Here is a 109,809-nt window from a genome sequence, read left to right as displayed (position 1 = left end):
CAAGCGAGGGATGGGCAGAGAGAGAGGATCTGAAGCAGGCTCTGAGCTGACAGCAGAGAGCCTGATGCGGGGTTTAACTCAAGAATCTTGAGATCATGACCTGCGCTGAAGTCGGATGCTTAACCGACTGAGCCACCCAGGTACCCCTAATACTCTCATTTTATTTTATTTTATTTTGAGAGAGAGGGCACAAGTGAGTGAGGGCAGAGAGAGAGAATCCCACAAGGGGCAGAGAAAAGGAGAGAGAAAAGAGGGCTTGTGCTCATCTGCCGTGGGGCTCAAGCTTACCTGATGTGGTGCTCGAACTCATGAACCATGAGATCATGACCTGAGCTGAAGTCTGATGCCCAACCATCTGAACCACCCAGGTGCCCCTAATACTCATTTTAATTTGAACACCTTTTTGAAGGCTCTGTCTCCAGGGTACCTGGGTGACTCAGTCAATTGAATTTCTGATTTTGGCTCAGGTCATGATCTCACCGTTTGTGAGTTTGAGCCCCACGACTGGCTCTGTGCTGACAGCTCAGAGCCTGAAGTGTGCTTCGGATTCTGTGTCTCTCTCTCTCTCTCTACCCCTTCCATGCTCATGCTCTCTGTCTCTCTCTCTCAAAGATAAATAAGCATTAAAAAAAAAATAAAGTCCTTATCTCCAAATACAGTCACATTACAAGGCACTGGGGGTAATCCCTAACAACTGGATTAAGTACTAAACAGGTCTAGGACAAAACTAAGATGTCTGCTCAAGGGAGAGTTGAGTGTTCAGGGTTAGTGTTGAGATTAAGAGAGCTTTTGGTTTGTATATCACTGAGAGGATACTCTTCAAACCCTGGACAGGAGTAATTGATCAGCCTTCTTTTATAACCAACCAGAATATCTTGTATCAATGTATAGCTGAGTAGTTGCTTAAACTAAATTAATATTCTTAGGATGGAGACACTTGTGGGCTTGTTTTCCACAATTTTATGCTATTTCCCCACAAAAGGGCCAGTGAAGATGTAAGCCAATACCAGAGTGGGGGGAGGGGGGGATGGAGGCCAGGATGGCTAGTCTTATGGGACATGCCTGAGATGGGACCCAAAGTTCATACTATTCCCAGTAGACATGAATCTTCCAGAGGTTCTGGCATGAACCTCTGTGGTGTATGAGGCCAAGCCTCCTGCACACCTACTCTGGTTCCCCGCCGCGGGGTGTAGTGCCTGGCATACGCTGGCCAGGATGTGTAGCCAGTCTCAGATCCTTATGCTTCTTGGTCATTGCCCTCAGTGATGTGAGTCAATTCATCTTGGGTAGCTCTTGAGAATTATTCTTAGAACTGTGCCCATGAATTCAATTTTACTCCATGATAATCTGGGGATATTAATTGGATCTTTGTGGTATAATGATTGACAGACCAACTCACTCCTTACATGAAATGTGTTGGCTATGTTGTGTTTTGCCTGGTGTGATGGTTAATATTATGTGTCAGGCTTCAGGTCCAAGAATTATGACCTGAGTTGTAGGCAAAAGATGAGTCTGGAGATAAGTCAGGGGTTGAGAAGACAGGAATATGTCCTGAAGAAGCACGGGAGGGGGAAGTTTCAAAACTTGGGCCACACACAAGCAAGATAGGATTGAGCTCAATTTTATTGGCGTAAGGAATGTGGGAGGGGGTGGGGCAGCTGTTAAGGTGCGCAGAGCATGTCAGGGTTAACAAAAGAGAGCAACATAGTACATTCAAAGCTCAGCTCGCTGTGTGCGTGACTCGGGCACATCACTATCTTCATGAAAAGAGGCATAATAAGCCACTGCACAGAGATGTGTAAATTAAGAGGTGATGTAGAGCCTTTGACCTAGTACCTAGCACACGATGAGGGTCTGCTCGCTAAGGTTGGTTCCCTTCTCCCTTTATGGATAGGATCAACCCACTACATACATGCCTTGTTCAATAAAAACACTTTCATTCTGAAACAAGTTCCTCTTCTCCTTTTCCAGTAGTCAATGTGTTCTTTGAGCATGCAACCTAATTATAATTAGCCTGAAGATATGGGGATGAGGGGAAGCTCACTTCAAAACCTTTGTTAATGATGCTACATCTCTACCATCACTTTCTGTTTTAGCCTGGATCACTGATTTCATTTTAGCAATTTAAGTACTACCTTTGGTCCTATTAGCAATCCCAGCTATGCGAAGGGAAAGGTTGTACAGCAATTCTCACTTAGTTTCCTGCCTGGGTAGGATTTGCAATATGAGGGGTATAGAGTAAAAGAGGAAAAAAAAAAAAAAAAAAAAAGAATGTGGCTCAGGTCATTCCATGAACAGCCAGGGTTTGTATCCAAGCACGTGGAAATAACGCCTTATATAAAGATATCTGGCAGAGTGACTATTTGCCAATCCACTACTCATTTTCCCTTTCGTTCTCGAATTTCACATTTTTCAGACTGGAAATGCGCACAGCTAAATGACTACATTTCCCAGCCTCCTCAGTAGCTAAGTGTAGCCTTGCACCTAAATTGAGTGGAATTTGTTGGGTGAGTCTACCACAAGGATCCTTAAAAGGGAGAGAGTGGGGGCCCAGCCTTTTGTCCTTCCCTCTTCATGGGAAGGAGGTGAGATGGTTGGTGCTGCAGAGGCTGTTATGGATCATGAAGCGACTCTGAGGACAGAAGAGCTTGGGTCCTTGATAATTTCATGGCACTGTCATCCCAACCCTCGTTTACCCACCCCGGATCGCTTTTACATGAGGGAATGAATATGCTTTCCTGTGCTTGAGACACTCAGTCACTAGAATATGAATGCAATTAATAACTGGCTCAAAATGATGTTATCTCAACCCATATTTTGTCTCCTCCAGCCAATATGTCAGTCTAAACCGTCGTAGGTCTTAGGATGGCTGTGAAGTAGCCTTGGGAAGTTTATTCAAGGGAAATGCACAATTATGATGCCTATGTGGCAGATGACATCCTGAGCTGGCTGGAGGAATTGGGGACAGAATCCAGTCAATTGTAATCTAACTCCTTGGGCCAATACTGAATGAATACTTCATGTAGTGGCCGACTAAAAAAGAAAAAAAGAGGCCTGTTTATTGGGTGTGGCAGTCAAAGAAGGTAAAAGACTTCTCTTAACCTCCAGTATCCCCCAAATCCTGGGTGTCGATGTAGATACTCTCACAGTCCGAGTTGTTTTCTGGAAGGATGGAGCTGTTACAGATATGATGTTAGAGATGCTTCTATGGGACTGTTATTGTCACTACCTTACCCTCCAATTGTTGCTTGTTCAAAAGGGCATTTCCCCCAGGTGGTCAATGTAACAGAGAGAAAGCTCACAAGCAGGGGAGGGGTGGGGAGAAAGGGAATCCCAAGCAGGCTCCACACGGTCAGCAAAGAGTCAGCAAAGAGTCCCCCATGGGGTTCGATCCTACAAACCCAGGAGATCATGACCTGAGCCGAAATCTAGAGTCAGATGCTTAACCGTCTGAGCCACCCAGGTGCCCCGCAAGCAATACTGTTCTAACTAGCTTGCCCCTCGTGGTAACGATGTCAGACTACCTGACTGAAAAACTGCTTTCAATGTGTCTCACTTCAACTAAAATGCTTCTTGCTTTCCTCTACCCAACCATATGTTTGGATTTTAAGGACATGCACAACTTGCCCCCAACCTGATTTTCCTCCTTTACCGGGTCGTATACTCTTGGTTTCCTGTCAGCATGCCCCAGGCCTCTTGCTGGGAAGTCAGCTCAGTGGTTCTTGTTTACTATTCCCCAACCCAAATGCTAGTCATCCTTGTGGAGGGGTGGGGGTAGGGGTGGAAGAGAGTAGCTGAAAATCTATGCAGCACCTACTCTATGGTTCCTTTTATATTATTCTATTCAATAAGGACCCAACATAGATCAATAATAGTGTAAAGCTTTCCTAACTTCTATACAGGGAGGATTCACACAATTCAGGATTGTTTTTTTAATTGTTGAGAAAGCATTAGTACAGCTCATTACACTGTAAGAAACAGCACGAAAGAATCCTTCCTCTTGTACTTTTTAAAATACTCTCCGGAGCAGTTGGTTCGTGGAAGTCATCCCCAACACACACACTCAGGACCTGACTGCTAAGGCTTAGTAATCAAGAAAGTATGGACTTTCGGTTCTAATCCGCTATTTTACTTATTAACTGTGTGATCAGGGCAACCTGCTAAAATTTAGTGAGCTCATTACTGTCGCCTGGGGTCAACGATACCTACCCGGGAGTGAAATAAAGATCAATGTATATAAACCCTGCTGCGTAGTCCCTGGCACCTCGTGTTTAGTAACACTATTATCAGACGGCCCTGGGCTTGGCTCCGGCCCGAAGGTCAAGTTCATTAGAAAAGCAAGGTCACTCCTGGCAGTGGTTAGAGGAGCATTGTTGCTACACCTTACCAGCGCCCAGGACCCTCCTCACTGAGGGATCCTGGCCCGCTAGGGCGCGCCAAGCCAGCTCAGGGAAACCGCAGCTTTCGCTCCGAGAAGGTCGCCGGACCGCAGGCCGACCCCGGCGTGCCGGCAGCAGCTAAGAGGCGGGGAAGCACCGGCCCCACCAGCCAAGGCCCTCCCAGCGGACCTCCGAGGGGCGGGGCTTCAGGTCGTACCATCTTACACCGTGAAGGGGGGGGAAGCATGGCCTTTCTTTTGGCCACACGCACAGAAGCGGGCAGGGGGGCGCTGCGGCTCTTCTGACTCCCTGAATAAGGTCCCTCATGTGCCTCTTTCTCGGGTCACTTGGGCCCCCAAAGGGGGCGGGCTGGCGCAGGGAGCGGAGACAGCGCGCTGCGCGTCCCCCCCCCACGGTGTGGGAGCGGCGGGCGCAGGGGGCGGAGCCCGTGGAGGACGGCGGTGTCCTTGCGGCGCCGCCGGGGACGCGGGTCAGTGTACGCCGGTGGGTCGGCGCGGTGACTCGAATTCAGGAAAGCGACTAGCGGCATCGCTCACTATGTTGTCCCGGGCAGCGCTCAGGTGAGGCGCCCGAGCGGCGCGTAGCAGCGGGGACGGGTCACGGCCCCGAGGGCGAGGGGTGCGGGCGGCCTCCTCCAGCGGCCCCGCTCCCTCCGTACCCGCGCTGGCGCGGCGGCTCCCGGGTACCTACGGGGACGCGGCGTGGCGGGGACGCCGCGGGCGTCCCTGCCGGAGGGCAGGTGGCCTCTGAGCACATCCGGGTGCTGCCGCGGCGCCGTTTAATGCTTCAGAGAATGTGGAGGGCGAGCGAGCAAGCGATAGAAAGGCCCAGATGCGCCGGGACGTCCATAGCCCTGTCTGCGTAGACGCGTGAGCGAATCGGTGTGTGTGTCTGCTCTCTTTCCAGCTCGAGCAGGACGCTGGTGCCGGCGCTGGGGGCTCTGGGTTCCAGGCAGAAGCACAGCCTCCCCGACTTGCCGTACGATTATGGCGCCCTGGAGCCTCACATCAACGCCCAGATCATGCAGCTGCACCACAGCAAGCACCACGCGACCTACGTGAACAACCTGAACGTCCTCGAGGAGCGGTATCGAGAGGCGCTGGAGAAGGGTAGGTGCCAGGCCGCCCGCCGGTGAGAAACCGCGCGGGGAGACGTGACGGCGACGCGGTGCCCCTCGGTTCCGTGGGGCCGCTCCACGCGCTCTTGAACTCAACCAGGGGTCAGACTTCACAAGGAAGGTGCCCATTTTGTGGGAAACTGAAACAGGCTTGTGGTTATTTACTAATACTTTAGACTTCAGCGTAACACTATCATACGGACGTCACACTTTAGTTTTTAAAGAGCTCAGTCGACAAAACCAGTCGAGTGTGGACTTTCTGGGTCTGGGGATGTGTTTTAATGTCTCTGTACAAAATAGTATTGCACTTTTCAGTCTATCGATCAGTGGCTTGCAGGAGGAAAATAATTGTACGTATTGCTTAATACGCTACACAGTTCAAAAGGTATTTTTTTTCTTAAGCATATTTTTGATGACGTTCAGCCCTCTGAAATTTGTTGGGTAAATTTCAGACGGTGGCAGCTTGTTGAATGGGGGCATCTAGCGGGAAAGTGTAGTATTTCAGCCCGGTTGTGGATGAAGTAATTGGCTAAACAGAAACAAGAGGAAATTGCCACATTCTGGAAGATTTGTGACAGGAACCTGGAGCATGGGGAAAACGTTTGGTACTTGTTCGGGAAAAGGTTCGGGGTTTTAGAAAATAACAAATTCGGGAAAGATGTGGTAATGATGACAAGGTGGGGAATATCCCGATTGTGAAATTGTTTCCTGCGTGACAACATCTGACAACTTGAACCTTTCTTTTCAATATTTTAAAAACAACTTGAATTTCAATCCTTTCCTTGCGCAATCACATCTTTACTTGTGTAACAGAAGCTACTGAAAAAAAAAAGCTTTACATTATGTGGTGCTATGTTGCCTATAAGTTACTAAGTACCTGCAGAGCTTTTTCTTTCATTTATTTAAAAAAAATATTTTAAAGACTATTGAAGGGTTAAATTTTGATGTTTGAAAATTTGGGGCAGTAATGTAAGTGAAATAACATCATCGATCTCATTATAAGGAAGTAAATAAATACTTTTCAAACAGAAGTATTTAACTTTTATTGTATTTTACAGGAAAAAAATGGAAACCAAAGAAATTGTTGAACTTAAGAAAAGTATTCTTAAAAGCAGATACTAAAGCCTCCCAAATTTCTGTTATCATCATTATTATTTTTTAATGCAAGCTCTATGCCCAATGTGGGGCTCAAACTCACAACCCTGAGATCAAGAGTCGCATATTCTACCGACTAAGCCAGCCAGGTGCTCCCCAAATTTCTATTAAAACTTAAAAATGACTAAACTTTAAGAGATTGCAATTATTAAGTTAGTTTTTAATAAGCATGTTTCTTTCCCATTAGAAAAATTTAGTTACTGTTGATTTATTAGAAAACAATATAGGGGCTCCTGGGTGGCTCAGTCGGTTGAGCATCTGACTCTTGATTTGGCTTGAGTCATGATCCCAGGGTTGTGGAGTCAAGCCCTGTGTCGGGCTCCAGACTGAGCATGGAGCCTACTTGGGATTCTCTCTCCCTCTGACCCTCTCCCCCTGAGCCTCTCCCCCATTTGGGCTCTTTTCTCTAAAACTAAAACTATACGCGCGTGCGCGCGCGCGCACACACACACACACACACACGTGTTTATATATGTATATATGCATATATATGTGTATATGTTTGCGTGTATATAAATATATATAAAACGTGTGTGTGCGCATGTATATATGTGTGTATACACACGTGTATGTATATGTATATAGAAATATATAAACATACAAACATTTATATTTAGGATGACTTTCCTAGAATAATTACTAAGACACTGATCTGTAAGAAAATTATTTTGCAAACATAACAACAACAACAACAACAACAATGAGAAGTTGGCATCTTAAAACAGCTCTCCAAGATTATCTGTGTATTCTGGTATCACTCGGCCCTCTCCTCCTTTCTGAGATGTGCCCAAAGAGCAGATTAGAGAACCTTTTCTATCATGTAAACTCCCTACACACAGAGTCCTCAGTGGTTCTGTGTATCTTCCACTTTGCCTCTTAATGTCTGGTGAATAATAAGCACTCAGGACTTATTTCTTTTTTTTTTTAATTTTTTTTTTTTTTTTAACATTTATTTATTTTTGAGACAGAGACAGAGCATGAACAGGGGAGGGTCAGAGAGAGGGAGACACAGAATCTGAAACAGGCTCCAGGCTCTGAGCTGTCAGCACAGGGAAGTGCTGGGAAGGGAATTCCCATTTTTCCTAATAGTTAATCTTAGTTTCTTGAAGGCCTGGAAAAGAATATTTTATTTTGCCTACTTGTTCAGCAAGGTAGAAAAAGTCTTCAAATGTGACTTTTTTTTTAAAGTGCAGATAGCAGAGAATTTTTCTTCCATAAAAGCTACATTTAATATATTCAATTATCTAATCAATCAACAAACGTTCATCAAGTGCCTGGTATGTAGGAGGCAATCTAGCAGCCCCTGGGATACAGCAGTGCAAAGAATTCCTTGTTGTTATTGGAGCTTTCATTCTGGTGGGGAGACAGATGAATGAGTAAATAAATATGTAGTATGCCAGGGGTCTTAAGTCCTCTCGAGCAAAACAGGTTGGGGAAGTGGTGGGGAAGTGCCCATTTTCTCGTGGTTTGAGAAGGCTTCCCTGATGAGGGTGACGTTTCAGCGGAGGCCTGAAGGAGAGATGTGGGAACAAACCACGAGGCTATCTTCAGGAAGGGTGTTCCGGGACGGGCAGCCGCCATCAGTAGAAGCCGTAAGCTGGGCGCATGCCGAGCCCCTGTTGTACGTGCAGGGAGACCAGTGTGGCCAGAGCTGGGCCAGCGAGGAGACACAGAGGATCAGGTGATTTGCCCCTCTGAAGCCAGTTGTAGGGACTTGGGGTTCATCGAGTGAGAGGAACAGCCTTTGGAGGGGTCTGGCTCAAGGCTGCTGCACTCACTTTGGGGTGTAGAGGAGCCCTCCGGCCACTATTGGGAACAGAGAGTTGGGGGGGCACATGTGGAAGCCGGAGACCAGGGCGGGGTGGTGGCTCAGATGCAGGCAGGTGATGCTGCTGGTCTGTACCACAGGTTAGCAAGAGGGGGTCAGATTCTGGATCTTTTTTTTTTTTTTTTTAATTTTTTTTTTTTTTAATGTTTATTTATTTCTGAGGCAGAGAGAGACAGAGCATGAGTGGGGGAGGGTCAGAGAGAGAGGGAGACACAGAATCAGAAGCAGGCTCCAGGCTCTGAGCTGGGAGCACAGAGCCCGACGCGGGGCTCGAACTCACGGACCGTGAGATCATGACCTCAGCCGAAGTCGGACGCTCAACCAACTGAGCCACCCAGGGGCCCCATGGATCTTTTTTAAAGGGAGAGCTGGCCTTGCCAGTGAGTATGTTGGTGGGCTATATGTGAGGAAAGGAGTAAGGAGTAAGAAAAGGCAAGTTATCAGAAATGCCCTGTGAAAAATAGCTGGCACTTGCTGTGATGAGGAAGGCCATTGGAGAGTAACTTTGGGATTAAAATTCTCGAGTTCAGTTTTGAATATGCTGAATTTTTTGTTAATGTAACATTGAACTATTTTCCAATGAATAGTTGTCTATCTAGAAAATGAGAGCTGAAAATGTACCATTTAAAAAAAAAAGTCTATTTACTTGTTTATTTTAAGTAATCTCTACCTCCAATGAGGGGCTCAAACTCACAACCCTGAGACCCAAGAGTTACATGCTCTACCGACTGAGCCAGCCAGGCGCCCCTGAAAATTTACTATTTAGTCTGTGAAAGCACACATTTCAACCTTCCACTATTTTCTATTGTTCTCTTTGTTATTGCTGAAATGTTTTTTTTATAATTTTTTTTTTTTCATTTCAGAGAAAGTGAGTGGGGGAGTGGCAGAGAGAGAGAGAGACTTAAGGATCTTAAGCAGGCGCCACACTGAGCGTCGGACACGGGGCTCGATCCTATGACCCTGGGATCATGCCCTGAGCTAAAATCAAGAGTCAGATGCTCAACTGACTGAGCCATCCAGGCGCCTCTGAAATCTTTTCTATCCAAGAAAACTTTCACTTCTTTGAAGCTCAGGAAAGAATTTTCTACTAGCTTTGCCCCTGATGCCGGACCTCTCATTAGTTGTTCATGTTACTAATTGAAATTGAAAATCCACTGGAACAAATAATTTTTAAGTAAATCTTTTTTTTTTTTTTTTTTTTGTAGAATCTTGAAATTGTGGGATTTTAGGACTTATAGGGATGTTACAGATAAGCAAGTACAATTACCTGATGTTTTACAAAGAGAGCAAATGGTGCATAGAACGTTTGAAAAGAAAGAATTTTAAAGAATATGTTTGCATCTTTACATTTCAGGTGACGTTACAACTCAGGTAGCTCTTCAGCCTGGGCTGAAGTTCAATGGTGGAGGCCATATCAATCATTCCATCTTCTGGACGAACCTGAGCCCTAAGGGTGGTGGAGAGCCCAAAGGTTGGTAGATATTGGTGCAGTCTTAGCTACATTTGTGCATGATAGGAATGGCTGTTGCTTTTCTTATGTTAATTCTCTCTGAGGTGTCACAGTGGCATATTTTTCCTAGCAAGGAGTACAACAAAGGTGTGACTTTCAAAGGGACATATGTAGGAACGGAGAATATATTCAGGGAGTTATTGTGTCTTCAGATTTTATACACACACACACACACACACACACACAGTGTCAGATATGATGTCAACTTTTGTCAAAATGTACTGTATTTTACATTAGAACAAGACCAGGAAACAGTTTTTAGAAGAAGTGAGTGCCCTGGGTGGGGTAAGACACTTGATCATTCTGTACTTCCTTCATCTGTAAGGTACAGGGATAATAATAGATCCGTTTTGACAATTAAATAAGTTACCAGATATAAAATGCTTCGAATAGTGCTTTTTGCTATTATTTTACTACTCTCCCCAGCTGATAAAGAGTCAGTTGTCCCAGGAAATTGGGTTTTCCAGGACACGTGCAGGTAGCGAGGGGAGTACAGAGCCAATGGCCTTGCTCACTCTGGCTGGTTTACGTGACTTACCATGTCCTGCGTGGAGGCCCAGACGACTTTAATTAGCCTCCTCACCCCAGGGAAGATGCGGGGCATAAGTAGAGCTCTCCTTGTCCCTGGGGCTTCTGGTGCACACCTTAAGTTTCTGTGGCTTTGTTCATTTTTAATTGGTGTATGGTAAGCATCTCATGTACTTGTGATAAGCAGTCTCATTTGGAAGTAAAGGTGAATGGGGAAGTCAGCATGGGAAGCTGGACATTCTTTTTTTTTTTTTTTTTTTTTTTTTCTGAGTTAGGTGTGGAGACGGTGATGTAATACTGTTGACGTTTGGTGAGTTAGCAGAATGTCAGATATGCCCATATTCAGCCAGTGGTACTTTGCGACTTTGGGTTGTCTGTACCACTTTATTCTGTCATTTGTGCTTATAATAGATAATTACTTTTATTTTTGAATTTTCGGTTTTTTTAAGTAGGCTCCAATTGCAGGGCTTGAACTCACGATCCTAAGATCAAGACCTGGGCTGAGATCAAGAGTCAGACACTTAAATGACTGAGCCACCCGGGCACGACGATAATTACTTTTAACTCAGTGGGATAAGAGAAGTGATATTTTTAGCCTACTTGATTTAGTTGATGTGCTCCATCTAGAATTATATTCTACATTGCCAGAGAATAAAAGGGCTGTAGCTCTTATAGTGTACCCTCAGTTCGGTGATAAAAGACAAAATTACTCTTCTTAAAATTATATAATTGTGATAAGAAAGATCTCAGCTGCCGTGGGGAAGAACCAAATAACAGCCATAAAATTTTACTATTCCCAAATCGAGACAGAGTAGGTAGGGTAGAAATCAAAGTAAAAGTTTTCTGTAAAAGGTGGGGGGGAAGCTAATGAAAAAATTACTCCTTTTCTGATGGAAATAGCACAGCGAAGGAAGAACTTGCTCTAACTTGGTTCAGTAATAAACATGTGAATTAAAATCATGAGATCTTGTGATGCCAGTGTGAGGGCAGGAGAAACAGTGCTAACTAGGCTCACTGGGTTATGTTACGTCTTCCCTATGAGGTCGTCCAGTTTCTGGTGCCATATGACAAGAATATTTTAATATATGGAATAGAATTCTTGATTGTAATTGTTGCAGTCTGTTCATTTGTGGGTATTTTTGGATTTGTTTTTTAAATAGGGGAATTGCTGGAAGCCATCAAACGTGATTTTGGTTCCTTCGACAAGTTTAAAGAGAAGTTGACCACTGTATCTGTTGGCGTCCAAGGCTCAGGTTGGGGTTGGCTTGGTTTCAATAAGGAACAGGGACGCTTGCAGATTGCTGCTTGTTTTAACCAGGATCCCCTGGAAGGAACAACAGGTTAGCTTTGAAAATTATTTCACATTCATTAGTGGGAAATGGTTCACTGTAAAGCATTTACCTTGAAATAAGGAACACGAGCAGTGGTTAAACCTATCGTGAGCATGTACTAAATCTTAACAGATGATACCCAGAGCCTCGTGTAAGCAGAAATGCTCTAAAAGTCCTTGATGTTTTGTAACATTAGCACATGTAATTTTACAGATACATTAACAAAAAATGTTTTTTTTATCAAAACATTTTTTTAATGTTTGTTTATTTTTGAAGGAGAGAGAGACAGAGTGTGAGTGGTGGGGGTGGGCAGGGAGAGAGGGAGACACAGAATCCGAAGCAGGCTCCAGGCTCCGAGCTGTCAGCACAGAGCCCGATGTGGGGCTGGAACCCACAGACCATGAGATCATGACCTGAGCTGAAGTCGGACGTTCAACTGACTGAGCCACCCAGACCCCAGGTGCCCCTAACAAAAAATGTTTTAAACATAAACTCTGCTTCATTGGACAGAATTCATGTCAGCTTACATAATTGCATGCACTGAAGTTGGATAAACACCACAAAAGAGGAAAAGACCTATAAGCTGAGTCCAACTTCAGCCCTGGGACGCAGCCCGTCTGCTGAGCACCTGTGGTCAAACTGGGACTAGAGCTCAGGTTTCCAGACTTCTGCCTTTTGGGGGATTTGGTCCAGGAAAATATTTGGCTTAGAGGCTCCAGGCTGGCTTCACCAATTCCTTTTTCATGTTCAGCCAGATTGAATTAGAATGTCTTTAGGAGATAGTCCTGAGACATTGATCTTCAGATGTAATGCACCTACAGTGATGTCTTTTTTGTTTTTTAATTTATTTTTTAATGTTTATTTATTTTTGAGAGAGGGAGACACAGAATACGAAGCAGGCTCCAGGCTCTGAGCTGTTAGCACAGAGCCCGATGCAAGGCTTGAACCCACAAACCGTGAGATCATGACCTGAGCTGAAGTCAGACGTTTAACTCACTGAGCCACCCAGGCACCCCAAGACCTACAGTGACATCTTAACGGCAATCAGCAGTAGTTCTCAGCCACGTTTTCTTTTCTTTACTTTTTTTTTTAAAGATACTTAACTTATTTAGGTTTATTTATTTTGTGAGAGAGAGAGAGAGAGAGAGGGAGGGGCGGAGAGAGAGGGAGGATCCCAAGCAGGCTCCAAGCCTAGCACAGAGCCCGACGCGGGGCTGCATCTCACGACCACGAGATCATGACCTGGGCTAAAACCAAGAGTCTTGACGCTTAACCAGCCAAAGCACCCAGGCGCCTCTCAGCCACATTTTCTGCCTCTACACACGTCTGCAGACTTGCTTACATGACTCACTTTCCTGGGTATATTCAGATTTAGCCAAAATCTGAACGGCTCTTTTGGGAAAGAGATGCCACAGAATTTGTAAAACCAACAGAAGATTTGTGAGCACTGACTAGAGAGTCGGGTATATCTTTGAAGGCACCTGGCCGAAAGGCTAATTTCTAGGTAAATCCTGGCTACACCTGCTTCCCTTCCACTTGAAGAAAGCCCATTGGAATGAAAATAAGTGGAAGTCATGGCAATTTATGTAGGGGAGAAATCATTTATAAACTTTGTTACCTTAATTACTCATAATGAATGATGAATGACATACCTCACCACTGATCAAGACCTACTGGTTGATCATTGTTTTCCTAGAGGAGGCTGTCATTCAGTTGGAGAGTTTCTGAAAATGAATGTTGCATAAATATAATTCTTTGCATGTACTATTTCATTTCTAAGAATTGTGTCTTTTTCTTTAGTCCTATTCAGTTTTCCTTGTTAACTGTTATTTCTCTAAATGTCTCATAAATGCTTTGTATTCTCTAAGACTGACATTATTAGCCTTGGGAGCAGAGCAGTTTTCCTAAAACTCCCCTGACTGCTTGGGACCTTCGGAAGGTGCTCAGCCACCCCATAAACATGGCATCCTTACCAATACCCCCAAGAATTGCCTCATGGATAGATTTGTTGGTATTTTAAGCATTGCTGTTAAAATACTGTACTTAATTTTCCCAAGTCTTTAAAAAATTTTTTGCTATTTATCACGTTTTCTTCCAAAGAGTAAAGTTTAAGGGCGCCTGGGTGGCTCAGTCGATTAAGCATCCGACTTCAGCTCAGGTCATGATCTCACAGTTTGTGAGTTCAAGACCTGCGTGGGGCTCACTGCTGTCAGTACGGAGTCCACTTCGGATCCCCTGTCTCCCTTTCTCTCTGCCCTTCCCCCTACCTCTCTCTCAAAAATAAATAAACATTAAAAAAAATTTTTTTGAAGAGTAAAGTTTCAAATTTTTTATAGGGTATTTATTCTTAGGCAAATTTTCTCTTTGTAAAAGAAGCTGAAAAATGGATGGGAATTTTGCAAAGGGTAATTTGGGTAATTTGGTGTGCATAGGATAATTGAGAAGAGACAATAATATTTCAGATTGAAATTCACAGTTTTTGCTTTTTTTCCCCCTCTTCTTTCCAATAGGTCTTATTCCACTGCTGGGGATTGATGTGTGGGAGCATGCTTATTACCTTCAGTATAAAAATGTCAGACCGGATTACCTAAAAGCTATTTGGAATGTAATCAACTGGGAGAATGTAACTGAGAGATACATGGCTTGCAAAAAGTAAAACATCATTACACTGAACAGAACAAGCTTTTTACGACTATTTTCATAGCAGTGCAGAGTACCGTAGTATACCAGTAATCTGCTCTATAGTAGCATTTCTTAATGTAGGTTCTTCAAGTATTTGATAAACATGATTTAATGCTGTGAACTTCCTGTTTTCAAATTTTATTATTGGGCAACGGAAAACAGTAAGTGCTTTGTATGATTTAGTCTTGATTGAACATTTTCTTCAAGAGCTGAAATAGCTAGGAGGTTATAATTGTCGTCATAAAGCCATCAAAAATATCTCAGCCCTGTCCTCTTAGGGCCGCTGGAGAAGCCTTTTGACCCTATTGCAGTTGTAGAAAACCTGGTCCTTTGCCCCAGTTGTTTATAGAAGATTAAATTTATTTCCCAAGGGAAACGTTCCTCGTTTCTGTTGAAAACTGCTCTTTTTGTAAGTAATCTTCTGTCTACTAGTACTTCTGGTAGATATCACCCATTGGCCTTTAATTATTTTTGGTCACGTGTTACACAGGGTTAACACCATGTTGTCTTTTAAAAAATATAACTTGATTGCTAATTGAGAATTGCTTTATTATGACAAGGAAATAGTCGTGCATTTGAATTTTTCTGTTGGGAGAAATAGGAGGACTTGTGTGTGAAATTTTGTCATCAGACAGAAATATGTGTTGTGTACATGCTCAAAATGGGCAGATTTGGGCCTTGTTGATAAAATGAATGTTGGGAATGGGGCCACAGATCATTCTGGCGGGGCACTTGCCCCCGCCTTCCAGTCCTGTTCAGGAGCATCGCTTGGGGTGGGGGGAACCAGCCTGAATCAGGTGCTGCCTGCCCACAGAGGCAAAGGAGTTGGTTTCTGGATGTGGTCAGCAGCGTGTCCCCATCCAGGAACATTTTTTTTCGAAGACTTGTTTTTGAGTTACTCTATCATTTTTATCTTTTCTTTTAAAAAATGTACAGTCACTATAGACACTTTATATTGTTTAGTCCTTTCAGTAAAGGCAAACGATACCCATACTCCAGTGACCCAACATGTCAAATTATGTTCCTGGTTAGCTTTTGCAGATGGGACTGTTTAAATGCAGCAGGGATCCTTTCTGTAATTTGGCTTAACATTGTCATGCATTCCATGTTTCATTATTTTCTTTATTTTTACTGGCTGTATAATTTATCAATTGGACACTTCCTAATTTATTTTACATTTCTGATACTGAATAGTTCATTGGTTTCTAATTGTTATTCAAATAATGTTGTGGTGAACAACCCACATAGGTTTTGCCTTCTATTGGAATATTTTTTCTATATAGGTTTTTTCTTAAACCTATTCAGTAACAGAATGTTTTCCTAAGTTAGTGTATTATTTTTTCCCCCAAAATTTATTCTTTTTTTTTTTTTGGCTTGCTAAAATGGAGTAACTTAGCAGTTTCAATATTGAAGACTGAAGTAAAAAAAATTTTTAATTTAAGGCGCTTTTGTTTTAGAATTCAAGTAGAAAGTACTTAGGCTTTCTGAATTGTCAGCAGTGTTGATGAGACCAGTGGTAGCTCTTTGTGTGCCTGTGGATTGAAAACACTTTGGAGACAAAGATTGCCATGCTTTCTCCCACAATAAAGTCACTTTTGTGGAGCACAGATGGGAGTCATGTGATTACTGCTTACATATATACATATATACACATGCATGCCTATATAGATATATACACACATATATATGCATACACGTATATATAAACAAGGCAGTGACTCTGTTTAAATGATCCATGTAGAAAAGTAGAACTTTTTGAAAGATGGGCTTTTGAATATAAGTAGTCTGCCAGATCATGGTTTGTATTGAACTAACAAAGATACGCAGAGACTCCTGATTCATACAGTGCCTTTTGACTTTTACTAAGCTTTAGCATTTCAAAAAAATTCAATGTTGAAATTTCTATGGGGCTCTATTTTTGCCTCGATTTTACGTTGAGGGAGTGAGCGAAAGCACACTGTTCTTCTCTAAGGTTTTGGTTTCTCCTCCCCATCAGATTTTAAGAGACTAAGGTAAATTACAGATAAAGATTTTAATCATCCGGTGGAAAATGAGACTTTAAGATTTTGTTCAGCCTGGTTTTTCATTGTGGAAATAAATAAAAAAGGTAAAAGCGGCTGCTTCTGAAATAAACCCAAGTGTTGTTCATCCAAGAGGGATTTTTGTGGCCGAATCAGCAGTGCCTGCTCTAGTTTTAAATGTGCTTCCAACGCCATAGTGTGATTCGTACTGAAGGAAAACAGGACACAAGGCAAATACTGCCTGAGGTAGAATCTACTGCTTGAACCATTGTGTAATAATTAAACTTTGATGTTGAGAAATCACAGTTTTACTGCACACCTCAAATTCATGATCTTAAAATGAGATTTGAGTTTCCGGTGAATACCTTTAAAAAAAGTACCACCGGAACCATAAAATTAAGATTGATTGGTGTTGTGAGTCCTTCTAGAACTAAGTCTAAATACAAATTCTATTTCCTGTTTTGATTTCAGGGGAGCTACTGTTTGGGAAAGCTATTAGGTAAATGTTTTATAAATTACTGTTTCTCATTTTCAGTCATACCTAATGATTTTGGCAAGCTAATGTCCTGTTTTCTTAGGTACGCATCAAACCTGGCACACATCAGAAATCCTATAAAGTCCTGGATAGTTTTCATTTAATTAATCAATAGAGAAACACTTATTTTCCTATTGTAAGTGTGAAGCTTTTTGATTGTTAATAAAAGAATCTACAACCATCAAAAAGAGGTCTGCATTATGCATGTGTGTTAAAACATTAGTAATCCTGTAATGCTTTGTCATTTTTACTGCTTTTCTGTGGGAAAGGGATAGTAAATGTTAGGTAGCATTTTAAGCATTCTTAAAACCCAGAAGGCATATGAACTCTCTCCAGTCATATCTGTAGTAACATGTGATAATAGCATAGTGTTTTTGTTTCATTCATTTTTTATTTTAGAGCATGAGTCAGGACAGGGGCAGAGTGGGGGGGGGGGGAGAGAATCTTTTTTTTTTTTTTTTTTAATTTTTTAAGGTTTATTTATTTTAGAGACAGAGTTCTAGTGGGGGAGGGGCAGAGAGAGAGGGAGACACAGAATCTGAAGCAGGCTCCAGGCTCTGAGCTGTCCGCACAGAGCCTGATGCGGGGCTCAAACTCATGAACCATGAGATTATGACCTGAGCAGAAGTCAGAGCAGCTTAACCAACCGAGGCACCCAGGTGCCCCGGAGAGAGTATCTTAAGCAGACTCCTTGCTCAGTGTGGAGCCCAACACGGGGCTTGATCCCATGACCCTGGTGTCACAACCTGAGCCCAAATCAAGAGTCAGATGCTCAACCAACTGAGCCACCCAGGCACCCCAACAGCATAATATTTTCTATAAATTGTAAAGTCGCAACATCTTTGAACACTAACCAGATGTAGAATATTGCCCTAACTACATACAGCACATCTTGTGATAATTGGCTGTTTACTTCTTTTTTTTCCATAAAATTCTGGGCTGGTGATATTTTATCCACTCTCGTATTGGGTATGAGCTTACCTCATGAATCTTTCCCTGGACTGTTTGAAGGATAATCTTGGAAAGGGAAGTGAGGTGCACCTATGTTGGGTGAAGTCTCTGCTCTTCTGTGTGTGCTTGAGAACAGGTGCAGTTCTCAAGATTCTTCTGGAACATATTAAAAAGACTAAGACCTCAGACTGGAAAGGAAAGGATGTGCGGTTCTGAGTCCCACTGTCGCTCTCAGTGCTCATCTTGACATAGCGGTAATTCTAGCTTTGTCTCGGCCCCCGCTAAAGCACAAGCTCCAGGAAGGCCAGGGACAGAAGATTCTTGTTCGTGTCTTTGCGACTGAGCACACAATTCTAGGCCCATTTTCAAATATTTTTATTAAGTGGTGTGGAGGGGAGGGTAGGTGGTGGGCATTGAGGAGGGCACCTGTTGGGATGAGCACTGGGTGTTGTATAGAAACCAATTTATATATATATATATATATATATATATAAATAATAAAAAATAAAGATCTTGGTGGAAAAAAAACCCAAATAGTGTGATTTAATACAGGCCTCGTAAATACATGTATTTGCAAGGTTCAGGTCACCTCAGCAAGTTCACCTATCAAAACCCAGAAGGACGTTTGAAGGCAGAGCTGCTGTGACCGCGAAGGCCTTATGCTTGCTCGTCTCCCTGTCGCCTTCGCCCGCGGCCCTGGGAGAACAATGAGTCGGGTCCCGGCAGGCCCGGGTCCCGGTCCTGGTGCTTTGACTCAGGTCAGCTGTGTGATACTGGTCAGCCTGCCTGCTTTGGGTCCTGTCCCTCTGATGTGGAACGATGGGTTTGGAGAGAGCATCTTAGGTGCCAACTCTAGCATTTGAGGGATTTATCTGTGTACTGACCAAACTTACGGTGGATGAATGAGTACTGAGGATACGAAATGGTCATGTCATTTGCAAAGGGCATCCATTTGGCTTATGTCCCTTGAACAAGGGTTCTCGGACAATAGCCTTGCTGGTGTTGTTCATTGTGGCTCCATCTTTCACCGGGGCTCAGGAAGGATGCTGGGAGGAAAAAAAACCAGCGAGTCTTTTAGCCTCTGGTCCCCACTAACATTTTTAAGTGGTATCAAAAGGAGTGGTTCACTTGGCTAAGCTGTCTCCTGAGTGCCAACTCGTATGAAGTGCACCTCAACTAAATTTGGCCTTTATTCCTTTTATCTCCCCTGGCCAGGAACAATGTGATTCATCTATCATTGATTAGGAATATGTTATTTTGCTTTTATTTATCTGAGAGAGAGACAGAGGGAGAGAGAGAATCCCAAGCAGGCTCCACACTGTCAGCACAGAGCCTGATGCAGCGCTCGAACCCACGAAGCCATGAGATCGTGCCCTGAGCCGAAACCAAGAGTCAGGTGCTTAACCTGTGCCACCCAAGCACCCCTGTTACTTCTTTATTGCCTTATTAGGAGATATTATCCTATATGCCATTGACTTGTGAAATTCTTAGTGAACCCATGTTAAATTCTGGCAAAGATTAAAAAAAAAAAAAAAAAAAAAAAAGGAGAGATCTTGGGGCTCGAACTCATGAACCATGAGCTGATGACCTGAGCCGAAATCAAAAGTTGGACACCTAAATGACTAAGCCACCCAGGCGCCCTTCTTGAGGTTTTGGTTTTAGCAATTCTGACAGATGTGAGGTGATACTGTGGTTTTGATTTGCATTTCCTTGATGGTGAGTGATGTTGAGCATCTTTTCATGTGTCTGTTGGCCATCTGTATGTCTCCTTTGGGGAAATGTCTGTTCATGTCTTCTGCCCATTTTTTAATTGGACTGTTAGCTTTTTGGGTATTGAATTGTATAAGTTCTTTATATATTTTGGATACTAACCTTTTATTGGATATGCCATTTGCAAATAATCTTCTCTCGGTAGGTTGTCTTGTAGTTTTGTTGATTATTTACTTTGCTGTGCAGAAGTTTTTATTTTGATGAAGTCCCAATAGTTTATTTTTACTTTTGTTTCCCTTGCCTCAGGAGACATATTTATAAAGAGGTTGCTATGGCTGATGTCAGAGAAATTACTGCCTGATGTCTCTTGTAAGATTTTTATGATTTCAGGTCTCACATTTAGGTCCTTAATCCACTCTGAGTTTATTTTTGTGTGTGATGTAAGAAAGTGGTCCAGTTTCATTCTTTTGCATGTAGCTGTCCAGTTTTCCCAACAGCATTTGTTGAAGAGACTATCTTTTTCCCATTGCATATTCTTGACTCCTTTGTCAAAAACTAATTGGCCCTATCATTGTGGGTTTATTTCCCGGCTCTCTATTGTGTTTTATTGATCTATTTGTCTATTTTTGTGTCAGTACCATACTGTTCAGATTACTACAGCTTTGTAGTATATCTTGAACAGGGATTGTGATACCTCCAGTCTTGTTCTTGATCAAGATTGTTTTGGCAATTTTGGGTCTTTTGTGGTCTCTAGTCTCTCTAGGTTTTCTATATATATTATCATGTCATCTGCAAATAGCGAAAGTTTTACTTCCTCCTTACCAATTTGGATGTCTTTTATTTCTTTTTCTTATCTGATTACTGTAGCTTAGGACTTCCAGTACTATGTTGAATTAAAGTGGCAAGATTGAACACTTGTCTTATTCTTTAAAAATTATTTTTTATTTTTTATTTTATTTATTTTTAATTAATTAATTTTTTCTAACTTGTTTTATTTTTTATTTTTTTAAATTTACATCCAAATTAGTTAGCATATAGCTCAACAATGATTTCAGGAGTAGATTCCTTAGTGCCCCTACCCATTTAGCCCATCGTCCCTCCCACAAACCCTCTTGTAACCCTCAGTTTGTTCTCCATATTTGTGAGTCTCTTCTGTTTTGTCCCCCTCCATGTCTTTATATTATTTTTGTTTCCCTTACCTCATGTTCATCTGTTTTGTCTCTTCAAGTCCTCATATGAGTGAAGTCATATGATATTTGTCTGACTGACTAATTTCACTTAGCATAATACCCTCCAGGTCCATCCATGTAGTTGCAAATGGCAAGATTTCATTCTTTTTGATTGCCGAGTAATACTCCATTGTATATACCACATTTTCTTTATCCATTCATCCATCGATGGGCATTTGGCTATTGTTGATAGTGCTGCTATAAACATGGGGGTGCATGTGTCCCTTTGAAACAGCACATCCCTATCCCATGGATAAATGCCTAGTAGTGCAGTTGCTGGGTTGTAGGGTAGTTCTATTTTTATCTTTTTTTTTTTTTTTTAATTTTTTCTTTTTAATGTTTATTTATTTTTGACACAGAGAGAGACAGAGCATGAACGGGGGAGGGTCAGAGAGAGAGGGAGACACAGAATCTGAAATAGGCTCCAGGCTCTGAGCCATCAGCACAGAGCCCGACGCAGGGCTTGAACTCACGGACCGTGAGATCATGACCTGAGCCGAAGTCGGACGCTTAACCGACTGAGCCACCCAGGCGCCCCATCTATTTTTAGTTTTTTGAGGAACCTCCAGACTGTTTTCCAGAGTGGCTGCACCATCTTGCACTGCCACCAACAATGCAAAAGAGATCCTCTTTCTCCGCATCCTCAGCAACATCTGTTGTTGCCTGAGTTGTTAACATTAGCCATTCTGACAGGTGTCAGGTGGTATCTCATCGTGGTTTTGATTTGCATTTCCCTGATGATGAGTGATGTTGAGCATTTTTTCATGTGTCAGTTGGCCATCTGGATGTCTTCTTTGGGGAAGTGTCTATTCATGTATTTTGCCCATTTCTTCACTGGATTATTTGTATTTTGGGTGTTGAGTTTGATAAGTTCTTTATAGATTTTGGATACTAACCCTTTATCTGATGTCATTTGCAAACATCTTCTCCCATTCTGTCAGTTGCCTTTTAGTTTTGCTGATTGCTTCCTTCGCTGTGTAAAAGCTTCTTATTTTGATGAGGTCCCAGTAGTTCATTTTTGCTTTTGTTTCCCTTGCCTCTGGAGACGTGTTGAGTAAGAAGTTGCTGTGGCCAAGATCAAAGAGGTTTTTGCCTGCTTTCTCCTCGAGGATTTTGATGGCTTCCTGTTTTACATTGAGGTCTTCATCCATTTTGAGTTTATTTTTGTGTATGGTGTAAGAAAGTGGTCCAGGTTCATTCTTCTGCATGTCGCTGTCCAGTTTTCCCAGCATCACTTGCTGAAGAGACTGTCTATATTCCATTGGATATTCTTTTCCTGCTTTGTCAAAGATTAGTTGGCCATACGTTTGTGGGTCCATTTCTGGGTTCTCTATTCCGTTCTATTGTTCTGAGTGTCTGTTCTTGTGCCAGTTCCATACTGTCTTGATGATTACAGCTTTGTAGTATAGCTTGAAGTCTGGGATTGTGATGCCTCCTGCTTTGGTTTTCTTTTTCAAGATTGCTTTGTCTATTCAGGGTCTTTTCTGATTCCGTACAAATTTTAGGATTATTTGTTCTAGCTCTGTGAAGAATGTGGTGTTATTTTGATAGGGATCGCATTGAATATGTAGATTGCTTTGGGTAGTATCGACATTTTAACGATATTTGTTCTTCCTATCCAGGAGCATGGAATCTTTTTCCATTTTTTTTGTGTCTTCTTCAATTTCTTTCATCAGCTTTCTATAGTTTTCAGCGTATAGATTTTTCACTTCTTTGTTTAGATTTATTCCTAGGTATTTTATGTTTTTTTGTGCAACTGTAAATGGGATCGATTCCTTGATTTCTCTTTCTGTCGCTTCATTGTTGATGTATAGGAATGCAACCGATTTCTGTGTGTTGATTTTATATCCTGCAACTTTACTGAATTCATGCAACAATTCTAGCAGTTTTTTGGTGGAATCTTTTGGGTTTTCCATATAGAGTGTCATGTCATTTGCGAAGAGTGTAAGTTTGACCTCCTCCTGGCCAGTTTGGATGCCTTTTATTTCTTTGTGTTGTCTGATTGCAGAGGCTAAGACTTCCAATACTACGTTGAATAACAGTGGCGAGAGTGGACATCCCTGTCTTGTTCCTGACATTAGGGGGAAAGCTCTCAGTTTTTCCCCATCGAGGATGATATTAGCATTGGGTCATTCATATATGGCTTTTATGATCTTGAGGTATGCTCCTTCTGTCCCTACCTTCTTGAGGGTTTTGATCAAAAAAGGATGCTGTATTTTGTCAAATGCTTTCTCTGCATCTATTGAGAGGATCATATGGTTCTTGTCCTTTCTTTTATTGATGTGATGAATCACATTAATTGTTTTGCAGATATTGAACCAGCCCTGCATTCCAGGTATAAATCCCACTTGGTCGTGGTGAATAATTTTTTTAATGTATTATTGGATCCAGTTGGCTAATATCTTGTTGAGGATTTTTGCATCCATGTTCATCAGGGAAATTGGTCTATAGTTCTCCTTTTTAGTGGGTTCTCTGTCTGGCTTTGGAATCAAGGTAATGCTGGCTTCATAGAAAGAGTTTGGAAGTTTTCCTTCCATTTCTATTTTTTGGAACACCTTCAAGAGAATAGGTGTTAACTCGTCCTTAAGTGTTTGGTATGATTCCCCTGGGAAGCCATCTGGCCCTGGACTCCTTGTTTTTTGGCAGATTTTTGATTACTAATTCGATTTCCTTACTGGTTATGGGTTTATTCAAATTTTCTATTTCTTCCTGTTTCAGTTTTGGTAGTGTATATGTTTCTAGGAATGTGTCCATTTCTTCCAGATTGCCCATTTTATTGGCATATAATTGCTCATAATATTCTCTTATTATTGTTTTTATTCCTGCTGTGTTGGTTGTGATCTCTCCTCTTTCATTCTTGATTTTATTTACTTGGGTCCTTTCCTTTTTCTTTTTGATCAAACTAGCTAGTGGTTTATCAATTTTGTTAATTCTTTCAAAGAGCCAGCTTCTGGTTTCATTGATCTGTTCTACTTTTTTTTGTGTGTGTGTTTTTTTTCCCGATAGCATTAATTTCTGCTCTAATCTTTATTATTTCCTGTCTTCTGCTGGTTTTGGGTTTTATTTGCTGTTCTTTTTCCAGCTCCTTAAGGCGTAAGATTAGGTTGTGTATCCGAGATCTTTCTTCCTTCTTTAGGAAGGCCTGGATTGCTATATACTTTCCTCTTATGACTGCCTTTGCTGCCTTCCAGAGGTTTTGGGTTGTGGGTGTTATCATTTTCACTGACTTCCATATACTTTTTAATTTCCTCTTTAACTGCTTGGTTAGTCCATTCATTCTTCAGTAGGATGTTCTTCAGTCTCCAAGTATTTGTTACCTTTCCAAATTTTTTCTTGTGGTTGATTTCAAGTTTTATAGCATTGTGGTCTGAAAATATGCACGGTATGATCTCAATCTTTTTGTACTTACTTAGGGCTGATTTGTATCCCAGTATATGGTCTCTTCTGGAGAATGTTCCATGTGCACTGGAGAAGAATGTATATTCTGTTGCTTTAGGATGAAATGTTCTGAATATATCTGTTAAGTCCATCTGGTCCACTGTGTCATTCAAAGCCATTGTTTCCTTGTTGATTTTTTGATTCGATGATCTGTCCATTGCTGTGAACGGGGTGCTGAAGTCTCCTACTATTATGGTATTACTATTGATGAGTTTATTTAAAATTTTTTTTTCAACGTTTTTTATTTATTTTTGGGACAGAGAGAGACAGAGCATGAACGGGGGAGGGGCAGAGAGAGAGGGAGATACAGAATTGAAAACAGGCTCCAGGCTCCGAGCCATCAGCCCAGAGCCTGACGCGGGGCTTGAACTCACAGACCGCGAGATCGTGACCTGGCTGAAGTTGGACGCTTAACCGACTGCGCCACCCAGGCGCCCCAATTGATGAGTTTATTTATGTTTGTGATTAATTGATTTATATATTTGGATGTTCCACATTTGGTGCATAAATGTTTACAATTGTTAGGTCTTCTTGGTGGGTAGACCTCTTGGTTATGATATAATGCCCTTATGCATCTCTTGATACAGTCTTTTTTTTTTTTTTTTTTAATGTTTCTTTATTTTTGAGACAGAGAGACAGAGCATGAACAGGGGAGGGTCAGAGAGAGAGGAAGACACAGAATCTGAAACAGGCTCCGGGCTCCGAGCTGTCAGCACAGAGCCCGACGCGGGGCTCGAACTCACAGACTGCGAGATCATGACCTGAGCCGAAGTCCGACGCTCAACCGACTGAGCCACCCAGGCGCCCCTCTTGATACAGTCTTTATTTTAAAGTCTAGATTGTCTGATATAAGTATGGCTATTCTGGCTTTCTTTTGTTGGCCATTAGCATGATAGATGATTCTCCATCCCCTTATTTTCAATCTGAAGGTGTCTTTAGGTCTAAAGTGGGTCTCTTGTAAACATCATATAGATGGATCTTGTTTTCTTATCCATTCTGTTACCCTATGTCATTTGATTGGAGCATTGACTCCATTGATGTTTAGAGTGAGGACTGAAAGATACAAATTTATTGCCATTATGTTGCTTGTAGAGTTGGAGTTTCTGGTGGTGTTCTCTGGTCCTTTCTAATCTTTGTTGCTTTTGGTATTTATTTATTTACATATATATATTTTCATCTTTTCTCCTCTCAGGGAGTCCCTCTTAAAATTTCTTGCAGGGCTGGTTTAGTGGTCACAAACTCCTTTAATTTTTGTTTGTCTGGGAAACTTTTTATCTCTCCTTCTATTTTGAATGACAGCCTTGCTAGATAAAGACTTCTTGGCTGCATATTTTTCTGATTCAGCACACTGAATATATCCCGCCACTCCTTTCTGGCCTGCCAAGTTTCTGTGGATAGGTCTGCTGCAAACCCAATCTGTCTTCCCTGTAGGTTAGGAACTTTTTTTCCCTTGCTGCATTCATGAGTCTCTCCTTGCCTGAGTATTTTGTGAATTTGACTATGATATGCCTTGTTGATGGTTGGTTTTTGTTGAATCTAATGGGGGTCCTCTGTGCTTCCTGGATTTTGATGTCTGTGTCTTTCCCCAGGTTAGGAAAGTTTTCCTCTATGATTTGCTCACATAACCCTTCTACCCCTATTTCTCTCTCTTCCTCTTTTGGGACCCCTATGATTCTGATGTTGTTCCTTTTTAATGAGTCACTGATTTCTCTAATTCTTTTTTTTACGTTTATTTATTTTTGAGACAGAGAGAGACAGAGCATGAACAGGGGAGGGTCAGAGAGAGAGGGAGACACAGAATCTGAAACGGGCTCCAGGCTCTGAACTGTCAGCACAGAGCCCGACGCGGGGCTCGAACTCACGGACCGTGAGATCATGACCTGAGCCGAAGTCGGACGTTTAACCGACTGAGCCACCCAGGCGCCCCTGATTTCTCTAATTCTTAAATTGTGCTCTTTTGCCTTCATCTCCCTCTTTTTTTTCTGCTTCCTTATTCTCTGTAAGTTTGTCCTCTATATCGCTGATTCTCTGTTCTGCCTCATCCATCCTTGCCACCGCTGCATGCATCCGTGATTGCAGCTCAGTTAGAGCATTTTTAATTTCATTCTGACTATTTTTTACTTCTTTTATCTCTGCAGAAAGGGATTCTAATCTATTTTTGACTCCAGCATTTATTATCGTGATTCTAAATTCTGGTTCAGACATCTTGCTTGTATCTGTGTTGGTTAAATCCCTGGCTGTCGTTTCTTCATGCTCTTTCTTTTGGGGTGAATTCCTTCATTTTGTCATTTTGAAGGGAGAAAAGGAAGTAATGAGGTAGAAAAATTAAAATTAAAAAAATTAAAATTAAAAAAAATTAAAATTAAAAAATCACACACACACACACACACACACACACACACACACACACATACACACACACACACACACATACACAAATCTAATAAATATGCTAGATCCTAGGTGCATTTTGGTCTGGGTGTTGAAAGTGGTTTAACAGATTAGAGAAAAGAAAGAGGGGGGGAAGGAAATCGTTTGAGAATTTGAAAAAATGAATACATTGAAGTGGACTAAAATGAGATGATGGGAGTAAAATAGAATTTGAAAAAATTTACACAAAAGTGAAAAATATAGTAGAAAAAAATCAAAGAAAAATATTTTTAATAAAAATTAAAAATAAAAATGAATTTTTTCTCTGTATTCAAGAAAAAGAAAAGAAATGAAAAAGAAAAAAGAGAAAAAAGAAATCATTTGAAAATATGAAAAAGTGAATATACTGTAGTAGACTAAAATAGAATGATGGAAGTAAAATAGAATTTGAAAAAATTTACATAAAAGCAAAAAATATAGTGAAAAAAATTAAAGAAAATATTTTTAATAGGAATTGAAAGTAAAAATGAAGTTTTTCTCTTTCTGCATTCAAGAACAAGAAATGAAAAAGAAAAAAGAAAAAGAAAAAAAAGGAAAAGTTTGAAAATTTGAGAAGGTGAATACACTGAAGTAGACTAAAATAAAATGATGGAAGTAAGATAGAATTTGAAAAAATTAACACAAAAGTAAAAAATATAGTAAAAAAATTAAAGAAAAATATTTTTAATAAAAATTGAAAATAAAAATGATTTTTTTCTCTTTCTGTATTCAAGAAAAAGGAAAGAAGTGAAAAAGAGGTAAAAAAAGAAAGAAAATTGAATAGATGGACCTCTTAACAGATTGAAATAGGACTGAAATTACTTTGTTTTCCCCTAGAGGTCAGACTATGTAGTGCTTTATAGTCCATAAACTAAGTAGGCGATGAGACTTGTGTTCTTGAAGAGAGAGGTTGGCCCGGTTGAGCGGGGCTTAGTGTAAAGGCTCCGTTCTCCACTAGATGGCGCTGCTAGCCTACTAGGATGTGTTGCTGTGCTCCTAGGTGCGTATGCGCATGCGTGGGAGCGGTCAAAATGGAGTCACCCAGCTCCCCAGTCTCTAATTTCAGAGCTCTGTTCTCCCAGATCAGCAGTCGCGCACCTGTCCTCTGTCTTCAGCTTTCGTCCACTCCCCGCTTCTTCACTGTCTGTGACCGAGCCCCAGGCAGTACCTCTCTCCCGAGTTTTGTCTCAGATGCGGCTGTTTTCCCCGGCTCCTTACTTCCGAAGGACTGTGGCTTTGACCCGTTCCGCCCCTCCGCGGGAGGGTGTCACCGAGCACTGGCCCAACGAGCAACGGCTGAATGTCCGCTGCACCCAGGAACTGCCGCTGGACCCTGCTGCTGCCGGTGCCCCGAGGCTGTGGCCAGGTGCCAGCCCGCCCCAGAAAAAGTTTGCGAGTCAGTGTAGCAGCAGCGTTTCAGGGATTGTGGGAAATCACAACGCGTACCTGGCACCAGGCTTTACCCTTAAGGACCTTGTTTGGGCACCAGCGAATGTGGCTGCCTTCTGGGGTCTGCTGGGACCAGGTGGCTTCAACAGTCTTCACCAAATGTCCTTCCAGCAGTGGGACCGCTTTTCCCCGTGTGGCCCAAGAACCTCCTGGGCCCCACTCTGTTCCTGGGGACTTGCCCTTCCCACCAGAGCACCGCCAGGTAGGGAGCTGCGGACTTGCAGCCTTTGCGCCCCCCTTGTTTACAGTCTTAATGGAATTTAAACCCTCTCCTTTTGCCTTTCTCCCTTTTTAGTTCCGTCCCTGCGGCTGTTTCCAATTTTCCCCTTTCTCTCCAGCTGCTTTTTGGGGAGGGGTGCTTTTCCCATATTCTACCCTCCCCCCCCCATCTTCTCTCCGCCTGCAAAAGCACCTCCCTTCCTGTGGCTTCTTGCTCCCCAAGTTCATCTATTGAAATTATCATAAGGCTTTTATCCTTTCTCTTCTTGATGTGATGTATCATGTTGATTGATTTGTGTCTAACCACCCTTGTATCCCAAGAATAAATCCCAGTCGATCACGGGGAGTGATTTTTTAAAATGTACTGTTGGGTTCAGTTTAATATTTTGTTGAGGATATTTGGATCTATGTTCATTAGAGATATTAGCCTCTTTTTTTTTCTACTGCTTTTATCTGGTTTTGGTATCAGGATAATATTGAATTTATAGAACAAATGTGGAAGTTTTTCTTTCTTTTCTACTTTTGCAAATAGTTTGAGAAGAATAGGTATTAACTCTTCTTTAAATGTTTGGTAGAATTCACCTGTGAAGCTATCTGTTCCTGAAATTTTGCTTGTTTGGAGTTTTTTTATTTTTTTATTTTTTTTTTATTTTTTAATATATGAAATTTACTGTCAAATTGGTTTCCATACAACACCCAGTGCTCATCCCAAAAGGTGCCCTCCTCAATACCCATCACCCACCCTGCCCTCCCTCCCACCCCCCATCAACCCTCAGTTTGTTCTCAGTTTTGAACAGTCTCTTATGCTTTGGCTCTCTCCCACTCCAACCTCTTTTTTTTTTTTTTTCCTTCCCCTCCCCCATGGGTTTCTGTTACGTTTCTCAGGATCCACATAAGAGTGAAACCATATGGTATCTGTCTTTCTCTGTATGGCTTATTTCACTTAGCATCACACTCTCCATTTCCATCCATGTTGCTACAAAAGGCCATATTTCATTTTTTCTCATTGCCACGTAGTATTCCATGGAGTTTTTTGATTACTGATTCAATTTCATTGTTGTAATTGATCTGTTCAAATTTTCCATTTCTTCCTGATTCAGTTTTGGGAAATTATATGTTTCTGGGAATTTATCCATTTCTTTTAGGTTGCCCACTTTGCTGGCATGTAATTTTTCACAATATTCTCTTATAATCCTTTGTATTTCTGTGGTGTTGGTTGTTTATCCTTTTTCATTTCTTTTTTTAAAAATTTTTAATGTTTATTTATGAGAGATAGAGAGAGAGAGGGAAAATGAGCAGGGGAGGGGCAGAGTGAGAGAGGGACACAGAATCTGAAGCAGGCTCCAGGCTCTGAGTTGTCAGCACAGAGCCTGATGTGGGGCTCGAACTCACACACTGTGAGATCATGACCTGAGCCAAAGTCAGACGCTTAACTGACTGAGCCACCCAGGTGCCCCATTCCTCTTTCATTTCTGATTTTGTTTATTTGAGTCCCCCCCCCCCCCCACCTTTTTGTTGATGAATCTGGTTAAAGTTTTATCAATTTTGTTGATCTTTTCAAAGAACCAGCTGCTGGTTTCATGGATCTGTTCTATTGTTTTTTTAGTTTCTTTTTCATTTACTTCTGCTCTAATCTTTATTATTTCCTTCCTTCTACTGGTTTTGGGTTTTGTTTGTTCTTGTTTTTCTAGGTACTTTAGGTGTAAAGTTAGGTTGCTTATCTGAGATTTTTTTTTTTTTCTTCTAGAGGGTGGCCTGTATTGCTATAAACTTCCCTTTTAGAACAGCTTTTGCTGCATCCCAAGATTTTGGACCATTGTGTTTTCATTGTCACTTGTCTCCATTATTTTTGGATTTTCTCTTTGATTTCTTGGTCGACCTATTAATTGTTTAGTAGCATATTATTTTATGTACCTGTGCTGTTTCCAGAGTTTTTCTTGTAATTGATTTCTAGTTTTACAGAATTGTGGTTGGAAAAGATACATGGTATGTGTGACTTCAGTCTTCTTGAATTTGTTGAGACTTATTTTGTGGCCTAATATGGGATCTATTCTGGAGAATGTTCCACATGCACTTAAAAAGAATGTATATCCTGCTGTTTTAGGATGGAATGTTCTGAACATATCTGTTAGATCTATCTGGTCCAACGTGTCATTCAAAGCCGCTGTTTTTATGTGGGGTGTCAAACTCCCCTGCTATTGTGGTATTACTATTGATTACTTCCTTCATGTTTGTTATTACCTGCTTTATGTATTTGGGTTCTTCCATGTTGGGTGCATAAGTATTTACAATTGTTATATCTTCTTGATGGATTGTTCCCTTTATCATTAGGGAGTGCCTTTCTTTGTCTCTTGTTACAGTCGTTTTAAAGTCTATTTTGTCTGACAAAAATATCGCTGCTCTGTCTTTCTTTTCATTTTCATTTGCATGATACATGCTTTTGCATCCCTTCACTTTTATTTATTTATTTATTTATTTATTTATGTATTTATGTATTTAACTTTTTGTGTATAATTCATTGTCAAGTTAGCTAACATACAGTGTATACAGCGTGCTCTTGGTTTTTGGGGGTAGATTCCCGTGATTTATTGCTTATATACAACAGCCAGTGCTCATCCCAACAAGTGCCCTCCTCAACGCCCATCACCCACTTCCCCCCTCCCTCATCAACCCTTTTTGTTCTCTGCATTCAAGAATCTCTTATGGTTTGCCTCCCTCTCTGTTTGAAACTATTGTCCATCCCTTCACTTTTAATTTGCCTGTGTCTTTAGGTCTGAAATGAGACTCCTCCTGGCAGCTGTTTTATCCTGTCCGTCACCCTATGTCTTTTGATTGAACACTTATAGTTTAGTACACTTATATTCAGAGTAATTATTAATAAGGATGTACTTATTGACATCTTATTAGTTGTTTTTTGGTTGTTTTTATAGTTCTCTGTTACTTCCTTCTCTTGCTATTTTTTCTCCTGGTTTACTGGCTTTCTTTAGTGATATACTTAGATTCCTTTCTTTTTATTTTTTGCACATATATTGCTGGTTTTTGAATTATTTTGAATTTTGAACATTAGGCTCATATATAACATCTTATGCATATAGTAGTTTATACTAAGTTCATGATTGCTTAAATTTGAACCCATTCTTTACTCCTTTCCCCTCCGTGTTTTAGGTATAGGTGTCATACTTTACATCCTTTTATTTTGTGAATCCCTTGACTGATTTTTGTAGATATACTTAATTTTACTGCTTTTTGTGCTTCCACATTTGTTACTCCTACTTATGGTCTTTCCTTTCTACTCAAAGAGACCCTTCGACATTTCTTGTAGGGCTGGTTTGGTGGTGATGAATTCTTTTGACTTTTGTTTGGGAAACTCTTTATCTCTCCTATTCTGAATGATAGCCTTGGTGGATTGAGTATTCTTTGTTGCAGATTTTTCCCATTCAGCACTTTGAATATATCATGCCATTCTCTTCTAGCCTGCAAAGTTTCTGCTGAAAAATCAGCTGATAGCCTTATGGGTTTTCCCTTGTATGCAACTGTTTTCTTTTCTCCTGATGCTTTTTTTTAAAATTTTTAAAAATGTTTTATTTATTTTTGAGACAGAGAGAGACAGAGCATGAGCAGGGGAGGGACAGAAAGAGAGGGAGACCCAGAATCCGAAGCAGGCTCCAGGCTCCGAGCTGTCAGCACAGAGCCCGACGCGGGGCTCAAACTCACGAATCGTGAGATCATGACCTGAGCCGAAGTCGGATGCTTAACCGATTGAGCCACTCAGGCGCCCCTCTCCTGATGCTTTTAAAATTCTCTCTTTCTAACCACATTTTGCCGCTTAAATTACTGTGTTTCTTGGTGTGGTCCTCTTTGGGTTGATTTTGTTGGGGGCCCTCCATGCTCTTGAATCTGGATTTCTATTTCCTTCCTCAGATTCAGGGAGTTTTCAGCAATTATTTCTTCAAATATATTTTCTGCCCTTTTTTCTCTCCTTTCTGCTTCTGGGACCCCTGTAATGCAAATGTTATTGCACTTGATGATGTCACTGGGTTCCTTAAGTCTATTTTCATTTATTATTATTGTTTTTTTCTCTCTCTCCTGTTCATCTTGATTGTTTTCTGTTACTCTGTCTTCCAGGGTCCCTGATCTGTTCTGCTTCCTCTCGTTTATTCATTCCATCTAGTATATTTTTAATATCGGTTATTGAGTTCTTCATCTCAGATTGGTTCTTTTCTATGTCTTCTCTTTGTTGAGGGTCTCACTGAGGTCCTCCATTCTATTCTCAAGTTCAGTGAGTATCTTTATGACTATTTAAATTCTGTATCAAGCATATTACTTATTTATGTTTAATTTAGGTCTCTTGCTGTGATTTTCTTTCTTTCAAAGTTAATTTATTTATTTTGAGAGAGAGAATGAATATGAATGTTGGGGGGCAGGGACAGAGAGAGAGAGAATCCCAAGTAGGCTCTGCACTGTCAGCACAGAGCCCAACGTGCAGCTTGAACTCATGAATTATGAGATCATGACCTGAGCCGACATCAAGAGTTGGATGCTTAACTGACTGAGCCGCCCAGGTGCCCCTGACCTGTTCTTTCATTTGGGATATATTCCTCTGTCTCCTTATTTTGTTTAACTCTCCGTGTCCGTTTCTCTGTGTTGTGAAAGTTGGCCATATCTCTTGTTCTAGAAGGTAGCGGCCTTATGAAGAAGAGGCTCTGTGGTGCCCCTGCAGTGCGATGTCCCCTGTTTACCAGAACCTGGCACTTCAGGGGTGTGTCCTATGTGGGATATGTGTGCCCTGCTGTTGTGGCTGAGCCACTGTTGCTTTCAGTCAGTCTTCTGTAATGGCTCTCTTTGCTGTGGGCAGTGTTCGCTCCCTGTGGTGTTAGTTTGCTGAGCTGGGGCCATGTTGGGCTGGAGTTGAGTCAGACCGGGCATTTACCAGGGATGCAGCAGCACCAAACTTCAGGGCACTTGCTCTGTGTTGTCTCCTGAGAAGTTTTCATTGGTGGGCGGAGCCTGCAGTAGATCAGATGTCTACCCCCAGTAGACTGCTGGGGCCAAACTCAGAATGGCGTGTGTGTTTATCTTCCCCTCTCCCTGCGGCAAGAGTCACTTGGAGGGGTGTTGGCCTCTGTGGGGGCTGCTTGCACACTGCCAGGCTTGTGGCACTGTTTTGGATGGGCACCAGCCGGGGGCATATTAGTGGAGGCAGGTCTGCAGGAGAACATCGGGGTGGGGTGTGTAGTGTTAGCAAGGTTTGTGCAGGTCTTCCATGGGAGGCGACCTGCAGCTGCCCCAGACTCCTGCCCCGGCTGGCCCGTTGCAGGGTGTAGATCTGAAGAAGCATGTGGGGCAGGCATGCTGTTAGCGGAGTTAGGTGGAGAGTGTTCTAGTGGGTTGGTTCCCACAGGTGTCTGTGTATCTAGGCTGGGGGCCAGGGTAAGGAAATGGTGCCGGCCAACTCCTTTGTTCCTGGAAGAAGTCTCCTAAAGATCTCTGCCCCTCCAGCGCTACTCTCCCTCCCATATACCCCAGGCATTTTTCACATTGCTGCTTTTATGCTGTATCTCCTCAGGGCTGTTTGTTGTGCTGGCTCTTTAAGGGTGAGGTCTCAGCCTCCTCTCACCCTGTCAGCTCTCCATCGCCGAGCCCAGCTGATATTTTAAGTTCTAGGTGTTAAGCCCCACTGATTGTGAAATTTGGCCCCTCTGTTTCTCAAAGTCAGATGCTCTGGGGACCTGGGGTGCCTGGTGTGAGGGTCTGTTTCTCTCCCTTCTCCACACCTGCCAGCCCTTCCCTTCTGCAGACAGTCCTGCAGGTCTATTTAGCTCCAGTCGTGTCTCCACCCTTCCTACCCTCTTTGATGTGGCCTCTTCTTAACATTTAGCCGTGGAGAGGCTGTTCTGCCAGTTTTCTTTATGCATCATCTGAGATCTTCTGGGAAGAGTCTCCTATGTCTCATCTCCCCTTCCCAGGCAAACTCCTTGAACGTGTGGTACTGGCAGTGTTTTCCTACTTCTCTGCTGATCACGCTGTCACTTCTGGGGTTCTGCCCCACTGCTCCGATGATCCAACACCACGCCCGATGTGTGCTGAACACTGAGGGGAACATTTGTGGTTTTGCTTGACCTGTTCTTCATGAACTCATCCTCCAGGGATGGTCCATGGTCTCCTGATGGCCCCTTGTCTCGAGATGGGCTAGTCAGAGTTCTTCTCTCAAATTTTCAAGACTGGATTTTTAAGACAGTTGGTTCCTCTCTTTACTTCTTAAAACTATTAAATGTCTTTCCTTTATTTCAGTGAAATGGTTCTCAATCCAGGCCGCACTTTTGAGTCCCCTCAGGGGAATGTTAGGAAAGTAATAATGCCCAGGCTGCACCCATGGAAGGCTCTGACTCCAATGGTCCGGGCAAGGGTTTATTTGTAAAAGTTTATCAGGTGACTTTGGGTCGAGAGCCAGGAACGGAGTCCCTTTGTGACAGACAGACGAGCCTAGAGAAGCATGGACTGGAGCACACACTACCGTGTTGCCCCAGCGCAGGACTGCTGCAGGGCTGTGTGAGGGGGGGTATCGGCCGCCTCTGCCTCTCAGCCTCTGTGCAGATGTGGCCTCTGCCCGCCTAAGGTCTAGGCTTTCCTCCCACAGTGTACAACTGTTGCTGGGGAGTGGCCAGTCGGTTGGCGCCACTTTCCCAAGCCTTCCTTATGTAATGACGGGGCCACGTGGTTGCTTCTGGATGGTGACCAGAGGTGGTTATGAAGCGGCAAGGCTTATGAAGCGGGCAAGGCTTCCTAATCTTCTTTTGTCCCTTCTGCTGGCTTGCTGAACATGAATGCTACTATTTTGGAAGTCACTTGCTGAAGATGGTGTAGACATAGGAGAAAAAAAAATCTGTGTCCTTGAATTATTGCTTCAAAGAGAGCTGCATGACCAAGAATACCCAGATTATGGGAGCAAGAACTAGCATTTTAATGTGGAAAGGCACAGAGGCACCTGGGTGGCTCAGTTGGTTGAGCATCCGACTTTGGCTCAGGTCGTGATCTCGTGGTTCATGAATTCGAGCCCCGCATCAAGCTCGCTGCTGTCTGCCTCTCAGCACAGAGCCTGCTTCGGATCCTCTGTCCCCCTCTCTCTGCCCCTCCCCTGCTTGCACTCTCCCAAAACTACATAAATATTTTTTAAAAAATGTGGAAAGGCACAGAAATGTTGTGACTTGTTTATTATAGCAACTAATACTACTAAGCCAATGGTTTTCCCCTTCTGCCTGATAGTATCCTATTATTCTTTGGGGAACAACTTCTTTTCACTCCTTCAGGGCTCGGTAAGTGTCTATTCCTGTCCTCTGCCCCCTTCCTCCCCAATTTGGCCCACAAGGTGGGGGCACGAATCAGGTGTGTCAAGTTCTCCATTTTTGGGTGCAGAATCAGTTCAGGGATGGTTTCATGACTCAAACTGGGTCAGTGAGAATCTTTCTAAGCCTCAGCATACGGACAGTGGGAAAAGTGGTTTTTCCTCTTCTTCGGACTCCTGTTTGGGAAAGCCTGTAAGGTGGTGGCACCTTGCCCTCTACAGTGGAACAAGCTGGTTGTAGAACTAAGACAGTGAGTGAGGCAGGGAGAGCCAAGCCATGGAGACAGAGGCAGAGCTCCATTGTCACTGTCAGTGTCACTGTCGTGTTTCTGAACCTGGTGGTGCCTGAAGCCAGTGCCTGGGTTTACTGCTTCTATGAACTAAAAATTCATTAAAATTACTGTATGTAACTTTCGTTTCGTTACTTATTCTGCCTAGGCAAGTTGAGCAGGACAGTTGTCGTGAGCTGACGCTCTGCTCTGTGTCAGTTCCGGCTCCGCTCTGCTCTCCGGACTTGGGGGACACAGTTCCCACTCGCTCACTGGCTGTGCCATGTGAGCCACCAAGAGGCAGCTCAGAACCAACGTACTCTAAGGAAAGCTCCGAGTTCTGCCCACTCCCAAGTCCTCTCATTTCTAAGCCCTTCCCCCCTCACTAAGTGGTAACACCTGATGGCTTGAAGCCAGACCCTTAGTTACTCTTAATCTTCTCCATCTTGTTGTCCAGTTTCTCAGAAAGTCTTGTGCTTTCTTCTTCCTTCTCATGTCTCTTCTCTCTCCCCAGCGTTTTCTCCAAGAGCTTCCCAAGGGGGTTCTCTGATTCCACTCTTGCACCCCTATAACTTATTCCCACGTAGCAGCTAGAATAATCCCAGAAGTACACGTTCTTCTGTTGAAAACTGAAATGTCGTTCCTTCGCTCTTAGAATGAAGTCCAAAATTCTTCCTAAGACCTTCGAGGCTTTGTATGGTCAGGCTCTTCCCTGGTTTTGAAGCTTACCTCTCATCCCTCTCCCGCCCACTCCCTGCACTTGGGGTGCCGGGTTCACCATTTCCCAGACCCCTCTCAGTTCTTCTGGGCCTTTGGGACTTTGTGCCTGCTGTTCCCACCACAGGGAAGTTATTCCTCTCTTTTCCAACAGGGCCATACTTCCTCAGACAGGCCTCCAACCATCCTATTTAAATGTATTTCCTTCCCAGGAGAGTCTGTGAGTGTCTATTTTTTTACTTGTTTGTTACTTGCCTCTCCCCATTAGAACCTAAGCTTTAAGAAGGCAGGGGTCTTGTGTGCTAATAGTAGCTGAATCGCTGGGCCCCGTGTCTAGCACATAGTTGGTGCTCAATAAATAACTCCCTTATCATGTGACAGGCCCTGAGGGGGTCCTCACAATGCAGCTTGAAACCCCCCAGACTAGAAATTCTCTGTGGTCCCTGTTGGTTTGTGATCCTCATGAACTAAGTGCAAAGCAAATATAATATCTTGATTAATATTCATTTAGGTTGGTGTGATATTTTATTTATATATGCTTTATTTTATTATTTTTAAAGAAATGTTCCTATTTTATTTTGTTTTATTTTTTTAAGTTTATTTACTTTGAGAGAGAGAGAGAGCACTAGCTTGAGAAGGGGAGGGGTCGAGAGAGGGGAGAGAGAGGAATCCCAAGCAGGCTCTGCACTGTCAGTGCAGAGTCTGATGTGGGGCTTGAACCCATGAATCGTGAGATCATGACATGAGCTGGAGTCAGACACTTAACAGATTGAACCACCCAGGCACCCCAGAAATGTCCCTATATTAAACCTTTCTTACATTCTTTTTAAAAAGTTTGTTTACATATTGAAGTAATCTCTACACCCAACGTGGGGCTCAAACTTATGACCCTGAGATCAAAAGTTGCATGCTCTTCCCACTAGGCCAGCCAGGTGTCCTTATTTTATTTTATTTTATTTTATTTTATTTTATTTTATTTTATTTTATTTTACTTTATTTTAAACTGAAGTATAGTTGACATAGAACATTATGTTGGTTTCAGGTGTACAACATCATGATTCGACAGTTACGTGCATTGTGACGTGCTCACCATGATAAGTGTAGTTACCACCTGTCACCATACAAAATGCTATGATATTGACTATACTCCCCATGCGGTACTTATCATCCCCATGATTTATTTTATAACCGGAAGTTTTTACCTCTTCTTCCATTTCACCTATTTTGCATATCCTCCACCCCCTCCCATCTCTTCCTCTTCTTGTAAGGGTCCAATCCTATCCAATTAGGGTGCTATTCTTATGCTTATGACCTCATTCTTATGCTTATGACCTCATTTAACCTCAGTTACCTTCTAAAGACCCTATCTCCGGACACAGTCACACTGAGGGTTAGGACTCCAACAGAGGAACTTTGAGGGGAACATAGTTCAGTCCACAGCAGTCTAACTCTGTAAGTTCTTCTTCCTTTTCCCCCAGGACCTCAGAATTCTGGGTGAGAGATGAATCTTTGTATGGCTCATAATACTACAGGCTCATAAACAGGTTAAGTCCTTAATGATGCAAGAAATAAGGCAAAGGAAATACACTTACATTTTTAACCTCAAGACAACAAAACCTTCTCATACCCAAACACCTGGAATGTTTGCACTTAAAGGAATTTAAGGAATTCCTTTAAGTTTAAGGAATGTTTAAGGAATGTTTGCACTTAAAGAATTTAACCTGGAGAATTTCCAATCTTTTGAGGTTTTAACTAAGCACAAGCTTTACTTGTTTTTCTAGTCTTTTTTTTTTTCTCCCCTTACTAAGTATAAGATTTCTTGCATATTTCTTGATTACAGGGGTAAGAAATAGATGAAATTCATCTTAAAATTTGTTTTAATTGAATACTTGTAAGGCGTTCGTTTTTTCCCCCCTCAAACACATGAATTTGTGACCTTTCAGTGCTGAAAGGGTGTGGGCAATTGTATCTCTTACTCTCTTTATTTTGACTATATTCAGTTGTCGTTATGGTTATTGGTGATATAGAGAGAATTTTGAAAAATAGAATTTGTATTTTATTAAAAATTTTTTAATGTTTACTTATTTTTGAGGCAGAGCACGAGTGGGGGAGGGGCAGAGAGAGAGAGACACACACAGAATCTGAAACAGGCTCCAGGCTCTGAGCTGTCAGCACAGAGCTCGATGTAGGGCTCGAAACCACGAACTGTGAGATCATGACCTGAGCCGAAGTCAGACGCCCAACCGACTGAGCCACCCAGGCTCCCCTAGACTGTGTTTTAGAGAAATTTTAGATTAACAGCAAAACTGAGCAGAAAATATGGAGATTTCCCATTTACCCACCCTCCCCAACTCCTCCTGCCTCCCCACCATCAACATGTCTCACCAGAGAGGTACACTTGTTATGTTCAGTGAACTTATATGGACAAGTCATATTCACCCGAAGTCCTCAGTTTATATTAGAGTTAGCTCTCAGTGTTGCATATTCTATGGGTTTTGATAAATATATAATGATGTGCATCTGCCATTAGAGTATCAAACAAAATAATTTTTTAAAATGTTTATTTATTTTTGAAAGAGAGAAAGAGCGAGAGGGAGACACAGAATCCGAAGCAGGCTCCAGGCTCTGAGCTGTCAGCACAGAGCCGGACTCGGGGCTTGAACCCACAAACCATGTGAGATCATGATCTGAGCTGAAGTCAGATGCTTAACCCAGGTGCCTCATAGAGTATCATACAAAATAGATTCACTGTTCTGAAAGTCCTCTGTATCCCCACAAACCTCTGGCAACCACTGAAGTTTTTCTTTTCACTCTTTCCATAGTTTTACCTTTTCTAGAATATCATATACTTGGCATGATACAGAATGTAGCCTTTTCTGATTGGCTTCTTACATTTAGTAAGATGCATTTAAGGTTCCTCCACATCTTTTCATGTCTTGATAGATCATCTCTTTTTAAGTGCTGAATAATATTCCATTGTGTGACTGTACCACAATTTATCTTGGTTGCCTGTAAGTTTTGGCCGTCATGAATAAAGCTGCTAGAGACACCTTTGCATAGGTTTTTGTGTAAATACAGGCTTTCAGCTCGTTTGGGCAAATACCAAGGAGAGCGATTGCTAGATCACATAGCGAGACTGTTTAGTTTTGTAGACATGGAATTTCAAAAGACTAACAAATAACTTTTAGGTGGTTCAGTGTTCACCCCACCGTGGGGGAGAATCTTAGCAGTAGCTGGAGCCCCTGTGTATGATCGGCAAGCTGGATGTCAGGCCGGGAGGGTGAGTGTGAGCTGAGATCCAGCCTTTTCCTGTCCTGGACGCTGTGTCTTCTCAATTCCCACAGAGCTGCCCTATGAGCCAGTTTAGATCTTGCTAGCTGTCTCTCTCCCAGGGTCCTGGCCTGGTACCTTATCCCTGGGCCAGTTCTCTTATTTCTTCTTTTTCCCAGAGGATTCACCGACTCCAAGCCTGCTGGGGAATGAAGTTTTGCGCCTTTATCGTACCCCATAAATGTATCCCTTCCTCTTAAACTCAGTCCAGACTATGCCCTGGGCTCATCTGAAACACAAAGAGCCATCTGCCACCAGCTCCGAGTGTCAGATTGGATTCTTGGGCAGGCCTCAAGATGCAGTGACCTGTTGTTTCCTTAGCTCTCTGACAGTTTTTAAAAGTTAATCCCTAGGTGTGATACAGCAGTGCGGATGCATAGGGGCACCTGTACCCCAGTGTTTATAGCAGCACTTTCAACAATAGCCAAATTTTGGAAATGTCCATGAATTGACGAATGGATAAAGAAGATGTGGTTTATATACACAATGATACACTACTTGGCAATGACAAAGAATGAAATCCTGCCATTTGCCGCAACGTGGATGGAGCTGGAAGGTATTATGCTGAGTGAGATAAGTCAGTCAGAGAAAGACGGATATCATATGCTTTCACTCATATGTGGATCTTGAGAAACTTAACAGAAGACCGTGGGGGAGGGGAAGGGGAAAAAATAGTTACAAACAGAGGGGAAGGGAGGCAAACCATAAGACACTCTTAAATACAGAGAACAAACTGAGAGAGGATGGCGGGCTGGGGGGTGGGGAGAGGGGAAACAGGTGATGGGCATTGAGGAGGGCACTTGTTGGGATGAGCACTGGGCGTCCTATGTAAGCAATGAACCATGGGAATCTACCCCAAAACCCAAGAGCACACTTTACACGCTGTATGTTAGCCAATTTGACAATATATTATTTTTAAAAAAATAAATAAAAGTCAATCCCTATAAAAAGCTCTATTCTTCCCAGTGCAGAGGGTACCTCAGGATGGCCTCCCCTCCACCTCCACCCCCGCCCCCATCACCCAAAATATATTTGCTCTAAGACCAGTAGGTGGCAGTATTTCCACACTTTTCTCCTTCCCATGCACTCTCCTAAAAGCAGGATTTCTGTAAAACCCGAGTGGGTTCAGGGTGTTGAAATAGTATTAAAGGAGGACAAGACTTTTTTGTTTTGTTCACTTGAGAACAATCTTTTACTTTTTTTCATTTTAACCTTTTTCTTTTGAAACAGTCTCAATTTACATAAAAGTCGCAATTATAGAAACTTGTTTTTTTTTCAGAATCTTTTGAAAGTTGCCAATATGATGTCCTATCACCACAGAATATTTTATCTGTATTTCCTGCAAACAAGGACATTCTTCTACATAGTCACTAGAGAGCCTTCAAAGTCAGGAAGTTAACAACCGTACATTACTGTTTTGTGATTCTCACTTACCCTTCAAGTTTTACACATTGTCCCAATAATGCCCTTTACAGGAGAGGGATCCAGTCCAGAATTACCACTGTATTTAGTTATGTGTCTCCTAATATCTTTAAAGCTTGGAATGTTCCACAGTCCTTCTTTGTCTTCTATAACATTGACACTTTTTTAAAAATGTTTTTTATTTATTTTTGAGACAGAGATAGAGCATGAGCAGGGGAGGGGCAGGGAGAGGGGGAGACACAGAATCCGAAGCAGGCTCCAGGCTCCGAGCTGGCAGCACAGAGCCCGACGCGGGGCTCAAACTCACGGACCGTGAGATCATGACCTGAGCTGAAGTCGGACGCTCAACCGACTGAGCCACCCAGGCGCCCCAACATTGGCACTTTTGAGATTACAGGTGTGACTTCGTAGAATGTCCCTCAGTACATCTCTTTCCTTATATTAGACTCAATATACGCATTTTTGGCAGGAAAAGCTCAGAAGTGGTATGTGTTCTTGTCACCACATCCTATCAGGTGGCACAGGGTTTCAGTTTGTACCGCTATGGGTTAGCTACTATTCCCTTTGAGCACTTGATTACCGTGGTGTCTGGCAGGCACCTCCATCATAAAGATACTCTTTTTCCCTTTGTAACTAACAAGACTTTGGGGAAGAGGTACTTTGAGACTATGTAAATTGCATGTTCATCATCAAATTTTCCAATTACTCATTTGTTTATACCAGTGTAGACTGAAGAATTGTTATTTTATTCAATGGGCTATTTTTTTCAGATTTAGTCAGGGAGAACCACTTCAGGGTGTCTTCTGCATCCTTTTGACACACCCCATCATCAATTTCTGGCACAACATGTGCAAAGTTTATATTGTACTTTCCTTGCCCCCTAATCTGCCATTTCTTCTAAGAGTTTTTCTTTGGGTTCTTTAGTGGAGAATGGCATTTAGCAGCCAGATCTAGGAGCCAGATGAGCTCATTGTTTTTAGAGTGTCATTGCTCTCAGGTCGTCTTCTTTTTCTTTTTCTTCTTTTAAGTTTATTTATTTATTTTGAGAGAGAGAATAAGCAGAGAAGGGGCAGAGAGGGGGGAACAGAGGATCTGAAGCAGGCTCTGTGCTGACAGTGGAGATCCTGATGGGGGGCCCTCAAAGTCACAAATTGTGAGATCATGACCTGAGCCGAAGCAGCCCACTCCCAGGTCTTTTTGTTGGACAGAGCTAAGGAATATGTAAATATGATGTGAGTATGTACACACACATAAATAAACACACATATGCATATAGATATACACATAGATACATCCACATACATACATGCATATGCACCTAGATACACACAGATATGTACACACATTTACACACACATAGTTACATACATGTTCACACATATACACACATATATGAAAATACCTACGTACATATGTCAGACACATCTATAATTTTTTCTGTATCTATATAGACTAATAACTAAGAGTTCACATCAGAGCTGACTAATTTGTGGGTCCCAGTGCAAAAGGAAAATGTGATGTTGCTTGTTCAAAAAAGAAAAAAAGTACTGTTTAAGGCACTGAAATATAAAGCTTTTTCCTATTTTCCACAGTCTCTCTCAACCTGTCATGATGTTTTCTTATTTGCTAGTCAATGTCACTCTAAGGAAAGAATAATTAAAAATTTAAATTATTAGCATGAATTTTTACTAGTCATCTTTATATTGTGTAATGCTTGTTTTTAGTACAGATACAAAAGCATTTAATTTGTGTGTGGAATCACCTAGAACGACACAATACATATTTTGTACAGGCACGTGCATTTTGTTTTTACCAGAACGGCTGTAAGACCGCACAAAATTGACTTAACTGTTTTTATTTCTCCTCCTGACGTGCACGCGTTCTACCAACACTGTCTGCTCAGGTTAGGCTCACCGATGAGCAAGGAGGGTCTTAGGGGAAAGAGCTATAAATTGTGTGGGGGCCAGGGGCAGGCCTCCTCGAGATGGGCCAGTGTGGCTTATAGATTATTTTAAATCCAAGTTATGTGAGAGATGGCCAGTGCGAGGACCCTCAGACCCTTCTGTCCCCCTGATAGCAGGAAACAAATCTCCCATGTGAAAGGTGCCTTCCCTGTCCCAGGAGGGAGAGACATCCCATCACCAGAGATGGGGAATTTCGAGCCAAGAAGGCTGTAATGTACTCTTGTGACTTCCTACTCATTACTACCCTGGCCCAAATTCTGTTGAGAATTCCTTACTAGTTGAAGCTCTGCAAGTTGTTTTCCTTGTCCTGTTAATTCCTCACAGATTTATTGTCTCCGTCTAAAAAGTGTAAAAGCTGTCTGTCTTGGTCAACTCTTCAGGTCTCCATTTTATTACTGGGCCTCCATGCGCATGGAATTAATCTTCGTTTTTCTTCTCTTAATCTGCCTCACGTAAATTTCATTCTTAGTTCAACTAGAAGCATCTCGGACAGAAGAATATTTCTTTCTCCCTGGCAATTGCCATCTCTTTCCTTTTCCTTCTAGGTCACTATTTTCAAAGTTGGTTGGCTAATACAGGATAACAAGAGTAAGAATGAATATGGTCTTGTATTTCTTTTTTTTTAATTTTTTATTTATTTTTGAAGGAGAGAGAGACAGAGCATGAGCTGGGGAGGAGCAGAGAGGGAGACATAGAATTTGAAGCAGGCTCCAGGCTCTAAGCTGTCAGCACAGAGTCCGATGCGGGGCTCGAACTCATGAACCGTGAGATCATGACCTGAGCCGAAGTCAGATGCTTAACCGACTGAGCCAGCCAGGCGCCCCTGGTCTTGTATTTCTTAGAACACCATGTCTTCTTTACATGGGAAGCAAGTTCTAGTTCAAATGGAAAGTGTGGCTCTCAGAGCCTATCAATCACAGACAGAACATGTTTCCCTTGTGCTGGCTTTGAGTCTAACTGAACTCCAAGGGGTCCACAGGAATCTGTGCTCATGGAGCTTGGCGGATGCTTCATGTGAAGGGGGCGAAGGGGCCGTTAGGGAATGACAGACATGCTTTGCGCATATCTCTTCTGCTTATTCTAAGCTCTGTGGTCCTGTTAGATTTCATTTCCAAAACACAAATTAAAAAACAAGACTATCAAGAATTTCGAGGGGTGACACCACAGCGTGAAACACAGTGTGGGGCTCTTCGGAGCTTTGGTCCCTATGGATCTGCACAGGTCATGCGATCAGATGGCTGTTCTTGGCTCTGGCCTCTGACAATCCAGAATGAAGGCTGCTTAGAACCTGTCTTAGATGCTGCCTTGGGGTGTAAGTAGAAGCCCTCACATCATGGACCCTGTGCAAATGGTCATCGTGGGAAAAACACCCTTCTCTTTGCTTTGTACTTCAATAGCCCTGGACAGAGTCTTTAGCCTGTATGCACCGTCTTGTAAAGATTTCTGACTTTGCCTGTGGCGAGATTCTGTGCTCTGCACTTTGAATTCATGGTTTCCGTTCACATCTTTCTCACCCCTTGAAAAAAAATTTCCTTTAGGCAAAAGTTCCTGTGTCATGTTTTTTTCCCAAAATCTTTTGTTCTGACTCATTTAGGTTCCAAGGTGCCATGCACAGTATTCAGGCATTTTAAAGAGGACCCCAAGGGAAGTCAAGGGAAACCGCGTGTGGGTGTCACCCACGATGTTGACTACTGGTTTTATTTCTCCCCCCACCTCTTGCCAAGGAGTTTCTTCCCTCTAGAAGGTGATCACAGTTCTGTAGGTCATAACTCTCAATTCCTGTTTCTTTAAATATTCGACTGCTTCCTTCCACCTCTTTCTCTTCCTGACAGAATCCACTTAGTCTCTATGATTTGGTCAAATGGTGCCTCTTCCTGATGCCCCCAGGCCAAAGTGGTCAGTCCTTCGCACCCTATCTGCTCCCATCTCTGTTCTGGAACGTACTGGCATACATCATAATAATTGGCTTCTAGGTCTGTGTCTCCAAGAGGCGTCAAGTTTTTCCAGGGTGTGAATTGACCTTCATCTATTCTGTGTCCCTAGAGCTTGTCACAGGGCTTGACACTTGCCTCATGATCAACCTAAGTAAACAGGGGTGCCTTCAACAGCTCTTTCCTTTTAGCTATTGTCTCCTCACATTTTAGTCTGGCATTTTCCTCAGTTTACATGGCATATGTTTTTGGTTGCGGAAAACAGAATAGAAAGCATTATCCCATATGTTGATGACCTGGCTTTATTATCAAGAACTAGAAGTTGCCTTAATAGATAGACATCTAATTATCATCAGAGAGCAGAATGTAAGAGTCTCTTTGAAAACCCAAACTGTCATTTAATTTAATTTATTTTTAAATATTTCTTAAAGTTTATTTATTTTGAGAGCGAGAGATTGCAAGCTTGAGTGGGGAAGGGGTGGGCAGGGGGGCAGAGAAAAAATCCCAAGCAGGCTCTATGCCGTCAGCGGGACTTGAACTCACAAACCGTGAGATCATGACCTGAGCCAAAATGAAGAGTGCTTAACCAACTGAGCCACACACGTGCCCCGGAAAAGCCAAACTGCCATTTTAAAAGCTTATTTTTAACCGCTCTACAATAGTCCATTCCATTTATTTAAGGTACTTGAGCTTAAAATGTTTCAAGACATTTCTGGCCCTTTACTAAGGTTTTTTTGTTTTGTTTTGTTTTGTTTTTTAAACAATGGCTACAAATAGCATTGGTAAGATTCATTTAAAAACACTTGCCTAGTGAGAATTATTGTGGGTATCCTTAATGCCCCACAACTTGGACTTCAACGGTCCATTTGTTTGTGTGTGGGACCCAGAAAGTGTCTTGTGGGGAAAATGATGACCCCAGGCCTCTTTCCTGTGGAGTGAACTGCCTTCTGTTCAGGTACATTGTGGTTTATTCTACAAATCCTACTTAAACCCACTGGATGATGAAGGGGTGTGGCCCTGCCTGTACTCTGCAGTATGTTATTTACACTTTAGATAGTTGTCAGAGTAAAACCCCAAACTCTCTGCTGACTGATATTTATAAAAATCAAGAAATAATATTTATGGACATTTATGTCAAGCATGAGTGCTTAGTACATCACATGGAGATCCGTCATGAGTGAGAGGCTCTGATCCCTCGCCATCACCTGCTTCCTCCTCCTTGTCATTATGATAATAATTATAACAAAGGTGATGCAGTCCCCTGTTGTCTAGAATTGTTCATGGATGAGGCAGATGATTGGATCGCTGCTCATGTGCACTGCAATATTTTAGTCTTCTGTAGACCTTCTTAGCTGAACAGGTGAGTGGGACAAGACAGTGGTTGAAAGCTTGGGCATCGGATACAGATGTTCTTGACTTGAGTCCTGCTCTAACCCTGGCTCTTCCTCTTGCCACCTGTGTGACCACTGCCAAATAACCTGATCTCCCCAGGTCTCAACTTCCTCATCTGTAATATAGGGGAAGATTGCCTCTGACAGAGTTGTGGCAACAATTAAATAATTGACCTGCAGCCTTTGGCACAGTGCCTGGTCCATCATGACTATGCAATACATATATTTAAAAGCTGCTTGGAACTTTGGGGCGTTTGGGTGGCTCAGTCAGTTAAATGCCCGACTCTTGATCTCAGCTCAGGTCATGATCTCATGGTTTGTGGGACTGAGCCCCGAGTCAGGCTCTGTGCTGGCATCGACAGCCTGATTGGGATTCTCTCCCCTGTCTCCCCCCTCTCTCTGCCCCTCCCTTGCTCATGCTTGCTCTCAAAAAAGAAAACAACTACTTAAAACTTTTGACATAATTATTAACTGCACATTGGAGATCTGTTGTTGGCATTCACAGGGGTAACGTTATGACAGAGTTCCCTTGTGACACCGTGGTAGGGATTTGCCAAGATGTTCATTCATTGGTTTATTGGACAAGTATTTGTTGGTATTATTACCAGGCACAATTCTTATTGCTGGTGATGGAGCAATGAACAAAGCACAAAAAAGTAAATTATTTAGTACATTAGAAGGGGAGGGTGCTATGGAAACAGAATAAGAATGTGGGGGAAGGTGGTACATTTAAGAATGTGGTCATAGTGGGCCTCACTGGGAAGGTGTCTCTTGAGTGAACCCTTGAAGGAAGTAGGGGTGAGGGGTACAGATGCGTAGGAGAAGAGCACCCCACTGAAGCCTTCGTGTGGGTGTGAGTTCCTAGTGTGCTCTGGGAATGGCCAGGAGAACAATGTGGCTGGAGAGCAAGGGGGTAGCAGGGGGTAATGAGGCTGGGGTTGGGGCATCGTTTACTTAGGCTTGTTGGCCTCTGGAGGGGCTTTGGCTTTTGCCCTGAATATCATGAGAGCCATTGGGGGGTGTGGGCGAGGAATATGTTGTTCAACTTGTGTCTCACTGTTTTCTTCCTCCCCCCCTCCTCTTTTTAAAAAATTTTTTAAATAAATAAATTAATTTTTAAATGTTTATTTTTAGGAGAGAGAGGGAGCAGGGGAGGGGCAGAGAGAGAGAGGGTGGGGAAGAGAGGATCTGAAGCAGGTGCTGTGCTGACAGCAGACAGTCTGATGGGGGCCTCGAACTCATGAACCACCAGGTCATAACGTGAGCTGAAGTCCAAACCTTAACTGACTGAGACACTCAGGTGCCCCTTAAGATTTTATTTGTAAATAATCTCTACATCCAACGTGGGGCTCAAACTTACAACATCAAGAGTCACACACTCTACTGACCAAGCCAGCCAGGCGTCCTCTTTTCTTTTCTTCTTTCTTTCTGTCTCCTTCCTTCCCTCCCTTCCTTCTTTCTTTCCTCCTTCCCTCTCTCCTTCCTTCCTCCCTCCTTTCCTTCCTCCTCTCTCCTTTTTTCTTTCTTCTCCTTCCTTTTCTCCTTCCTCTTCCTCTTCTTCTCTTCCTCCTCCTTCTGGTATATGAACTGGAATTTTTTTCTTCAAATTGCAGTATTAGGTCAGCTATGTTCCTAAGTAGCTCGTTGGTTTTCAGATAAGACTGTGAAAAATGTGACTTGTGTGACCTCCAAGGCCGTGTTCTTTGTGCTGACAGCCAGAAAGCTGGTCTACATCCACTTCAGGTCAAAGCAAGGGCCCTTTTGGCAACAGAATATTAGGTTGATGAAAACTTACTTGGTTATCTGTACACCTTCCTCACGGCAGGGGGTGACTTCAGAGCACACACCATCAGCGGTTTTTACTGTCTTTGCACGATCGTTTGGTTAGTAGCGGTTGCCTCAACTAGACCATAAGCTCCATGAAGGCAAGGGTCATGGTGCTGTTTTAAAAATCAGCATTGCATCTCCAGCAGCCACTATGAAGCCCTGTATAATTATAAATATTGGTTTGATGAGTGAATACATTGGATCAGTGTGATAATTTCTATTTTTCTTTGCTGCCATAATGCTAGAGCCATACATGAAACCTGTGTTCTCAGAGCCATGGGCAATTATATTATCGGATAAAATCTATCTGTTTAAGAATATGTTGCAAGACTGAATTTTGTGCCAACAAGATGTGGGCCATGGGGCTCAGCTTTTGTCATAATGTAGCAATTGTCTGAAATGTTTCCTCTCTGCCAGTTTGTTGGTAAGTCACACAAGAAGATCTCAGGGGAATGGTAAGATTTGATACAAAAACCCATTTGTGTGTGTGTGTATGTATGTAAATGAAAGGGTTTGGGAGACTCAGTTAAGTGTTTTTTTTTTTTTTTAAGTTAAATGATTCTTTAAGACATTTTTTTTCTTAATGTTGATTTGTTTTTGACTGAGAGAGAGCAAGCGAGCAAGTGAGCATGCTTGGGGAAAGGGCAGAGAGAAAGAGGGAGACACAGAATCCGGAGTAGGCTCCAGGCTCCGAGCTGTCAGCACAGAGCCTGATGCGGGGCTCGAACTCATGAACGGTGGGATCATGACCTGAGCTTCGTGAAGTCAGATGCTTAACTGACGAGCCACCCAGGGGCCTCAACTTTTACGTATTCATATATGTAGAAATACAAATCTATATAAAAATTTCTACCTCTATGGATCTTACACAACTATAAAACCAAATAAACACATCACTTAATGCAAACATAACTATGAAGCTGATATAATTCAAAGGAACCACATCAGCGAACCTACATCGTGCCTCCCCGTAAATACTGCCCTGCACCCTCTTCCTGTGTTTCCCTTGGCAGATTTGCACACCATTCCCTAAGGCGATGCAGTTCTCCTAACATTCTTCTTACTCAGAATATGGCAAGATATATATCTCTTCTGCCATCTGCAATGCAATTCACCCTTTACCTTGACTGGGTTAAAAATGCTTCATTTATCTGTTAAAGTGGTATCACTCAATGACTATGTAATTGATGAGCCTGCCGGCAGGGTGGAGTCCCCTTGTGTCCTTGGACATAAAGCAGACACTCCAATTGAGAAAGTGCTTACATTAAATTTTTTTTTGCATTACAACTGAAATGAAAACAGTTAATAATTTACTAATTTGTGTAGAAAAAAATGAAAGGTGACCAATTATAGATCAGAAGACTATGGCTTAAAAACTTTAGACTAAGTAGTTACTTACTGCCTATTCATTGAGACCCAAATAATCAATTTGGTACTTTTTCTTTCTGTGTGTGTGTGTGTATTGGTGGGGAAGGTTGGGGGGTTGTGTATTTGTGTGTGTGGGAGACAGAGAGAGAGAGAGAAGGAGGGTGGGAGGGAGGGAGAGAAGTTATTATGTAAGTGTAATTGTTTATTTTAAGCTAGTCCTTAAATTTTGATGGGTACATAATTTCTTGTGGGGATGTCTGAGGACAATTAAGCAGTGTGCTTGCCTCTGGTTATTTTCAAGATTCTTAGCATTAAGTTGGAATTCTTAAGATGAAAGATACTGTATGGTTCTAGTAAATAAATACAAGAATTTGAGAATGCATGTCTTGGGCAAATGCCAAGACTATTGCTTTTTATTTTCCACTTAAGTAAAATATTTTAAAATTGCTTTTGGAGATGGTGTTCACCATTGTGTTATGTTTTAGACTATTCATTAGATAGTTTATCTAAACCTTACTGGTGTTTATTTGGATGATAATAAATGGCTTAATTATCTGTGTTTAGTTTTTTGTAATTGTCATGAGGCTGACTTCAGTTAAGATGTCAAGTTACTTTTTTTCTTTATACAAATGTTTTCTGGGGTGTTTTGTAAATTCTTCAAAAGTCCAGTATACTCTTTACTACTGCCGAAGAATGTATGTGCCTTAAATGTGAGTTTTTGAACTCTAACATCTGTGAACATTTGTAATGCATTTGTTTCAAAACCAAATTGTGACATTAATGTGGAATCATTGGCTTGAAAATGTAGGAGAGCTTCAGGGTTTTGGTGACCATATTAACAAAAAGTGTAGGGACCAGATTCAATTCCCAGTTTTACTTTCTAGTTCTATCAGAGAAGCAATTCTAGTGGTTTACAAAGAAATACATTAGCTCTTAATTAGTGAAATATACGAATGTTAACATTCAGTGTTAAAATTTAACTTTGACTTCGATAAAGAAAAAAGCCGTATTACAGTTAGACCATGGAATAAAAATGTTAATATGTAAAATTCTATTTCATAGTCTAAATCCGTGACTGTTTGGAGACACCCATTGTCATTTGATTATTTTCAGTTTGCCATCAGATGTTTGGCATTAGCCCTATGCTGGCCATAGCATAGCAGACTTAATAGACATATTTACTCATACAGAATGTTGGCCATTGTGATAGCTTCAGTGTCATGTTTGCTTACCACAACTTTTGCTCATTATTTTTATTGGGATCCTAATGGTTATTAGGATGGCATTTAAAACCCCATCCTAAAACTTTACACAAAAGCATTTACATTTTAATGCCAGATACCATTCAAGTAATTTTGGTAAAGTATCATTATTCATGACATAAAACACTAATTTTTTTCCTCTAAGGTTATGCTAAGTAATCTATATTTGTGTGTTGCACACAACTCTTGTAGTTATGACATATTTATTGTATCTGTCTCTATTTGATTCACTGACACATTGTAGAGTATGCAAATACAAAAATTCATTTTAGAAGTTTCTTTTTTTTAAGATTTCATTTTTTTAAAGTTTATTTATTTTGAGAGAGAGAGTAGGTTAAGGAAAGAGAGAGAGAGAGAGAGAGACAACTCCATGCAGGCTCCACACTATCAGTGCAGAGCCTGATGCAGGGATAAAACTCAAAAACTGTGAGATCGTGACCTGAGCTGAAATCAAGAGTCAGATGCTTAACCGACTGAGCCACCTAGGTGGCCCTCATGCTAGAAGTCCCAATTGGCATTTTATGTTTTTCAAGGTGTTTAGTTAGATGTGTAGACAAACACACACACTCAGTTGAACATCTGGTGACAAGAGTGCGGAGCCATGAGTCTGATTGTTGGTCCAAGTTGAGGGTGGATCCAATAGGGTGTTTTAGTTGCAGAGAAAAAAGAATCCCGACTCATACTGGCTAACTGATGAGAACATTGGGTGACTCATGTAACAGGAGTCTGAAGATACGGTGGATTTCAGGGCTGGTTGATCCAGTGGCTCATGTGGTCTTCAAAGATCCAGGTTTTTGTTTTTTTTTTTACTGTTTATTTATTTTGAGAGGGAGAGTGTGTGAGTAGGGGAGGGGCAGAGAGCAAGGGAGAGAGAGAAATCCAAGCAGGCTCCACACTGTCGGCGCAAAGCCCGACACGGGGCTCCATCTCACGAACTGTGAGATCACGACCTGAGCCAAGATCAAGAGTCAGATGCTTAACTGACTGAACCATGCAGGTGCCCCAAGGGTCTAGATATTTTCTGTCTGTCTATTCTGACATCTCAGTATCACCTTCACGTAAAGGCTCATTTTCTGAGTAGCTGTGGTTTGGTCACAGCTCAGTTGAGTGTTCCTGCCTGTCTATTCACATCCAGCAGGAGGGAGGTCTGGTGTCCTGTGTTCTCTGATGTGGGCCACGATGGATGGGGAGGGAAGAGAGAAAGGTAGGTGAGATATGAATGCTATTCCTTAGCAATAGGTACAGACCTGATCCAATAGCCAGGCTTTCTCTTCAAAGGGTGAGTTAAGGATTGAGCAGAGATAGTTGAAACCTAATCTCACGGGGCTGGGGTCAGAGCCAAGAATGCAGTCGTTGCAAGTTGGCGAGCCTGTGTGCTGGGAGAGGAGTTTTGTCTCTAAAGGTGCTGGGCATAGGAAGTTTTCTATCTCAGTTTCAGAATCCCGAGGATACCAAGAATAAGTGAGGAAACCGACTTGACGTGGAGCAGATGAGCTATCTCGCCAGAGCCCTTTTGATGTTGTTGCCTTTCTCTGGAGCGGGGTTTGGAGTGGGGCTTCGGGTCCTGATGGGGTTCATGTGGCTTCAGCTGTGGACATTAGGGAACGGGCCACAGCATGACACCGTGCAGGAAATATGTGCTATATTCTGGCCCAAATATTCTGATTGAATTAAGAGGCAAAGAAGAAATCCAGTGAATAGGAGAGACCGAATCAAATATAACATGCAGCAAGATGTTAAAATGAAGCTTTAAAAACCTCAGTTTCAGCAGGGGCTCCCAAAGCCAAAACAAAGCCCAGGTGCCCCATGTTTTGAAACGAAGGGCGCTTTGTGTGTGAGACTTGCAAAGGGAATGGCCCCAGGTGAGTTGTGTGTTAGTGAACCACACGCCTCCAGCCTAGAATGGAATCGAGGTGCAAGAGGTGAGGAAAAGGAGGGTTTTTCTGCAGACAGCTGTCACAGCGCTGTGGTGTTTTTCTTTCTCTGCTGGGAAGGGTGGGGTGATGCCTTCTATCTCAAGCCAGGTAACAGAGGGGGTGTGTTGGTTTCCTGGGAGGCTGTAACACAATACCACAAAGTGCGTGGCTTAAAGTGATGGGTATTCATTGTCTCACAGCTCTGAAGCCTTCAAGTCTGAAATCAAGGTGTTGTTAGGGCCAGGCTCCCTCTGCAGCCTCTAAGGAAGGATCCTGTTCTGTCTCCTCCAGCTTCTGGTGGTGCCTGACAATCCCTGGCACTCCTTGTCTTGTGGCAGCGTTATGCCAATCTCTGCCTCTGTCATCACATCTTCTCCCTGTGTGTGTCCGTCTCTTCTTAGAAGGACACCAGTCAGATGGGTTTCAGAGCCCACTCTACTATAGTAGGACCTTGTGTTAACTTGATAAGATGCTATTTCCAGGTAGGGTCACATTCCCAGATCTCTGGGGTTAGGTCTCTGACTTCCTAAATGATTTTTTAAAATGTGCATACATTAAGTCTCAATTTTTGTGCTGTACGGTCTTTTGGGCTTTGATGAATGCACAGTGTCATGTAGAATAGTTTCACCACCCTAAAACCCCCCTGTGCTCCACCTTTTCATCCCCACTCCTCCGCCTGAACCCTTGATAACCACTAATCTCTTATTTATTATTTATTTATTTATTTATTTATTTATTTATTTATTATTTTAAAATGTTTATTTATTTTGAGAGAGAGACACACATACACACACACAAATTATGAGCATGGGAGGGGCAGAGAGAAGGAGACACAGAATCTGAAGCAGGCTCCAGGCTCTGAGCTGTCAGCATGGAGCCTGAAATGGGGATCAAACCCACAGACTGTGAGATCATGACCTGGCTGAAGCTGGATGCTTAACTGACTGAGCCCTCCAGGTGCCCCATGGTAACCACTAATCCTTTAAACGTGTCTACATATTTTTCTTTTCCAGAATGTTGTATAAATGGAATCACATAGTATATAGCCTTTCCAGAATGGTTTCTTTCAGTTTGCAATATGCATTTAAATTTCCTTTATGTCTTTCTGTGGCTTGATAGCTCATTTCTTTTCACGGCTGAGTAATATTTTATCGTATGGATGTACCAAAGTTTGTGTGTCCATTTGCCTATTGAAGCACATCTTGGTTGCACAAAACTTCTATAATGTTCACTTGTAGGCTCTTATCTGGATACACGTTTTCAAATCAGCTGGGTAAATACCTAGGAGCGTAATTGTTGGATCCATTGGTAAGACTGTTTACCTCGTCAGAAACTGTCAGATTGTCTTCCAAAGTCAATGCACCGTTTTGCCCGCCCACCGACGTGAATGAAAGTTTCTATTGCTCCACATCCTCACTAGCACTTGGTGGTGTCCGTGTGTTGGATTGTGACCATTTCCCCCCCAAATTTTATTTAAATTCTCTTTACTTAACATATAGTGTCATATTGGTTTCAGTAGCAGAATTTGTCGCTTACATATAACAACCAGTGCACAACCCAACAGGTGCCCTCCTTAATCCTCCTCATCCATGTAGCCCATGCACTGCCCACTTCCCCTCCTGCAACCCTCAGTTTGTTCTCTATAGTTAAGAGCCTCTTATATTTTGCTTCCATCTCTTTTTTCCCCTTCCCCTATATTCATCTGTTTTGTTTCTTAAATCCCACATATGAGTGAAATCATATGGTATTTGTCTTTCTCTGATTGACTTATTTCGCTTAACATAATACCTTCCAGCTCCATCCATGTCTTTGCAAATGGAAAGACTTCATTCTGTTTGATGGCTGATTGATTCTGGTATGTATACACACCACATCTTCCTTATCCATTCATTCATTGATGGAAATTTGGGCTCTTTCCATAACTTGGCTATTGCGGATAGTGCTGCCATAAATATTGGGGTGCATGTGCCTCTTTGAATCAGTATTTTTGTATCCTTTGAGTAAATGCCTAGTGGTGAATGACAGGGTCATATGGTAGTTCCATTTTTAGCTTTTTGAGGAGACCACACTGTTTCCCAGGGTGGCTGCTCCAGTTTTCATTCCCACCAACATTGTAAGACAGTTTTCCTTTCTCCACATCCTCGCCAACATCTGTTGTTTCTTGTGTTGTTAATTTTAGCCATTCTGACAGGTGTGAGGTGGTATCTCACTGTAGTTTTGATTTGTATTTACCTGATGATGAGTGGTGTTGAGCATCTTTTTATGTGTCTGTTGGCCATCTGGATGTCTTCTTTGGAAAAATGTTTATTCATGTCTTCTGCCTATTTCTTCACTGGATTATTTGTTTTTTGGGTGTTGAGTTTGGTGAGTTCTTTACAGATTTTGGATGTTAACTCTCTTTCAGATATGTTATTTGCAAATATCTTCTATTCCATAGGCTGCCTTTTAGTTTTGTTGACTGTTTCCTTTACTGTGTAGAAGCTTTTTATCTTGATGAAATCCCAACGGTTCATTTTTGCTTTTGTTTCCTTTGCCTCTGGAGATGTGTCTAGTAAGAAGTTGCTATGGCTGAGGTCAAAAAGGTTGCTGCCTGTGTTTTCCTCTAAGATTGTGATGGTTTCCTGTCTCAAATTTAGGTCTTTCACCCATTTTGAATTTATTTTTGTGTATCGTGTAAGAAAGTGGTCCCGTTTCATTCTTCTGAATGTTGCTGTCCAGTTTTCCCAATACTATTTGTTGAAGAGACTGTCTTTTTTCCATTGGCTATTCTTTCTTGCTTTGTCAAAGATGAGTTGACCATATAGCTGTGGATCTATTTCTGAATTTTCTATTCTGTTCCATTGATCTATGTGTCTGTTTTTGTCCCAGTACTATACTGTCTTGAAGACTACAGCTTTATGATATAACTTGAAGTTCAGAATTGTGATGCCTCCCATTTTGTTTTTCTTTTTCAGCATTGCTTTAGCTACTTGTGATCTTTTGTGATTCCATACAAATTTTAGGATTGTTAGTTCTAGCTCTGTGAAAAATCCTGGGGTGTTGTTTTGATAGGGATTGCTTTAAATGTGTAGATTGCTTTGGGTAGTATCGACATTTTGACAAGATTTGTTCTTCCAATCTATGAGCATGGAATGTTTTTCCATTTCTCTGTGTCATCTTCATTTTCTTTCATAAGTATTTTATAGATTTTAGGGCACAGATCTTTTACCTCTTTGGTTAGGTTTACTCCTAGGTATCTTATGGTTTGTTGGTGCAGTTGTTAATGGGATCAATTCCTTGATTTCTCTTTCTGCTGCTTCATTATTGGTGTATAGAAATGCAACAGATATCTTTACATTGATTTGGTATCCCGTGACTTTGTTGAATTCATGTATCAGTTCTAGGAATTTTTGGTGGAGACTTTCAGGTTTTCTATACAGAGTATCATGTCATCTGCAAATAGTGAAAGTTTGACTTCTTCCTTGCTGATTTGGATGCCTTTTATTTCTTGTTGTTGTCTGATTCCTGAGGCTAGGACTTGCAATACTACGTTAAATAACAATGGTGAGAATGGACATCCCTGTCTTGTTCCTGACTGTAGAGTAAAAGCTCTCAGTTTTCCCCGATTGAGAGTATTAGCTGTGGGTCTCTTGTAGGTGGCCTTTATGATGTTGAAATATGTTCCCTCTATCCTTACTTTGTGGAGGGTTTTTATCAAGAATGGATGCAGTATTTTGTCAAAGGCTTTTTCTGCATCTGTTGAGAGGATTATATGGTTCTTACCCTTTCTTTTATTAATGTGGTGCATCAGAGGGTGCCTGGGTGGCTCAGTCATTTAAGTGTCTGACTCTTGATATTGGCTCAGGTTGTGACCTCATAGTCATGAAATCAAGCCCTTGCTTGTGATTCTCTCTCTTTCTCTGGCCCTCCCCTGCCTGAAGGTGCTCTCTCTCTCTCAAAATAAATAAACAAACATTTATTAATATGGTGTATCGTATTTATTGACTTGCAAATATTTAATCACTCCTGCAGCCCAGGAATAAGTCCCACTTAATTGTGGTGAATAATTCTTTTAATACACTGTTGGCTTTGATTTGCTAGTACCTTGTTGAGAATTTTTGTGTGTGTTTTCATCACGTATATTGGCCTGTGATTCTCCTTTTTAGTGAGGTCTTTGGTTTTGGTATTGAGGTAATACTGACCTCATGGAATGAATTTAGAAGTCATCCTTCAATTTCTATTTTTTGGAATACTTTGAGAAGAATAGATACTAACTCTTCTTTATTTTATTAATTAATTAATTAATTGATTATGATACTAACTCTTCTTTAAATGTCTGGTAGGGGTGCCTGGGTCAGTTAAGTGTCCAACTTTGGCTCAGATCATGATTTCAGTTTGTGGGTTCGAGCCCCGTGTTGGGCTCTAGCTCAGAGCCTAGAGCCTGCTTCAGATTCAGTGTTCCCTATCTCTCTGCCCCTCCCCTGCTCATGCTCAGTCTCTCTCTCTCTCAAAAACAAGCATTAAAAACCATTTATAAAAAATAAATAAATGTCTGCTAGAATTCCCCTGGGAAGTCATCTGGCCCTGGACTTTTGTTTATTGAGAGACTTTTGATTACTGATACAATTTCTTTGCCAGATATGGGTCTGTTCAAATTTTCTGTTTCTTCCTGTTTCAGTTTTGGTAGTTTGTATGTGTTGAGGAATTTATCCATATCTTCCAGTTTGCCCAGTTTGCTGGTGTATAATGTTTCATAATATTCTCTTATAATTGTTTGTATTTTTGCGGTGTTATCTAATTTCCAATTTTTTTCTTGTGGTTGACTTCAAGTTTCATAGTGTTGTGGTCTGAAAATATGCACCATATGAGCTCAGTCTTTTTGTACTGGTTGAGGCCTAATTTGTGTCCCAGTATGTGATCTATTCTGGAGAATGTTCTGTGTGCAGTCAAAAAGAATGTGTATTCTGCTGCTTTAGGATGAAATGTTCCTTGTTGATTTTCTGTCTAGATGATCTGTCCATTGTTGTAAGTGGGGTGTTAAAGTTCCCTACTATTAATTGTACTATTATTGATGAGTTTCTTTATGTTTGTTTCTAACTGATTTATATATTTAGGTGCTTTTAAGTTGGGGGTATAAACATTTACAATTGTTAGGTCTTCTCGTTGTATAGACCCCTTATGATATAGTGTCTCTCTTCATCTCTTGTTATAGTCTTTGTTTTAAAATTTAGTTTGTCTAATATAAGTATGGCTACTCTGGCTTTCTTTTGACATCCATTACCATGATAGATAGAGTCCCCTCACTTTCCATTTGCAGGTATCTTTAGGTCTAAAATGAGTCTTTTATTGGCATGATATAGAGGGGTCTTTTTTTTTTTTAATCCATTCTGATGCCCTATGTCTTTTTTTTTAATTTATTTATTTTGACAGAAAGAGGGAGAGACAGACAGACAGACACTAGGGAAGGGGCAGAGGGAGAGAGAGGGAGAGAGAGGGAGAATTCCAAGCAGACTCTGTGCTGTTAGTGTGGAGCCTGATGTGGGGCTTGAACCCACATGCTATGAAATCATGATCTGAGCTGAAATCAAGAGTCTGATGCTCAACTGACTGAGCCACCCATGTGCCCCTGATACTGTATGTCTTTTGATTAGAGCATTTAGTCCATTTACATTCAGAGTGATTATTGAACGATATGAATTTAGTGCCATTGTGTTACCTGTAAAGTTGGTGTTTCTGATGATGTTCCCTGTTCCTTTCTAGTCTTTGTGGGAAAGAAATTTTAATATTTTTTGCAGGGCTGAACTTCTCTAGTTTTTGTTTGTCTGGGAGATTCTTTATCTCTCCTTCTATTCTGAATGATAGCCTTGCTGGATAAAGTATTCTTGGCTGCATACTTTTTGCATTCAGCACATTGAATATATCATGCCATCTCCTTCTGGGCCTGCCAAGTTCTTGTGGAGAGATCTGAAAACCTGATTTCTCTTCCCTTGTAGATTAAGGACATTTTCCCCCTTGCTTGTTTCAGGATTCTTTCCTTGTCTGTGTATTTTGTAAATTTTACTATGATATGTGTTGGTGTTGGCTGGCTTTTGTTGATTTTGTTGGGAGTTATGCCTCTTGGATTTTGATATTTGTTTCCTTCCCTAGATTAGGGAAGTTTTCAGCTATAATTTGTTCAAGTAAATCTTCTGCCCCCTTTGCTCTCTTTTGTTCTTCTGGGACTCCTATGATATGAACGTTTTTATGCTTTATGGAATTGCTGAGTTCCCTAAGCCTACATTTGTGTTGTAAAGCTTTTCTTTCCCTTTTCACTTCAGCTTCATTATTTTCCCTCATTTTATCGTCTATATCACTGATTTATTCTTCGACATTGTCCATCCTTGTTGTCATTATATCCAGTTGGTTTTGCATCTTGGTTATAGCATTTTTAAAAAAAAATTCAGCCTGACTAGTTTTTCATTCTTTTATCTCTGCAGTAAGGGATCCTCTAGTGTCTTCTATGGTTTTTCAAGCCCAGCTAGTATCCTTATGATTGCTGCTTTAAATTCTGGTTCAGGCATATTACTTTTATCTGTTTTGATTAAATCCCTTGCCATGACCTTTTCTTATTCTTTCTTGTGGGGTAAATTACTCTGTTTTGTCATCTTGTCTAGGTCACTGTTTATGTGTGTGTGTGTGTGTGTGTGTGTGTGTGTGTGTGTGTGTTTGTGTGTGTGTGTGTGTGTGTTAGGAAAGGCTGTTATCCTTTCTCTTCCTGAGAATATGGCTATATTAAGAAGAGGTCCTATACTGTCCAGGGCCTGGAGCTTCAGAAAGTGTTTCAGAGTGTGCAGCCTGCTGTTGTGTTTTGGCTGCTCTTTCCTTTAGGTGAGTCCTCTGCAGAGTTTCTCCTGGCCTGCAGTGGGGAGTGTTTATATCTTGTCTAGTGTGTGGTGAGTTTTAACTAGGTGTATTTTGGCCTGTTTGTTAAAAGAGTCTAGATCTGGGGTGCCTGGGTGTCTTAGTTGGTTGAGCGTCTGACTTTGGCTCAGGTCATGATCTCACGGCTCGTGAGTTTGAGCCTCATGTCAGGCTCTGTGCTGACACTTCAGCTCTTGGAGCCTGCTTTGGATTCTGTGTCTCCTTCTCTTTCTGCCCCTCTTCCACTCATGTTCTGTCTCTCTCTCCTTCAAAAATAAATAAACATTAAAAAAATAAAAAACAAAGAGGCTAGATCCTATTCCCCCTAGAGTTAAAGCTTTGCACCACTCTATGATCAGTAGACTTGGTGCCTGTGAGGCGTATGTGTTGGTCTTCTGAGGGAGGGCCTGCTGTGCTGATTCTCAGGCTGAGTTTCCCTACTAAAGATGCACCTGCAGAGTGTAGAGGGGTAGGGCTTGGTGTAAGCAGCTCAAACCTCCACTAGGGGTGCTATGCTGCTCACTGAGGTCTATGAGCGCTGATGGGCAGGGGTTGCGAGCAGAAATGGTCTACTCTCTTGTCTCCTAAGCAGGGAGTTCACACTGGCTACTGTTTAGGAAACCCTCACAGAAGAGTGAACGATCTCCCCTCTTGTGTCCCCAGCTTCTGTCAGATCCCCGCCATCACTCGGTCTGTGTCCGAGCTGTATGCCTCCGAGGCAGCGTAGTACTCCTGTGTTTTATCCCAGATGTGTGGCTGTGTTTCAAAACTCCAAATTTTAGGGACCTGGCATGGCGAGGACCCACACTGATCCTCTGGGGGAAGGTCTCCCCACGCTGTGGCTGGTGCCAGTTAGTCCCAGAAAAACCATCACACAGTCCCCGGGGAGTTTATGGTAAAGTGAGGCAAAAGGTCAGCACCAAGGTTTTCTGCCCTCAGCAGGTGTCTCTATTCCTATGCTAATGAACGGGGCAGCACGTTGACACTCACCAGCTCTTTTGTTCCCAGAGAGGCCATGCCACCTCTCCCAAAAGCACTCCAAGAAGGGGGAACTGCTCTCCTAGTGCGACCCAGAGGATCCTCAAACCACTCTGTCTGCTCCTGGGCCCCTGTCCTCCTTTTCCACGGGATCACTGGTGTGGCCACCAGGCTCCACATGGTGGTGGTGCATACTTCTAAAACTTCAGACTTTGGGCTCCACTGCCTGTAAAACTTTGTGGTAATCAGTTGCTCTCATTTTCCCAGTCAATGGTTTTGGGAGAAGTGTTTCTCTTGTGCAGTCCCCTGCGTGCTGCTCTCTCTCTGTTCTCTCTCTCTGTCTCCCTTTTGTCTCCAAGATCAAAAGTCCCTCCCCTCTGCAGCATCCATGATTCTTTTCTTCCAGAATTATGTCTCCACAGCTCCTATCTTCTACAATGTGGCTTCTTTTCTCCCTCTAGTTCTGCAGTTTGTCCTTTCAGCATTCAGATTGATTTCTTGGGGGCTGGGAATGATTTGATATTTATCTAGCTGTGTTTGAGGGATGATGCAAGGTTAGGGTCCTCCCACTGCTCCACCATTTTAACTCTGGATTTTGATCATTTTAATTAATGTGTGGTGGCATCTCATTATTGTACTGTTTTAATACCAGTGATCTTGAGCATCTTTTCATATCCCATCATTGCATCAGGAATAGAAAACATCAGTGCAGACAGAATGAATTCCTCTGACCTGAATATGTCAATTTTTCTTTTACTAGAATATGCTCATCTGCAGTGTTCCATCTGTATATTTACTTCAGTGAAGTGTCTGTTCAGATCTTTTGCATGTTTTTCAGTTGGATTTTTTTTTCTTACTGTGAGTTTTAAAAGTTATTTGTAGGGGCGGCTGGATGGCTCAGTCATATGAGTGTTTGACTCTTGATTGTGGCTCAGGTCATGATCTCACAGTTTGTGGGATCGAGCCCCGTGTGAGGTTGTGGGCTGACAGCATGGAGCCTGGTTGGGATTCTCTCTCTCCCTCTCTCTCTCCTCTTCCCCCACTTGCACTCTCTCAAAATAAATAATCTAAAAAAATTTTTTTTTAAAAGTTCTTTATACATGTTTGGTTCAACTTCTTTATCAGATATGTGTTTTGCAAATATTTTCTCCCAGCCTGTGGCTTGTCTTCTCACTCTTTTAACATTGTCTTTCCTAGAGCAGACATTTTCAAATTTTAATGAGTCTGACTTATTAATTTTTATTTTATGGATGGTGCTTTTGGTATTATACCCAAAGAGTCATTGCCAAATCAAAGGTCACATACATTCCATTCTATATTTTCTTCTAGAAGTTTTGTAGTTTTGCATTTTACCTTTAGGTCTAGGGTCTATTCTGAGTTAATTTTTGTGAAGAATTTAAATTTAAATAATCATTTGTTACATATATCCATTTTGTACCACAGTGTGACTAATTTGGGTTAATCTGTGATCTTTTTGTCCATTACTCAGATCACTCAAGACTTTATTGCATGCATGTGTTTTGTTGTTACCAGTGTTCACTCTCAAGTGGTTGCCTTTTCCTTCTCGACTGACTTCGAACTATGTTCTTTCTCACTATCTTAGCTGGGGTGGATGTTCTTTCAGCATGGTTGCACTTCTTATATTAAAATCAATTCCCTTAGTCAATATCTCATTTGTTGGAATCCTATAGTGATAACTCCAGAATTGGAGAATTGTTGTGAAGGGTTTATATGCTTTGAGCTTGACATACCCAGGTAAAATAAAAATGACCACACTCAGGTCAGAGGTAAGTTATTCTGTCTGCATTGAAATTTTTCTCTCCTGATACAGTGTTCTGTCCAGCTCCCTTCTTAACCTGGGAATCTGCATCCACCTGGCCCCTGTCTGTTGGCCGACTCCCATCACAGATTCTTGGAAGTCCTGTGTCCAATGAGGAAAATGCAGAAAACTGTAAGTCAGAAGTTCATGAACTCACTATCTAGTTATTCTTGCTGCTGGTTCTGTTCCAGTCTTGAGGTTGGATTGTCCTGCATGGTCGCTGCTTAGATACTAGATGTTTTAGATTCAACTTAGACCCTTGGCTAGAGTAGTCATGTCTCACCTTTAAAATTCTTGGTGGGTTCATCTTTCACTTTCAGACCTGAATATGCCTTTGTGACTTCCAGAAGTAATTAAAATTAGATAGTGTGCTTATGCCTAGAACCTCAGCCTTCATCCTTCCCATGAGTCTGTGTGGATTCTGGTTCTAGTTCTGCTGTTCAGCCCATCCTGCTCCACCTGAACTTGATGGGCCATCTCTTTCCCTCCTTCTCTCTCTGTCTCTCCCCCCACCTCTCCCCACCCACTGCTAGACCCTCCTTAACTCCTGCCATCTCCCATGTGGGCACAGCCTGAAGTATCCTTTCTCTCTGGGAGCCACACACATATTTTCTATATCCATACAAGAGCACACACTGACTTGACACTCCCTCTCTCAGCCTCTTCTCTGCCTTCCTCGCTCACCCTGCTCTCCATGCCCTCTGCTTGCCCTCTAGCAACTGAACTCTGGCACAGTTTCCCAAGCCTGTTGATAATGCTCCATCTGTCCTCCTGGTCTTTACACAAATGTCCCTCCGAGTCTCCAGACCAGGTCATGTTTGCTCCCGAAAGACTGGCCAAACATCGGGTCTTGCTGGGAGTCACTGTGCTCCTCACCCTTCACGTCCTGCACTTCAGGGTTGCTTCTTGTTCATCCAGCTCACAGAGCCCTCTCCTTATGTTAATTGATTGATTAACGGAACCAATATATAAAGAAGCGAATACATTTGCTGCAGGATCAATTTGCCAGCTTAGAGACAAAGGAGGTTTTTGCTTTACCAAATATTCAAATATTATGAAATTCCCTTGTGGGCTGAATCTCTCTCCTACACACAGGAAGCAGCACATGGAAAGAAAAGGAAACCGGGTGAAGAGTGGAGGTTAGCGAGGGTACCGAGAACGTGGGCAGAGGGCAGGGGGTGAGGGTCGGTGCCCTGTCCAGGGCAGCCTGGAGGGGAGTGAGCTTGGGACTGGTGTGAGAAACAGGTCATTTCAGTGTTGTTGATGAGCTGGTTCTACCCTCCCTGGGCAGGTAGATTCCTCTGGTGACAGAGGATAGACTCTACTGCAGTCACAGCTAATATATACATTTTCAGTGGGGGTAGGGGTGGGGGTGGGGGTGGGGGGGTGACAGGGAGAGGATATCACAAATGCTTGTTCTTGGGAGGCAAAAAAGCCTTAGATATTGCAATGGTCTATGGCCCTCCAAATGGCCTCAGTCCATGAAGAGATGTATAGTATATCTGTGGTATTAAAGCTTTATGCAAGGGGGCGATTAGGAACAACATGCCTAAAATGGCTTCTGGGGAGAAGGATGGTGATGATAAGAAGGTTGGGAAAAACTGGGCTGACAGATGGCCTTAAAGCCAAGGAAGGGGTTCTGGCCAGACATACCCTGGAAAATGGTGAAGTTCCTGCATGTCCCAAAGGTGCCCAGTCGAGGGGTGAGCAGGGCTGAGGTCAGCTACTCTGTGGTGCAGCGCTGAGCCTTGTCCGCCCACAGGGGGCTCATACATTTGTACATGGCAACCTCTGTGCTCCTGGAGGCCCTCGATCTGGCAGTCCTGCCTGCTCATGCTCGAGCCTGACATGACAGTGTTGGAAGGTTCAGACTAAAATAAGAGTTGAAGTTATGGGTAGGTCACCTGGGCAGAGATTTGATCGTAGAGAGCACTGCACCATCACTAGGGTGAAGCGGGAATGCAGGTCATTTTAAGGACAGGCCTGTCCTTCTACAACGAGACATGTTGGTTCTGCTCCGCAAGTGGAAAGTGCCCTGGAGCAAGGTGGTGTGGGAGTGGAGCACGAAGCCCAGAAACACCGGCCATCCCCGTACTTTTGTGACGTGGGGGTGCTCTAGAGGCTCTAGAGGTTATCAGCTGAAAGTCAAGGCTAGCAGAAATGCTGATGCACTTGTTCTGTTACCAGGAACCGGTCATACTATCCTAAGTCAGAACCCTTTTGTTTGCCTTTTGGAATCCTCTAATCCTGAAAGTCCCAAAGGAAAACCAGAGAGAGAAAAAGAACTGCAGAAAAGTGGGAAAATTGCCAATTTATTTTCCCCCCAAAACGTTGACTCTGGGTTGGCCTGTGGCAATGCATTAGTAATGAGTCTGTTTATATATATATATACACTTTCACTGATACAAAATCAATACATAAGTGTGAAACAAACATTTAAAGGCAATCTGTTTGGCAGTGCTGAGTGCCCGGGGATGGTTGTGATTTTGTGTCATACATTACAGGATGGTGAAGGCGTCGGAATCCCTCTCCGTGAAATAGGGGGCTGTCTGGGGTGGTTGGGGGCCATGACAGGGCACAGCTGAGGTCAGGGCTGTGGGCTCTGCTTCATCCCACACCCACATCAAGCCACACCAAGGGCTATCCGGTGACATGTGTGGGTACACTGGCCCGGGCCCACCTCGCTGACTAGGAAACATCTCCAACTCTCGGCTGTCGTGAGGATGGGTCGTTCTCATTTTCACACGAGACCGGCATGCTCCGTGCCACAGACTGATGGAGCTTCTTTGCTATTTTCTACAAATGGAAGAGTTGGATTGTTTCTTTTCTTGGGGGAAAGCTGTTCAGTTCTGTGGGTGAGGAGGAAGGCCGTCTCCCCTAGTTTCACCCGACCAGGTGTGCTGCCAGGCCTGTCGTTAACATCTTGAGCTTAGTCTCACTACCATCTGACAGGGCCGAGCAGCATGGTGGCCACAGTGACAAACACGGAGAGGGCAGGCCTGGACACGCGGGCCAGAGCGTGGCAGGAAGAGAGGCACGCATGGCGTCCAGGTTCCAAAGAGGCAATGGGGATGAGCAAGTAGCAGCTTTGGGAACAATGACAGAGTGGGTTTGCATTTCATCCTCTCCTGTGTGACCCCATCCTGGCCCTGTCTCCTTCCTTAGCGCAGCGACGTAACCAGTCGCCCGTAGTTTGGAGCCTGGGCAGAAAGTCTAGATCTCCCAGGGAATGCAGATGGTGCAGACTCACTGGACTGTCATCACTCCCCGCTCCCCAATACGATTTCTGGGTCCTAAGATAAAACCATTTTCAATTCTATTAGATAGTGAGTGCCAGCTTGCTCTCCAAAGCAATCGTCTCCTACTCTGGATACATTCATCTTAATTTTTTGCTAGTTTTACGGGTAAAAAGTGCTGTCTCTAACTTGATTTGGACTCTTCTGATCACCAGTGGGATTGAGCACTTTTTTTTTCTTTCTCCCAATTAATTTATTGGCTGTTTGGATTCCTTTCTCTGAGAACCGCATGGGCCTTGCCTTTGCGTGTTTTTGGGGGCTGTTGTTTTCTTAGATTTGTAAGTTTTTAAAAAGTATCGTATTTGGAAATTAATCCTTAGTTCGTTCTATGTAGGGCAAAGACTTTCTCCAGTCCGTGACTTCTCTCTTAATTCTGATTGTGGCATCTCCTGAAAAACTGAAGTTTTAATTTGACAGAGTCAGACATTCTCCTTTCTCATTCATGCTTTCTGTGTCACGTTTAGGAGAACCTTACTACCGTGAAGTCATAAATATATTCTTATACTTTTTCCTAATAATTTTAAGACATTTTGCTTCTTTCCACATTTGGGTCTTTGATCAATCTGATGTTGATTTTGGAGGTATGCATCACATTTAACTTTTTTTTTTTATTGAAGTATAATTAACATACGGTGTGATATTAGTGTCAGGTATATAATACAGTGATTCAACAATTCTATGCATGACTCAGTTCTTATCACAGTAAGTGTGCTAATTTAACTTTTTAATATTGATAGTCAACTGCTCTAAGACTCTTTACTGGGTGGTTCATCAGTTCTCCACTGGTTGATATTGCTATCCTGTCATCCATCAAGTTTCCAGATATAAACAGATCAATTTCTGGGCTCTCTTTCTGATTCATTGAACCTTGTATCAATTCTTGCACCAACCGTAAACTTCTTAGAACAGTTCTATTGAGGTAGAATTAACATACAAGACACTGCATGTATTTAGTTTTTCATTTCATAGTTCTATTTATAGGTTCTAGCTTCCTTTTTTTTTTTTTGCATTGATTTAGTATTTCTTTCTTTATTTCCTTGTTTATTTGAGTATAGTGAACACATAACGTTACGTTAGTTTCAGGTGCATGGCATAGTGGTTCAACAAGTTTATACGTGATGCTGTGCTCACCATCTGTCACTTTACATTGCTATTACAATGCCATTGGCTATATCACCCATGCTGTGTCTTTTGTTCCTGTGACTTTTTCATTCCATAACTGGAAGCCTGTATCTTCCACTCCCCTTCACCCACTGTGCCCATCCCCCACCCTCTCTCCTTTGGCAACCATCGGTTTGTTCTCTGTAGCTACAGGTTCTAGCTTCTCGACCTGAAATTTATTTCATTAATTCTTGCATTTTTTAAAAATATGCTTCCTGTTTTAGCTGTATCCAATAAATGTTGATATGTCGTTCTTCTGTCGCTTGTTCTAAGTATTTTGGAACTTTCATGTGAGTTTTTCCTTAACCTTAACCCATGAATTTTTACAGAAATCTGCCTTTTAATTTCCAAGGATATTTTTAATTTTTTCAATGAAAAAATGTACTATTTCCAATTGTATTGCACTGTGATCACAGATCCTGGTTTTCATGATACGAATATTTTGGAGTGTGTTGAGAATTGCTTTGTTTTCATAAAAGATTGTAAATTATCTGTTTACTGGGATGAAGATCAAGCTGCTTGATTGCATTGCTTTAATCCCTTGTGCTCTTATTATACTTGATGTAACAGTTTCTGATGGCTATGTGTTAAAAAAAACCCTCATTATAATGGTGGATTTGTCAATTTCTCCTTTTTTTTAAAGTTTATTTTGAGAGAGAGAGTGCACACGAGTGGGGGAGGGGTAGAGAGTCAGAGAGAGAGAGACTCCCAAGCAGGCTCCATGAGCGGGCTTGAACTCACGAACCATGAGATCATGATCTGAGCCGAAACCAAGAGTTGGATGCTTAACTAACTGAACCACCCGGGCACCCCTGTCAACTTCTCCTTTTAATTCTGATAATTTTGGTTTTTTTTTTAAACACATAGCCATCAGAAACTGTTACATTAAGTATAATAAGAGCACAAAAGCACAAACATATATTTGAAGGGAATTTTGTTAGGTAAAGCAAATTAATGATTTTTACATCTTACTGGTTGTTTATCCCTTTTATTATTGAGTAATCTCTGCCTTTCTCTTCATTCATATTTTTTCTTTAATTTTATTTGACCAAATTAATATTGCTAAACTGGCAATATTCAACTTTTCAATGCCAAACTTTCAAGTGAAAGACTAGATAGTCAAAACATAAAGAAATAAATCTGAGAGTTTATCTTTTAATTGGTGAGTCAAATACATTTATATTTATTATAGTTACTCTATATTTGGACTTCTTTCTATCATTTCATTTTATATCCACCATGTTTCTCTTTGGTTCTCATTTTTTCTTTACCACATTCTGTTGAAGTAGAGATGTTTTTTCTTTTTTTCCTTTCTTCTCTCTCTCTCTCTCTTTTAACATTTTCTGTCTTGTTCCTTTACTGATCTGGAAATTATTTATTTGGTTTCTATTTACATATATATATTTTTTTCTAATTTTAATATTTCTAACAATATCTAAAGCTAATAAATGTCTCTTTCCTACCCTTGAAAAGACAGTGACCTTAGAATGCTTTGAATTCTCTTTAAATTCACTTTAAATTCTCCTGTTTTGGAATAGAGATAGATAGGAATTTGATGGTAATTAAACATGAACAAAAACAAGGTGAAATTTTACTCTTACGTGTGAGAGCCGAGGAAGAAATGTTATGGGCTTAGCACTGTTAACTGTGTGACACAGAGTGAGTTACTTAATCCTGTGATTCCATTTCTTCATCTGTAAATAGTTTTAATACCTACTTGTTAGGGTGTTGGGGATTTGATGAGTTGGTGAATGTAATATACTTAGAACAGTGCCTGGAATATAATAAGTGCTGTTTACGAGTTTGCTAATTGTTACCAGACGTTACCTGGATGTCAAGTGGTAAGAATACCTGAAATAAAAATCTATTGAGGATCCAAATGATATGGCCAATAGCAATATTTTAATATGTAAAAGAGGAATGAAAAATGTATCACCTATCTTGACAAGTAGAAGAAAACATCTGAAAGCAATCAAAGGAGAGTTAATAAAGAACAATTAAGTGTATTAACTGTGAACAATAGTCCAATCAAATGTGCCCTTAGGAAAACTGGCTTTGGGCAGGAGGTTCCTGGAGAGAAAAGGAGGGATGGTGAGTAAGAAGGGCAGTGGTGAATAGAAGAGGCTCCATGGGTAAATCAATGTGTTCTTATGGAACATGAGTCAACAATATGATCTAAATAGTGTAAAAGGCAAAACCACATTTGGGTGTGGTAACAAACCCAGGCTGAATAGTGGGACATACTTCATTATTCCATTTCCTTTGGCTCTTGCTGGGCCCTCGGCAGACTTTTTTTTTTTTTAACGTTTCTGAAAATCACATGTTGCAGAATGTGGAGAGGAGGGCAGGGATCCTGATCTGGAGTTTGGAGAGCAAGAGGGATAGGGAAAGCTTATGATAAGCACCAGCTTGATGCTGACAGTGCCTTGTGGCTTGTGCTTGGAAGAGAGAGGCTTCGATTATTCTGGTTAGTCAAGAAGAGTGGGGTCAGAAATCGCAGTGTGATGCTGCCAGCGGGGGCAACAGACGCTGAACGAGGGAGTAACCTAACCACAGAACGGATCCGTCAGTGGGACAGGCGACCACCAGGGTCTAGGAATGATGCCAGGAACATGATGGGCTCAGACAACTGCCTTTCAGGCTGACTTTGGCGTAAACACGAGCTCCAAGCTGCCCTGAGAAAACACGGTGGTCAGCTAAGCCCGGCGAGTGTGCCTGTCCTCTGGAATTCTCTGGGTGCAGACTCGGCCAGTCTCCGCACCCAGGACTGCACGAGGAGCACAAAACCTTGTCTGTGATTAAAACCACACTCAGGAGTGGCTCATTCAGGCACCCCGGGCCTGCCTTATGCTGACTGATGGTGATAATTCTATTTCCCATGATTTCTCGAGTGTGCTTTTCATCTGTATTCATTCTATGGCTTTCACGAGAAAGCCATAAAGGGGTCCTTTCCACTACCATTGACACACGTGATCTTCACCAACTGGGAGGAAACAGGAAAAGGTAGTGCGGGGCCAGAAAAGAAATTGATGTTGATCTGTGAAAGGGGCTTGTCACACTGGCCAGTGTCTGTCCTGCAGTCAGATGGAATGCCACTTCTCTGAGTTGCCTTCCCGGACCTCTCTCACTGGAGTAGACTCTTCCCCCACCCACCCTTCAGGTGACACCTTTGTTGGGTAGACCCGCAGTGATCTATTTGCTTACTTATTCATTGTCTGCCTCCCTCATTTCATGTAAGATCCTCTGAGCTGGGTGCTGGTCCTGTGTTTTTAACAGCCATGTCACCCAATACTTAGAAGTGTGTCTTTCATGTAATAATGATAATTACTATTTTTGGACCAACAAGAGGAAGCTCTGTAAGGTTGGATTGTTTTGAATGGCTAGCCACTTGCATCCTTTTAGGAAACATGTCTCTCTGAATCTCTGTGAAGTAAGGGTACAGGTAGGAAAGGTCAAGGGTAAACATGGATAGGATTATTACTTAGGACGTTCTAGTTTTGGCAGGTTCATCAGAATGCCTAGAAAAGCCTGGATTTTTGCTTTGAGTGGCCAAAGATGTACCTACAAGAGCAGGAACATCTGATGGGATAAAAAGTTGATTGGAGCAAAAAGCTGAAGTTAGAGACACAAATGTTCTCTCTCACCTTCTTTCATAGGTGATCAGATGCCAGTTTGCCTGGGACAGTCCTGGCTTATACCTGCTGTCCTGGCACAATTCTGATAGTGCTCCTTTACAACCTCAGAGGTTTCCTGATTTGGGTGATAAGTCATATGGCCATGTTGTCTGTAAGATTCAGTGCACCCCTTCCAACACCCAGTCAGCCTGGGGCCACAGTGTATGTTGAACTGCAGATGGTATGTGCTAGAAGGGATAGGAACTTGTGATTTTGGAGTTCATAAATTATGGAGGAGAATCACACATATTTCTTGACACTCATAATATGATTCTCTTAAGATTCTGCCAGTCAAATGCTCTTTGTGCTTTTAAGTTTTCATGACTTCAGAACATTTGGGGCCATAGCTACAGGGGTGATAGGTCTTGGTGTCGTTATAGTCAGGCAACGCATGCTACATGGTCTTAAGACAACATGGCTGGGTCACAATGTCTTCCCAGGATAAAACTTCCTCAATTTTGGGGGCATCTGGGTGGCTCAGTCAGCTAAGTGTCTGATTCTTGATTTTGGCTCAGGTCACGATCATACCGTTCATGGGTTTGAGCCCCCTGCTTGGGATTCTCTCTCTCTCTCTCTCTCTCTCTCTCTCTCTCTCTCTCTCTCTCTCAATAAATAAATAAACTTAAAAAAACCCCCACAAAAAACCCCAATAAAAACATACATAAAACTTAGTCAATTTATTTACAGCTCTGAACTCTTTAGAACCCAGGAAAGCCTGTTCTTAGGGAGCCCTTCGGGGAACAGGGAGATAGGTCCTCATAATTGTGCCTCCCTTTAATCTTAATCCAAGCTTCTAAACACCTATCCCTTTCATCTTGAAGAGGAGTCTTTTCCCAGGAGGCTTTTGATCCTTCAAGCAAAGAGACACCTGAAAGAATGCTCAGCCCATGCCCAGATATGTCAGAATACCCGGGTCCACAGATGGGACACCAATAAAGTCTGCTAACACAAGCAGCTGTCTGACATATTCGGCCACTTTTAAGTGGTTGATCATTAATGTATGCACTTAAAGGTTGGGGAAGGTCACTGAGTGGTTCCAACAGAAGAACATATCACCCCATTACACCAAAGTGGTAAGAAGATTAATTTCCCAAACCAGAGTAGGTGATGTGGCCAAGAGGAGAGGGCCACATGCTTGCTAGATCTGAATGCCCTGATTACTTCTTCTGGGATATTATGTTAAAAGTGCGGGTTTAGTCAGTGAAAATCAGAGACACAGATCATCTGAAGCAACGCATCAGTGATTCAGGCACAGGGGCTGGACGAAATGCTGCCCTAATGCACTTTGTCCGTTGCAATTTGTCTGTGAATTGCATTAAGAGAAACGACACTGAATATAACACATGATGCCACTTCATGTGTGGTGTATTGTAATGTAATATCAATAAGTTACTTGCCATGTTAATTTGCCTGTGTATCCAGACCTTAGGGCGACCTGACAGCTCAAGATAGCAGATGCTCTGATTTTTCCACTTTCCATGGTCTTTATCACCATTGTTTAAAATGTTTGCATAGAAATCTATTGGGTTGGTATCCCATAATTTAAATATTCTTCTACTTTTGTATGTTTAGATTGTTTTGGGTTTTTTTCTATCGCAAATACTATAGAAGCTGGAAGTATGCATGCATGTTTTCCCATGTTTTAGATTAGTTACTTAAGATGAGTATTTGCAAAGAGGGGAAAGATTAAAGACAGCAGGAAGCAGAGGGTCTGAAGAGCAGTGACTTGGCTAAGACATCTCTTTGTCTGTACAGCATTTCTCATGCTCTTATGTCATCTGTCTACACAGGTTGGTGAAGAACTTGACAATCTGATGATTGATTACTTTGTGGACCTTGAATGGAAACACTGCACCCCTATTATATCAGGGGGAGGAAGTGAAGTGAGGAAAAACCTCTTGTCTAGATACAATATTGCTTTTTGTACAACACAGTATGAAATACATGTATTTTTGAAACTTTAAAAAAATGTTTATTTATTTTTGAGAGAGAGAGAGAGAGAGAGAGAGCGAGCAAGCAAGCACGAGCCAGGGAGGGGCATAGAGAGACGGGGACAGAGGATCCATGCTGACAGCAGCAAGCCTGATGTGGGGCTTGAACTCATGAAGCAGGAGATTGTGACCTGAGCTGAAGTCGGATGCTTAACAAACTGGGCCATCCAGGCGCCCTGAAATATTTGCATTTCTATGTTACTTGTCTTGTTTCAAGCTTGTATTTTTTTCTTTCCTTTGCATTCTCTCAAAGCAGGTTGATGGCCCATGGGAGAAATTATTTCCTTGGGCAAACAGATAGAAGACACTTGTACAAAAGGCAAAGAACACATCTTTCAGATGCCCTCCTTTGTTCTGTTGAATGGCTTCAAAGAAGAGTTTACTGGGAGACCTGGGTGGCTCAGTCGGTTCAAAGTCTGACTTCAGTCCAAGTCATGATCTCATGGTTCATGGGTTCGGGCCCCACGTTGGGCTCTGTGCTGACGGCTCAGAACCTGGAGCCTGGATTCTGTGTCTACCTCTTTCTGCCCCTCGCCTGCTCATGCTCTGTCTCTCTCAAAAGTAAATAAAAGTAAAAAAAGAGAAGAGTTTACTGTTTTTATTTTCTTTATTAGGAATTAAAATAGGAGACTTTTGATGAGGTCTTGTTTTAAAGAAGCTATTTTCTTTGAGAAAAAAAGTGCTTCCCCTTTTGATGCTTGAGATTGATGTGATGAAATTTAGGAAAAACTTATATGACAGTTGCTTGTGTTTCTTCTGGGTGATTTGTTTAGAGTTATGTGTACATCTAAGATGCTTTAAAGTCTTTATAACAGATTTCTCACTTTCATATGGGAGATATAACAGCAGAATTATGGAATCTTGTAGCCTCTGGTTGCTGGAATTGTCCACCTTTGTAGAAGCGTTAGAAAATGCTGAGAGTGATTTCATGGGGGTTATTTTGTTGTTGTTGTTGTTTACTTATTTATCTTTGAGAGAAAGAGGATGGGGCAGGGGGTGGGGAGACAGAATCCCAAGGAGGATCTGTGATACCAGTGCAGAACCCGACATGGGGTTCAAAACCGTGAGCCGTGAGATCATGACCTGAGCCCAAATTGAGTTGGATTGCTTAACTGACTGAGCCACCCAGGTGCCCTGATTTCATGGAGTTTTAAAGTAGGGTGCCCAGGAATGCTGGGTAAGGTCAGAGCGAACCCAAAGAGAGTGCCTACTGTGTGCCAGGCACACAGTACAGCTGTGTGCTGTACAACTGTCCGCCCATTTAATTCTCAACCCTAGGGGGTAGGAACCGTCATGTCCCCCTGTTTCACTCAGCATCAGTAGAAGAATTTGGACAAATGGACCAATAAACTTGATTTTCTAGCTAAATGCTTGATCCACTGCATTGTCCTTGGGGCCATGAAGCTGTTCCCCACTTCCAGAAGGTGACCACTTTGTTGAGGCTTCTCTAGGGTCAGAAGTGGCTGCTGATTGCCACTCCCAAAGAGGTGCATTCTAAGAACAGAAGAAAATCATTGCCAAGGAGAATGGTTATTGGGCCTGGTTTTAGCAATTTGCAAAGTCCAATAAAAAATAAATCCCAAAGCAGTCATATGTTTCAAATCTGAATGTTAACAGCTGTGCTCTTATTTCTTTGCTGACTATAACTACAATGCTAAGCCTTTTCTCTGTGTTTAGAAAAAGCTCTGCCTTCACCTTAATGTTCTGGCCATACGAGCCAACTGTCCTTTCCAAATTTACCCCCAATTCCTTATTTCCTTCTTTAGATATTTATTTCTTTTTAAGGAGAGATCTCTACAGGGCTAAGGTTTTAAAACAGCAAATTGTGCTAAATTCTTAATCCTCCTCTAACATCTGTTTATGTTTTTGGAATATATATATATATATATATATATATATATATATATATATATGTAATGTTTTTAAGAAGTCTTTTTACCCCTGTCCAAAAAGGAACTCTAAGAACCAATTTTTTCTTTATTTCCTTCCTTTTTCTTCCTGCCTTCCTGCCTACCTGCCTTCTTTTTCTCTTTTGGGTTTTTTTTTAGATTACTTTAAGGGGAAATAATCCCTTAATGTGTATCCAAGAACACTGAAAGATGTTTGGACATTTTCTATTCCTTTCTGGCCTCTGAGTTCTGAGTCACCGAGTTTGTGTTTTTAAGTCAGCACCTATGGGCAAAGTTCTCTTTCAAAACTAAACTAGTCCCCATGATTTAAAATGCCGACCAACCAATGAACCAAAAAATCCACTCCCTAAAAAAAAAAGGATCAAACCAACCAAAACCCCCCCTCAAATTTAACCAAAAACCTCTCCAAAAAAATCAGGTCCTCATTTTGGATCAAAGCCAGGCAACATTTTCCCCAAATTCCTCCTGCTCTATAGAGAGAGTACATCTCTGAACATGCCAAAGGGAAATTCAGATATGAGCAACTCTTTTAAAATTCTTATCTTTTAAATATTCATAATTTTCCAGCTCTTTACTATCATAAATTCTTTTCATTAGAAAGCTCACCTTGGAAAGGGCGGAAGGGAGGAGCGAGTTCGGAAGGCGCTGTTTTCCCGGCTCCCTGCTTGCTCAGAAAGTGTCTGGTAATGGGATGGCAGGACACCCGGCTGTGGGTGCTGGAGGGTTCTTAGCTCCAATCTGTGAGGACTGAGATGTGTCCCTCCAAGTCTATCATCACCCAGGTTAGACAGGCCCCACTGAAGCCTCTCTGGTGGGTGGGAATTCTTGGAGGCAGTGATGCCTGAATTTTCTAAGGATGAGCCTAGGATAGCCATTAAGCTAGAAGGGCATAGGGCTGGGGACCTAACTTACAGCTGCATTTGCATGGTGCTTTATACAATATTGAGACGATCTTTCCTTTATTCATCAGAGAATGTAGAGAGGGCTACTGGCCAGGACTGTGGGGTGGGGTGAGGGAAGGAAGACCACTACTTTCAGCCCCTTCATGGAGACCCCACCGATGAGGAGCCTCTTGGGATAGAGCTGTGACCATGCTGGAGATTGGGCATATTGACAGACTGCCAATGGGAGAGGCTGGTGCACGTATGTTTGCCTGAGTCTGCAGAAGGGGCAGGCAAGGCTGGAAACTTGGCATCACGGGAGGGGAGAAGCACTTCCGGGTTTCATCATGCATGCTGTGATTTGTCTCCTTGGTTAAATCTCTGGGTCCTGGAAGCTGTTTTACTAACAGTCCCTTAAGGAATGGAGAACCATGGAATCTCTCCAGTAATCTCGCCCACATGAACTCCAGTGGGTGGTGAAGCATCCTGCTTCATTTTGCCTCGGAACGATTGGGGCACCGTGACAGCACAAAGGCAGCTGAGGTGGGGCTTTGCAGCAAATAAAGGGACATGGGCATCACTTCCCATACCGGTGTGATTCTGTGCTTTGTTGCTTGTTTTTTAAGTGCTACTGTGGCAGTCAGTGGCATGAATGGTGGACACCCAGTGGTACTCCCTTCCACTGAATTTCTTTTTTTTTTTTAAGTTTATTTATTTATTTTGAGAGAGACAGAGACAGCACGAGTGGGGGAGGGGCAGAGAGAGAGGGAGAGAGAGAATCCCAAGCAAGTTCTGTGCTGCCAGCACAGAGACTGACCTGGGACTCGAGCCCACTAAACCGTGAGATCAGGACCTGAGCTGAAACTCAAAGTCAGATGCTTAACCGACTGAGCCACCCAGGTGCCCCCTCCACTGTTTCAGTAGCATCTGTCCCAGTAGATTCTCAGGGAGCCTCACAGGTACCCTAGAGGTTGTCTTCTCGGCCTTGAGCCTCCTACACCCCGGTGGGGTGTTTTCTGCTGGCCAGTCCCAGCCCATGTTACTCTGCCTTCCAACATTTGGCCAGCCACTGTGGATCAGTTCTGGCTCAGGTCCTCCTGGAGAATTTCCCCACTACTCAGTGGGCTTCAATCACACCTTTTCAATGAGATCTGAATGCCAGCCTTAGAAAGGGGGGTGGGTGGTGATCTCTTTTTCAAGTGTGTTCTTTCGTTGAGCATTCTCCTTCATCTCTTGGATAGCCTCTAGAGTTCTTTTTATCCCTTGACAGTCAGCTCCCTGTTATGGTTATATAATTCTTTATATTAAAGTCTCCCTGTTAAAATTATTGTGTGATTTCTGTCTCCTAACTAGACCTATTGATACAAGATGATAGTAGGGATAATTGATAGAAATACTGAGTTTGTTCCCTTATACATTTTACTTCCTTCTTATTTGAAGCCTCTGTCCTGGTCCCGACAGGTGCCAGCCCTCCGAAGCTGTGAGTTAGTTGCATCAGCGGGACTGGGTCCCAAGTAGCTGACCCCCAGGTTCACTGAAGATTTCCATACTTGACGAAATGACTGGAGAGAATGGATGAGAATTGATGATATAACACTAGCTATGCATGTGGGTGAGGGGAACCCAGAGAAAAACAGCTTGAATTTCTTGTCCATGGGGATGGGACCTCAGAATCAGAATGAAGTTGAAAGAAAATAAACGTGAGACTCCCAGTGAATCTGCTTTATGATAGTTACAGTTTTTATGTCAAATCACTGACAAATACATAAATATAAAAGCTGGCATGGATTTGGCAATGCTTCTACAAACTTGTATTTTATTATTTATAAAGCATTTAAAAACACTTGAAAAAGTGGTACATGGTATCAATTTATTTACTTAAAATTTTTTTTAAAACGTTTATTTATTATTGGGAGACAGAGAGACACAGAGCATGAGCAGGGGAGGGGCTGAGAGATGGGGAGACACAGAATCGAAAGCAGGCTCCAGACTCTGAGTTGTCAGCACAGAGCCCAATGTGGGGCTCGAACTCACAAACAGCGAGATCATGACCTGAGCCAAAGTCGGACGCTTAGCCTATTGAGCCACCCAGGTGCCCCTCAATTTATTTACTTTTATTACTAGGTCTATAGATGTGAGGATTTCCTGCCTGAAGGTGGTAACTCCACAGCCCCTCTGGGATCAGAAGCTCACAGGTCTGGAGCTGGTGTTATAAGAATGGAAACAATGCTGAAAGCCAAGTGTGCATTAATATACAATATGGAGATCGTATCATCTTTTAAACAGTCTTAGCAAAAGACGCAAAAATCTGGCTTTCATGTGCAGTGTCTCTGTGTCCACTGTGTATTTTTCTTTGTCCATACTTTGAAAGGATAAGCAATCATTGCTTGTTTGTTTGCACTTCCTGGGAGAAGATGCTACTCTGGATGAAATGCATTGGCCCCACCTAGGCAGGTGGAGGATCCCATGAAAGGAGCAGTTGGCCGCCTGCCACTGGCTGGGTGATGCACAGAGAACAACCCTGGAGCGTGCCCTGGAGCGTGCCCTGGAGCGTCTACACCCTCATCCTCATCCTTATTTCCCCAGTTTTTCTTCTGGAACAAGTGGAAGCCTCTGATGCACTTATCTCCTTCTCTACCTTCCCTATTTTAAAATTAGGATGCTAATATTTGTGAAGTCATGAACTAATGTTTAACCTTTTCTGGCATCCAATATACATGCTTATTTGGCTCCATGGCCCTGGTCTAGCACCCCTACGTTAATCCAGAGAATCGAAATACCAACAGGAAAAAGGAAATGAAGAAAGCAAATGCAACATTAGCTACAGAAGCATTTCATTTAACAAAATCAGGAAAGAGAGCATATCTCCCTAAGTTTCATGTGATAATATAAAGTGATAATACTTTGGTTGCTTTAATTTCATTTCCTCTGCTCTGTTTTCCCTTTGACCATTAACAACACTCAGCTGTGTCCCTTTGTGACCCAATGGCTGTGTGCCTGAGAGCCTGGGGCTGATGAGAAGTGGACCCTCTTTCTCTCTACCAATTTTTAAGTTGTTTTCTTCATCCATCGCCAGCCCCTGAGACTCAGCCCTTAACCTTGTGAGTTTAGTGTTTGGCTAAACTGGAGAAGAGAATTAATGATGGTATTGGAAAGACTTTCTTGACAAAATTCACTTTCTGGATATGGGAAATAAGGGTTCAGGGCTTCATAAATATGACTTATGGGGCAATTAGACATATTGGCAGCCTTTCTGGGTCCAACATGGATGTCTGGAAATTATATGTCAACTCCCAACCTCATGCTAGATTCTGTAGTTTTCTGGCTTTGCCATGGGGGTGGGGGTACATGGTGATTAAATAAATGATCCCAGAATGAAAGACAAAAAGAGAGAAAACAAATGATTTCATAAAATGGGAGAAAAAAGGAAAAATGGAATTTTTACATTTTGATATTTTTTCTCCCTTGGACTTTCACCAAAATCTTAGTTTCCTTAGTGCCAAGGTTTTTTTTTTTTTATTTTTTTTTTTTAACATTTATTCATTATTGAGAGACAGAGAGAGACAGAGCACAAGCATGGGAGGGGCAGAGAGAGGAGGAGACACAGAATCCAAAGCAGGCTCCAGGCTCTGAGCTGTCAGCACAGAGCCTGACGTGGGGCTCGAACCCACAAGCAGTGAGATCGTGACCTGAGCCAAAGTCGGACACCCAACTGATTGAGCCACCCAGGTGCCCCTCCTTAGTGACAAAGTTTGACAACTCCATGTAATGACTTAAGAAAGTCATGCTACCTGACTGTTCTCTAGTTCAACACAGACGTCCACCCCACAGCCCCAGTTGTGGATGCTGTGACGCTCATGTCTACTCCCAGAAGGAGAAACTGATTGTCAAGGGTGAAATGAATCGGATTCAAGGATGCAATCTTTACTTGTTTGTCTATAATGATAATAAAAGCACGAACAACCTCAAACATAAGTTGAAATTGGTGACTGGCGGAGGATAGGGGAAAGGGCTTTCCTTTGCCCATGACCTTTCCTTCCCACCGCGGTCATCCTGGCAGTGTTCACCCCCTGGGTCTCAGTTTCTCCTGAGCTCCTATGTGCTCCTGTGCCCCTCTCAACCCACCTCATGTGCATGGTCTTGCTTCGTGCTGGCGTATGGGGAGTGTCTGGTGAAGTTGATCTGAAAATACTTAATAATGATTAACCAGCGTTGGATCAGATTGCAGATGTTCAAAAGAAACCTGTATGGTAAAAAGGAAAGCAGAATGAGAAATACTGATTTTGTTTCCAAAGAAAAACCACATAGAATTTTCTGGGTTGTGGAAGAGTTTTAAGAACTGGCTCCAAACACGAGTTCCTGCTCATGGTCCTGAGCAAGCTCCCAACTTAGCCAACACCTGTGCAGTAACCTCCTGGGCTTCTGTTTCACCACCCGTGAGAAGCGGTTGTGAAGCTTGGGGCTCATGATGAACAAAGGGGGAGGCCAAGTGTGGGCCTGCCCAGCTCCCAGGCCCCTCCTTCCTGCTTTGTTTCTCTTCTGGCTTCCACACAGGGACTCAGGGCTTTTGGCAAGTGTGCAATCAGGACATTCTAAAACAGTTCTCATTTTAAAGATTTGGTGTAAATGTTCCCCGAAGCATGTTTGATCATGAATTCTAGTTTTAGTCTTGGGAAACATGGATGTAGGCTTACATGGATAGTGGGGACCCATTGGCCTGAGATATCCCATTCCCTGAGGACCTGAGCTCAGCTTGTTGCCAAACCCCCTTACCTATGGTGCTAGTGGTCCAAATGGCTTATTGGGTGAGCTTGCATGAGGGTTCACATTTATAGCAGGTAAGCCAATTTCTCAACTCAGGGGTAACCAAGGGTTTCTGTGTGTGTGTGTTTTTTTAATCTTTATTTATTTTTGAGAGAGAGAGAGAGAGAGAGTGAGTGCAAGCGGGGGAGGAACACAGAGAGAGGGAGACACAGAATCCAAAGCAGGCTCCAGGCTCTGAGCTGCCAGCGCAGAGCCCGATGCAGGACTCGAACTCACGTTCGTGAGATCATGACCTGAGCCGAAGTCGGACAGTTAACCAACTGAGCCACCCAGGCGCCCGGTTTCTGTGTTTTTAACTGTGGGTCACAGACATACTCAGAAATCCAAAGGTATGTGAATGTTGTTAACATTTTCTTCATTAGAATGATGATTTGATGACATATCGGATAGAGGGTTAGTATCCAAAATCTATAAAGAACTTATCAAACTCAACACCCAAAAAACAAATAATCCAATTAAGAAATGGGCAGAAGGCATGAATAGACATTTTTCCAAAGAAGACATCCAGATGGCCAACAGACACATGAAAAGATGCTCAACATCACTCATCATCAGGGAAATACAAATCAAAACCATGATAAGATGTTACCTCACACATTCCAGAATGGCTAAAATGAACAAATCAGGAAGCAACAGATGTTGGTGAGGATGCAGAGAAAGGGGAACTTTTTGTACTGCTGGCGGGAATGCAAACTGATGCAACCACTCTGGAAAACAGTATGGAGGTTCCTCCAAAAATTAAAAATAGAACTACCCTATGACCCAGCAATTGCACTGCTAGGTATTTATCCAAGGGATACAAAAATGCTGATTTGAAGGGGCACATGCACCGCAATAGCAGCGCTATTAACAATAGCCAAATTATGGAAAGAGCCCAAATGCTTATTGACTGATGAGTGCATAAAGAAGATGTGGTGTATATATACAATGGACTATTAGCCGCACAAAGAATGAAATCTTGCCATTTGCAACAATGTGGATGGAACTAGAGTGTATTTTGCTAAGTGAAATAAGTCAGTCAGAGAAAGACAAATATTATGATTTCACTCAAATGTGGAATTTAAGAAACAATCAGAGGCACATAGGGGAAGGGAAGGAAAAATAAGACAAAAACAGACAGGGAGGCAAAGCATAAGTTACAGACTCTTAAATACAGAGAAAAAATTGAGGGTTGCTGGAGGGGAAGTGGGTGAGGGGATGGACTTAAATGGGTGATGGGCATTAAGGAGGATAGTTGTTGGGATGAGCACTGAATGTTGTATGTAAGTGATGAATCACTAAATGCTACTCCTGAAACTAATATTATACTATATGTTAACTAATATGAATTTAAATAAAAAAAAATAATGATGATCTGAGGGGGTCTGAGCATTAGATGTGACTTGAACATGAGTCAAATGTGTGGAGTCTGGTCACATCCTTTTTCTGATGTCAGTAATCCTTCCTAATCTTCATGATTGAGGTTTAGTGATGAAAACATGAAAGGCTCAAAATTATAGCAGTAAGTGAAGATTCAATGCCAGCTTGCCAACGTGAGCCTTGTAGTGGTCACCCAATGGAAGTGGCCCATGTGTCTATCTGGATTCCTGATACTAAGTTCAGGAAGCAAATAGCTCTGGAGAGTGAGGGATAGTTATAGTAGATCATGTGTGCTACTTATTAAAACAAAGGTTGCCCAAATGTCCTTAAGCTGTGGTTTTCAAACTTTTTATCCATCAGAGTTTTCTTCAAGTGAAATACTACTCTAAGTAAGCGAATATTAAGATGGATGAATCGAAAACTGGGTTGGCAACTGGGCCTTCACTCTTGGTTTTTCCTCCTTGGCTCTGTGCATGAGCACTTCTGTGGAACCGTCTGCCTCTTAAGAAATGGTTGGGAGGCCTTTCGCTGAAAGGAGTGACTCTTTGGGATGCCTGGGTGGCTCAATCAGTTAAGCATCCGACTTCAGCTCAGATCATGATCTCACGGTTTGTGAGAGCTGCACTGACAGCTCAGAGCCTGGAACCTGCTTCGGATTCTGTGTCTCCCTCTCTCTCTGCCTCTCCCCCCGCTCATGCTCTGTCTCTGTCTCTGAAAGATAAATAAATGTTAAAAAAAAAAAATTAAAAAAAAAAAACCAAAAAGAAAGGAGTGACTCTTTGGAATCTACCTGGTCCATGTGAATTAGACCCGTCCTGGACTAATCAAGTATCCCTGAAGCCTAGTGTTGACCCTTGGAACCCTCTTGCCATCAAAGAAATACGACATTTGGCCATAAAATAATACTGTGCCGATTCTGACTCACAGAAGACTCACTCAACCCAGGTGAGCATTCAGAGCAAATCATCTTCTAAGCCAACATGTGGAGAAAAACAAAGTTTTACCCTAACTGGCTTTTCTGTTTCAAATGGAGAATGAAACTTGGAAGACGGTGGGAAGGCAGGCTGGCATCTCTGAGATGCAGTGTTCAGGACAAATGAAATGTCAGAATCTCATGTCCTGATTTACTCACTGGTGTATGAGCTCGAGGGGTGGATAATACATATCTTCCTCTTTTCCTAAAAGGTCTGGGTTGGGCCAGATAACACTTGGAGGCTGACTTCAGAAAGCTCTGTTTGGAAGGCTCGTGCACATCACATGATGAAAGACGTGAGGATGGTCACCAGGCCACTTGTTCACTGTGCCAGGCTGGGTCTCCATAGCTTCAAATTCATTCCAACGTAATTGAAAACATGTGCTAAAGTGTGCATTTTCTTAAGGTTCAAAATTTCCCTGTGGTGTACTTTCCATACCATTTTGATTTAAAAGCAGAGAATGACAATACTGTGGCCAAAAACGTGTGTCAGTATATAAGTGTTTTAAAACAAATCTTTTAAGAGTAAAAAACCCTGAAGAATAAACAGAAGACTGAATCATAGTTCTTAGGATTAAGGCAGGTGAGGAGCCTCAAGGAAAAGGCTTTAAAGTTGTATTTCTCAATGCAGTGTCATTACAGGTCATAATTTAGTACAAATGTTTAATACTCTTGCTGTCTTGAAAATGATTCTTCCATCTGGACGCTATGTCTGTGACTTCCACAGAGAGGGGAGAAAAAGTGTCTGCCCGTATTTATCCTGCACAAGCTTCCGTCTGTGGCAATATCAAATGCCTATGTGGACCAAGCAGTAAATTATGAGAGCGAAGCCAACAGGTGGAGGCTGTGGCCACCTGGACACAAGGGCTCATTTGAAGGGAGCTGCCATTGAGAAAGGCCAATGCAGTGTTGTCACAGCTTCTGGTTTTTCAGGAGAGCCTGAGAATCGATATGTTGAATGTAAAAAAAACTCCTGATTTTTAAAGTTATAGAAATTAAAGATGTAGCTATACCGCTGGTGGTCCAATCAATATCTCTGAAGGCCAGACCAGTGCCAGGGCAATAAGTATCTGGTATGCAGAGTGTGATGCGGGTCTGAAAAGTTAGCAGGAAGCAGAGTCTTACAGAAAGGTGGGACAAGTACTCCTGTTGGGGTAGAGTGGGGTGGGAGAATACGGTTAGTCCCATCTCTCTTTACCCTAATTGAAGTGGGGACGGGGAGGGCGGGACCCCACTTCGAGGTGGTGTGCAGGGAAAGGCTTGGTTTTGCCGCCTGTGTGTGGCTTTCCTGCGCGTCTCCTTGACCACCCGCACGGCACCCTTCACTTCTGACACTTTCGGTTATCAAGTGTGTGGAGGCTCTTCCCCACACCAAGCGATCCTCTGTGACACCAGCGGGGTGACCTACAGTTTAACTCAATTCTGACACCATCAGCCCGGAGAAAGCGTCAGATTCTACAGGTAAGGGCTCAGCCCCACAAGTTGCGCCCCCCCCGCCCCCCCCGCCCGCCCCGCCACTTCAGGTGCCAAATGCAAGCAGTAGGTCCCCAGGTTATCCCAAACTTCTGTCTAGTTTGGTTACAGATTGGTAGTTCAGGTTCAGTTGGTTTACTAGAGCAGCTCACACAACTCAGGGAAACACTTATTTCCGTTTACCAGTTTATCAAAGGATGTGATAAAGGAACACAGATAAGCAGCCAGATGAAGACGTACATAGGGCAAGGTCTGGGAGGGTCCTCAGTGCAGAAGCTTCTATCCCCGCAGAGTTGGGGGGCGTCACCCTCCTAGTGTGGATATGTTCACCAACCTAGAAGCCTCCTGAACACTGCACTATTGGGATTTTAGGGAGGCTTCCTCAAGTAGGCATAATCAATTATGAACTACGTTTTTAGCCCTTCTTTCCCCTCAGGAGAGTGAAAGGTGGGCTGGAATTTCCAATGGCTTGGTCTTTCTGGTGACCAGCCCCCATCCAGGAGCCCACTAGAGTCACCTCATTAGAACAAAAGACGCTCTTTGTGCTCTTATCCCTTAGGAGTTTACAAGAGTTGGGGCACCTGGGTGGCTCAGTCGGTTAAGCATCTGACTCTTGATCTTGGCTCCGGTCATGAACTCACAGTTTGTGAATTCAAGCCCCGCATTGGTCTCTTCGCAGATAGCGCACAGCCTTCTTGGGATTCAGTCTTTCACTCTCTCTGCTCCTCCCCTGTTCTCTCTCACTCTCTCAAAATAAATAAACTTAAAAAAAAATGAGAGACATGATATCATCACAGATCCTACAGATATTAAGGGATAATAAACGACTATTCTGAACAAATTTTATTTTAATAAATTTGGCAACTTAAATGAAATGGACACATTCCTTGAAAGATATAAACTACTAAAACTCACTCAAAAAGAGATAGACCTAAAAGTCCTATTAAAACTAAACATTGATTTTATAGTTTTAAATCTTCCCACAAAGAAAACTTCCAACCCAAATGCTTTCACTGATGAATCATACCAGACATTTAAGGAAAAACTTATATCAATTTTACCCAAACTCTTGTGGACAATTGAAGAAAAGGGATACTTTGTAAGCCATTTTATGAAGCTAACATTATCTCTCTTTTTTTAAAAAAATTTTTTTAACGTTTATTTATTTTTGAGACAGAGAGAGACAAAGCATGAACGGGGGAGGGTCAGAGAGAGGGAGATACAGAATCCAAAACAGGCTCCAGGCTCTGAGCTGTCAGCACAGAGCCCAACGCGGGGCTCAAACTCACGGACCGCGAGATCATGACCTGAGCCGAAGTCGGACGCTTAACCGACTGAGCCACCCAGGCGCCCCACTAATATTATCTCTTTTTTAAAAAATGTTTTACTTATTTTTGAGGGAGAGCACGGTTGGGCAAGGGCAGAGAGAGAGGAGGATAGAGGATTGGAAGCCGGCTCCTCGCTGACAGCAGTGAGCCTGATGCGGGGCTCAAACACATGGACCACGAGATCATGACCTTAGCCAAAGTTGGAAGCTCAACTGACTGACCCACCCAGGTGCCCCAAACATTACGGGTAAATGATAAAAACAAAAAGTGGACAAAGACATTATAAGGAAAGAAATCTACAGGCTAACATCATGGGGATAGTTGTAAAAATTCTTAAACTTAGAGCAAATTGTATACAACAATATATAAACAATAATATATCATGGCCAGGAATATACTATATTTATCCCAGGAATGCAAAGTTGGTTTAAAACTTGCAAATTAACATATGTAATTCACCATGTTAACAAACTAACACACACACACACACACACACACACACACACACACACACACACGCATACCAAAAACTAAACCATATTGTCAAGAGCATTTGCCAAATTCAATATCCCTTTATGATAAAATCTTTCAGTTAACTAGGAACAGAAGGAGACTTCCTCAACCTGATAAAGCAGTCTGTCCAAAATGTCTTCTGTTCTCATTTGCCTCAGAGTCAAATACACGCAGAGTGATGGATAGTATGGAAATAGCATAAGCTGCTGGGTCAGAACACTTATGGAACCACAGCCTTCCCACTGCTGTGCTCATGCACTTGTTAAAGAGCCTCTCTGAGCATGCATACTCTCCTCGGTAACACAGAGATAACGAGCAAAGAAGCTATGCTTTGTTGCTGCACAGCATTGCTTGTATACCTTAAAGTCAGTACTTTCCGCTTTTCTTCCCCTGGTTCTGACGAGGGGAGATTGGCCCAGGGTGGCAGGTTTCAGCATGTTTATTAGCCACAAACATTTACTACAGGCCTGCTCTGGGTAAGACATGAGTAGGCTCGCTCTGGTCATTTCCTCCTTTTTGGAAGGACCTGGAGAAGTGAAGTGGGGAAGAGGCTAGGAGGCCATCAGAGCAAGATGAGGCATCCGTAAATCTTCAAACGGGCTCTCTCTGGAAAACCCAACCAGGGTTTTGGCAAGAGACTCTCATTCTGGGCTTGCAGAGTGATAGATGTCCAAGCTCCGGTTTCTAGCTGAGATTACATCTTAGGGTGGAACACGTGGAACCTTAATCCGCTGAGACGAGTGTCTTTGTAACTCTACAGCGAGCACAGCCTCCAAGCTCAAAGGGTTCACGATGGGAAGCACCTCCTGTACTTCAGGGCTCAGCGGGACAGACACTTACACCAAGACCCGCTAGTCATTTACTTGCGTTTAGTTTCATCCCTTGCCGGTGGGGGCTGTTCCACCACACTTAGTAACGGGACCGTTTGGGGTTCATTTTCCCAGGGTTGGTATTCAACCTTTGTTTGGTCTTCACTCATGGTCTTTCAGGATTCTGGAGGCAATGGAAGGCTTCCAAGGAGGTTCGTTAGGGAGGTTAAAGAGGAGAGAACTTGATGGGCAGGTCCGGCGGTGCCCCTGCCAGCCAATCAGCCCCATCCAGCGCGAGATTTCACCACGTGCATCAGACACTAAGAACTCTGAGAAGCTGCTGGTGGGGGTAGAAGCATGTCATTGAGACATCAGCGTAGCAGCGATGATGACCAGAACAGGTGTTCCCATCCACTTAAGACACACACACACACTCGCACACCTACAGAAACACACACATACTCACATACAGAAGCACACACCCACACCCACATAAACACACTCACACACACACATACACTGACAGTCACACACATACACATTCACATACAGAAACACATATTCACATACACTCACATACAGAAACGTGCCCACCTGCAGAAACACACACACACACTCACACCTGCAGAAACACACACTCACACCCAGTACACACACTGACAGTCACACACATACACTCACACATATGCACACTCACATAAGCACACACCCACACACATACACACTCATACACACACACCCGCGAGATGCCACTAGGGAGAAAGTGAGGAGACGGGGGGCGGAGGTGAGGAAAGATTTGTTAAGAGACGGTTGTAAGGTGAAACAGACCAAGTTTCACACCAGGAAAGACAGAGCTACCCTATTTGGGAAGTGCACCATCAAGGGTGAATGGGATTAGAAAGTCAGAGGAGAGGTGATATAAGAAAGAAAGGAAGTAACATTTGAAACATTCATGTAAATTTTAATCTTAGAACCACAGCAGTGAACCTAGAAATCACATTGGACATGTTTATTTTTTTACTTTTTAAAAATTTTTAAATTTTTTATTTTTTAATGTTTATTTATTTTGAGAGCGAGAAAGCATGAGCTGGGGAGGGCAGGGACAGAGAGAGAGAGAGAGAGAGAGAGAGAGAGAACACCAGTGGGGGAGGGGCAGAGAGAGAGGGAGAGAGAATGAGAGAACACCAATGGGGGAGGGGCAGAGAGAGAGGGAGAGAGAGAATCCCAAGCAGACTCCGCACTGTCAGCACAGAGCCCGATATGGGGCTCAAACTCACAGACTGTGAGATCAGGGCCTCAGCCAAAATCAAGAGTTGGATGCTCAACTGACTGAGCCACCCGGGAGCCCCTGGACATATTTATCATTAGAGCCCATTCAGCCACCAGAGACGGGGGTTTCTCACGGCTCTGCTCCACGCAGGCTTGCCTCAACCCCTGTGCCACATCACTGCCCTCCTCTCCTTCCTCCTGACGTCCTCCCTTCTTGTCTCTCCTCCCCTGGACAGGAGCAAAGCACTTCTGGTTCCTCCCGTCTCCTCTGGCACAGCATCTGTCGGTGGTTCAGGTTACACCTTGCACATATTTCACCTACCACTTGAAGCAACATGTCAGGGTACTTTCCTCCCTCCAGAGAATTCTGGCTCCAGCTGTTCAGCAAATAAAAGTTTTCCTTTATTATATTATAACTCTTCTTAGGTGTGTGGGTTAGCATGTGATGGGTGATATCAGCCTCTGTTTGTAGTGCACTGTTTTACAGGTGTAGAAAGTCGCGTGGCTGGAACACAGTCTTACACTCACACTGGACAAATCTTTGCAGCTATACAGTTATATTCACTATTGTCTCAATATTCCCATCCTTGAAATGGGGTTGGCAATAGTTGTAAGAATTAAGTGATGGTATATTTTGATGTGACTTAGAGACTCTGCAAAAGCGAAGGTTATCACCAATTTGCAAGTCTAAATGGCATTGTTCATCGATTTTTGTTGTTGTTATTGTTCTTGGGATGACCGCTGTTTTCCTAGAAGAATTGGTCCCAAATATGTGGGACATCCAGTAATACTGTTTGTTTTTTTTTAATAGAAATGCACTGATATTCATCAGAGGGCACTTTTGGGTATGGGTCTTAGGGCTTGGGGTAGGACATGTGGAGGGGAAGGAAAGATGTGGACCAAGGTGAAGAATCTGGAACCAGAGTGGAAATCAACCAATACGACAAGCTGGTGATACCCAGAACAAATGGGAGTGGCTGCCATCGTTTGTTGCTGAATGTTTTGCTGTTACCACTCACGTCCAGGGCATGGACTTCTTTTCCTGACTGATGTGTGTGTCAAAGTGGGGTGTGTGTGTGTGTGTGTGTGTGCACGCGTACATGCACACCTGTTTTGGGGGGCCAATCTTGCTGGAAGGGGAACTTCTTATCAGAGATAAGAAGCCAGAGGGACCTTCTCACTCTTCCTGGACACTGAGCGCCCTTTCTGTATGTGACTGTTTCATAACGTTATGTAAACAGCAGGAGGGAAGCACTAATCCCGTGGGCATACTTTACAACTGGAAATGACAGTGTCATTTCTCTCTCAGCCAGGCATGGCGTCTTTCAGCTTCCCAGGCCTGTCACCCTATTCTAGGTGGATGAAGACCTTTATGACAGGAGGGGATGAAAGGGTTTAAAAACTGGAGAGGGGGAAGGCCTCTCTACTGCAAAGATGAAGGGAAAGCTAATTCCACAGCACTATACCCATCACTAGGGAGGTCAGCATGGCTCAGGGACAAGGTGTATGACATTCGGCATGAAGGAGAGAAACCCATAATGTCAAGGAGGCAAACTTGTCTATTTCCTGGTGTAACTGAATGCCACTTAGACGTGAATTAAGTGCAGAGTCTTAGAACCTAGCTGGGTTTTCACCAGTGGGCCAGCCACCTTTGTCTTGGTTTTCACGTGGCCCCAGAGGTGAGGGGGTGGCCTGAGCGAGAGCTCCGGGAACAGAACGTTGGCCACAGTGTTTTCCACGACGGTTTCAGAGCTAGAACCAGATGTTCCGGGTGGCCTGCTAGCCAGTGGCATGATGTAAAAAACATTAAAAAACGTATTCTTCAAAGTGTTCTTCGTTTCACTCTCAGTAGCTCTCAGGAGCTGCTTGCAAGCCTTCAGACAGGCGAGGACACCAGCCCTTCCTTCCCCGGTGCGCATCTTATGGCCTGGCCTGGGCTTCGGGCCGGTGGCTGAAGCAGGCTTCGAGGCCTCCCTTGTCCTGTTCCTGTCTCCTTTCGGAGGGGAGTGGCCATGGGAACCTGCGGGACAGGGCTCAGTGCCTTTGGCGGCCTGCGTGGAGAAACCGTGAGCAACATACCCGGGAGCTGGAAGGACCGAGCTCTTTCCCAGCCGTTTCGGGACTGGTGCTTTCCCAAGGGGTGTGTGGGGCAAGACCAGAAGTGGCCCCATCCACTGCCAGCCCTGGAAGTAACAGTGTCTGTGGCCCCACCCCCCCCGCAGGGTTTCCTGGGGGGTCTCATAGGGTGGGAGACTTGGAGTCTCACTGAGATGGATTCACAGGTTTAAAAAACAAAAGTCGGGGTGCCTGCGTGGCTCAGTCAGTTAATTGGCTCTTTTTTTTTTTTAAGTTTATTTATTTATTTTGAGACAGAGAGACAGAGACAGAGACAGAGACAGAGACAGAATGAGAGTCAGAAAATCCCAAGCAGGTTCCACACTGTCAACACAAAGCCCTTTGCAGGCTAGATCTCGCAAACCACAAGATCATGATCTGAGCCGATATCAAGAGTGGGATGCTTAACTGAGCCACCCAGGGACCCCAAGTGGCACTTGATTTTCGCTGGGGTCCTGATCCCAGGGTTGGTGGGATCTAACCCTGCATCTGGTGCTTTGCTTACAGCTCAGAGCCTGCTTGGGATTCTCTCTACCTCTCTGCCCCTCCCCCAGCATGCTCCCTCTCTCTCCCTCTCTCTCTCTCTCTCTCTCTCAAAAAAAAAAAAAAGTCCGCGCTGGAGAAGAATTGATTTTGGCCACGTGCCCTCCCTGCCCCCTGCTCCCTTTCTTTCTTAAAAAAAAAAAAAAAAAAAATTCTTTTTTAAATGTTTATTTTTGAGAGAGAGAGAGAGAAAGAGAGAATGAGAGTGGGGAAGGGGCAGAGAGGGAGACACAGAATCTGAAGCAGGCTCCGGGCTCTGAGCTGTCAGCACAGAGCCCCTCCTGGGAACCCACACAAACCAGGAGATCATGACCTGAGCCGAAGTCAGATGCTTAACCAACTGAGCCCCCCAGGCACCCTGCCCTGCTCCCTTTCTAATTGCGGAGCCTGCGGCCTTGGGCTTAGAGACAGAATTAAAACCGTGGTGATTTCAGACCTCGGCAATCATCCACCTAACCTCATTTTCATGGAGGAGAAACCGAGAAGGCGGGGTGTTAGACGAGTCTCCACCGCCAGCGTTGGGGGTGCGGTGCCTCCCCCACTGATGTCTGCGGTGTCACCCAGAGCCAGAGCTCGCGCCGCCCCCCCCCCCCCCCCCCCCCCCCCCCCCGCCCCGCACCAAGGGCGCGCTTGCTCACCTCCTCTGCAGAGACTCGCGCACCAGGCCTTCCCACAGGCCAGGCCACGGCGCCCCCTCCAGACAAGGACAAAGCAGGGTGCAGAATCCGACAACCTGGACTGTGGACCGAAGAGGGCTGACCCTGAAAATGGGCGTGGTTTGGAGAAGCCGCTATTCAAAGCGCAGCTGCACTTGTTCTCCGGCAAGTTGGAGGGTGCTGTTGCCTACCTTCCACCTTGGCCCCTGCTTCCCAGCCCTTCCTCCGTCTCCTGGTCTCCTGTCCTCCCCGACCCAGCCTCTGGCTCCCACGGGGGCGAGTTTCTGTAATGTACTAACATTTCTCTTTCCCGTTTAACATCCTAATGGTGGTGGGGGAGAATTGCCCCCAGCCGGCCTCAAGTCATGCTTCTGCTTCGCTGGCGCGGCTCTGGGGGAGACGGCACCCCATTGCTCCTTCCGGAAGGGGGCTGAGGGGTGCCTCTGTCCGGGATCAGCTGTTTTATGGGTCCCTGTTCATCAGTCCTCCAAACTGCTTTTCATCTTTTCGATTGCAGCGCTAAGCCTTTCTTTTCTTTCCTAAACAGCACTTTATGACTGGGTCCTGGGTTTTGTTTACAGCCACTTTGAAGAAGCGGGACGGCCTCCTACCCAAAATTTGATCTGGATGCCAAGACGGCGGATGATGCCACACTGACACCAAGAGGGTATATGAAACGTTGATCACACACGTCTGGAGGCTTCTGGGGACAGCGGGCAGTCTCCCCTTGCTGGCCTGAAATGTCTGGAGAGAAGAGGGAGGGCCTGGCTTAGGGCTCATGACAGTTAAGGGGACAGCTGGGGTGAAGGTTCGACTCTCCCACCAGGGCCAAGCAGGCCAGCTCCCTCAGGTGTGGGCGGAGGTGGGGGACAGTGGGGAGGCGGGAGGCTTAAAAGCGGTGAGGGAACATCAAAAAAGGGAGCCATACTTTTAATTTTAGCTTTATTTTGGATTTAAGAACAGTTGTTCAAAATACGGAAACATTTTGTCACATCAGACAAGATTACCGATCCTTTTTTTTTTTTAATGTTTATTTATTTTTGAGACAGAGACAGAGCATGAACGGGGGAGGGTCAGAGAGAGGGAGACGCAGAATCTGAAACAGGCTCCAGGCTCTGAGCACAGGCTCTGAGCCTCAGCACAGAGCCCGACGTGGGGCTCAAACCCACGGGCCGCGAGATCATGACCTGAGCTGAAGTCGGACGCTTCACCGACCAAACCATCCAGGCGCCCTGAGAGATTACCGATCCTTAACTGATAACCCAGTTCAAGGGTTTGGAAGTCCGTGGATATCAAAGCCAGCAGCACACAGCCCGCCTCACTTCCTCAGACTCTGCATGTGAACTCCGCCATCAGCAGATGACCTCCAGAAGCGCTCCGGCAACGTGAAGCCTCAAGTCGTGACTCTCTGGAAACATAAGAGATGATTAAAATAGTCTTTATCATTTATTTGAAAATTATTCCCTCATTCACAGTGTCAACGGCCTTCTTAGCGATGAAGTTCAGTGTCAAATGAGGATCCATATGCTGCTTATTTCCAAATTCAAATGTCCGGTTCTGATCTGTCACCTGATATGCAGCAGGTTGTACCCGAGTGCTTTCTTGGCAGAGTTCTATGTGCACTTCGAGAAGTAGCTCAGATGGAACACATTCTTAATACAGCTACTGATTTGCCCTCATGACTTGATCTTTCTCTTAACTTTCCCATCTTCCCAGTTGGACTCTCCAAAATTCTGGAAGTCACACTTGATGTTTGCTCACCTTCATCCCCGTAAGTCCGTGGGTAGAGCTACAAACCATAACCCAAATCTTACCTGCATTCTCGCATTTCCGCTCTGCGTTCCCCAAGCCAACTCCGCTGCCTGCACCCTGCAGGTGCCCCAAACAGCCCCTGCCTCTATTCCTGTGCCCCTGCTGTGGGTAGAACTGTGCTCCCCGCCCCAAAATATGTTGAAGTCCTAACCCCTGGGAATTTTGAATGTGCCCTATTTAGAAATAGGGTCTTTGTAGGTGCAATGAAGTTAAGATGACATCCTCAGGGCTGGCCCCAATCCAGTCTGGTCTCCTCTGGTGTCTTTATCAGAGGACACACACACACACACACACACACACACACACACGGAAGACACCATGTGAAGATGGGGGCAGATCTTGGAGTGATGTTGTCATAAACTCAGGAACACCGGGCCCACCAGGAGTGGAAGTTGAAGAAGACCCTCCCCTGGTATTGCTGAATCAGTATATTGCACACCTGAAACTCATATAACATCAGTACACCTGAAACTAATATAACACTGTTAACCAACTGGAATTAACAAAAAACTTTAAAAAAGACCTACATTTTGTATATAAAAAAAAGAAAGTAAGAAAATGTAGTTGAGTCTTTCAATATTGTATTCAGTGTGGCTGGAATTCTGTCCTAGTAATTAGCATCAATGGGAACATCCCATCTTGCCATAATTTATGGATGTAGATGCATCATCCTTCCACTGTAAAGTGCTACGTAAAACGTTGTTAATAATTAGATACACTGCACAGACCAGTAATGATAATGTGCCATAAACAAAGTTAAAATCACAACCTTTTGAGCCGAGGTCTGCAGAAGAACAAACACCTGATAAATTGAGACCATGCAACTGGAAAAAAAAGAGAGATCATCCCCTAGAGCCTTCAGAGGGAGTGTGGCCCTGTCAACACCTAGATTTGGGACCTCCGGTCTCCAGCACCGTGAGACAATCAGTTTCTGCTGTTTGAAGCCCCCCACTTTGTGGAACTTTGCTACCGCGGCTTTAGGACGTGAATACAAGCCCTGTAATCACCTTTCCATGCAGTGGCCACAGGCACCTTTTGAAACCTAATTCAGATTGTGCCCTTCTTCTGTATAAAAACCTCTACTGACTTCCCCCTAAACTTAGTATAAAGTCCAAACTCTGCATCAGGGTCAAGGCGTCCTCACATATCTGGCTCTAAGAACTCTGACCTCATCTCTTATCCTTCCCTTTTGTTCCTTTTCTTCAGCACAGGCAACCTCTTTGCATTTGTGACCTGATCTGCTCACATGGGATCCTTGCACTTGCTGCTCCTGTGGCCCCAAAGGAATCAGCTGCAGTCACTAACCTCGCCCTGCATGTTACCCCGTTTCATTCCCTCCAGAGCACTTGCCCTGATGTGACATTTCTTCTTTTTAATTTTTATGTAAATTCTAGTTAGTTAACATACAGTGCAACATTGGTTTCAGGAGTGGAATTCAGTGATTCATCACTTACATACAACACCCAGTGCTCATCCCAAGTGCCCTCCTTAGTCCCCATGATGTATCCTGCCCATCCCCCTACCCACCTCCCTCCATCAACCCTTAGTTTGTTCTGTCATTAAGAGTCGTTTGTGGTTCATTTCCCTCTCTTCTCTTCCCCCTACCTTCTTATATGTTCATCTGTTTTGTTTCTTAAATTCCACATATGAGTGAAGTCATATGGTATTTGTCTTTCTCTGACTGACTTATTTCGCTAAGCATGATACACTCTAGCTCCATCAATGACGTCACAAATGACAAGAGTTCATTCTTTTTGATGGCTGAGTGGTATTTCATCACATATATATATACCACACCTTTTTAAAATTTACATTTTAACTTTTTAATGTTTATTTTTGAGAGGGTGAGAGAGACAGAGAGAGAAAGACAGAGCACAAGTTGGGGAGAAGCAGAGAGAGAGGGAGACACAGAATCCAAAGCAGGCTCCAGGCTCTGAGCTGTCAGCACAGAGCCCAACATGGGGCTTGAACCCATGAACCATGAGATCATGACCTGGGCTGAAGTTGGATGCTTGACTGACTGAGCCACTCAAGCGCCCCTTAATTACCTTTTTTCAAAAATGTTTATTTATTTTTGAGAGAGAGGGAAAGAGAGGATCCTAAGCAGGCTCTGCACCATCAGCCCTGAGCCCATTGTGGGGCTTGAACTCATTAATTGTGAGATCATGACCTGAGCTGAAATCAAGAGTCGGATGCTTAACCCACTGGGCCACCCAGGTACCCCTATACCACATCTTCTTTTTTTTTTTTAATTTCTTAAAATTTTTTTTTGATGTTTATTTATTTTTGAAAGAGAGAGAGAGACAGAGCATGGGGGGGGGGGTGGTGGGAGGGGCAGAGTGAGAGGCAGACACAGAATCTGAAGCAGGCTCCAGGCTCCGAGCTGTCAGCACAGAGCCCAACATGGGGCTTGAACCTGTAAACCATGAGATCATGACCTGAGCTGAAGTCGGAGGCTTAATCGACTGAGCCACCCAGGTTCCCCAAACATCTTCTTTATCCATTCATCAGTTGATGGACATTTGGATTCTTTCTATAGTTTGGCTATTGTTGATAATGCTACTATTTAGCCTGGGGTGCATGTGCCCCTTCAAATCTGAATTTTTGTATCCTTTGGGTAGATCCCGTAATGCAATTGCTGGGTAACAGGGTAGTTCTATTTTTAACTTTTTGAGGAAACTCCATACTGTTTTCCAGAGTGGCTGCACCAGTTTGCGTTCCCACCATCAGTGCAAGAGGGTTCCCCTTTCTCTGCATCTTTGCCAAGATCTGTTGTCTGAGTTCTTAATTTTAGCCATTCTGACGGGTGTGAGATGGTATCTCACCATGGTTTTAATTTGTATTTCCCTGATGTTGAGTGATGTTGAGCATCTTTTCATGGGTCTGTTAGCTATCTGGATGTCTTCTTTGGAAAAATATCTATTCATGTCTTGTGCCCATTCCTTCACTGGATTATTTGTTTTTTTGGGTGTTGAGTTTGATACGTTATTTATAGATTTTGTACACTAACCTTTTATCAGCTATGTCATTTACAAATATTTTCTCCCATTCCATAGGCTGCCTTTTAGTTTTGTTGATTGTTTCCTTCACTGTGCAGAAGCTTTTTATCTTGACGAAGTCCCAATTGTTGAGTTTTGCTTTTATTTCTCTTGCCTCTGGTGATGTGTCTGGTATGAAGTTGTTCTGGCCAAGGTCAAAGAGGTTACTGTCTGTGTTCTCCTCTAGGATTTTGATGATTTCCTATTTCAAATTTAGGTCTTTCATCCATTTTGAATTTATTTTTGTGTATTGTGTAAGAAAGTGGTCCAATTTCATTCTTCTGCATGTTGCTGACAAGTTTTCCCAACACCCATTTGTTGAGGAGACTTTTTTCCATTGGATATTCTTTTCTGCTTTGTTGAAGATTGGTTGACCACTTGGTTGTGGGTCCATTTTGGGGGTTTCTATTCTGTTCCATTGATCTATGTGTCTGTTTTTGTGCCAGTGCCATACTGTCTTGATGACTGCAGCTTTGTAATACAGCTTGAAGCCTGGGATTGTGATGCTTCCAGTTTTGGTTTTTTTTTCAGGATTACTTTAGCTATTTGTGCTCTTTTGTGGTTCCACACAAATTTTAGGATTGTTTGATCTAGCTCTGTGAAAAGTGCTGGTGGTATTTCAAGTGAGATTTATTCCTGGGATGGGGGGTGGTTCAATATCTGCAAATCAATCAACATGATACACCACATTAATGAAAGTGTAAGAACCATACGTTCCTCTCAATAGATGCATAAAAGCATTTGAAAAAATACGGCATCCATTCTTTTTTTTTTTTTTAATGTTTATTTATTTTTGAGAGAGAGAGAGACAGAGAGACAGAGACAGAGCACGGAGAGGAGAGGGAGACACAGAATCCAAAGCAGGCTCCAGGCTCTGAGCTGTCAGCATAGAGTCTGATGCCAGGCTTGAACTCACAAATTGTGAAATCATGACCTGACCCAAAGTCGGTCACTCAACCGACTGAGCCACCCGGGTTCCCCATACAGCATCCATTCTTCATAAAAGCCCTTCACAAAGTAGGGTTAAAGGGAACATACCTCAATGTCATAAAAACCATATATGAAACACCCATAGCTAGTAACATCTTCAAAGGGGAAAAACTGAGAGCTTTCCCCCTAAGGTCAGGAACAAGACAGGGATGTCCACTTTCACCATTACTATTCAACATAGTACTGGAAGTCTTAGTCTCAAAATCAGACAAAAAGGAAGAAAAAAGAAAAAAGCATCCAAAGCAGCAAGGAAGAAGTCAAACTTTCACTATTTGCAGACGACATGATACAGTATGTAGAAAATCTGAAAGTCACCACCAAAAATTGCTAGAACTAGAATACTTGAATTCAGCAAAGTCACAGGCTATAAAGTCAACGTACAGAAATCTGTTGCATTTCTATACACCAATAATGAAGCAGCAGAAAGAGAAAATCAAGAAATCGATCCCATTTGCAATCGCACCCAAAACAATAAGATACCTAGAAATAAACCTAACGAAAAGGGAAAAGATCTGTACTCTGAAAACTATAGAACACTTTTGAAAAAAATTGAAGAGGACATAAAGAAATGGAAAAACATTCCATGTTCATGGATGGGAAGAACAAACATTGTTAAAATGTCTATACTACCCAAAGCAGTCTTTACACTTAATGTGATCCCTGATGGGATATTTCTGTACTAGTTCGTTGTTTGTCCTTGCCCCCTCTAGGGGGAGCTTGTGAGATCTGAGCCTCCTCTGTGCACTGCTGTGTCCCCAGTGTCCAGAATAATGCCCGGCACCCCCAGAGCAGGAGCTTCATATATTTTTGGTGAATGAATGTATGATCCTTGAAAATACTTAAAGAAGTGTTTTGCTTTTATAATGGACACCAGTAAATGAAAAGAAACTTTATATTTGCTGAATTTATTGACATTTTCTTTTTTAAAAAATCTTTTTTTTTTTTAACGTTTATTTTTGTGGGAAAGAGAAAGAGCATGAGCAGGGAAAGAAGGGCAAAGAGAGAGGGAGACACAGAATCTGAAGCAGGCTCCAGGCTCTGAGCTGCCAGCACAGAGCCCGACGCGGGGCTCGAACCCACAAATCACAAGATCATGACCTGAGCCCAAGTCGGATGCTTAACTGACTAAGCCACCCAGGCGCCCCTACCTTTTCTTAAGTATGCAAGCATAAGTGCAACTCCTGCTTTTCCTCAACTAATCTCCCTTGCTTCTTAATTCGTTAAGAGCAGTGCAACCCCACTGGGGAGAGGCCCATCCACATCTTACTGCCCCTAATGGAGGCAAATATCTGCTCTCAGATGAAACAAGAGTGTCTTGGTGAAAGGGAGGCTCATTTCACCCTTTCCAAGGGTGACTACCTGGTTAAATACTGCTTGATCAAACAAAAGTGACCAGGTGTTAACAGTCGGTACTTCTAGGTGGAAAGTGTAAGGTGTTCACTGCATCAATTCTGTCATCTTACTCTAGGCATAAGCATTTTCAAATAAAAAGTTAGAAAAAAAATTAGCCAAAAAATACTGTATGATTTCAAATTGCCTTCAGAAAAACTTTCTGTTGTGAGATTAAAGGACTAGTGGCAGGTTTGTATGAGAGACTCAACTGTAGACTATTTGGTTAATTCAGGAATAGGATGCATTCTTTGGCCCCTATGTATATTTTGTGTATTTTCAAGGTCAGTCAGAGGTCTTTGCAACAACCCAGAGCACAATTTGCATGTCGCAGTTGTGTCTTATTCCTGCTGTGGAAAACTTGAGGTATTGTTCTCATGGGTGAATGGTACTTGTCCCTGAAGGGACTTCAGCCCTCAGAGCCTCTCAGGGAGGACCCGGCCTCTGTGGAACTTCAGACATGTTTCTAGGTACTCTTGGAACTGTGTCAGGTGACCCCAGACTCATGAATCAGGACTCTGTTCCCCTTTGAGGAAGCTCCTGGGCCTCCACTTCTTCTGTCTGGATGACTGAAACACACAGTCGAATTCTAGAACTCTCTCGGGTGTGATGAACATTTATCTTGGGAGATATGAAATATTGCTTAAAAATTGAGCAATCCACCAATAACTGAATGACGTGACAGAAGTAGCTGAAAAAGACTGATACTCCTTTCTCAAGGACGCTTTTTTCCAAATACGATAGTTGGCCTTTTGTTCCGGCAGGTGGCATAAAAGGAGAGGCACAGAAATGGGAAAATTCTCAAAGTTACTTAAACTGTGACAGATCGAGCTGAGGTTTGATGTTATCAGCACAGCCTTTGCACATTAAATCACTTGATGATGTATGAAAAGCATTTGATGTTGTCTGTCATCATCAAACAGAGGCTTATTTCTTATAGAGTGACAGGATGTGGCCAGCCGGGCAGAGAGAGCCACCGTTCTGGTCGTGTCTGGAGGAGAGGGGGATGACCAGAACCCACCTGTGTCATGTGTTGAAAAGGCAGTTTGAGGGGCGCCTGGGTGGCTCAGTTGGTTAAGCGTCCGACTTCAGCTCAGGTCACGATCTCACGGTCTGTGAGTTCGAGCCCCACGTCGGGCTCTGGGCTGATGGCTCAGAGCCTGGAGCCTGCTTCTGATTCTGTGTGTCCCTCTCTCTCTGCCCCTCCCCTGTTCATGCTCTGTCTCTCTCTGTCTCAAAAATAAATAAACGTTAAAAAAAATTTTTTTTTTTTTTAAAAAGAAAAGGCAGTTTGACCCCCCACCATCTTTGCCTGACTGTCCTGTAGTTTCTTCTTCTGTGACTGAGAGAGGAATTGCACCTGGGTGATGATGTATCTCTGTGTCGTACAGCATCAACCTTGCTCTCCCCGGAACCTCCTTCTGCTACAATATGATGGAGTATAAAAGTTTATTTAAAAAGATGATCCTCCTGTCCAAACTGCAATAATGCCTTGAGGTCCCATAAATGGTCATCCCTCTATGTTAGAAGACTTTTGCCTCCAGAAAGCCAATGTGAAGTGGCATGTGGGTGAGCTAGAATTCCAGAAACCCCCGGACACACAAGCCAGGGGTGAGAGTAAGGTCATTGTTTCACTACCAACTCTATTTCTCTGACCCTGGTCACTACCAGTGAACTTGTGGGAACTCCGGCTCCCTTCAAGGTGTCACCCAGCTGCTTGGAACTCTCAGGGTGACCTAAGTTTGAGCAAGAATAATTGTCTGAGCCTTCCCTGGTCAGTGTGGATGCTGCAGGCAAACTCATTGGCACTGATGTTGGGGATCCCTCTTCCCAGAAATTGGTGCGTTGCTGCTGGACCATCCAGCTCTCCAAGAAATGTTCTTTTCTAGCTGGTTCTTCATTCTCTCTGGGGAAGACTCTGGGCAAAGTTGCTTTTGGTTTTGCAGACACCCTTGGGCAGGTCTGACTCCCATGGTGAATGTAGCGTAAGCACGGGTGGGGACCTCTGCTCATAAAAGATCAGCAGGCGCTTTTCAGACTAGTTTAGAATGTGATTGTAATACAACTTTGGGTGGGGAGTGGACGGAAAATTCAAGAAAGTGCAAGATTGGCTGGCTTCGTGGACCGGAGACCTGTGCAGTCACATGGGGCCTATGGGGCCTGGCCCTCAGAGATCCTTGCTCTGTGGTTGCCAGCTTGAAATTCTTTTCTTTAAAAAAAAATTTTTCTTTAATGTTTTACTTATTTTTAAGACAGAGAGAGACAGAGCATGAGTGGGGAAGGGGCAGAGAGAGAGAGGGAGACACAGAATCTGAAGCAGATTCCAGGATCTGAGCTGTCAGCACAGAGCCCGACGCGGGGCTCGAACTCACAAACTGTGAGATCGTGACCTGAGCTGAAGTCGGATGCTCAACTGACTGAGCCACCCGGGTGCCCCACCATCTTGACATTCTTAATCATTTTATTTGAGTTTATGTTATTAAAATGAAATCCCATGGGATGATGCAGCACGTGCAGAGGCCTCCCACTGCCTCCCTAAGACACCTTTGCAGTCGCCTGCACCCTGCCTCCTGGAGCCTCCTGTGTCCTGGGGCATGGGATAGGGAAGCCCTTGTTCTGCTGCTGCCCTTTACATCTTCAGTCCCTCAGACTGGGCAAGGCAGTGGCCGTCCTTCCCTGGGCTTGCTACACCCAATTGGGGTGGAGCCTCTCACTGCTTGGTCCAGGGACCCAGTACATTTCTGCATAAAGGTTGCAATCCCTTGGGGTTGTAAAGAAAGGGAGGCTTACTTACCCTCTCCACTGGAGCTCTGATTTTCATGTTATATTGGGTTTCGCAAATTCCGTAGCTGGTTCTGCATGCTGGGAAGCTGGGGCAGCGAAACAGAGAGGCCAGGTGGTAGGGCAGCAGATAAACTCTTCGTACGTATAAATTTCATCACTGGTTGGCTCTGGTATCAGGTGATGAAACTTACCTTTAAGAAACTTAATCGGCACTGTTCAGATTTCTTGACTTTATTCACATCATTTTTTTTTTTTGGTCCTGGAATGTCTTTTACTAGACTTTCTGATTTTCCAAATTCTTTTTTGTTTTTGTTTTTGTTTTTATTTTACAACTCCTATCAAGACTCACCTGTCTCTAAAGACTTTCGACCACTCCAGGCAACATTGCTGACTTCCCACACTGAACTCAAGGTTGTATCTTTTCAAGCTCTATTCGCGAATTGAACACAGATTATTTTCTTCTTTCTTCTTTCTTTCTCCCCTTCCTTCCTTCCTTCCTTCCTTCCTTCCTTCCTTCCTTCCTTCCCTCCTTCCCTCCCTCCCTCCTGCCCTCCCTCCCTTCCTTCCAAAACATAGACTTCTTATTGCACCTCCAGTGTTCATTGTTTGGCTTTGTTACTGAAATTCTCATGTGTTTATATTTTGTTTGCATCACTCTGTCCTTGGCTCAGTCTCCTAGGTAGGGTGGATGTGTGCAAAAATGTTTGTTGATTGAATGACACGTGGGGTGTGTCAGGGCATTTTTGGAAAATAAGGGCATTATGCCCATAATTCCTTTGGAAGTTACTGATTAGCCAAAATCAAACTTCCAACTTGAGTGATTTGGGGAAGAAGTAATGCTAAATTAGAAACTGATAACTTAAAAGGGTATTTCAGCCAGCAGATATGGTTTGTACAGCAGTGGGTTCATTTGATTTGAACCCTGCTTTTAGTAATCATGACGTTATTACAGCTCTGAATGATTAAACATAATTCTTACTGTGATATGAGCACATGTGTCCTGCCTGACCCACAGGTTGTTTTGCACCCCCAATCATGAGGGTGAGTGAGGTTCTGGGAACTCTGGTGATCCTGCCTCAATCATCGCTTGGCATTTGAAAGTCTACCCAGCCTGATGCCAGGGTATTTGGGTGGTATTTCCGCTTCCTCTCGGCTGGATCTTCCGTGAGGTCATCATGTGTGTCTGGAAGCTCCGCGGTCCCACAGCAGGATCCACCGGAGAAGCGCCCCCCACCCCACACCAGTGCTGTGAAGCCCCCAAAACTCAAAGGGTTTTTCGTCAAAAGATGCTCCTTTTTGGTATTTCTTCTAATGATGAAGGTGAACCACATGGTCCATTAGCTCTGTTTTCTGAGGATTTTTGAGATCATGCTTTAAAAATCATGAATAAGGTTAAGATCTCCATTTCACGGGGGTGCTTGTGTCCAGCGCGCAGAGTTCTTGTTTTCTTGCTTGGGTGGAGGAGAGCTGCCGCGGTGCCTTCCTCCTGGGAGCTCCTGAGGAATTTAAAAACAGAGGCTCGGGGTTGTATGAAAAGGTCTCTATTCTTTCCTAAAATGTTCACAGAATCCCATGCCAGAAAGCAAAACAAGATTGCTCCATTAGTCACCCAACAATGAAAGGAGAAAACCACCCACTTGTCCAATGCTTCCTTTCAAAGTAACCTCAAAGACCCTGCCAGATACATGGAATTAATTAGAAACAATAGAAATGACACAGTGGGATGTGTAATTTTGTCTCTAGACACTTTAGAATGCCCTGAAGATCCTCTACTGCCTCAGCCCTGTCTCACTGCCGCCCCTGTCCCTCCTGAGAGAGGCTCAGAGGACCCTTCTCCCATGTTGTCCCTGTCAACCTGGGTCTTCTCGGGTGTAACTTTCAGGGTTCAAACACTCAAGGGAATTTAAAAATAGCTAGTCACATCTTAGACCACAAAGGAAATCTCAACAGAAGCAAAGAATTGGCGTCATCAATGATAAAAAGTCTGACCAAAATACAACAAAATTTAAGAGAAACAACTAAAAAGATATCCAAAATGTGTTATATAAGTATTGTAAAAAATTAAACAAATACTTCAAAATGATTCAAAGGTCAAAGAAAATCTCATAATGAGGAATTTAAATATTTTGAGCTGAGGGGCACCTGGATAGTTCAGTCCATTAAGCGTCCAACTTCAGCTCAGGTCATTGATGAAGTTGTGGGGTGATGGTGGGGTGGTCTGGAGCCAGTGGCCAAGAAAGAATTCTTGAAGGTGTCTTTGGTGTAAAACAGTGATTTTGTTAAAGCAAGGGGACAGGACCCGTGGGCAGAAAGAGCTGCACTGGGGTCCTGACGGGTAACTCATTATATACCCTCAGGTTGGGAGGGGGTCAGGGATAGAGTAAGTCTCTAAGGTATTTTGGAAGCAAGGTTTCCAGGACCTTGAGGGGTTAGTTGTTGCTAGGGAAACTCCATTTACTACCATTTAATAAAACCTCAGTCATGAGACCCTTTAGATGTGTATCAGGGGGCCATAAGCTTGGAGTATGATTGCCAACATATATTTTGGGACAGTTGAGGTAAAGGAAGTGACTTACAGGGTCCTCAAGGTTGGGATAATGTTAAGCTAAGATTCTCTTTGGCCCGTAGCGAAGTGTCAGCATCGAGGCAGCTGAGCTCCTAGAGTGAGGTCACTCTGCCGGTTTCAAGGACTTTTCCGTAGGCTGTGGGCAGTAAGGGAATTTAATTTTTCATTTGCTTTAGTTTCCCATATTACCATGGCAAGCACTTAAACCCCTTTCCTTTGTTCTTGGGTAGCCAGGAGTGTCCGAGAAATAGCACACATATTCCTCCCTGGCGGGGGGGTGCCAGTCTGTATTTTGCCCTCAGCTTGCCCCACACTCCCTCATCAGTCATGATCTCGCGGTTCGTGGGTTCAAGCCTATGTTGGGTTTTGTGCTGACAGCTTGGAGCCTGGATCCTGCTTCGGATTCTGTGTCTCCCTCTCTCTGCCTCTTACCAGCTCAGATTCTGTCTCTGTCTCTCTCAAAAGTAAATAAACATTAAAAAATTTAAAAAAATATTTTGAGCTGAATAACAATAAAGCCACTATCAAAAATTATGGGATGTAGCCAAAACACTATGTATATAGGGAAACTTTTGGCTTTAAATGTATACAGAAAAAAGTTTAATAAATCAGTGAGCTGAGTTTCAACTTAAGAAGTAAGGAAAAGAGCAACAGAGCAAATCCAAAGGAGATAAAGACAAAATAACAGTAAGAGCAGGAATAACAATAATATAATATTTAAAAAACCCACAGGGAAGTAAAACAAAACTAAGCTTTCTCATCCGTGGAAAGGAAGTGCTAAAATCAGCTTGAAAGTAAAGTTGTGAGGGCCACATGACATACATACTTTATGCAAAAGCACTTTGTAAATGGCAGAGAACTATTCATATGCACTTCCGTCTTTATTTCAGTTTTTCAGGACGCATTTACTAATTACCTGTTCTGTGCCAGACCACTTGCCCGGCAGTGGTGGCCCAATTCCCACTTGGAACTTACTCTCCACAGAGGTAGTGGAAATTCCAGTGTCTACCCAACATGACCCAAAGCAATGTGGGTGCCAGAGGAGTCATGCGCCATGTAATAGAGCCTATGAGGGAGCCCGTAAGTTACATGTAGGGGAAGAAGTTTTGCCTTCTTCCTTCCAGGTTCTTTAGCTGGTCTGACAATTAAATTGATACAAGATTTACAGGAGAAAACACGTATAGTAACATGTATACGTGGGGTCCAAGGGCAGGCTGCCCCAAAAGGTGTCCCCCTTGGCTCACTGATTATTTTATTTTTTTTTATTAAAAAAAAAAATTTTTTTTTAATGTTTATTTATTTTTGAGACAGAGAGAGACAGAGCATGAATGGGAGAGGGTCAGAGAGAGAGGGAGACACAGAATCTGAAGCAGGCTCCAGGCTCTGAGCTGTCAGCACAGAGCCCGACGCGGGGCTCAAACTCACGGACCGCGAGATCATGACCTGAGCCGACGTCGGACGCTTAACCGACTGAGCCACCCAGGCGCCCCTCACTGATTATTTTAAATAAAAGTTACTTAAGAAACAGCCCGATGCAGGGATACTCAGATCCTCCTCCCCCCTGAAAGCAGGAAACAAATCTCCCATGTGAAAAATAACCTCCCTGCACTTAGAAGTAAAAAGACACCCTTACCACCAGAGATGGGGACCTTAAAACCAAGAAAGCTATAGAAACAGATCTTATTGTTTTCTCATCGACTACCTCAGTCTAAGTCTGCTTAGAGTTCCCCACAAGTTAAAGCTCCCAAATACCTCTTTTCTTTATCCTGTTAGTTATTCACAAATGTATTGTGTCTTTGTTTAAAATATATAAAAACTGCCTGCTTTGGTCATATCTTTAGGGCTCAATTTCATTGGGCCTTGGTGTGCATGCAATAAAATGTTTTATTCTCCTGTTAGTACATCTTTTGTAAATTTAATTCTTAGTCCAGTTGGAACACCTGGAAGGGCAGAAGAAGAATTTTTCTTTCCCTACGTATACATAGGGAGAGACGCAGAAAAACTCTCCAAAATGGCCAAAGCCATCACCTTAAATATTATCTTCAGCTGAAGACAAAAGATTGGGGGTTGAGAGTGGTAATGGGAGGTGACCAGATGAACAGGGAAAGCACAGTAAACAAGGGCGAGGTTGTTATGCAGATGTAAGTTGTTATATTCTCCACTGATAGGAGTTTTAGGGACAGCAGGGAGATTCCTCTTACACACATAAATATCCCTTATGAAAGGGTAATTTTGACTTATTTGACTTGTTTTTCAGAGCTTCTTCTGTGTTTTCAGTTTCTTAAAAATAATCAGCCTAAAATAATCCTTATGCCGAAGAGACATACTTTGGGGTGGCAAATTCTGATCCCCTACACCTACTCAAAGATGTTAGGAAGGTTCTACCAGAAGATGAGGTTCAAGCAGAGGCCAGGAGGCAAGATGGAGGGAGAAATGTACCAGGTAAAGGGAAGAGCATGTGGGGTGTACAAAGGACAGAGAGGGCCAGGGTGGCTGGAGCCCCTGGAGCTGTGGAGGGAGATGGGGCTACACACCGGAAGGAGCTATGCAGGCGCTGGTAGGCCATGTTTGGAGTTTTGCTTTCTAAGAGCAATGGGCAATAGTGGCAGTGTTTTAATCGGGGGACATGGAATGGATCAGAAGAAGGCAGAATGGATGTAGGGGACTATTTGGAAGGCCAGCGTGTGGTCCAGGGGAGAGGTGAGATGATGGTGACTGGAACAAAGATGACAGAGTGGAGATGGGGAGAAGAGGTGGGTTTGAGGGCTATCCTGAGGATAAAATCTAGAGATGAGTTCCAGATCCCCTACTGGGCCCCACTGAAAAGCATGATCTGAGGGGTGACTCCCTGGCATACAGTCTTTTTATGTGGATCTACCAGCTTGTCTGCTAGAAAAGGCCCCTGAAATGCTGTCCACATGCGCCTGGGGTCAAAAGACAACAAGGCTGCTGACCTGCTGAATCTGACATAAGTCTATGCCTTTGGTCTACTTCCTCTGGTGAGGATTGTCCTGCTGCACTTTCTTGGAAAAGTTGGCTGCTTGAAGTGCCGCTATGGTAGATCTAATTTTCTTCCTTTTTATAGTGATACAATATACCCAGAGGCCCACTGTACATTATTAAATTTTTAATAACAAGCCCCATAAGTGATACCCTACTTGTTGAAAACACTTATTATTTAGGATTTTCATTGCATTCATTTTATAAATTGAAGACTTACCTTGAAGTTGACTACAATGAGGAAACTTACAAAACATATATGTTCTGTTACAAGTCCAAATCTGAGTAATCATACGCTAATTTTGGAGGTCTGGGTAATAAATACAGTTTGGGAAAGCAAATCTTAGTGGGTTACATGTACAATACCTTCATGAATAGGGCTTTCTGGGAAAATGTGCCAGGTATCACCAAACTTGCACCTAGGTGTAGTTAGACTGCATTTCTTCCTGGGTGTACAGCCAGACTATAGGTCCCAGTCTGTCTTGCAAAGGTAAGGCCACATGACTGAGTTCTGGCCAATGGAATGTGAGTGGAATTAATGTGAATCATTTCCAGGACTGTTCCAGAAAAACCTCCCGTTCAAGAGCCTGATCTTTTCTCCTTTCTGCTGACTGATGCTGACTCCTCAAATGACCTTGGGAATCACCTGTTGAAGACAGCAGAGACTCTGTTGGCCTCAGGCCCTAAATGTCTGTGTGAAGCACACCTTACTTTCAATTAGATTTTATATAAGTGAAAGATAAGTTTATATCACATTAAGCCACTGAAAGTTGAGAGTTTGTTACATAGCAGTTAGCTGCAGTACATTGCTGGGCATTGAATTGTGCCCCCCCCCCCCCATTCATGTATTATAGCCCTAATAGCCAGTGGGATGGCATTTGGAGATGATGCCCTTTGGCAGTAATTAGGATTAGGTGAGGTCATGAGATTGGGGCCCTCATGATGACATTAGTGGCTTATACAAAGAGGAAGAGAGAAAGATTTCTCGGTCTGCCATGTGAGTGCACAGTGAGAAGGCAGCCATCTGCAAGCCAGGAAGAGGGCTCTCACAGGAACTGAAGTGGCTAGTACCTTGATTTGGAATTCACAGACTGGAGAATGGTGAGAAATAAATGTTTGTTCTTTAAGCGGCCCAGGCTGTTATTGTGTTACAGCAGCCCAAGCAGGCTAACACATATACCAATCTGTGTGACTAGCTAAGGGAAGTTGAGTCACAGGTAGTCATATTCTGAGAATTCCTTTTAGAGACCTTTGTTTTTCAAGCATCTGTTTCAGTGTATCTGAGTATTCTCACTTCCCTCTTCTTTCAGGGTTCACTGGCTCCATTATTCTCAACTGCTTCCAGTCAAACACCATCAACAGTAGAGAGGAAACAATGTGTGCCACCAGAACGCTTGGGGGCTTCCTGATGTTGTGCCTTGCCTGGACTTGCATTTGAAGTCATGTTTGTCTGAGGGTTCGTTCTGGCACTCTGGGAAGACCCCCAATAAATATAGCTCCTTCACCCTCTGCTCCCACTCTAGTCTCCTTGCCCTTCTTCTGAGGCAAATGACTAGTGGGCTTAGTGGGGAGTTGGGTGCAAGGGACTTCAGGCTCTGAGGAACCCCAGGAGTAAGGCTCACATAAGTTCTATGTGCGTGTGCCTGAGCTCCTTGACCTGAAGAGGCCAAGAGGCAACTGAATGGGTGGGGTGGATCTTTCCTGCCTTTGACCCTGGATGTGGAGGACTTCACCTAAACAGAGACTGACCACCTCTGCTTTTGTGACCTGGACCCCACAGGTGAGAGTGCACCTGATATCAAGGTACATGAAACCAGGAGCCAACAATGAAAAACAATATCCCCTCTCAGAGCCTTGCTCTAGAGAGGGGAAGACACGACAAAACAAACAGAGCTGTTGGAGGAGATGCAAAACAATTTTAAATAAAAAAAAATCAGAGTATTGAAGGAAATTTAAATATGGCATGAAAAGGATTTCTGGGGCTAAAAATCATAATTTTCTAACCAAATACAATTCAAGAGATTAATGGAAGGAGGAGAAAATCATCATGGAGATCTGAACTGGCATCCTAGGAAAATCAAAGACAAGAAATATCTTGACATAGAGCAAAGATAAGAGATAGAAAGCAAATGGCAAAGGATAAGAAACTTGGAAGGTCCTAAAACCTTGGATTGTGATTAGTGGGGGTAGAAAGAGGGAAAGAAGCCACAGAGGAGGGGTGACTATTATACTAACGATAACAGAAGACTTCCCTGAACTGAAGAAAACCCAAGCCTGTTTCTTTGTTCAAATTTTAATAGATTTTATCTTTTAGAGTAGTTTTAGTTTTACAGCAAAGTTGAGCAAAAAGCACAGAGTTCCCATAGACCAACTCCCCTCCAATTCCAGAGCCTCCTGACTTTCAACATCCCCCACTAGAATGTTCATTGGTTACACAGAATCTACACTGAAATCTCATTACCAGCCAAAGTCCATAGTTCACATTGGGTTTCACTTGTGGTGATGTACATTCCATGGGTTTGGAAAAA

General features: G+C 43.0%; 1 protein-coding gene and 1 long non-coding RNA gene across 3 annotated transcripts; both read left to right on the top strand.

The window, feature by feature from the left end:
• The first annotated feature begins 4,824 nt into the window (after positions 1 to 4,824).
• Positions 4,825 to 15,838, top strand: SOD2 (superoxide dismutase 2). Its single transcript, XM_060617030.3, has 5 exons — positions 4,825 to 4,960; positions 5,307 to 5,509; positions 9,855 to 9,971; positions 11,699 to 11,878; positions 14,380 to 15,838. Exons 1-5 carry the CDS (start codon positions 4,938 to 4,940, stop codon positions 14,523 to 14,525), a joined length of 669 nt encoding a protein of 222 aa, XP_060473013.1. The 5' UTR covers positions 4,825 to 4,937; the 3' UTR covers positions 14,526 to 15,838.
• Positions 15,839 to 25,248: 9,410 nt separating this feature from the next.
• Positions 25,249 to 86,321, top strand: LOC132667812 (uncharacterized). Of its 2 annotated transcripts, XR_013555844.2 has the most exons (3): positions 25,249 to 38,292; positions 62,940 to 63,059; positions 72,849 to 86,321. It is a non-coding gene; the product is annotated as an uncharacterized LOC132667812 (long non-coding RNA). The 2 variants fall into 2 exon arrangements; XR_013555843.1 differs by lacking the exon at positions 25,249 to 38,292 and having other exon boundaries at positions 39,424 to 63,059.
• The last annotated feature ends 23,488 nt before the right edge of the window (positions 86,322 to 109,809 follow it).

Source organism: Panthera onca, chromosome B2 (genome assembly GCF_046562875.1).
Source record: "Panthera onca isolate mPanOnc1 chromosome B2, mPanOnc1 haplotype 2, whole genome shotgun sequence".
Taxonomy (NCBI): domain Eukaryota; kingdom Metazoa; phylum Chordata; class Mammalia; order Carnivora; family Felidae; genus Panthera; species Panthera onca.
This window is presented reverse-complemented; position numbering and strand designations above follow the sequence as displayed.

Bases quoted from the DNA above. Each gene is read 5' to 3' on its own strand.
- SOD2 (XM_060617030.3), top strand. From the start codon at position 4,938: ATGTTGTCCCGGGCAGCGCTCAG. The intron at 4,961-5,306 runs GTGAGGCGCCCG...CTCTCTTTCCAG, and splicing joins TTGTCCCGGGCAGCGCTCAG to CTCGAGCAGGACGCTGGTGC. The intron at 5,510-9,854 runs GTAGGTGCCAGG...TTTACATTTCAG, and splicing joins TCGAGAGGCGCTGGAGAAGG to GTGACGTTACAACTCAGGTA.